Here is a 134,938-nt window from a genome sequence, read left to right on the forward strand (position 1 = left end):
GCACAGTCTAATGCATGATGTTAACATTTGATACTGTACGGTGGTTAAGATTCACATGATAACAAATACAACTAGATCCATGCTAAGAGGATGAGAGGGAACTTGGAATAGAGTACTGCTGCATCAGGGATATGAGTCTGCGGCGATTCCCCCTCATTTAACATGTGTGTGTTGAAGCATGAAATGCAGTTACATATTGACAGAACTGACAGCAACTGAAAAGCACACTGAGTGTCATCAGATCATGACTCATACTCCTCATGTAGCGTGCCCTTGGCTTAATTACTGCTGATATTTTCACAATAATATGTATGTGTTTCTTCATCAATGACACTGGTATGAGGATGTCAATCACTGGATGGCTGGGTGTGGCGCCACATATCTGCACATTCCACATTTGCAGTTTGCAAAATGCACACAATGAGCATGCATACAGAGGCAGTGACAGCAAATGAGAAAAACAGACACAGCTACAAGGGAAGCAGAGGAAAGGGGAAAACTGGCATCTACTGCAGTAGCTAGCTAGCTAATGGGCTAATAAAGTCCAAGTATAGACTGCCTGCACTTTGGCTGCAGTGGCAAGCAGCAATTGAAGGCACAGGAGCTAATGGCTAGTTGAATAAAAGCCACACTGGAATGCATCATGGCCCGTGTGTGTGTGTGTGTGTGTATGTGTGTGTGTGTGTGTGTGTGTGTGTGGGCGTGTGTGTGTGTGTGTGTGTGTGTGTGTGTGGGCGTGGGGGGGGTTTGTCTCAGTAGACTCAGAGAGACAACCCAACTCCCCTTCTTTTTTCTGACAGTGAAATCTGCGGTCCCCCTTACTATGCTCCTCTGTCCACAGCTGGCACTGCCCAGGAATGGTATGACATCATTCTGTGTATGTGTGTGTGTGTGTGTGTGTGAGTGTGAGTGTCTGTGCATGTTTGTGTGGCATTTTTAGGCTAGCAAAAGGAAGCCGCAGTCACCCTCTTGCTCCACCACACCCCAGAGTCCAGCATGTGTTGCAGCCACGGGTGCGGAGGCAGCGGATGGGCACTTTAGCTGCGAACGTCAACCTGGATTGAGTGATTGCTTTCAGAGGAGCGATACAGTATATTGTAATTTAGGAAGATCACACAATGGGTGCGGTTAGAAGACCAGGAACTATATTTATGGAGACTTGGACATCTGTTTATTTAATTACATACCAAGCAAGAGATGTGGCAAACCATCACGAGAGTATGCCATCTGTCTTGTTAGATGACATGAGCAAGAAGTAGCCGAGCAACACCATCACCTGACCAAGAGCAAGCAGGAGTCTCTGGTCCTGTGACAGATGATGTCCCCATTGAAAATTCGTGACAAGGTGTCCCCTCTTGATACATTGAAGCTTTGTCACATAGGTCTGGAATGCTGCTGAGGAAGGAACCGGGGTTGTCACACCCATACGGATCCACTCCTCTCCACCCCCCTGTGAACTGTTTGGGCTCAAAAACAAACACACACACACCCCTTTCATCCCCAGTCAGGCCAGGCCAAACACAGCTGTGGGGCCGTGGGACGCAGACGACAACATGGAAAGGAGGGGTGAGAGGGAGGGGGTCGGTTTTGACACCGAGGTGACAGGCTGCTGGAAAAGCTGCAGAGAATAAGAGAGCTCCATCACTCTTTAGGAGAGCTGCTGACTGTACAGAAAGACGGTCAGGATGGCTAGGAGAACAGCTAAGTATAACAATTAAAACATAAAGAGTGAAACGCATGTAACTCCAGACAAGACAGCAGGCAATTATCTTAAGCAGTTAATAATAACCCTGACACACCTACAAATGCAAAGGATTCTCAGTTGTCACTTTGCGTGAGACAAGGAACAAGAAAATCTGGGTTTCGAGACCACACCTATTCTCACACAGCAAATCCTCTGTGGTGTCAAGTAAAACCCCGAAGCACACAAGCTCCTCACAGCAAACATCAATTACTCAGTACAGACACTGTTTGAATGAGAAGCGCTTTTGGTGTATGCAATGATAAAATAGTTCAGATACAAATCAAACACCAGGCCTGTGATTTTAGCAGTGCTTAGACAGTAAAATGTAGAGGTCCAATGACACTTGTCCACTTATCAAAAACCTTAGTCTATTCTGATTTGTAATCTCCTTTCAAATAATGAAATATTGCAAGACAAAACTGCCTGAATTGCAGCGGCTGGCAGGAGATTCATGGCCTAACTTGACTTCAACAACAAACAAACCACAATGGCCTCATTTTGACAAAATAATCGAGGCCAAATTCGTCAACAATGACCTACTTCAGGTTCAGCAGCAGGATTGAGGAAAACACAGTTTTCTTACCTCATCATCTGGTCAGGGGAGGATGATTGAACAGCAGCGGGAAGGATGGTTTCAGAATCCACATCCAGTGGTTAACGAGGTTCAGACATACAGAAAGAGTGGAAGAGAAATTTGTTATTTAAAAAATATTGATCACACATCATCTGAAAATGTATGAAATCCAGAGATGGCATCACATGACCTTGCAAAGTTAGGTGACATTTTTTGACATTGTGTTAAATGGGAAGTTGGTAGTAATCTGAGGACAACAGATGGACGTTAATCTGGGTTTGATCCGGTCTTGTGTTTAACAGTCCTGTCAGGTCTTGGTTTGGCTGGGGAAGATCAGGCGGAACAGGCGGAAGATGAATACCAGGTTTCAGCACAGACATTTTCCGACGACTGATGTATTTTCGTAGGACTGATGCAAATACTTCATGCTCACAACAGATGATGAACCCATTTTTATTGAGAAAGATTCTGAGCAATGACATTTCCGATGTGTGTGTGTATGTTATATGTGATAAAGGTGGAGATGTTGCAAGTGTGTGCAAGTTTTTGTGCCTGAAACAGTGCTTGAAATGAAGTCTTCTCAAGGCTGTGCGTGCTTGTGTACCCCGAGTAAAATGGAGCATCGGCTCCTGGCATATTTCTAGATTTAGGCTGGGTGAAATCAGCCCCTTCTCAGGAAATGTGGCCTAACTGAGAACAAGGTACAAAAGAGTCTTTATTTACTACTGGACAATACATTTGGAAATTTACCATTTCCAGACACAGTGAACATAATGGGTTGGCAGTAGATCACTATCAGCCCCAGCTGGTGCTGGTGGGGGTTAAGTGCCTTGCTCAAGGGCACACAGCAGGAGTGCACCATGCTCACTAATGACATCGGCAGTCAGCTCGAGGTCTGGCACTTCCAGATTAGTTGGTCTCTCCAGGAATTAGTCCAGAGCAGACGCTGGTCCGAATTACTCATGGTGTTTCCCATTTGCTGGCTCTTTCAGTCCCTCAGAGGCCAGAAAATGTCTTTACTCCAAACTATCTGTCCTGGGGAACATATTGGCAATATTACAATTATCGATTCACTCCTAAACCAACAGGACTATCAGTGCCTAGTAAGCTTACAGAGCGTACTTTGCAGCGAAGGGGGACATGGGTCTAGAAGATTAAAGCCTCCACTGCCATTTACTGTATGACCACTTCAGGCACAGCAGAAATCTTGCAGCTGACAGACAGTGCTTTAGTTATCCATATATATCCAATATATAATGTATGAGCTGCATATTGCTCTGGATCTTTTAACCAGAATTGACATCACAACACATTACACATCACTCAAGATGCACTTTCAGTGAAATTACCATGGCAGGATATGTCAAGAAGAAGTCTACTGTTCGGTGTTGACAGAAGAAACAAACGAACAGATAAATTAAACATCTACAACCGCAGCTCTCCCAAAATGTCTGCCAATTTACAGCCGAAAACATCTTATTATAGAGATGTTCTATAATGGCTACTTGCTTGACTTGTTAATTTTTCTTGTGGTTCCTCTTCTGACCTACATGCAAAGGTCCTCCACCAGTGATGGTGTAAGTGCAGCCGCAGCGGTGGGGATGGTAGCATCTCTCCACAGGGCTTTCCCTGAGGAATGCTGCTGACTGCGCCACCCATCCACACCACGCACTTTCCTACTGGTTGCGTTTTCCAGCTTCACTTCCTTTTAAGGCTCCAATAGTCACCATTGAATCCGGCCTGAAGTCATGGGTCGGCGTTGTCTTGTGTAGAAAAGGATCATGTTGCTTTATTTGTTAAATGGGTTATGATTTCTTATTAATAAGGCAGGTGAGATTCCAATTTGGGCAACAAGCTCACAAGCTCAGTTCACAGCTGGAAGTTTAACTAAGAAATTTGCTTGACTCACTCTTTGACAAAGATCATTGTACTGATTTGTACAGTATTCACCACTTGTATTTAGAATGCAGCAACAAAGCCAGGGTTGAAATGGAAATGTTTTTTATCCCCTGGGTGAGGGAAACACATTTGTGCCAACATTCCTATAGAGGAATATCACTAAATGTATGTAGGTTATGTTATTCCTATGATGTAGGGCAGACCAAGGAATATTCTTAACATGAATAACTCACCCCAACGCCAGGATGAGAGAACTAATATTTGAACATGTGATATCACCAAGATGTAAAATCTGGAGCTGCTCCATAGAGAATGAATTGGGAGAGATGGTGAAGGAGAGCAGTAGGGACATAACGGTAGCTTTTCTGGGTCAGAATGGATAACACTACTACTGAATGAAGCCATTTTGGGTGCAAATATTCAAAATTATAAAATGATGCTCGATGCAACACCGCTTAGCAAACACTGTGTAGTCTTTAATCTTTTCAGATGAGCTTTCGGTGCAAGACCTTCATCAGAAGTTGCGGGATAAATATTCAAACATTCACTGAGGCTGCAGAATTAGTCTGCAGCTCCAGATTTTATGCTCTGATGACATCACCGGTTCGAGGCTCGGTTTACTGGTTTCTGGCTAAACCAAGGAAATAATATACATTCTTGAATTTTGTGCTGTTCATCTGTTTCACCCATATGAAAGCACCTCCATATGAGAATGCAGTACGTACTGTTCTCAGACTGAAAAGACTTTCAAACCCCACTGTTATATGACACTGGATATCACATGTCAAACAGTGTATGTGTGTCTTGCATAATTTAGAAAAAGGTGGCAATCATCTTTAATGCAATGATATTCTTGACTACTACTATGAATTTGGCCCTAGTGAGCAAAGGGGAACCAATGGGCATGTGTTTTATTTGCCGGTGGCACCATAAACACAAATTTTGACAATATGAGGTTGTGCTAGTGTATGAGCATGTATCTATTCTATTGTATGAAAACACATGCCAGTCAATGGAATGAGAGATTTCTCTGCCATATGATAGTTTGTATTTGTTATCATTTGCTGCCATTTGTAATCAATTGTCTCCCATAGCTCATAGTTTTCTGTAACTGGTTACAATAAAGATAAACAATCAGAACTTATTTCTCAGTTGGATGCATGTTCAGACAATCACTCTGTGAATACAGGTCAGTCTAGCTATAGCCTGAAAAATCAACATGCCATCACAGGCCAAAGGCTTGGTGCTTTGTCTTCGAGTTTGTCATAGGTCATGAGATTACCATAGCAAAATTCCTGTTTTTTTCTGGGCGGCTATGTGGTTTCCAGGAGACATATGCTTTAAAGTAGAAGTAAAACAATAGCAACCCTAAAAATTAACTTTGCCAAAGTGTTATGAGGTAAGATGTTTATTCTGCTTGTAGATTAGACACTTACAATACACAGTCTTCCTAGATAAAAATAAGAATGTGAACAAATCTGAGGTGCAGCAAAAGACACTGAAGAATCCATTAAGTGATCAAGTGATGCAAAGAGGACCAGACTGAGACTCAACACAAATCCTGTCCACTCATCCCCTGTCACTTTCCTCCCTCTCTCCCTCTCTCTCTCTCTCTCTCTCTCTTTCTTAATCTCCAGCATCCCCTCTGTCTGTCACGGGGCAACAGTTTGGATGGGCCAGATGTTTCAGTGTGATTGCAATAAGGGGGCACACAATGAAAATCCAAATAATTACACTGGAGCGTGGGTGGCAGATGGGTGTCTCAGACTGCAGTATACTCCATAGCATGAGGTTGGTGTGCCTGAAAATAAGTAAAACTAGTTTCTCCACACAGATGGGGCGCTCAGAAGATGTGGATAAGAACTTTTCTTTCAACAATTTTCAGGCATGATATGAAACAGGTGATCAGCGCTTGGCGGAGTTAAAAGTCAGTTTCACGCAGAAAACAAAATGCCTTTGATATATCTGTGACATGGTGTTATTCAAAGAGGGTTTACTAGTCTGGACTGAGGAGAGGAATGGAGCTGGCAGATACTGATCTTTCAGACAGACATACCAAGTAATATATTATACAGTATATGTGAAATGGAAGCTACAGGAATGAGCAAACTTGAATTGACCAGTAGAAAATGGGAACAGAACATGTTCTCCTCCTAAATCTAAACTATGCAGAAAGAAATAATTGAAAGGCAACGACATATTCATGCTCAAGTGTTGGGACATGAATGATCTGCCTATATGGACCAAAAAGGGTAAAACTCCCTTGACATGACGAGCTGAGCCAAAATTGCTTGTTTTACGACTGCTCTAAAGTAAATAAGCAAACACTCGAGCCTGTGTGGGATTTCATGCAGCCCTCGGGGAATTCTCCGTCCCGGTCCAGCCCCGAGTTTATCGGTATAACAAGCAATCCGTCTATCTTGGTCCAGAAATAGTTTTGTGTGGCGAGTCTTGGTACCATTCTTGCATAACTATAGAATTACAGTGTGCTGCCTGCCTCTCCGTGTCCCGTACGAAGAGCTGCTCAAACTGCCGGGGCTGTTTAGGGATTTTCGCTAACAGGACGAAGTGTTCCTTCTCTGTCCCACATATATGATTTCTGCGCAGCCTTATGAAATTTGCAACGCTTATCCTCGGCTATCAGCTGACAGCTTACAAACCTGGATACATTGGGGCAGGCCTACTCCAGCAGTAATAATAACAAATTTCATTAAAATGCACAGTGACGCTTTTTTAGGGGGGGTGCAACCTGGATGAATAAAAACAAAACACTGACTCTGCTTTGGTTTGGGCCAGTCCAGTCGAAATTAAATGTACCCCACTTGACGACTGGCAGCATCACCTGAGTCACATCCCATACGCAATGGCAGTACAGTACTCACCGTGGTTGAACATTGCGGACCGAAACCGGTTGTTGCTGGACGAATTTTCCATTTTTTTTGCAAAGTTTTAGTCCGCGCCAAACGCAACCGACGCCTTCAGCCCGTCCTGGATTTGCTGTATTCCCTTTAATGTCGTCTCCAACTCTGAACTGAACTGTGATCTGTGATGAATTTACGGCCAGCGCGTTGTGTTTGACCCGGCCAGGCTCGTGTGTGTTTGAGCAGCAGCACTCTCACTGCGCTGCTGAGCGTTTAAACGACACGCAGCCTCCTCCTGACAGACCGGTGACGTCACGAGACACCCATCCGCAGCAGCGTCGGAATGAAAACAATCGCACGTGGACGCGATGGGCAAGGGTCACGTGCACCTGCGAAATGCACCCCGTTCCGAGCGAAAATGAACGATGGAAATCGTCTGATTAGGGTGAGAAGGATGCTACGTAAATCACAGCAAAACTATCAAGCAACTGTAAGTCACTATAGGAATACCATAGGAATATTATAGTGAAACCACAGGAGATGAAAAATACCAAAAACTAGGATACGGTCAGTATAAAGTCGCTATTGAGTAGCTAACACAAACACATTGTAAGTTTTTATAGGATTATTGTAGGAATATAATAACATTATGGTCAGGTAATAAAACCCTCCTGCATTGAACAGGTGGCTAACATGCCATAATGTTTCTTCTTCTTCTTCTTCTTCTTCTTCTTCTTCTTCTTCTTATTATTATTATTATTATTATTATTATTATTATTATTATTATCATTAGTAGTAGTAGCAGAGTAGTAGTAGTAGCATCAACTCCAAAAACTTGGACTGTGGCCATTTTTTTTCTTCAGCTACAGATTCCTTCCAACTTCAAAATGTTCAGGTTTTTAGGAGATATGCAGATGCATTTGACTTTTAGATACTTTTTAATACCTTTTTAAGATATTTAACTTTTATTCTTAATTTTTTCCCCATAGAAATGAATGGTAGAGATAGATAGTGACATCTGGTGGTCAAATATCTAACAGATTTCTAATGAATTCACCTTTGTGACTTTAACTTTTGAGCTGAAGCGAGCCAGTTCCTGCTGCTTTCATCTAGCCCACACATTTTCTCTGGGAAATGTACATTTCTAGCACGAACTCTTTGTTTCAGTTAATTCCTGGTGTAGTGGGCAGCCTAAGAGCCAGTGATGAAGCTGGATCACACTGTTCCCACACATTCACACTGTGTTCTCTTGACCAGAGTAAGTGCTACAATGCATCATGGTGGAGGAATATAGCAGTGGTACCAAAACTTGTAACTGGTTATCATCTGTTACAATGGTACTCTGGCTTGTAAATAATGCTAAAGTGGTGCATCATCTGGCTCATTTGGTTGAACCAACTCTTCACCTGGGGTCGCTGTGGTGTGAGGATTGTCATTAGAAAGACGAGTATTACATGGATGATACCGTGTGATAGGGTGAACTCACTCCTAAATTGAAATATTCCTGTTTTTCAGCTTTAGAAGAGCCTTCCCAGCTGGTGGAAGAGATGCAAGAGTGGTGGTGGTAAGATCCTATGTCACCTTTGTTCCCCCTTGCAGTGCAAAGCCAACTTGCATGGTCAGATTGCATTGTTCTGCAGAAGGTGGAGCTTTGCAGTTTAAGCCAGGATGAGGTTCAGCATTGATGCTGTGAGCTTCTTAATTCTCAACAAGAAGTTTGTAATGTTACTTGATAATAATTATCTCAAAATAACATGTGATTTAATTGAAATGCAGACCAAGGCAAAGCCTAGCCAAATGTAAATGGCCTGCTATCTGAATCTGTGCTGCTCTTGTTTGCAATTAATAAAAAGTAAACTCATACAGACTCATAATGAGTGAGAAGTAAAAGACATCAGAATTAAATAAGAAACACTTCAAGTCTTGGTTTGTTTAAGGAGCAACAGTTTTATTTCAGCTGTGACAAAAAACAGTCGCCTCCTCAGATTCTAAATGTTCACGTTCAGGATTAAAGTGCAGAATTGTTTTCACAGCTTGTGTAAAAAAATTAAATAAGACAAAAAAAAACAAAAAAGAAATACAATCCTAAAATATCAAAACTTACAATGGAGATCTGGAAAATATAAATATGATACAGAACAAGATGAAATCTCATAAAACATAATATCAGCAATGATATTCAATCCACTTGAATCAGGCTTGCACTTATGATACAAAAAAAAGGAAATCAGTTCAAACGAACACGTTTTCGAGTCGTTGGCAAGGCTAGCTTACAACAAAGGCACAGCATTGTTCAGAGGTAACGATCCTTTGCAAAGAAGTGCTGCGGCAACATTCTCATCGATCATCAACACATCCACACAGACACGTCTAACATGCTAACATGGCTCAGACAGGAATGGAGACAGATACGGGGCAAAGCCGCTCGCGTACATGCCCACCGACAAACACATCAACCAGCATGGGCTCACTTTAGAGAAGGATAGTTTGCGTATCGGGTTGCATGCTCTTTTGAGTCTTTTACTATACTGTGATTGAAGAATACTGCTTTCCTATGATGTTGCTGCGTTAACTGAATGGTAAAGTAGCTCCAGAAAATTTACGGCCCTGAGCCAAAAGGTTATGACGAGGAGGTGGAAGGTGAGAGGAAAGGCCGGTATAAGTGCTCTATTTATAAGAGGGACCAACAGTGGTTGAAGCCTCTATGGACATCACATTGTGAAACCGAGCAGTCAGTCAGAAACAACACAGAACATCATTCACAAAGGACCAGTCTGTAGGCAGCAGGCAGAGCTGGGCCAGCACATCCTCTTGGTAGCAAAGACCAGAAAACCTTGTCTCTCAACATCTAGTATTAAATTGGATGTGATGCTACTTTTAGTTGAGACGTTTTTTTGTTGAAGGCTTGAAAATGAAAATGAAGTCAATATTACCAAAGACGTATGATTTTAATTCAAACAAGCTCATATTTGTAGCATACAGTCGATGGTAAGATTGCAGAAATCGAGCAGTATTTACAAAGGTCCTGCCAAAATTGCATTTGCAATGTTTTGTAAAATGAACCACGGCCAAAAAATGAACCTAAACAAGACACATTTTCTGTAGCTTCACTAATCTCCATGTGGTCCAGTTTGTTATCAAGAGGATGTGTTTCCCAGAACCCATTTTTACAATTGAAAGGCTCTATCAGTGTCTTGCATTCATATATCAACCTGAACCAACATAATTTAATTCCTTATCACAAGTAGCCCAAGAGAGGAAAATAAAAAACATGGCTTCAACCAGCCATTTGGTAATATAGTGCAAATAAAAGTACTCAAATCTATACAAAAAGATTTCAGTGGTTATATATAAAAACAAATGCTGTGTTTTTTTTTCTCATTTCCTTTTTCGCCTGTCTTTTTCCGTTTACTTTTTGTCTTTCATTCTTTGTTTTCTTATTTAAAAGTCACAATATTTAGAGACAAAAATAGCTTGGTTTAGTAGCAGAAGTAAATATGCCTAGCTAGTACACCATGCAGCTCAGAGTAGAAAATAAAACAAAAGAAGTTTAGAGACAGAAAATGAACGTTAGAAGGTGCAAGAGAGAAATTTGACAGTGAAAGAGATCATTTCTGAGGAGTGCGAAAGCGCATATATAAGCAATGCACACAGACAGATATAAGGACAGACGTTTACAGCGATATTTACAGCACGCATTTACATGTAAACAAACAGGGTCGTCCACAGAAGGAGAGACAGATACAGTATGTGGACAGACACAATGAGGAGGTACCTGTTCCCATCACTGCCACACCTGAACTACTGTACAGCATGTGAGACCAGAGCTAAAAACTCTCAAGTTGCGTATCATTAAACTTGATCATAATACGCGGATTTGGTTCAACAAGATCATGCTGAATGAACTGATTCTCAACTATTCTGATGTGACAATCTAGATAGATAATCCGGCGTTAAGATTGTGTTTGCTGAAACTCAAGTGATATAGTTGCTACACAGGTTACATGAGAACTCCAGGAGGACCAATTAAATGTTGAGAAATGAACAGACTTGGTAGAGGGAGAGATGCAACAGAGTGTAACACTTACTGTATGTGAGCTCTACGGGTGAGCTTTAGGGTGCCAAGGTTACTGTTTCATCTCAAATACTTAAAGCCCCTAACCTGCCACCATGGTGACAAATGTCCAAAAAAAAAAAAACATTTGTCTGTGCCCTATTAACTGCAGTCAAACTTTTCCTCTCCTTAATTTCAACTGGTCAGCCAATAAAAATATGGCAATGTAGCATACGTATATAAAATATGTCTGTACATTTACAATATTTAAAACATTTACAATGTCACCAGCTATGTACATTGGTATGAGTTTGAATGCGTGAGATAACCACGTCAACATGACTGAGATAAGGTAACAGCTTGAAAGATTGGGAGACAATGTACCAAAGTTCTGCAAAAGATGTGTACCTCAAAGTTAAGTCAGTGCTACACAATGCGAGGGAGCGGGGCAGCGCAGTAGACACAAGTAGAGCTGGTATTAACATTCTACTGTAAATGACCAAACGAGGTCACCGCATGACAGGGGGGAGCGGGACACGATGAGCAGAGATATGACCTGACAGGATTATTTACAGTCATGCACGTTTAAGAAAGCTATTTAAAGCTTCAAAGGCTCTGCTTGACTATATTCTACAACTGGACAGTAAGTGGATCTCAACCTAAGTGTCTTGCACGCAAAACCAGCCCCTCTCCTTTGCATTTTTCACAAGTCGGAGTTTTGATATCCAAACCAAAAACAAAATCAAACCAAAGTCACACACAGGAACACTTGCAAACACGCACTGTACAATGTACTCTGTAGAGACCCCAAGTGAGGAGGCTGAAGCTTTGTTTTATGCCTTGTTTTTCCCCCATGAATATACACCTTACAGTAAGTAATCTTGAATGGTATGAATGGTGAAATCCCATTGATGTTAAATCTACAATAGACACGATTCAGGGGTGGAGTCATGATTTCAAAGGTGGGTCTGATTGCATATGACCTGCTCCTGTTTATCTTAGGGTGCAGCAGAATCAAGCTATGTTAGTGAATTGTCTCTTGATGTGACTTTGAATGTGTGTGTGCGTCTCACACAGGTGGCTTTTCAGATCCACGTTTTCCCCCTGAGTCTACTCGTTAAGCCTGAGCCAGCCTGCGCCCGCTGCGTCCGCTTGGGCACGGAAGGGAATTTACATTACACCTCCCCCTTAGGCAAAGCAATCCCAGCCACTGCACCGCCCGAGGTAGGTGGTTGCTGCGCTGCCCTTACCCATGACCACTGTAACGCTTTCCGCCGCCCTTTGTGGGGTTCATTCTAACTTCCTACGCCTCCTGTCCCACCCAGCCTACTCCGGCTGTTCGGGGTGGGGGTGCAGGCCGTTCTCGGAGTGCGTGACGCTGTGGTTCCCCCAGAAGGCCTTGTGCAGCTGGTCCAGTTCGGACACCATGGGCAGGCCGATGTCCAGGTGCATCTTCAGGTTCTCCAGCCACTCCTCCAGTTTAGTGAAAGCAGGGCTGAGGATTAAGCAGACAGTTAGGGATCTTGGTTTCCTGATAGCTGGTTATTTGAGATTTTTGTTTTTGTTGACACACTAAAGCTGCTGTAGGTAAGTTTGGGACGAAAGAGATCAAATCTCCATAAATTCAAACACAAGGAATGACACGCCTCTCACTCCTCCTGTCACTAGTGAGTGACAGGAGGAGTGATTGACAGGACAGAGTCCCGCATTCTGCATCAGACTTCTCCTCATTGGTCGGATGGGTTTCCACACATTTCACTTTGAAATGAGAATAGCAGAGGAATGAGACAACCGCTGTTTCTGAGATTCTGATATTATCCTGCTCGTCTTTGGCCACCAAACGAGGCAATTTATTTTTTATTACTTCTAAATAATTGATAATCCATAAAAGTTAGCTACGGCAGCTTTAAGCAACATTTAAAAGTGAAGCTGTTTAAGATGTCTGACCGTTTGTCCGCATCAAGATCACAGCAGACAGCAGCCATGGGGAAGAAGGCGGGGGGACAATCAGGGGGACAGAAGTGCTCCAGGAAGCCAGACACATTCAGTCCAAAGTCCACCGCCCGGGGGAGATAGTCTGGGTCGGCATTCACCCTGCCGATTATCTAAAGAGAAAGATGGGGGGCGGATGAAGAGAGAGAGAGGGAGAGAGAGAGAGAGAGAAAATAGTTAATGATCCCTGTCTTAGGGAAGGGAGTCCCCCCTGTCCCTGTCACCAGCAGGGCCAATCTGTGGCGAACCGGCAGTAAACCCACCAAGCTGAACCTGATCATTCCCAGCAGACCACAGCCACCGTGTGTCTGCCTGTCAGTAGCCACATGAAGAGAACCTTGCTTTTCCCCTCTCTCTAATCCCTGCCCTATTCTCTGGCTAATGGTGTCCATGTGGGGAATTCATATTCTGAGAGACTGAACCAAGCTGTTGAGCCCAAAGTGTGTTTAGGGTAGCCAGGGCTGAAGATTACCACACTTTGAACTTTGAAGGAGAAGTGGGGCTGGAGTTTCAGTTGGATTCTAAATACCTTTTACCGAGCTCAGGATGGGCCCTCCAGAAATACATATTATTTTGGAGCAGCAAGATTTTTTTGGTCACACTTTAACACTTTTGTTAATACTCAACTTCCGATCAAGGGACTATATAATGTGTCAGTAAAAGAGTTTCAGGTGATTCTCACAAAAGTAGTCTGTAGATATTCAATGTCTTAGTTAGGGTGTCTTGGATAGTTTGTTGATAATCGACATGGAACTATCTCTCAAATCTCTGCATTTTTGTACGACACAAAACCCTTCAAATCCTTAAAGGGTTTTATCTATGACAAGGAAAGCAACTTTTACAAATGACTGACAGTCAAGCGTACTTAACACCATCGTTAAAAGGCAGATCTTTGCTCTTTGTTTCATAATTTTGGTAAACGTTTGGACATTTATCGCAAATAAAGACACAAAACACTTCACAGAAGGTGACAAAAAAAATCAAGCATTTGTCTGTCTGGGGTATCATTTCCACGGAGAATTAGAGAGTGGGGGCCACTCACCTCACAGAGCATGATGCCAAAGGAGAAGATATCCACTCTCTCATCATAGCTCTTCCCTGGGAAGGAAAATGGACAAAATGAGGCTGTTGTTTACTTTGGCATGAAGATTGTATAAAAGGGTTCAAGAAAATGTAAGGAATGAATATTTTTGGGAGGTATGTCATGTATAGCCTGTGGAAGTGCACTTGAACTTAACCCCCAGTTGACTGTAGATTTTACTAGGTGGCTCCCAGGTGTGACTCAGTGTATCAGTGTAAATCAGTAGCTAGATATTACTGAAAAGAGCATGCAGACATCCCCTGGATGCCGGTCGTACCGTGGATCATCTCGGGAGCCATCCAGTAGGGGTTTCCCACCACTGTGTACCTCTTCCTGCGGTCGGGCTTCTTCAGGCCCGGCAGCTTGCCCTGCTGGGACAGCTTGTCCTGGTGCTTGTCTTCCACCATGAGCCGAGCCAACCCAAAGTCTGCCACCACCACTGTGTTGTTCTACATGCGGACAAATTAGACAGGCAGCCATGTCATAAAATGTAACTGTTGTGCTGCAAAAAGACATTGTGCAGAGGAGCTTATTATACATTGAGAGAGAGAGAGAGAGAGAGAGAGAGAGAGAGAGAGAGAGAGAGAGAGAGAGAGAGAGAGAGAGAGAGAAAGAATGCAGTGAAAGAGAGAGGGGACAACCCTCTATATGCTTTGGCAACACAAATGTATTTACATGTCTTGCCAAAAAACCAAGTTTAAATTGAAATTGAACATTGAGAGAGAGAGGGAGAGACAGAGAGAGAGAAAGAGAGAGAGAGAGAGAGAGAATGTGAGCTAAAAGGAATAAAAGCAGCAGGGGAATAGTAGTGTTCAGCTCCACCAATCTTCTGCCCCTAAACACAGGCTGCTTGAAGTTCAAGTCCAAGCTGCTCGTAGAAGAGCTCTATAATACAGACTTTTTGTTTCCATATGACGTGTACAATACTCTCTCTGTTTTATTAAGCTAAGCTGGAAGTTTACACTACATGTTACTCATGTGGAGTGTGTTTTAAGAAGGCTTAGCCTGCTGCACCTAGCACTAACAAAGCTCTTCTGTGTGTTTGTGTTGCAGGAATCTCTCAGGTTGGCTCCGAACTGTCTTCACAACAGACAGGTGCAATGTGTTAATCCTCAAAGTACACACACAACACGCATGTACACACACACACACACACACACACCCTAGTTCTTACCTCTCGGACCAGACAGTTGTGTGAGTTCAGGTCTCGGTGGATTATGTTCATGGAATGCAGATATGACTAGATGACAGATAGATAGACAGATAGAGGAGGACAGAAAGTCAGGAAGAATAAAAAAAGAAAAGAAAAAAAAACAGAAGGTTTAAGTGGTAATCTTGAAGCCATGCCAAGAGGAACAATCTGGCTTTGTTTCATCTCATACACAAAAGCCTTGGGAGTAGCTAGCGCTGTAAATGCAGTAATCCAGTCATGCGCTACATTCATCATTGTACTCATATCAAAGGAGAACATTTAACCCATGGTCTAATCCTACAGGAATTCATGCTGTGATTTCCATAGGGGGATGGAAAAGACTGCGCATGGGATGTGCCCCGGTGCTGTAGCTCACATACATGGCCACTAGAGGGAGATAGCAGTAAAGCTAATAGGAACCACTGCATTCACTACTGCACTCATCAAGGAATTTGACTCCCTGGAGACACTCAACAGGTGAAACTGATTACAGAAGCAACTACAATTCTTTGTACTTTTCCTCTTTGAACTCACCATGCCAGCAGCTATGTCCTTTGCAAAACTGACTCGCTGGTTCCAGGGATAGTTGCTGTCCTGTGAGCAAAGAAGATCAGAATTAGACTTCAGTCTTCAGGGCCAGCCACTACTGCCGACTCATTACTATTAATTAAAACTTTATGGCAAACTAAAAAAGACTCCATCCGAGGCAATCCAAGACCAAACCGCTTACTGGAACCGATAATCTTACCCCAAAAAACATTTAACAAGCATTACGAATACTGAGCAGAGAAACAACAAACACATACACACACACACATAGATGTTCCTCTAAGCATAATGCCTGCAGGCACACACACACCCCCCTCACCATTTTCTTGATGATTTCCCTCAAGGTGCCTCCCTTGATGTACTCAGCGATGAAGTTGAGTCTCTTGTCCTTGTAGAGGACTCCGATGAACTTGAGCACGTTGGGGTGCTCCAGGCAGCGCATCACCTTCACCTGGTAAAACAGCCACAGGCATTTTCACTATCACAGCATCTCATAACTGGAATACTGGTCTAGGATCACTTTAGTGCAGTAGATCTCGAGAGCTACACTGGTGTCCTGTGAAATGAACTCAACTGTGCCTTGAGATTCTGTTATGAAAAATAAAGTCAATTATTCTACTTTCTTCATTAAAATTGTATTGAATAAGCCCTTTGGTTAAACTTTTTCCTCTAAATTAATGAGATGCTCATTGTATTTGAAAGCGTTATCGTACCAATTTAAAATTCCATTAATCCGGATATTCTCTGAATAATGTTGTTTGCCTTAAAAGTTTGATAGCCAGTGCTCCAGTCTATCCTACTTCTAGACTGAATATTCTCAGGTGAACTAAGGTCTTGCAGAATCACCTGCTCTATGACTTGAGAGCTTGAATATTAGTTTGGTTCCCATTGCTTTGGTGTTTGAATCAAAACATTTTTTGATTCATTCAACATTCACAACAGAACATTCTGGTCTCTTTTTCTGTTTTCTGCTTTATTTATTCTGATTTTAAAGTCAACAGAGGAACTATATGTGTGGACCAGTGAAGTTAAAGGAGGTGGATCGGGAGCGATGAAGTGCTGTATTTTTATTTCTGCAGAGCCGGAGGCTGAGCTACCCAGAAAGCGTGGTTAAAGAGGCTAGAAGGACTCGGTTTAGAGGACTACCCTGACACCTCATAAAGAGCTTCCCTCCCTGAAGCTGGGACCGTGGAGGAGGAGAGAACAGGTCATCATTACACACACACACACACGCACACCCTTAATTCCTTGCCTAAATCTAGCCATTCAACAGAATCTTAGAGTCTGCGTGTGTGTTGAAATGTTTGGTGCGTTCTTGCCAAACTTCACCAGCGATGCTATAGTGATCCAGCCATAACCATTTTAACTTCACAGCAACATGTTAGACTTGGACCACCTACAAACAAACAGCCAGAGGGTGTAATAATCATGCTTATTATGGTCAAGGGTTTGTTTTATAGCTGTTTTTTTTTTCTTTTTACACACCAATTACTGTCTTTCAATTATCTTTATTTGAGCAGTGAGACAAAAGGTTACAAAAATGCATACATAATGATATAATGCTCTTTGGAAATACATTTTAAAGATATGCATGTATATATGAAAAATAACTAAAACACATAGAACGCTGTGATGGCGATAGGACAACCCCCCCCCCCCCTCTTTATCCACCCATCCACTCTCAACTCCCCCACTCTCAGCTAATTAAGGATATGATGTAGAATTTACACAACAATGACTCTCTGTTCTAGTAACTAAATTAAAAAAAACACACATACACACGCACACACACTGGAACAATTTTCCTGAACTTAAGACGTCTCAATTAGAGGGCTGTTAACTGGCTGAGTGAGACTCAACATCAAACAGCGAGTGTTGGCCACAGTGTCCCTCCCAAAATAACATACAAACCGAGGATGGGCGATCCCCTGAGGGAGTAATTCATGCCACTTAAAGGGTAATAATCCCCCCAAAACTCTTACAGAAGTCTATAACCTGGAGGTATGAGTCATGCCCTGCTATCTTCTTGACTTTATGAGAGGACAGGAGGCAAGTTAAAGCTTAGAGTGGAACATTTGAGATGAAGGGACTGCATTCACACTCCTTTTTTGCCCTAGATCAATGCTAATTTTCTTATATTTATTGTAACTTTCATTTATACAGGGTAGAACATGGAGAGCGCTTCCCTTTTTACAGAAATGCCCCACATTCACACTGAGGAGCTGCTAAATTTAGCCACAGTCTTCTGCTTTTGGTCAGAGACAAAGAGAATTATTCATTTACTTCCCCAGCCCAGATTTTCCCAGCTGGTTCATGAAACTGAAACCTGCAGCCTTCCAGCAACTAGCCTGCTTTTCTGAAGTTTAGACTACTGCCTGCTTTCACTGTAAGAGTAAGGCTGGTTTTGAACCATCAATAATATTTCACTTAAAGTTAGATTTGTAGACAATGACATGGGTTATGAACATATTGCGGTTCGATCATCTTGTGATGAGAGTGCAAGACTCATCGATTTCAGATGTCAGTTTAACAAATGACTACTTTCTATTGCAGAGAAGAACACCGCAGAGATTTATTGTTTGTATTGATTCGGGCTGCTGAACAGATCTGAGTAAACTTTAGATTCCCAGATAATACAAACACACTGGGTTTGTCTGTCTCCACTCACCTCTTTCAGGAAAGTCATCTGTGTCTCGTCGTCAAAGCGAATCAACTCCTTCATCACCATCACCTCCCCTGTCTCCCTGTGGGTCACCTGCGACAACACAAAACACAACATTATTCCACCTATGTCAGTGTGGAGGGCCAAAATCTTGAAAAGTCTGGGATGTGTTCAGAAAAGATGAGGTTTCATTTTCACTGTATCTTATACTCTATCCCACTTTCTCTCTCTCTCTGCCACAAAATTATCTCAATGCTGCCATCTTCTGGGCATTATATACATGACTCAACTGCTCATGTACATACAGGCTTGCATGCAAACGTGTTGGCAGCGCCTCTGTCTCCATACTAACCTTGATGGCCTGGCCGAAGCAGCCCTTGCCCAGCACCTCTCCGTGGATGAGGTCAGAGGGGCGGAAGATGCGGTGCGTGCGGTTGGAGACGACGCGGAGCGACTCGGAGCGGTTGATGTCCTTCCTCTGTGAGAGAGGGGACGCCGCGTTACTGGAGCACGGCGACTTATCGATGCTGTAGCTCCGCCTGGGGGGTGAGAGGGGAGAAGGGCAGGGTGGCGAAAAGAGACAGAGAGAGAAAGAAAACGAGAGAGAGAGAGACAGGGAGGATACAGCAATGGAAGAGGTGAAAGAGAGGAGAGTAGGGGGAAAGTTAGAGATATCCTTTATCATTGGCAAGCAGGCATGTTGGCTTCCTCAGTGTCAAATATCTAGTGTCAATGCTGCTAGCATTGTCATAAAGCACCTGCCTCCTAATTAACACAATGTAAGGGGACAAATACCATGGGCACATACCCAAATCAGCACATTCTGTACATATGTTACCTGTGTATCTGTAAAGTGAATATGTTGACTAGCAGTATTGTTTTTTAACACTTTCTATATGTATGTAGTCTGGTTTACAGTAAATTAGTCCACTGGAGTAACATCTGTGCCCAGTAGCTATAGTGTCATGATGACTGAAATGTCTCATTGCAAAATGAGGTATCGACTCCTACTGCCTCTTATAAAATGCTTGCTGGCCTAAAAGCAACACTATATCTGTCTGTTTCTTACGTGATGATGCGGGAGCGCAGGCAGCTGATGTCGGGGTTGGGGGGCTGGGTGATGGGCAGGATGGGGCTGGGTCCCTCGGACAGAGGGGTGGACAGGGGCCCGTCCACCTGCTCCTCGGCCTCCGAAGAGCCCCCCTCCTGCCCCTGGCTGTGGGGGTCGTGCTCGATGGTGAGCTGGAGCAGCCGACTGGTCTCCTGGATCAGCAGATCAATCTGGACGAAGGGGAGGGGGTTAGAGGGGCTGGTCAGTCCAGAATTACAACAGCAGTGATCTCTGTTAAAGATAGTGAAATGGTCTAGTGGATGAAGTACATCAGAATGCTACACATCGCTTGGTTTGGATGAGTTACAATAAGTTCAGAATGAGATTCTACCCTCTGTCCCTGGATAGTGTGAGTACATATAAAGGACCGTTCTGCCCCAGGGAAATCTACTCTGGTTAGGTGGATATTCAACATCAAAACGCTGCACATTGTTCAGTCTGGATGTGTTTAGAATGAGATTCCACCCCCAGGAGCTCAAAGACTCAAACAGTTCAGATTGCTTAGGTCCTTCCAGATGGATGAACTTGTTACTCCTTTGTGATTTTGTGACTCACAAACAGATCCATTTCTTTCATCAACGGTTAATGGAATATCAACTTTTCTCTGCTCTGGTTCCCAATAACTCAGTTACTGTATAAACCACCATCCAATTATACTGCAAGAGCTACTATTGCCACTCTACTTGTCTGAGCAACTGAAACAAGGGATACACATGATTTTTTTTTCTTTTAGTCATGTATCTTTACACAGGTACATAATAATTACTAGCTCAAAAAACACTTGTTAGCATTCTTAGTGTTTGAAACCAATAGTTTAGAGAACATAACAATGAGTCTTTTAGATATGAAGGATAAAATAAATGCTTGTACTTCCCCCTCCCCCTGAATAACATGAAAATTCTAAAACATCATGGTATTCCTTTACATTTTGAAAGTATAATACTTCTGACTGTAAAAATGTGACAGTGAATACCTCATCCAGAGGAACATTGTGAATGGGCGTCCCATTGATTTCCAGGATCCTATCTCCAACATGAATGGAATTCTTCACGTCGGGACTGATGCAGTCTGCGTCCACCCTGGATAAGGAACAACGATAAGGACTAAGCATTTCAGAACACATTCAGATCCATTTTCAGCTCTTCAATTGGACACGGACGTGGTATATGATGAGTTTTCAGTTCATTTAAATGACAGTAACTTCCATTTCTTATCATTTCCTTTTCCTTTCATTCTGTTCTGCATGAATTTTAAATAAATCATCCATGCCATCTATCGCCCCGACCTCCATTTTATTTAATCTTCCCTCCCACATCCTTTGTCCCCCACCCTTCAATTACTGATCTCTCATAATGTTTCCACTCTCCATCAACTTCCCAAAGGACGCTTTTACCCTCCAGTTCCTCTTGAGCAGCTCTGTCCTCCATCATTCAATTGTCTGTCTGGCGCTATTCGACTCACCTATACTCTTTGTCACTCACACACTCACACTACGATACATCTCACCCACAAAACACACAGGCAGATAGACTCACTGGGAGACCCTGACAGTGTGTCCATGTTCGGGGCTGCTGTAGCCGTTGGTGGGGCTGAGCGGCTGGTCGATGGCCACGGAGAAGCCCCGCCCCCTGCGCCCATTGTTGCCCTCGGCGGAGGCTGGGATGGACACCAGTGTGACGGTGTGAGGGATCCTCGAGCATGGCGAGTCCGGCAGCGACACCGGGGTCACGATAGTCTGGTAGTAACAGTGACCGCTGGAGACGGAGGGATAGGAAAAAAAGCAGGAGGGAGAAAAAGACATGAGGGAGGGAAGGACAAAGAGGGAATAAGGATGGAGAGAGAGAGAGAACAGGAGACAGAAGAGACAGAGAGAGGAGGGAAGTTACAAGAAAGTTAGTCATGTACAGAAAATGGGAATCCTCGTGAGGTTTACGCCTGTGCAATAGTAATCAGAAGGGGAACTTACAGTTCTCATTACGACACTTTTCATAGCATCACATGCTGTTGAGAAGATATTGCTTTAGCTTGGGAAAACACTGAGGCGGTCATTGTGCAGAGGGGATGGTCAGAGAATAACATTTGAGAAGCCAAAACATATTTCGTAAGTTTGGGTTACAAACAAGTCTCTTTCCCATAAACTGGGAATTCAGTGAGGACTCATGAAATAGCTATCAAGTGATGCAAAACCAACACACCACCCTTTTTACAGGAGATATGTACTGTAACACACACTGCACATGTATTCTTTCTTTCATGTATTTTTCTCTGCTGTCAGACAAGAGTAATTTTCGTAACTGCCGATTTCCATTTATGCCGTCACCTGAAAAAACCCAGCCTTGTAACACACAAATCTCTCAATAAATGGAGAGAGGCTTTTGAGTCGATCACTCATCACCCACTTAAAGTCAGCGAGAGGACAAAGCCGGCTCTGTATGTATCTCCATGTAGTGCAATTTGTACCAGTTTCACTTACTAGAGCCTGTTTCACATTGTACCCTCTGTTATTTAAGCCTGAAGCTAATGACAGGCACATTAACACAAGCCTGGAGCTGCACAAGCCAACAACAACCTGATTGCTCCAGACAGAGACACAACAAGGCCTTTAAGCGACTAATGTTCTCAACTCGTTGCGATCATAATGTTCCCGGTCTGAATCTGCAGTTTGACTGCTAAGGATATTAAAATTGAGAGTGAAACTGGTGCCAGGAGATTTGATATAACTGCTGTGCTACTGTAGATTTGCCTTGAGCAAGCCAATAAAATCCAAACAACTTTGTCTATGTCACCAACAGTAGAAGAATGTCACTCCTTGGTAGCTGTGTGTGTGTATGTGGCTGGAAAATTCAGTATGTGAAGCATTCAGTGTGTGTGTGTGTGTGTGTGTTGCTGTGTGTGTCTGTCTGTGCATCCAAAATAGACTTCTGTGTCAAATTTCACAACATAACGTTGAACATCCGCAGCAACACTGTGGCTGAGGTGAGTTCTCTCTCTCTTTGGCCATGATTAGCTCTTGAAGGGACATTTCACCACAGTTCGTCATAAAGGAGACAACCAGCCTTTTGAAGCCAAAAATAAGCTGGATAAATTTAGGATTCTGTCAATCAATGACTGCTTTAGCTTCTTGGAAGTTTTTTTTTTGTGGTTTTGGTTAAACATCAAAGGCATTCGAAGAGGATAAGATTGTAGCAGAGCTAGAAAAACTACAACTACAACAAGGAAAATTGGCTTGGGTAAAGTGGGAGGACACAGCAGCCCCAACACATACTCCAATGTTAAGGTTAAGCTATGTGTTGCATAACATATCACTGCTATAACATTAGGTTACGAGGTAAATAGAGGAATGCAACAAGATTTAGTGTATTACACTAAACACTGAGTATCATGTTTACAACCACTTTTACAGTCTATTTGCACAATCAATATTTTATTGTAACTTGTATTGAGTTGACTTTTGTATTCTCATATTCCCTTGTGTGAATGTGATTATTGTCTGCAGTGGCTACCAGGTCGAATTCCTGGTACATGTGTGTCCATGGGGGATAAATTAGATTTTGATTGATTATGATAACCTGGTGTGTGCGCTCTACATTTCCCTCTGTTGGCAACCTTGTATGATGTGGCGTTCGAGGCTCACCAGTAGAGTTTGGACCGCTCCACCAAGGCATATGTGTCCCCATCACCGATGAAAGCCCTGCAGTTCAGACAGGTGAAGCATTCTGGGTGGTACTTCTGTTCCCCCGCGACCTGCCCAACACACAACACAGACAGACAGAGGTAAATGAACAAGCTGACATTGGCATCATAAAACATACACGTGGAAAAACCTGAACACATTATCATCCAACAAGTGTCATTTAGGAGCATTTACTGTAAACATTGCTGTGCCCTTTAAGATTGACGTAAACAACACTGCATTGATTGCTAATTCGATGTACTAGGCTGCTCAATGTTCTGATATACAGAGAAAAAATAAACACAGCAGTGTATGTGTTGTGATCAGAGCAACGAGCAACGTGATGCCAGATAGAACAAGTAGGGCGGGATCCGGTCATCAAGGGCAATGCTGAGTTACAAGCCGGGAGATTGAGTTTGCTGCTGCCAGATCCCTTCCAGGGCTTAAGGCATTTTTGCAAGCAAGACAGGGAATTGAGTTATGGCCAAAAAACAGAGCAGGCAATGACAAGATTAAGCACACCAGCGGGTCTGGGGATGATGCTGCTACTGGAGATTTCAGCTCAGTGCTCAGGGTGTCCATCAGATAGACAGAAGATAACCTATAGGCTGCTATAATGGTTATTTAATTAAAAAAAGATGAAAAAGGTTGACTTTGCATCATCTACAGTGAATTGAGAATATTGGCCTCCCATTTTACTGTTCCTCATTAAATCTGTTTGTCCTTGCTAGTTGTGTTCTGATCGACTGAGGATCAATAAGCTGAAGTGGCCCGCACCTCCGGCTGAGGTCCATACACGACCCTTTTTAACTCCTTCAGGTAATATTGTGCTTTTAATGCAAATGAGCCGCCCACTCAACTGCTTAGCGACGACTCTGATTAAACAAGAGCCGTACAATCCTGGTCTTAACGGCTAGAGGTTGAGGAGGTCTTATTAAATCCACCAGCGCCAGACTCTCCCGAGAGGACCGTGTTGTGGTCTCATTTTGTGCTTTGAGTGGCAGAAAAATTTGGAAAGGGTGGGGCGCATGACAGCATCTCTGAGCTGCAATGATCTGCAATTCTAATACAGTATGCAAACACTGAAGGGGGGGGGTCTAGGGCGGTGCAGGGGTGTAGCAAGGGGGAGTGATGAACAAAGAATAATCAATGAAAAATAAAGGAATAACAAAGAAATGGAAAAATTCTTCTTGTGCAGCGCCATAAATTAAAGAAAAAAGAAAACTCAGGAGATATTTGCATGGAATTTTCTTTTACGAGACAAAGTTAAAAGATCTCATGTACATGGTTTAGAGAAAATTCTTTGATCTTAAAAGCTTCACTCATTTTCATTTGGAAAAATACCCTGTTTTATAGGGAAACTGAAGCATGATGACTGTGGGGCAGAATGTGGACATGGAGCAGACTCAGCCACAGCTGTCAGCTGCAGCCTACAAAGTCAGTCTCATGGAAATTTAAAGCACAACTGCCATTCGCCCAAAGAGAGAAATGCTGCTTCTAAATGGTCAATAAAACTGATAAAACAAAAGCAAGAGGAACATGAAAAGATCAAAGAATCAATAAAATCAATGTCTATAGCCATATGTCTGCCCCACCCTCCTGGGAGCGTTTCCTTGGAAACCACCAGAACACACGGACACGGAAACACATGCAGAGGGCCCTAAGGCTGCAGGGAGGACGACACTGTGCAAGCAAATTAATTAATGACTTTTTAAGTAATTCATTTGAGCAGCTCCTTCCAGCTAAATACAGAACCAAAATTCTTCATCTGTTAACAAGTGCCAGCACTTGGTTATGAGAGAGACAGAGTAAAACGACTTCCTGGAGGCAGCAGAGAGAAACAAGAATAGAGAGACTGGGCTCCAAACCAGAGAAAAAACTAAACACAGTAAAAATGATTTTCTGCCCTCTTTTTCCTATATGTGTTTTTGAGTGGGAAAGACAAAGAAAAAGAGAGACTCTACCATATTGAATAGATAGAGTAAGGCTGTCTACTCTATCTGGAGTAGTAGAGTAGACAGAGAGAGAATGAGAGGAGAAAAAAAGAGATGTAATGGCTTCGTAATGGGACGAGGAGCGAGGCAGATGAGCAGAAAAAAGCAGCCATGGGGCTTATTAACTGACTCACTCTCTTTTTTTGTCCTCCTAGTCGCCTTATTAGACGGGGTCATAAACAACAATTACTGCCTGACATCTTCATGACAGTTATGATCACAGGAGTGTGAAGACACCACATCACGAAATAGGGAGGGCGGGTAGGAATGAGACTGTAAGGAGAGGTGAATTTAGAGATTAAGCGTCTTAACTAAAGAAGATATAACATTACTGTGGGGAACAAAAGATCAAATTAGATTAAATACTAATACTTGATGTTTGAGTTTTTCCATTTATAGCTTTTAGCAGATTTGGTTGTAGGTAATTCTTGTGTCTCAGTTTTGGTTCTAGTGCAGGTTGTAGGCACTAAAGCTGTTTTTATTTGGATGTTTTGTTATCATGTGGCTCAGTTGGCACATACTATGTAACTGCAATGACCTAAACTTATACTGCATTATAACAGATATCAGAATTTTTGTATTTTCTCCAGGAGTAGTAGTAGTTTTCTAGCTGTGGCGGCCCACTATTGTGCATGTGTGTGTGTGTGTGGAGGGGGGGTTGTGTGTGTGTGTGTGCCTGCCACTCAGGTGCGAACCCCCACAAACGGGAAAGACAGGAAGAAAGGACAGCTGGACGGAGACGAGGAGATAGTGGGGTGCTGCACAACCCGACACTGTGGCTGCCATTTGCTTGCCCACAGGCATGCAAAAATACACACAAACACACACACACACACACACACACACACACACACACACCCACACCCACGCCCTCAATACAACCACATCTCACAGACAGCAGCTGCTGCGCATGCACTCAGGACATACTTCAACTTCAAAGTGTAGAAATTGAAATAGACCGTAAGAGCGTGAGAAAAAAAGAGATATAAAATACAACAACTGTGCTATATGACTAACAAGATGACTCACCTCTCATTTCTATTGTAGTGACAAACCAAAACAAATGGACACACTATGTGGTCTCAAACCACCTGACTGCTTGACCAACTGTTTCCAAAAGAGAGAATCCAAAAAGCCTGAAACGGCATGTACTTATGCACCACTGGTTCCTCTTTTTATCTTTGCTTGACGAAGGGGGATGTGTGTGTGTGTGTGTGACTGTGTGTTAGCCGGTCATGTGGCCTCCTGGCCCTCTTTAGTGACAACAAACCAAATCATGAGCGGATGTTTCCCTCGGGGGAAGAGCGAAGGGGTCGATGGGATCCAGGAGCAACGAGGTCAAGCTGCCGTGCATGTGGGAACAGTGTGTCGTTTCGTTGCCATGGGTAACCAGGGGCTATCTCGGTCACATACTTAGCCTGACCCTAGAAAGATGACTGTAACCTTCAGGGCTTTGGATATCACTGGGGAAAAAATTAAACTCACAAGAGAGTAGAGAAAGGAAAACCTCCTGTGCTCGTGTGTGTGTTCACTGTATGCTGTCCACATGAACTGCACCACGCAACGTTTTCCCTGCATGCATTCAGCAGTTGTGGGCCCCCAGCACAACTGTTTATAAAGGCAATATATCCGGTATAAAAAAATCTTGCGCTTTTATTTTGAAGGAAAGATCGCCTTACTTTTGTTTAATAAATTATAATAAACTAATGTTGGCTGAAGTGCAGTGGTAGTAGTAACGGTAATGCTAGTTTCAGTTTCTATCACTTGGCAAGATGATAAGACATAATAGCAATGTTTACGCTTCCTCTTGAGCTGATTAATTGATTCACCTCTAGAATAATGGTCAAAGTGATCAATTATTAAAATAATTGTTTGTTACAGCCCTACTTTCTACAAACGTGCCAGACTTAGCAAGGAGGCACCATTTTCACTTGTAATTTGCTAACAAACTAAAAACAATAACAAACTAAGCCAGGGGAATGCCTGTAAGAATAACATCAGCTTACTTCATCTTTAGGTCTATGTACTCTTTATAAAAACACAAAGAGGCTTCAAGTAGGTAGGAAATGAGTAAAAGCTGTAAGATTAAGATTTGCATAATGACTTATTTTCTCTGTTCAATCATGTGGCAGAGAAATGGCATTTCCTAGAAGCGGCTCTCATGATGTGCGAGTGAAAACTGTAAATGCTTTCACACTCATTTAGTGTTAATTCTGTTACGTATAAATGAGGAAAGACCCAAGGTGGAAAATTTGATTGTGCTGCACTTTAAGTTTCGGATTTTTAATGAAGGGGCTGATTTATGACTTATTTGTGTATATCATTTATATATGTGTGTTAGTGTGTGTGTGTGTGTGTGTGTGTGTGTGTGTGTGTGTGTGTGTGTGTGTGTGTGCATGCGTGTGTCTTCAGGTTGACTGTGGAATGTAAACAGACCATTTTAAGCCAATTGGGGGAATTTATGTCTTCTACTGCACGCTCTCAGCTTCACTAAACAACATGTTGGTGGCAAGTCAGGGATTCTCCACAACGGATTTGACCCTCAGTCCCCTTGGTAAGAGCTGTGGTTGTTTCTTGTATCCTTTTGTATCCCACTTTGGGGTACTTTCCTGCATCGTTTGGGCACAGTCACTTCTCTTAAAAAAAAGGTAGGTAAATTGAAACCTGGACAACATTGTAAGTAGTCTAAACAGCAAATGTTTAGGGCAATAACTTCAAACGTGGAGACCTCAGCTGTAAATTCTGAGTTGTCTACAATGGAAATAACTCTAATCTTGATGTCACTATTAAAAATATAATTTGCTCTACAGCTAACCCATACATGGGTTTGAACAGCAATTGTATTAACCTCAGTTTCCTCTGTTTACACCGTCTTTCACTGAAACGAATACATTCTGTGCCAAAATGGCAGTTGGCTAATATGAACCATATGAGAATAACTATGTGAAAGTGTGTATGTGCATGTGAATGCGTGTGTGCATACGTGTATTTATATGCAAAGAGCCAGAGGACTCACGGTGAACTCTACATGCCGCCTGACCCCTTATATCAGCGAGTCCCGTGTAAACACCAGCCAGAGCCTTCTGACTTCACTTAGGCCAGCTAAATGTGGAACACTGACCTCACATCGACACCTTGATGTGATGAAGGAGCTGCTGCAGAGGGGGGGCTTCCGATTGACCTAACCAAATTATAGCAGATCTGGCTCTGCTTATCCTCATGTTTGATGCAATGAAGTTAACTTCAAGATTTCCAGAATGATAAAGCTTAAATTCATATGAAAAGTCTGTATGAGGTTAAGCTCGCAGAATCAACATGCAGCTAAAGATACTCTACATGTCAATAAAAACACAACATTTACCTCATGCATTTGAAGCAATACTATGAAGCAACACATGCATCAGGTATCTGATACTCCCCAAAGTCAGAGTCACTTCTAGGTCAGATTCCAAAAATGTGCAGGGGGGAATTCCTAAAGTTCCAATGAGATTGACAAAAAAACATAGGCTATATGATCCAGACTGCACAATCCTACCAGACCCATAGAGATATAACTGTTATATCTCTATGACCAGACCACTCTTTGGCTTTTGGGATGGCAAACAGGACTGACATAATCCTGAATGCCTAATACACACGTAGGCTTTCTGACTAGATGTCATTTCAGCTCTGGTTCATGAGGAACTCTTTTTAGAACCAAGGCAAATACAATTAGACTGAGAGGCAGATAGAGAAGACCAATAAACAGTAGACCACATTGAGGCTCGTTCAATGGAAACCCCCCTCTGCCACACGCAGTACAGTACCACAGTATATGCAGGCCTTCGCTAATGGATTCAGCCTCTTTCCTCCTATCTATCTTTCCTCCTATCTGTAGGCCCGGCATCCGGCTGAGGTAAAATGAGGCAACTATTCATAATGTGGACTGTACGTAATTGGTACTCAATCCTGTGCGGGACCACAGTTGCATGGCAATTATCATCCATCTCTAAACAAACCCCTCTGACTCTAATCCTACTTTTATCTGGGACAGGACGCTCTCTAAAAATAGCACACGTGCCATGGCTCATCACTTTTTCATGACATGAACAGGCAAAAAAAAAAAAAAAAAAAATCTAGAGCGCCTTACAGAAAGAGAAGAACAAATCTGTAATTACTAGGCGACACACTGATCCAGTTTAATAGGACATACACACACAACACAGCAATACACACAGTATTATGCTCAAGCTCAGTTTCAGTATTAAAGAGAGAAAGATGGGAAGTGTATATACGCAGCAACAGCCGGCAAACCCTCCTCTCAGCCACTTGAGACTGCCTGCCTGCCTGCCTGCCTGCTTCCTCGCCCTCTCGCTAGTTCCCCCTCGGTCTGTCATCCACACAAGTCCCAACAACCTAAAGCAGGAGTGAGCAGCCTTACCTTCTTATCCCTTTTCCACAGCCTGAGACAGCAGAAGCTCCAGAAAAACAAATCTCCCACCATGTCAGCGAGAGCCGGCTCCTCTCTGCCCCGCTCTAGTGCATTCTATACTGAGGCAGCCCCGCTGTCACAACAAAACACCGGCAGCAGCCAAGAGAGAGAGAGAGCGAGAGAGATGCAGGGGGAGGGAGGAGGGAGGGAAGGAGGGAGGGGAGTATGTGTGTGTGTGTGTGTATGACAGAGAGAGAGGGAGAGAGAGAGCAGCCCACGCCTTTGCAGCTGAGCTCATCTCTGAAACGATGTCACTGCTCTACTCCCTCCCACCCTCCCTTCCTCTTTCTCTCTCTCTCTCTCCCTCTCTCTCTCGCTCATTTTTAGTATGACCTCATCGTTTCCTGTTTGGCCCAGCCCACCAATGCACATGCGCCTGTCGGCTGCTCTCTCTTGGTGTCTTCAGAAAATTCCCTACCCATCCTCCTCCTCCTCCTCCTCCTCCTCTTCTTATCTCCCATCCCCCTTCACCCTCTCCCCCTCAGCACCACCATCATTGCAAGCCGGGTACAGTCATGGCCGACCGGCAATCACACTTTGAAAAACAAGTGAGAACTAGCACAGTGTTAGTTACAGGCTTGCCACATGGGAACTTATGGGTGAATAATGCAATATTGTTTTTCATTAGCTGTGCTGATGTTGTTATATATACAATGTTTATTTAATTTGTTGTTATGGTTAAAGCAAAACAAAGGCATGACAGCTCTATTTCAAGGAGTCTTTCAAAAATTAGTAGGCCAACAATATCAAATTACAGATATAAAGCAGAGGTAAAAAGAAAAAAAACTGATCGCTGTACACTGTAGCAGACAGCGTAACTTATATACTTGTGTACTTGTCATTCTCTCCTCTACAACAAACCATGGCTGATCATCATGAATAATTAAAAGATTTCTTCTTCAAGCTGAAGTTTTGTCTTGTAATTGCGTCTAAAGGAAAGGCTTTAGACAAATTTCAAAAATCCTGTTAAATGGCACAGCTGAGCATGTGTTCTTTTACAGTGGACTGGAAAATATTTAAGTTTATCCTACTGACTAACTTTTGTAGAAGAGTGTAGTCAGTTCACACACACACACACACACACACACACACACACACACACACACACACACACACAGATCAGAAAAATCTGAGTGCTACATGGTGCCAGATCCCTGGGTAGACACACCCCCAGAAAAATACTTTGATGTAACTCCAGCTTTTGCAGTGTTTGCTTGTGTGTATGTGTGTGTGTGTGTGTGTGTGTGTATGCATGTTTGAGTGCTGAGTATGTATATTATGAAGCAGAATTCCAGCCACTATCCTAGAGAACTTAGCGTCAGACCAAGACGTGATCTCACCAAACCTCTAAAAATATGCCAATAACTTACAAAGACTTACAATGGAGACACAGGCGTTTAATGTTAATGTTTCATGTTGCCGTAATGTCTTTCATTTAGGTGTAGTGTACAGGTCGCAATCACGCAGCATTGGCTCAGAGTGTAAATCAGGACATCTGACATGCTTGTGTGATCTTTATTAATAATATCCGGCTGACATATTAGCCGTCCTTCCTCCCTGCCTCCCTTGGACGCTCTCCCTTCCCTAGTTCTGTCTTCCCTGCTCCATCACTCTCCTGCTATCTCTCCCCTCTCTTGCTCGCTGTCTCTCACTTCGTTCATGTAGCTAATGTGTATCGTGTGTCCCATGTGTCTTGTGTCTAACCCCCCTGTCTACAAGTCAGTGCCGGAGGCCATCTGAGTGGGCAGATATTAATAGTTGGACAGATGCACTCGCTGTACCGCCTGTTGGTTCCTATATTAGAGCAGGCGAGACAGACTGCAGAGAAAGCTAGCTGGCAGGAAAAACCAGATTGAGTTACTGTAGGAGTTATGGGAGTTGCATCAGTAACTGGATGGTGAAGAACAAACCGATAAATCCACACAGGCAGCAACCGGGCTGCGGCTTAACAAGCTGATGACACAGCAGCCTGGAAGTCCAGCAGTGGAGCTTAACTTAGCTGTAAAAGTGCAGGCTGTGTCTGAAAAAAGGTGACTTTAACGTAATTACAATGAACAGCAATTGGTTGTAGTATGGTTGTATGTTTTATATGTGTAGGTGGAGAAAGTAATAGCGATAGTATGAGCAAGACAGCGAACAAGACAGAAAAACCTGACAATTGAGAGTTGTTCCCCTTATTCAAATGCACCACATCTCATGGCTGCGTTGCATTATGGACTAATGAGGCTACTATTGGGTGAGAAAGACCAGTGAGAAAGACCAGTTATCTGCAGGAATAAACAAAATGGACCCAGAAATGGACATTTGGATTTTTCTTTTAACGTTTAGGACTCAGAATCACTATCAGCAGAGAAAAAGTGGTGTCAGTGTAGCCTTACATGAGGTAGTGAGGAAAACAAGTGGCTAAATCAAAACCATAGTCCTATTTAATTGAACATTACGCAATCAGGACAGAAGTGAAACCTTCCCTCCATGGGGGGATTTCACTCTTCAGATGCTGCTATGTTGGAAACAGGAATTGGGAAAAGCTTGGTGAAAACACTTCGGCAAAAATTCCCTGACAGGTGGTTCCCATTCTAAATCTCATTGAAAAGCTAAAGTCTTCTAATGATAAGGTAAACTACAAAGTCTTACTTTTGTCAGTGTTGTCACATTGTTTCAATAGTTCTTGAACACTCAGTTGCACTGAATCAGTTCTCCATAAAGCATGAGTCAATCAGGCACAGGCAATTCTCTGGTTCAAGTGATTATGGGCAGCAGGGTGACATAGTGACTAAGAAGATCAACCTTTAACTGGAAGGAGCAGGTTCATGACAGCAAGCATCCATCCTGCCGAAGTGTCCTTGAGCAAGACAGTGAATCCCTGTGCTGCTCTGTAGCTGACCCTGACCTTTGACCTCCTTGTGGAGGTGCGGAAGGGGAAAGACAACCTTCCCTTCAGAAATCAATAAAGTATCACAAAAAAGATTATGCAAAACAAGTTTTTCCAGTGTTGCTCCTGACAGACGGTGCTTTGTTCAGACCAGACCAGACCAACCACTCTGTTCGACATTCACTGGAATGACGGGATCTAATCACCTCCGATGGCCAGCCTGCCGCTCCCTTTCTTGAGAAACTGAGGAGTAGGCTGTGTGTGGGTGTCGAGCTGATCAACATCTAGTCCTGTTGCTAAGACAACTCCATGGAGACAAACAGAAAGATGATAAAATCTGAGCAGCTACAGTATCTTTTCAAATACCTTTTCCCAACACTTACTACACACTCGTCTGCCCTGCTTTAGCACGTAGACAAAACAATCATCAGACATTTACACAAACAGCCCCAGGCAGACTCCCACCCAAACAATGTGCTATCTCACACCCGTGGGAGTTGCTAAAACTATATTGTAGAACTGGGACTTTCCATTGGTTTGGTGGCTGACCAGTGTCATCATGAAACTGAAAAATATGTCCATTGCTCACTATTAATCGACACACTTGTATTCATAAGAACCATGTTAAAGTCAAGCAGGCACTTGTGTATCTGAGACTAAACCTGCTGTCTGTCACTGCTGGATTGCTCATGGTTTATCTATTATGCATTGCTACAGAAATTATGACGCTACCCGCATTCACTCCAAAATCATAGAACTACAACTTTGCATACACAATCTAAATTGAATATCTAGTACTGGAAACGCCATGATATGGAAAATCTATCTGACACAAAGGCTCTTTCTGCAATGTCATTATTGAACTCATATGTCACTCTGCATTGTCCTGTCATGTCCATGTTTCATTTATTTATTCAGTATTTTAATTCCCTTTTACCTATGCTTTCACTTCCTTTGTGTTTAACAAGGCACTTTTGTAAGACAACTTGCTCTCATTGTTCTGCTCACCCTAGATGAATAAAGGTTTGGAAGGTAATTACAGGATTAAAAACAGCATACAGCAAACTGCATTCTGTCGTGTTTAAGATTTGACACTCCACCAACATCCAAGAACAAGAGGTTTCGGTTTTCAGAGCTGGTAAAGGTCGCTATGATGCCAGAGATCTTGAGGAATCATGAGGACTTGTGATTTCAGGGAAATCCTTGGATTTCACCTTCTACTGTTTGAGTGTTTCTTGTAACAAAACAGAAACATTTGGAAAGTCCCAGGGATTCAGGCAAAAATGAAAATAACCACTTTTTATACATTTAAGTAATTTAATACTATAAAATGTAAGATGCTCAAAGTTCTTAATATGCAGCAGCAAATGAGTAGAAAATAAACAACAAACAGTATAGAATTGATTGTGAATCCATTTGAAATGTTTGATTTTTATCAACTGTAAAATTACAAAATATGAATTGGAACTTGTTGTACTTACTGTATTCATGAATGAGCCGTGGATAACCTACTGATAGAAGCTTTTCGTAAATGTAACCAGCAGTAACATGATAAATATAAACCAAAGAGCAAATTTATGTGCCCGGTAAGTCTCTCTATCCATCTTGCCAAAATATAAATGGGAGGTTCAGTGCTGCTGGCTCTTGTTGTGGGCATGGAGTGTGTGTTTGCTGTAACTGTTGATTTAAAAAACATAACCCAACTTGATCAGCCTTCCTGAGAAATCACTGACAAATGACACAACCGGTGAGGGTCTGATTCATCATTTTCAACCCAAGGAAACTGTTGCTTCCAAGAGGAAAGAAACAGCCTCTCTCTGACTTGTCGCTTTGCAATTCAAAGTAGTGGCTGCCATGTCCGCCCCACACAACTCTCTCACCGACTCGTTGACGTCCCATCTGATTGGTCAGCACAAGTACAGGAGAGTGGAGAGTGGGCCAGTGGCAGAGCAGAGAGGCAAAGATAACGGACTTATCACCGGGTGAGAAACAGAAAGACCAGAAACTTCTTTTCAGTCACTTTGTAATCAAATGGCCCAGATCAATCAGGCAATCCTTACTGTTGAACCCTTGTCCCATTATGGCTATTTGGCTATCAGCCCTAAGCTGTTTTAAGAAAAGCTGACTGAACCTAAACTGAATGTGGAGACGGATGGAAATATTTATTCATCAGTCAGTAGGGGGGATGGATGGATGAGAGGAGAGAGAATTCAATTACAGCAGTTACCTCAGTGTTCAGAACATAAATCAGCCTCAGCAGAGGTAGTAAATAACTGAGTCACCCCTCTACCTGAATTACTACTAGTCTCCTCAAGGCTGAAAATGCTGATGAGGAGAGAAGCTACAGACTGAGACAAACTGAGACTGAGACAAACACAAGCACAAACAGCCCCCCCCTTAATGCCCTTTAATGTAATTATATTTTGAGATATCACCTTCAACCTAGAGTGAAGCTTTTCTGTCCTGATGGAAGTGGTAACAGGACAATGGCCCCATCCCCTGGGCAGCAGCTGCTACTGAATAGTTTGTTAACCATGAAAATGATGTAAAACATATTTTATTACTATCTCAGTCACCAGATCGCAACCAAATTGAATATCTATGAGTTACTTTATACTTTCTACGTACATCAAATACATAGTGTTGCATCCTTTCAGTAGAGATCCAGATATTTATATAATCTATCAAGAAGAGTAATGAAGCTGCACTGTCAGCTAGTTTTGGCCCACCGCCATATTAAGAAAATGTATGATGATGTTTCCTTTATTTTGAAAGCTATTTTGAAAGTCAGCTATTATATTGTCGATATAATTGATGGCCTGAACGCAACATACTGTATTGTGTATGCTGTCCACACATCATTTTGGTCCATCACATCATGATATCATAAGCAAAACAACACAGTGACATAAAAATAGTTGTGAGCACACACTTAGATAAAGATTGTTACAAAATATGAAAAAAAAACAACAACAAAGCGAGGCTCCCATGGCGTCACTGCGCTTCAAGATCCTGAAATTGCTGAAATCCTATGACATGCAAAGATAATAATGAGAGGGATTCTTTGTTTTCCTGACTCATGTATTGTGCTTTGCTTTTCCTCTCTGGCTGACCTAATCAATTCAACATTTCAGTCCGCAGACTCTGACTCATCACTGCATCACTGAGTGTTTTCACTGACTCTGACGGTGCTGTGGCGTTGGTGAGGCTGACAGATGAGAGCGTGTTGCCGTGCTAAACCGGACAGCTGTCAGGGCGGCCGTGCGCCTCGTGTCCTTTCTGGGTGCGGCGGACACAGGAAGCACAGAGACGCAGCAAGTCGACCTTGGTCTGTCTGTCTGTCTGCACCGTAATACGATTGGTCCGACCCTCTTGGCAGTACAGCGTGACTGGCTGACCCCTCGCAAATTGACAGAAGTGTAACTGCAGAGACAGTCAATCAGTGTCTTTGCACTATAAGGAGAGCAATAAATGGAAGGAGTAAAGAGGAGAGGAGAACGGGTGCAGCCAAGTCTGCAGCTAATTCACTTTAGAGTCTCCTATATGCCTCCATGCCTGTCTGCTTCATTACTGAGATTGCACTGTGGAGGGCAAGCTGGATGGATGCAGTGTGAATGACAAAAATACACACTCACACACTCACACACACACACACACACACACACACACACACACACACACACACACACAATGATTTCTGACAGATACCATGAAAGTGGCCATGACACATGCCCTGCAAGGCTGCTGGCTGCAATAGCTGACGAAGAGGCGAATGTGTATGAGCAGATACAGTAAGTGCAAGGGACTCTGGTTTTTACGTTAACCAGGTCTCGGTTTTAAACCTCAACCTAATCTTAATTAATACATTAATCTATTTTATGGCAACATGATACCATCAAAGAGTAAACAACAATTCACGGAGGAGCGATATGAAAGGTCAGTGGGGCTGCTCCATTGTGAGGATACTGTAGGTCAAGGTCGACATTAAAAAGGCTCGACTGAGTAGAATACAAAGGTTACAATGAAGCAGAGATAATGAAAGAGGTAAACGTGACATTCTCATCCACTTCAGGTAATAAGACTCTTTTCATGCTCTAAGGTCTATAGGGGAAAGGCACACTTTCACATACACTGGTCAAATCAATATGATTTATAGATGAGGAACAGTTGCTATTATGCTGATATTAACCAAAGGTTACAGTGACCGGTATTGTATTGTAACATTAAAATTGGATTCACCCAAAAACCTTGGGTGAATCCAGAGTTTAAACAGCTTGTCTCAGTAATAAGACAAGGTGCATAAAGCAAAAATGTTATCAAATATATTTGGGCTAATAAGATCAAGATGGCAGGTAATGGAGGAAGTAAGATGGTGTCTCAGTGTTTATAATCAAGGTAAAACCTTCAAAAGACATTACAGTTCAAAAGGGAATCTGCATTTGAATAAAATCCTGTAATATAATAAAACCAGGAATGACCTATTATTTTAGCATAGTGGATACTCTCTCTCTGTCTTGTTCACTGGCCTAATTTGCAATACAAAAGGATGTATTTCCATTTTGATCTACCTGGCTCCCCTGAAGCAATGCATGCATAAGTTCATAAATATACACCCGGGAATTACAATATTTCTCATTGCATATAATTGACACATAAATACAGATCCTTTAGGTAAAATCCCATTTCAAATGGCACACTTGAACTTTTCACACTGCTAACTAATGACACCTACTAAAATGCAAATTGCCGATTAGTGTTTTCTGTGGAAACTCAATTTCCCTGACATATAAGCTTCATGCAAACTAGACAGGCGGGGTAGTGTTCTACAATGTGAGCCTTACATATTTCCAAATCCACTTGGCATAGCTTTCATATCATCGGCTGCCACGGCTGATAATGCTAATTTTACCTCACTTGGCGCTGTGAACACAACAAACAAGTATTACCAAAAATCTCTCTCCAAAGTGTACCAATGGTGAGTGAGCAGGGAGGAACATGTGCTCATCGCATTGCCATGCTACAGTATCATAAATTATACTGTATTATTGTGCACTGATATGCACCCTGGCCACATTATTAGATACACCTCCCAGTTTGCTCCATCATGTGGCTGTGAACGACCAGCATGGAGACAGGTTTGAGAGTCTCAGTTACTGTTCAAATAAATGTTAGAATGGCCATGATAAGTGACTCTGAACATCAAACACATTAAGACATATTAAGATGACATATTATCATATTAAAACATCATATTAATCCTTTTCTTTATGCTTTCAAAGAGCATGATAGCATCATTAATCAACAAATAGACACAACTCTCCGTTGATCCCGGTATCCATTCCATTCTATAATGCAACACCACTTATCAGGAGAAGCCAAGTTGATTGTCTCTCCGCTCTCCATTTCCGCTCTGCACCTGGCCCTCTCTGCTTTCCTGTATCACAACAACAGCCAGTGACTTTCACTGGTGGTCTGTAAGACGATCCGACAAAACTATCAAAGGCATCAGGGTCAGTTACAGGTCTGGAACAGATCCTATGTATGTTTACACAGACCTAGCAGTGAGGCTGGAAATGTATGTACTAAGGTGTGTGTGTGTGTGTGTATGTGTGTGTGTGTGTGTGTGTGTGTGTGTGTGTGTGCATGTATGTGCGTGGTGTAAGGGACACAGCTGTAAGGTGTAACTCTAGGTTTGTCTGCAAACAAAGAGCCGGGGAGGCGAGGAGAGATGCGCGTGTACTTTGCCCCGCAGAGGGATCCTCTTACCATGATGAGGCCGGTAGTGATGGGGTCGTTGCAGCCGTGGCACAGCTCCCCAAACTTGGCCCAGTAGTCCTTCTTGCAGAAGAGCCGGCCATCTTTTTCATAGTACCAGTGGGACAGAGAGGCACTGCACTCACAACACCTAACAGAGATGGAAAGAAATATACAGTATAAGTGCTTGTGTGGTTAATTAATTAGCATGCATCTGTGGGTCATTAAGGAAAGGAGAACATCATTAATCATTTAGATCAAATTTCAACATAATTGTCACATCCAAATCAGCAGCAGACAAACAAACAGAAACAACAGCGTAAGCCAATAATAACCAAATGATCCCCTGCTGTATAATATTATCCATAAACGTCACATATTTTACCATATTTTTTTACATTTGAGTGATACATACAAAGTGTCTGGTGAAAGGAGCGTAAACAAAAAGCACAGTGCCAATAATGTCACTGGTATGCCACAAAATCGGCAAGTTAGACTAAACTTTGAAAGTGCACACCAGATGAAGTTGTTATTGTGTTACCACTAGACCATTATGTATTGAAGCCCATAAAGCCATACTTTAATCGGAGTAATGACACCCTACAGGGCCCCAAATTATAGTTTTCCTTGTGATAATAAGTCCCTTGGTGGATCCACCAGACACCGCCCCCATGTAGGTGGTACAGGCAAATGAGATCACACCAAAACACGCAGCTATGACTAGGCCTTAGAAAAACACAGAGTAAGGGCAAAAGGGAAGAGAGCTATGCAAAGACGTAATAATGTCGATGCAGCCTAAACATGACAGCCACTAAAACAACATGCTTTTTACTGTGGAGGGTGCGTATTCAGTCACACCCATGTGTTTGTGTGCGCATGTGGAATGCCATAAATAAACATTACATCAACCAATATCAATCTGTGTCAGATTTAATTAAAATAAAATTAAAAAGTACGTTAAAATTGGACTGTTGTGGGGATTGAACATGCGTCCTTCTAGTCATTGAACAGTTCTTCCAACTAATAATAACTTTTATTTATATAGCACTTTTCTAAAAAAAAAATGGTTGACAAAGTGCTTTACAGACCAGCATAAAAGCAAACAACATGACATAGTGGTAATAAAAATCAGCAAATGGAAGCAATGACAACTGTAAGAAGTGTAAGAAGAAAACAGTGGTGATAAAACAACAGTAAATAGGCAGGCAATGGGTACAGTAAGAACAGTAAAAAGAAGCAAAATTAAATAAACTAAATCAATAAAATCAAGTAAACTAGTCTGGGATGAGCCAATAACACATTTCCAAGTACTGAACTTTAAATACTGGCTGATCAACCATTCCAATCTATATATCTTACTAAACAACACAGTCTGATTCTGTCTGATGCCATCCCAACAGCATCAGTATCATCATACATGATTATCTACATTGAGCTGTAATGTATTATCAGTGGATTGTCTGTCAGCAGAGTTGGTGGCTGATAGCGAGCGTCCCCTGAAGCCCAGAGAAGAGCAGAGTGACGTCAGGCTGATAGACATCAGACGCTGACAGAGACAGACGGAGTGAGAAGTGAAGGGCAGACGACAAAGAGAGGGAGAGAGGAAGACGGTTGATATCACGACGCCGAGGGACAAGCGTAGGACAAACACACACACACACACACACACACGCACACACACAATGCAAGTGCACACAAGACACACATTGGTCTGATATTCAAACAATGATAAAAAAGCGAGGGAGGGAAGGTCATTTCCTCTTCAGTGCCAGGAATGACCAGCGATAAGAATGATTCCACAGGCTGAGGCTATTCTTAATCACTTATCACACTGGCTCTTCTGTTCAACACCTCAAGCGGAAAAACACTCAGCTCAACTTCACTAAACTGTCAATAGGAAGACAGAAAATGTGCGTATGTGTGTGTGTCTGGGTCTGTGTGTGTCTACACTTATAAACTGTCTGTGGATACAGTATGCACAAGCATGCACATTTTCTCTGTGTGCGTCTATAACTTGAAATGTGCGCTTACCCCCCCTATGTGTGGTAAACATGTCTTCGGTACATTTGGGTATATTTGCTGTGTCTTGCTTATACGTGCTTGCGTGCTTGTGTGTGTCTGTTTGTAATCTGTCTAAATCTCTGTGTCTAACGGCCATGACTAAGTGAGTGTCTCTCCTCTCCTTCCCAGTGGATCCCCTCCACCCCGCCACCCCCATCAGCCAGCCGTCTGGCCAAGTCCCACTTCAGGGGCCGGCTTAAAAGGATGGGGAACATTTTCACTGTGGACAGAATAAATAGAGTACAGGACTTAAAAGGAACAGAACGGCATTATTATGTTTTTTCCCTCACATCAATTGCCTCCTTTCGTAAATGCCTGCTGTTTACCTTTTCAGACGATTTATATGTCTTTATCTCAGTATCGTGTTGAGCTTACCTCTTAGGGTCATCATTATTTGAATAGAGTACAAAGCAATTAAGAAAAATTCACACAAAGTATCCTATACCCTCGTCAACCTGGGGGAAACACTGCACACTCATGTCAAGGGTTAAAAGGTGGATGTCTAAGAAGCACTGGCTATCAATCTTCATGTTTCCTGGAGGACAGCAGCTCTCCAGGGCAGGGAAAGGGAGGGAGAGAGAGGGACGAGACAGAGAGGAGGAGGCCGGTGCAGCTGGGATATTGGTAGAAAAATAAATGGATGGGGTTTTGTGTTTGTAGCACTGGCCCAATTGTTGAGAGGACTAGTGCTTTAGACTGAGAAATCATGCGCATACTGCGACTGCAAGGGTTCAAACCAAGCCCAAAGTATGCGGTTACAATTTTTCCCACTCACTTTCCTCCCCGTCTTCACTATAGAGTTTGAAAAATCATTAAAATGCTGAGAGAAGGCAGTCTGCTCACTCTCTTGTAAAACATGGTTGTGGCTGGTTGTAACGTGAAAGACTCATCAGGCCGAATCCCCTCTCACAGGAATCTGCAGGGGTAGAAATCTGCTTTGACTTTGCCTAAGGTCATACACCTAGGTGAGTGTATACATACACAAGTACACACATGCACACACATACACAACCTAATACAGACACATGCAGAAGTACACACACACACACACACACACACACTCCCGAGCTCAGCATATTGTGCCACAGCCTGCTTCAGTATGCAGGGTGTTTGGGTGGGTGCTGGTGGGAGGGGAAGAGCTGGAAGTGGGTCAAGGCTATCAGAAGACGCCCGCAGCACCGAGCCAGTCGCCACTCAGCTGTCTTGGCTCTCTGCCTCTCAGTGACTGACTTTCACCACTCACAGCCATCCTGCAAACCCCTGCTGGGACAAAGTCGTACCCGGGGCGGAGACGTGCAGACACACACACACAGATGTCCTTGCATGTGCGTGTGTGTGTGGATGCACACCTTTGTTGCGCAGACACACGCTCCGAGGTTGAATTCCTTCATAGAAAATTCTCTCCTAGCAGAACTGGGAGTGGCAGCAGAATATTAAAGATATGAGTGAATACATTAGTAAATCCCAGATGGAGACTCCGAATTTCTAGCTGCAGGACAAGAATCTTATCGCAGAGGTACGGGAGAGACAGGGAGGGAGTCAGTGTTGCAGATCCAAGACGAAATGAGATGAAAACTACACCACCGCAAAAAAAAAGGAATGCTTATTTTAAGAATGACTGTGGAAGTGTGTGTGTGTGTGTGTGTGTGTGTGTGTGTGTGTGTGTGTATCACTGCGCTTGTGTGCGCACAGGCAGGGACATGTAAGAGGATTAGCAATGTGAAAGACTCAGAGAGGGACTCTGCCCATTCTACTATGACGCTCCAAAAGCTGACTGGCTGAATAACTTAATATTTGGTAAACAGTTTGGTAGGCTCTGACACCTTGCTGCGCAAAACAAAAATGATACAATAAAAAACAAATAAAAATTATGTTAAAAGGTATGAATAAGTACAAGTAAATTACACATGACACAAGATACTGGCAAAATTTGCACAAAATTTGCCCTTAGGAGGAGCAATCAATACCAATATGATGGTCAAGTTCAACAGAGAGAGAGAGAGAGAGAGAGAGAGAGAGAGAGAGAGAGAGAGAGAGAGAGAGAGAGAGAGAACGAGTAAGGGCGGGGCAGCAGAAGAGTAGGTGAAGAGAGTAAATCCAGAGAGGATAGATAAAGAGTAAATGACAAAAAAAAAAAGTATAATCTAAGCTACGAAGGCCTACATAACAAGGAAAGAGCAAAAGACAAAGAGAGAAGAGCAGGATGCTCGTACATAAATAACTTCCATGAACAAGCAAGAGTGAGCAGGACAGATTTGAGACACCATGAAATCCAGCTGTATCCCCCAAGGGCCAGGAAGCAACCAATGATAGTGAAAAGCAGACTGGGGGAGAGTGGGGTCAGTAAATGTGCAGCTCCTCTCACCGCCTGCTCCGATCCCTGATGGAATTAGCCCAAAGTGCCTGGGAGAGTAATAAATTCCTCTCTAGCCCCGTCCCGTCACCTTATGCCCTCCGGATCCACCACCCTTTGGCCCAGGCTGACCGCTGTGACATTTGCTCAGTGAAAGAAAACCATTTGTTCTTACAGATCTCAATGTGTGAATGGTGAAATCTTTAAATCATGTCCTGCCAGTCCTCAGGAGGATTTTAAAAGTCCTACTGAATCTACCTGAGTTGAAGGATTAGGATTATATATTCAAACTCAATCTTTTCCCTCAATTCCAGCTCTTAGTATTTCATTAATATAAACAAAGGTGGGGGAGTGGGAGTGGTAATGTGAGAAGTAAGTTTAAATTATGGGATGGCAGATGAATTATCCATGTGCTGCTCTTTGTGGATGTGCCGTTATTCATATTTATTATGCCCAGTGAGATTATCTCATTTGGGCCATTTCATGATGTAATATGTTTTGAACTACTGTGCATCCTATTTATCATGCGGACCGCTTGACTTGAGTCAATACCTGATGTGATTAACTGGTCCCAGGTTGAAATGCATGAGCTGATGATGAATGGAAAAGCAGCAGGTTTGAAAGGATGAATGGAATGAGGAAATTCCCTGAGGAGATTTGCTGCTGGGGAACGTGGAAATATAAACGTATCTGACAAGACATGAGTTACATGTGTATCGGGTATTAACAAATAAGAAAGAATAATATCTGTCTCATGTATTAATATAAGCACATACATATTCAGCACAAGCACATACACAGCTGCACATGAAAAAAAGTAAAATAAAGGAAAAAACAACAAAAAACAACCAGCTAATAAGATAATAATATAATAACCAACAAACTTAAATGATAGATTACCAGTTAAATGGAAGTTAATTCAAATTAGGTTATGGGCCTGCAGACGTACACACATACAAACACAAGCAAACAGGCAGACATGCAGACAGATGCATGCAAGTCATTTTTTATTGGAGCTAAATCTTTCCATTAGTGTAGATGTGGTCTGCTGGCCAAGCTAAACTGACATGCAGACCTTTGTGGTTTGACATGTCAGTTGTGTCCTTCTGGTTTGAAGCCCTCAAATCTGGATCTGTCCTGCAGCAGCTGAGCTGAGATGGGTATTGACATGACAAGCTGTCTATATTATTTTCTGCTATCTGTACAGTACATGTGCCCTTGAAAACACAGCAATACATGTCAAACTACTGTATCTAAACATGCCGCTCTTTTATTTTAGTCATTATTTCTGTATTTAATCTGTGTATTCACATTGTAATTAACATCTCCTTTTCAAATGAGCCTTGGAATGCTTTACAGTAGAGTAAAACATCCCAAATTCCACCCAGATTAACCTTGCTATCCATTCATTTCTGGTCAGCATTTTTACAGTGTGTGTGTGTGTGTGTGTGTGTGTGCACATGTGGCCACAGGTCAGTAAATGACGTGCAGGCAGACACTGCTACAGGAAGCAGAAAGTGTCAAAAGGAAACACTGTGTGTTCTCAGAGGGGTTTGGAGGAAGAGGTGAGAGAGGGGCAGGATAACTACTAACTGACAGATGCAAAGATGAAAGATTTATCAAACACACACAAACACACACACACACACACACACACACACACACACACACAGATGAGTGTATCTCTTTATTAATTATTAAGGCTGTCATCCATCATTTGTGTCAGGCCCAGAAGGACATCCAAATCCCATCCATCTGCAAAGACAGCAGAAATACATTTGACCACCAGTGATCAATAAGCCAATACACCAGTCTGCCTTCAATGACAATCAGGGGAATTAGACCACATTATCTAAGCAATTGAGTCTGATGGCAGTAAAACAAATGACATTGTTCATTTTGTGGGTCAACAAGTCTGTCTAAAAATGTCTGTAGTATATGAAATTGAAATTGGCTGCTGTTATTTTCAGGCTTTCTCACCGACCATGAGAAAACATGACCTCTGGGAAAGAGAAGGGGGTTGGGGGGTTGTAGGAACAGACACACACACACACACACACACACGCACAAGTGAAAATCAAGCTGAGGAAGCGGCAGACTGTCTGGGGGAGAGCCCCCTCTTCCTGTTTCTTCTCCTTTCTAACGACTCCCCCCAGTGGAAGACACAAACAGAGGGGGAGCGCCAAGCTTTCCATTCCTGATCATTTCCATGAGATCAAATGAGGATTTATATAAAATATATTTGGAAATATATTTGTTCAAATAATGCAACCTATTAGACTGATTCGGTTGTACAAGAGATAAAGCAAGGTAAGCCTATAAACACACCCATCAACCCACACACAGTCACACACACACACACACACACACACACACACACAGCGAGGACACATTCATCACATTCTCAACCGCCCCTTTTGGAACCCCCTATTTTTTCTTTCCATCTTCTCCACCCCCTCGACACACACACACACACCACACACACACACACACACACACAGAGCAAAGGAGAATTCCAAGGCGATGATGTCACCCCTCTCGCAGAAAAAAGAAGCATTACCTCATTACCTCATGCTACCCACTAAGTCCCTCCCCATTGGGCGATTTCAAACTCTACCAGGAAATCCCTCAGCCAATGGGGCTGCCAGTTGGCCCCCTGTCTTTTCCCATGGCCTTGGCAAACCGCAAGCTCAGCAAGACCGGCGCTGGCATTAACCCCTCAGGTGCTGTGTTGAGGTTTTTGCTGTTCTTGAAGAACAAAAAACGCAGTAGGGGAAAGCAGGTTGTGCATTTTAAATGGTGGAAATATTTGTGCCTGCTATAGCCTTGGCTCTGAAATGGTTGCTGAACAATTGCTTCTCTCTGTGGGAGGCACTTTCTTTGTTTGTCGGCCCCTCGGTCCATTCAGCTCGGCATGGAGCAGGTAAACAGGAGCAGGCTAGCATTGGCAGACTGAGAGTGAATAGTGAGCGTGGCAGCAGTTCCCTTTGTGATTGCTAAGCCCCCTTGACCGACTGACTGTCAGCAACTCCCCGTACATTCAGTCTGGGGCCTTCTCACATGTTCCACTGTAGGAAAATGATAAGAGGGTTTCAATGACCTACGGTGCTCAGAGTGGAACCAATGGTGATTATGGTTCAGCATGATTCAGGAGGGATAGCAGTGCTGCTGTTCATTATCAGGCCAATGTCAGGCTATAATAGGGTATCTCTTTTAGAGAATAAAGCATTTGCCTAATTCTAAAATTAAACACCAAAGAGCCACAGATAACATGTGAGAAATAGAAGGATATTGGGTAATATGGAGGGCATGAAATTTAGCTCATCCAAGGTGAGTGATTTTGGTGGCAGGCCAGTCCAGAACAAGGACCACCAGTCCAGTCAAATTCCCATGCATGAATCCACATTTAGTTAAGGTGTCAGAAGTTTCAGCGCATCTCATTTCATTTGTCATTTGCCTGTATTGTATGTCTTCAATTCCACCTTAAAATGCCAGCCTATCAGAACTCTGCACTGTTGCCATAGTGCCAGCGCTCAAAGCTGAAATGACATCATCACAGACAGGCAGGCAGATCTTCAGTTTGTTAGCTCACCAACAGAAGTGTCTAGCTAACATAAACAACACCAGCAGCAGTGGGATACAAATGAACCTCATCCAAAAACGAAAGGTATCGAAGTAAGATGTAAGACACCATCCTCCAAAAATTACAAGAAAAAAAGAAGAGTGTTTGTTGAGAGCAGGAAGAGACTGATAGTCGAGACTGACGCACTGATAAACTCACTATGTGGTGTTCAGCCTGCCGATATAATTGTAATATATTTAATATTGTAATATGTAAATAAATGTAATACAATGGATATAATTTGAAGCATGGTTCACTTTGAGAAACTTGAACATTACATTACTTTCACTGAGCCAGCAATAATAAAATATGAAACACAAACTTTAGATTTTCATGCGTGTACATAACTTTCGTTTTTTCATGGCTGAAATGATCAAGGTCAAATATGTGAATGTGAAAGTGACAAATCCCATGAAAAAGGGTGAAAAATGTGGGTGTTAATCTTCCTTTTTTTAATCACATACAGGGTTTAAGTCTGGAGCTATCTATTGTGATAGGTATAATAAAATGAAATTTTTGAAAGTGTGATTAAAGTATTGCAGTGTGTGCCAAAGGTGAGAACTTGGGAGCGGGCGTTTAATCAAAACGCACCCACACACAAAGTGATTTCTCTTTCCCCTTTGTGAATGTTATCATTAGGAATGAACCTTGGAAGATTATGGTGGAGAGAACAATGAGTCCTTGGTAGAGAGTTACTGAAAAGTGTCGCTGTCTGAGTCTAAAAAAGGAATAATAACCTCGAATTTAAAAAACGACAGGCTTCACTCTGAGCTCTAAAGTAAAAAAGCATACAGGGGAAATTTTGGTTCAATATTGACAGGCAATGTTTGCTTCAACGCTGATTAAACAGCACTGGTTTATTAGATAACCGCTCTAAAATAACCAAACGCAAACACTGTCATCATGAAACTTTATTATTTAAGCGTTTATTATTTAATGCCACTTATAAGTAAGCGCACAATGCACTGAAATATATCTTCAGCATTCAGCACTGCCATATTTCACACTCAAATCTCATTTGTATGAATGGTGAAGAATATCTGTATCTTATGACAACTTAAAAAACAAAAACTTTATATAAAGTACATTTTGAGAGTCTGAAGTCAGTCATTTTCTAGACGGAGCATAAAAAATTGATGCGTGCTCAAGGCAACAACATTCAGGTGAGAGAAACCATAAAGCAGACAGTGAACTCGTGTTCAGCTGAAGGGACAAACTGAGAGAAGAAAGAACAGAGACAAAGAACAGACAGAAGAGAAGAGAAGAGGGGAGGGGAGAAGCACCCCAGCTACCCCCATGTAGACCCTCATTAGCCTACTCCACATTTGCCAAACACATCACAGCCACTGTAAACAGCAATTCATTAGCGTGGGGCGCTCATCCAGGACTAAAATAAAACATGGTGCTGCTGAAAAGAGAAAAGAAATAAATAAAGAGGGAGAGTTCACCCTGTCAAGATAATGTTCCACTCCCCTGATGAGACTGTTTACCCAGCAGTCAATAACCCAGTTCATACATAAACACACCTGTACTACATGTGACCCGGCCCTTAACCTACATCTGATGAATCACACTGTTCTCGGTAGCTGTATGTCAAAAGAAAATATTGCACCATTCATAAAGCTCTGAACAGAGGCATGCTATGTGAAGTTTCATATCCTCAAGCTGAAATGCCTCAGGACATGAACATCTACCTGCTTTATATTCACATATCTGCTTCTTCAGTTTTTCATCTCCTTTCGGTTATATTCCACTATTTCATAATGTATATTACTACTGATATTTTTATATTTTATTATGTTTTACTTTTGCATAGATACCAAATACACTTACCCATTTGAGTAAGCAATTGTGTCAGCCATGTAATGCCCCAACTGTTTACATTCTGTTTACATTCTGTTTTATTACTTCATTGTTTTCATTTTTTTTTTTACTGTTTTCTTGCTAATTTTACACTCTATTTATGTGCTTATTTTGTACTTGTATTTTTTCCCTGATGAATCCTATTGCTTTTGCTGCTGCAACAACCTAATTTCCCAGCGGGGATCATTAAAGTTTTATCATCTTATCTTGTACCGCATTCTTAAAACGAGAATCAACTGCGATGTCTTTTTGAGCAGTATCAGAACCTCGTAACCTGAAAGCTGCCATTTCTACTGCCATGGAAAGAGTGCTGGTACACGGAAAGGGAACTATTTTAAGCACTATTACACCTGTTAACAAGGGAAGTCAGACAGAGATGACTTGTCAAGAGAGCAGCAGGGTCTTTGCCAGTCTTTAGGGATGGTCCCTTTTCTATCCCATCCAAAAAGTTAACATGAATAACGGCAGGTGAAGTCCAGAATGTTTGTGTCTTACTGTAAATGACACATTTACTCCAGAAGTAAAAATCAACTCAAATGCAGTGACTGGAGGAGCTGTAATGAGTTAAATCCTCCTCATCCTCCTACACAAGCTTATACGGTTTATTATAAAGACAATAACTACGACACAACAAGCATCACATATTCAGGAAGTGATGTAATGATGTAAACATGACACTACTAAGACGCATCATTATCATTCAACCCCTCTGTTAAAGATCAGATAAAATAAGATAAGATGAAACTTTATTCATCCCCGTGGAGAAATGAGCTTGTTGCAGCAGCAAAAGTAATAGGATAAAGCAGGGAAAAAGAAACAGAATATAAGCACACAACTAGAACATAAAAAAAGCAATTAAAATAGCGCAAATTAAAGCAAAATTAAAGATGTGATTTAAATCAAAGAGCTTTTCACACAGGAAAACCCCTGCGAATGTTTGACGTAGTAGACCTGATGTGTGCTACACATCTATGGTTAGGGAAGTGATAAATGACTTGAAGAAGTAATCCAACCCACAGAGTGACACATCTGAATATAAGTTAGTTTATTTATATAGCCCTTTATCACAAGCATGTCTCTGAGGACTTTACAGAGAATATCTACAGCCCATCCTTCTGAGAGATACAGTATATTAGTGGATAAATAATTGGAGGAAGGCATTGAGTTTAACACATGCGTTTAACACACCAAATGAGGTCCTTGATGTCATTTTAAGAGCTTGAACCCACACATGTGAAAACATGAAGAAAGGGAAGTGAATCTCTAACTGCACTGAGAGTCGGTCAAACCACTTGACTGTGAGCATCCAAAAACAGAGCAGACCATCAGTGTCTGTAGTTTATGGGTGTTCAACAACAACAAGCAAACACCTCAAACTCTTGTTCAGTAACAAGTTGTTTATGTCAGAAATCATAAAAGAACAAAACAATAAAAGCAATAACATGGAATATAAACAATATATGCTGTCGACAATTTCAACACATTAAGTTGGAATTATGGGAGAGAAATGGATTACCAACATTTACTGTATCAATTTACTTACAGTTGATACTTACAGACGTTACTAACAGTCCCAGCAGCTTACTTAAAGGATAACGCTGGTTTTTTTAATGCATTTCTTACCATCAACAAATCCTATGAAAATAACAAAATCAACAATGCGTTTGCTCTACTCCCGTTACTTTCTGACCTCCCACGTTCCCGTTTTAGCCGTCAACCCGGAAGTCATTGGCTCCAATTGTAAGCTAAAACCTTTAAATACAGCTCACAAAGACATAGTTTACATTTACAGCACCTCAGTCTTCAAACACACACTAACATGTAATTTTTTTTTTTGGATAAAAGCTATGATTTAATTACACATGGATAGGTTGCTATGTCATGTAGCCTATCAGAACAATCTGATAAACACAGTGCTATAGTGGAATTTTACTATTTATGCTTGCTGTGTACTTTTACATGATGAGATGCTGCTTGGGTAAAATGCATAATTTCATTCGGTGATAGGCCGATGTGATATAAATAAATATTAGTATGTACAAAGACACTGGCTATACTGTATATGTATAAATAGACTGTATGTACAAGTATGTATAAACACAATGTTATAAAAGTGTTCCAAAATATTAAAATATCAATATGTACACAGCATGAAAGACCTCCCCCTCTTTTCCACTGTCTTCTTAGGAATTATGGAAGACAAACCAGACATTACATGATAGGGATGACTAACAAGTTTCCCCTCTGACAGCCTGGCTGCGCTGGATAACATGCTTATCTGCTGCTGCACACACATGCACATACACACACACACACACACACACACACACACACACACACACACACACACACACACACACACACACACACACACACACACAAACCAACAAAGAGTCAGCTTAGAGTCAGTGCTGCTGTCGGCTTACTACAGCCTTCATCCTGCCTATTCATATAAACTGGTTCCCACTGCATTCCTCATGAGACATGAAAACCAAAGTTACATTTGAATTGCACACAACCTTCACTACAAACTGCATTAGACTACAACCTCCACCCTGCAGTCAAGGGTAGGCCTGTAGTGTGTACACTTGTGGAAATTAAAATTGTTATAGTATATAACAGGGCTGGGCGATAATTCAATATTATCGTTTATCGTCTTTCAATGAAATCATATCGTGATGATATGGTGATTTTGGGATATCGAGACGCATAATTCTGCTGTCTAAATTGATGATAACAAGCACATTTTATTTATAAACTGACAAAATGAGGTATGGTAGGAAAATTATTTGAAAATTTCAGTTCAGTTTGACATCACACCTAACGTTACCATTCAGTTCAACGGGATGAACATTAATTTGATTATTTAACATGTGACTTTGCATATGTGAGCTATATCGTGATATATATCAATATTGAAAAATATTCTTGATGATTATCGTGATATTGATTTCAGCCATATTGCCCAGCCCTAGCTCATCATCTACATGTAGGGTAGCTACTATTCAACATTACAGGACAGTGACATTCAACAGCAATGTAAAGGCTGTATAGATGATGATTACATGAGACAGAAAAGCCAAAAGTCACATGCTAGACAGCAGAGTTCAACACAGACTGTCTTGGAGGAGGGAAGTCATTTAGAAACAACAGCTTTTCAGACAGGAAAACCCCTGCGAACGTTTGACGTAGTAGACCTGATGTGTGCTACACCCACTATGGTTAGGGAAGTGATAAATGACTTGAAGAAGTAATCCAACCCACAGAGTGATACATCTGAATATAAGTTAGTTTATTTATATAGCCCTTTATCACAAGCATGTCTCTGAGGACTTTACAGAGCATATCTACAGCCCATCCTTCTGAGAGATAGTGTATTAGTGGATAAATACTTGAGGAAGGCATTGAGGTTAACACATGCGTTTAACACACCAAATGAGGTCCTTGATGTCATTTTAAGAGCTTAAACCCACACATGTGAAAACATGAAGAAAAGGAAGTGAAACTCTAACTGCACTGAGAGTTGGTCAAACCACTTGACTGTGAGCATCCAAAAACAGAGCAGACCATCAGTGTCTGTAGTTTATGGGTGTTCAACTTCTCCATTGGCAAACAAGCAAACACCTCAAACTCTTGTTCAGTAACAAGTTGTTTATGTCAGAAATGATTGCAACCATTTTGTTAAGCTCAACAGACTGCACACATCAAAGCAACAGGGTGGAACGATGCAAGTTCAGTTTGACTCTATGAAACTGAAAACATTAACGCAGCCAGATCATTCTTACCCTACAAGACAATGTAGCATCCAACTGCATAAATTCACCAGTCAACTTACTTTTTGCGTCGCAAGCGATTCCTGCAGCGTTGGTCCTTTTGCGACATGTCACCCGTGAGAGAGAGGGCCTTGTTGTGACAGCCAGGAAGCAGACTCATGTTAGCGGCACTGATGTTGAACCAGCGCGGCTCAGACCTCGACTGCTACACAGCCTCGCTGTCACAACCATGAATGCCACTCTCTCACTGCCCTTCCTCTCTTTTCTCTCTCTCTCTCTCTCTCTCACGGTGCAGCTGCACAGTGGGGTCAAGCTTCTTTAGCAACTATTTCCTGTCCTCTGCCCTTCCTCTGGGAGCCATCGTGACCCTGTGACATCACAGGCTCGCCTCTTCCCTCCTCCTGCCCTGCAGCAGCTCATTTCTCCTTTTTAACCTCATGCAGTCTCTCAGTGAGTTGTATGGGGCCGGCCCTCATCCTTGTAATGTACACTGCCCACTTCCTATGCTATCTGATACATTTTACGATGCTGGAAGCAGAAAAGCAAATTTTCCTATTATCTATTATCTATTAAACCCTTTTATCTCCCCTCAACTAATTCAATTTACCAACCTCCTCATGGGACACCTGGGGTGTTTCATTTGGGGTGGATGAGACAGGGCTGTTCTCAGCCAATCAGGTGACAGTTTCAATTGAGACAGCATCTTCTCTTTGATCTAATAAGATGAGATCTTAAATGTAGATTGTGCCATTTTAAGTGTAGCCTCTTTTTTCAGAGCAAAAGGCATCTTCCCATTTAACCTCTGCAGAATGAGACTGTATAAGTGGATGAAATACTGACAAGCCAACTGAGTCTAAATCTTCTGCACTTCTCTCTCTGTATGTGTCAGCAACCAACCACTGGATCTGATCCAAACATGCTGACGCAATCTGAAACACCTGTTTGTTAAAAATCTGCTTTTCTCTTAAAGGAGAGGTCGGTGCTCACACAATGCATATGGTCAGAGACAAATGATGTAAAGTATATTCAGCAATAAAAGAATTATGAATAATTGTAACTGACCTACAGCTCAATGCATTGAATGTTCCATTTACAATATCAGCATTTCCCTGAAACATTTATGGCAGAGGTGCAGCGCCCCTGCTGAATTCCTCCAACGTCAGGAAAAAGGAATACTTTTTTTTTTTTTTTTTTATGAAACCTCAGACTCAGAGAAGCTCCAGAACAAAAGACACAGAGGCTCTCGTTCACCCAGGAATGACCGCGTTGTTCAGGTCAGGTTAATTGATCTCAAAAATTGAAACTTGTCGGGTTCTGTCAGTTTCAGTTTACACATTACCAAATATTTGATCGGTTACGGCTATCCATTACGTGTTGCAATTTTTATCAAGGAAGTGAGTCACAAAGTTAGTGGGGAAAACTAGGAAAAGTTAATTAAGTTTTTTGCAGTCAAGATAAGTCCAGAATAGATCACTGGTGACTACAGCAGCATTCACTATAGATCAATATACTGTAGATCAATATAGCAGGAGGGTGTATAAAACAGAACACAGTGAGTTGATTGTATTATTCACAGGACTTTGTGCAGACTGTGCAGGACACAGGCAGAGAGTAAAGCAAGGTGCGGCTGAGTCAGATAGGCAGGATGACTGAGGCGGCGTCTCACTCATCCATCAGCTATGAACTATCATCTATATCAACTGCCACACATCAGTAAATAATCCCTGACACATGGGCACCATGAATCCTCTGCCGGGGATGAACAACTTGTCTGTCTGTCTGACTCCCCTCCCTGGCAGGCAGCCTCTGTTACTAAGCAGAGTTCGGCTGCAGGTAGAAAACTGCTGAGTCACTGGGGCCCTTCATCTAGTCTGTTTCTGAGCCGAACTCCAAAGTACCTCAGAACCAGGACACCAAATTGGGTCCAGATGAGATTTAACCAATAGGGGTTCACTCACCTCATCAGCCAGGTAACCTTCAGTATTCAGTAACCTTTTGTATGCTTGTATCTTTTGCTTTATCTATTAGGACTTACACAGTGATCATCATTTTCAAAATGGTGCAAAAAACAACAGATGAGCAGAGGAGACGTATTTTCCTCAAAGCTGTGGCTGTAATGAGACAGAAATGTGTGAAAGGAGGAATCCCTTATCTTACTCTACATGAAGGCAGAGGAAAAGCTCTGGGCTTTGTGTCAGCTTGTCCTTCAGAAAGGACAATCTTGCCCAAACTGTATGCGCTTACACATACAGTGTTTTTCATAACAGCTGTGTATCTGTTGATTATGCATATTGCGAAGGTGTGAAACGCATTACCAACATTAGAAACCACTGTCTATTATCAGAAAGTATGTTTACAATCTACACATAATCAGTGTATGCATACTAGATGTAACCTATAGAGTGTAGGGCTGCAACTAACGATTATTTTCATTGTCGATTAATCTGTCGATTATTTTCTCGATTAATCGATTAGTTGTTTGGTCTATAAAATGTCAGAAAATGGTGAAAAATGTCTATCAGTGTTTCCCAAAGTCCAAGATGACGTCCTCAAATGTCTTGTTTTGTCCACAACCCAAAGATATTCAGTTTACTGTCATAGAGGAGGAAAGAAACCAGAAAATATTCACATTTAAGAAGCTGGAATCAGAGAATTTTGACTTATTTTTCTTAAAAAACTACTCAAACCGATTAATCGATAATCAAAATAGTTGGCGATTAATTTAATAGTTGACAACTAATCGATTAATCGATTAATCGTTGCAGCTCTAATAGAGTGTACAAAGAGCAGTTGTCCAAGTGCTGACAAAGCAGCAGCATTTGCAGCCCTTTGGGGCAGCTGGTGGGACAGTGACAGTCAAGCAGAAATAGTTATACTGGGAACAGGACAGAGCTGCACTGTACTGCAGTGAGACTGCAGAGAGCAGAGGAGCAAAACTAATTACATATAGAAGAGATGACCATTATATGTACATGCACAGAGTTAAGCAGGGAAAAGGTATCTGACTGTTTATCCTGTTTCATCTACGTTCCTTTAGCTATTTTATTAATCTAGCTACAGTAAAATGGAAATTAACTTGATGAAATTAATGTGTGATATTCAGTGAAATGACAAACGGAAGATAAACGGATAAAAATATGATGTGCAAATGTGAAATTCTGGCCAGTGAATAAATAAAGCACTAGAACCTTATATTAATAAGCTTAACACCCAGATTGGTTTTGCACTCACATCTGGCGTTGTGTGGTGGCACGAATGTCAAGTGCTACTCTCATTTAATCCTCTGAAATCCATAACGAAGGCAGTGAAACTCACCCAGAAGCTCCTTGATGAGAGCTCTTCTTTTGGAGAGCCTATAGTCTTAGTCCTCACAACCTGTTCAGAAAATCTGAAGCGCTGTTCTGTGCAGCTGGAAATTGAACAAGCCTCAGTGAGTTGAGTGAGTTGATGGGAACATAAAATGTATGTTTTTCTGAGGAGGCGAGAGGAGTTGGGGGGGGCGGGGGGGGGAGTTACCTTAGCAGTTTCAAATTGAAAACTCAATAAAAGTGAAAGCACAGCATTTTACGCTCACAAGCAGTGATAGGAAAGTAAGGATGTGCCACTAGTAGTTTTATTGGTATTGAATGTTAAAATCACACCAGGTTAAAGAAGGGTATTTGGGAATTTCCCCAATGTTAAAATGTCAGCGGAGTTGCAGTCATTGCTGTGATGTTTTTGCAAAGCACTTTCCATAGATCATTTGGCGATCACACACAGTTGCCAGTACTGTGATGCTTTTTTCCTTTTCCATTTTCTGTTGATGGAGTTTGGGTTTCTGTAGATGTCGCTTTTTTTTCTTTATCTGTTCAGCCATGTTGGCTGTTTCTGTTCTTGTTAACTACCCAGTTCTTCTTCTATCTGCTTCCAGTAATGTAAAACGCATCACTTCCCATGCACCAGAGCAATTTTCCCAGGAAAGACCTTCCTGAACCATATTTAAAACAGCAAATGTAAAAAATGTTTTCAATAACTGGGCGCAGGATGAATCACAATTGTGTTTTATCAGTTGACAATAAACAGTGGCAAAACTGACATTTATTTATACAAAAATGTCAGGGATTATTACTTCAAAATCCAACACCAAGAGAGTATGTAGAGATCTGTGCTTTTTTCTCACACAGCAGGATTTTAGACCTCCATAATGTAAAAAATAGATTATACATGTATTTTTACTGTTTTACTTTTTGTTGAATGATGCAAAACTAATGGTCAAAGTCTAGTAGTAAGGTACTGTATCAGATCAGTACTGTGTATCAGCCACTGCTTACTTTAGTAGTCAGTATCAGCAAAGAATAGACCTAAGTGGTCTGGCTACATCCCTAATGGGAAGAAAGTAGTCGGACTCTCTGTGGTGCTTTGAGGTCTCTAAAGTTGAGCTTTGGGACACACAGGCTGGAAGTCAGAATAAACAACTAATGGGAAAGCAGTTTTCAGTCAGAGCGCTGCAGCATTTTCCCATGAAGCCTATAGCACGCTGCTGCGGGTATTTTCCAAAGAACGCTGTGTTTTCTCTCCACCCCAGGGACTCTACCCCACAGCCTCCAAATAACACTCTCTGCACTTTAAATTTGTCATTTCCCCCTTGTTTTTCCATCTCCATTTCCATTTCACTGGAGTAATCTACCATTGCAGCAGCAAGCGCTGCAGTTGGGCCATTTTGTTTGAGGTTTTTTGTTTGGATTAAAGCTCCGTTCCCCAGTGCCACTGGTCGGGTTGGGAGCACAGGCAATTTTCCACGGAAGTCTTGTCTGACTAGCAAAGCCATCTTAAATCCTCCTTTTCCATGACAATCCTTCCCTCGCCGAGGACTTGGATCAGGGTCAGAAAACGATTCCCCCTAAATTCTAGACACGGTGTGTTCTCAAGAGAAACGGTAGACAGAATGATGATTTCTCTGAGAAAAGAACAGTGTCTTTTCAGCAGCGATAATGGATCAAATGGCCTGAAATCTCAAAGGAGTCTGGAGGAGCTGGCACAGCGTTTGGGTTTGAATTAGCAGAAGCACGCAGAGCACTTTGACAGACATCCCACCTCATGACACACTCAAAATATAACATACAGTTGGGCATGTATTTTCAGTGAGTACACTGGAAAAATGCACAATGTGCAACCAAAAGATGTAAAATGTTTAAACACACACACACACATACACACAAAGAGAAATGCATAAACCACACACTTAACAAAAGACACCCCACTGAGACCAACTGCAATCCTTGATCTATGCTGTAACAGCCAGATGTGACTCGCTCCCTCATCTCTGGTCCATCTGTACTCTAGCATACGACACACACACACACACACACACACACACACACACACACACAAACACCGACACACACGCACACACACACACACCATAAAACCGTCATGGACTCTCCCCTGTGCCCCAGATACCCTCCTCAGATTTCCTGCTCAGAGGTCCAGTCAGTGGAAATCATCAATGCCAGACGGAGCAGTGCGGCCAGTTTTCCACACTGCGATAGCCGATCTGCCAACCATCTCAGTTTAGGGAAAGTGAAGTGAAGCACCGCTGACGCTGCAGCAGACGCAGCTGGACAGTTCCTACCTCACAGAACTGAGGCAAGACGGGATAAAGCAGGAGTAGACAAAACAGCATCGACATCAACTAACATTGACTAAATCTGAGCTGATGCTGTCACTGGATGATGCTTGCTAGAGAATTTGAGTCGTGCGTTTGACATGGACTCTTAAAAGAATCACATAAAAATGGATGCAGTCAGTTAGTGTTCAGAGCAAAAGCAGTTGAATATGCCGCGAATGGAAGAAATGGCATCAGCAACGACAACAAAATAAACATTTCAGGAGAACTCCACTGTGAGAAGTTGTTTGATCTCCTGCTTGTGTTTCAGAAACAAGGTTAGTCCGTCGCAGGAAATAAGAGAGAGAGAGAGAACAGGCAGGAAAGAGAGAAAGGGGTGGGGTGGGGTGGGGGGGTATTACATAACAGCACCACTAACAACAGCAGCAGCAGCAGCAACATCAACAACTATGTCCCATTAATAATATCTGGAACAGTCTCGTTAAACCTGGCCCCACTTTCAAAGCGCACGACTTCTCCTGGCTCATCCTAATAAGCTCGTCAGCGCTAATGGGAATTATCAGTTAATGTTTTTGCCGCCGCATTTCATCTGAAAACATGACGAGACAAATGGAAGCACAAGGACGCCTCTGAATGAGCGAGGGTAAGGGTCGACGTTTTGAACGACCATTATCTACTCATATTTTTTGCATTTTAGCAAGGGAAATTGCACCAAAACAACCTTTTGGTTTTATCTGTTTTTTTAGAACGCGAGCTAAAAATCGAAATTTCCATTCAAGAATTTGACAGGGCGAGCTCTTCCTGGCATGGCAGATGCTACAGCGGATGTCTCAAATTGCATTTTGGTGCGCCGAGAGAATTGACTGCCATTAGCATGTCTGACCCATCTGTGAATCCATTCTCATTCATGGGCTCAGATGCATGATGCCATAAAATAGGAGATGACAGCCTCAATCCATGTGAAGAGTAAATGACCTTATAAATATTTCTCTTCACGCCTTGACATAACCAGTTTTTATACATATAGCATGAACAGTAATAGCCACAAAAACGGGCAGAATAGGCAGCTTTATAATCCGAGCTCTCCAGAGAAGATGCTAAGAGAATGACAGAGAGCACTTTGATCACAGATTTGACTCACAGATTTTAGCAATTGGATTTTAATTTGCACGGTTAAATGCCTCAATCTCTGGAAAAAATGTTTGGACTCTCTGGAACGGACAGAGAAAGAGAGACAGAACCGACTGGCAGAGAACAGACCAGACCACACATGATCATTGTGCATCATTATCACAGGTTTCAGTGTAATGTAGACTGCTTTCTGCCTCTCTACACCACAATCAAGCTGTCGGAATGAACAAAATAAAAAAAAACTTAAAAAGACCTTATTTAGTGAGAGTATTGTGTTCTGTTTTAGGCTCCCAAGAATCGTCTCACTGGACTAGATTTGTGTTTACTTCGTAGAAAACAAGATACTGGTTTGGCTGAGGTAAAAAGGGTAAAAATCTGAATAGATTTCTTTCACAAAAAACACATGCAATCTCACCACCCACACACACACTTGGGCCATACAGTGTGTTACTGTGGTGAAATGGTGCAGTATTTTCTATCATGAATTAACTGAGAAGAAATAGAGGACATTCTGTAAAGAGACACATACACAGTCTCCATATGCACACTCTCCCTCTACAAACGCACTCTTCTAATCACATCAATCTGTAGTTATGCTACAGTGAAAGACATCTACTGCACTCAACCTTCCTAACCTAATGTACAGAATAACCGGCCCAAGACTGAAACACTAACCTGCCTTTTCTCCTCCACACACAAAAGCCTTTCGGAAAGTAAAACCGAGCACCCTGACTGCCGTGTAAATGTTAATCATCCTGGCAACTACAGGTCCGCCGCTGGAGCTCGACCCAGGCCGACTGCTGCCAGCAGAAGCTTTATCAGAGTAACTACAGTTGCTTTTGGTTGATTGAGAGGAGGGGTTCGGTTCCACTGAAACCCAAATTACTTTCACACTGAGTGGGAGAGGCGCTTTCCTACCCGTGTGCAATTAAACAAGTATATGAAAACAGCACGACAGGACTTCAAAATCTCACCAAAGGAAAAATAAATCTGAAAAAAGTCTTAAAGACAGTGAAGTAAAAGCGTATTATAGAGTATTTCTGAAAGAGCTGTTGGTGCTATGAGTCTCACATGACCATTTCGTCCGATAAATAATGAAATATCACTAGTGTACTTACAGCTTCACCCGCTGGGGAGTGTGATCTTGTACCAAGATTGGATGCAGACTTGAAAATGTGCGCTGGGTGTTGGTCACTCTACATGGATAAGGTGTCTGTCTGTCCTCACCTGAACTCACCTGTCCAGCACTACAGCCTGATCTGCTCTGCTCTACCTGCCATGATAAAACGTTACAGCTTCAATATGCAGGGTTTTTTTTTTACATTAAAATAATAAATAAATAGGATATATGATGCCTTTTCAGTATGTATCTGTGACCCTGCGTGTACATGCCTAAATCCCGAGGTTGCCTGAAATTGGCTTTTCAAATGATGTTCGGGATGTTTTTTGGGTGTCTACTTTTTGCTGTGGGCCGGCCAGCGGTGAGCTGTGTGTGTGGCTATCAAGGACAGGAAAATCATAGCAACAACTACAATGTCAGAAAGTGGTAAGAAACTAAAGAAGAGCAAAGCTAAACGTGCAGCTGACAAGACCCGTTCAAAACACTCAGGTGAACATTGGCATTGCGCTTTCTTTCTTTTTTTAATTGCCTGCGTTGGCTTCTGTTCTCATGTTGTAATCATGTAATTGTCCCTTTTTCCATAAACGGTAGACAGAGGGAGGAGGAAGAGAAGGCAGCAGAGCAGATTCTCCTGTTACCTGAACATCAAAGAGACAGTTAAGGGTCTTTTTGAAGGAGGAGGAAGGAAAGTGCACACTCTCGCACTAACAAGCTCAAAGATCACCTTGACTTTGTGAAACTTCGCCTCCACCCCAGCCTCCCACCTCTTCTCCACAGAGAGATTTTATCGAGACCACATGCAGTCTGAAATGTAGTTGGGTTGATATTAAGCAGCGGACTGGAATTCAAGGTTAATCATTCAAGGGAAGGTAACTAAAGCGAAGTGTGTCAACATACCACAGTAAGGAAAAGAGGCTGGATACAGCACAGGTACATGGTGATGTCAGGAGATTCAGTGTCCACCCAGGTAACAGGGTTTAGCGTGTAGCTTACACCTGAACTGCTCATCCACTCTAACAGGGAGGCTCGCTCCACCGCTGCCCTTTGAATGCAGCTGTGAACTTCTCAGCAACCGTTCATGAGTTTCATGTTTAAATGTTACAGGATTCCTCTGCAGCAGTTGGTGAAAGGCGGCCTCATTTTCCAGACTGGCATCTCTCCCCTGTGAAATCGCTGTTGTTGTTTTTTTTTTATTTTGTAGCTTTAGATAGAATAAAAAGTTTACATGTCCTACATTTTACTTATTTTACATTACAGCGGAACGGCTTGAAGAAAAAACACAACCTAACTTCCCAGGTGAAAGTTTTGAGCTTGAAAAGGGGGAACTACTTTTCTTATTCACAAATAAAATGTATATTGTATGCTTTTATACTATTGTTTTATGCTTACACCATCGACCCATAAATCTCCTCCATGGATTATGTTACTACACATCTCTGAAGTTCGGTTTTGATATCATGAATGGGATTGAATGGCATCTACAAGGCAGAGAGCACTAGTTTCATTTTAGCTAATTGTGTGATAACGGTGTGTAAACATCCACAGCCATTTTGTAAGGGAGAGACAGGCCAAGCTGCAAAATGAGGCTTAACTTTCACCAACTCTTTTAAGGCCCGGTGCACAGTGAGTTTGTGGTTCACACTACCTGAAGCAGATGGTGTGCCAGTCGGTGTTGAGGGCCTGGAGGTACTGCTCATCGTAGATCCTCTGTTTGCATCCCGCACAAACGGGCAAGCTTCCGCCAGCTGCAGGACACAGACACAGAAGCAACACACACACACACACACACAAAGTCATGGATGAGATAGAGGGCAAAGGACATATGTACACATTTTTTTATTTGCATGGTTTTACAGTTAATGATGCAGGAAATCAACAACACTGCTCATGATGACAAGCAATAACAGATGATCTGTGTTTGCGTGTGGGTGTGTATGTGTGTGTGATGTGATAATTTTCCTACTCTGCTCCCTAGGCAAATCACCACCTCCAGCTGATAAGCTCAGCTGAGGCTCCATTATGACCATAGATCTAGTGAGAGCAGACTGGTGAACTTACACAGGCCACAGTGCCTCCAACAAACCCTTCACCAATACTGGCAGACTGGAAACTTGTGACAATGAACCATTAATCAACATATTTAATTGGAGCATTACTCAGGCCGGAAAATTTGAGCCCTATCTGACACAAACTAAGAAGTAATTCATTTTTGTGAGCCAAAACCCTACTAAAGCCCATAGTTTTGATAATAACTTCTACTTTTCAAATGTATTTCTGTATTTTTAGGTTGACCTGACCCAAACCCACTTGGTACAGTCAGGTTTGTCTTCTTTTAGCTCATTCCAGTATAAAGGTCTTTCTGAAGTGTTGCTGCCGCTGCCAGGAGAACGCACCAGGCTGTAGCTCCGGTGTTGGCCAAATGTGCTAAACTGCAGCTATATAAACCATAACACCAGACGGCTAAAAATAGTTTCCAGGAAAATGACCCTCGTTAGCTGTGGACCACGAAATCCCCCCATTCTATAATGAGGAAAATGGTACTTATGATAGACGAAAATGAGGGATACTTTGAGGAAAAAGCAATTTGGCAGATCAGATTTTGGAACAATTTATTCTGCACTGCATTAAATGGAGAACACAAGTGTGTGTGTGTGTGTGTGTGTGTGTGTGTGTGTGTGTGTGTGTGTGTGCCAGTCATCAAGTGTGTGAACATTGGCTTAACTGCTAATGTAAATCTGTTCACTGGAAAGGAGGAGGAGGCAACAGCAAACACACAGCAGACATTATAGCCTGCATACTGTAGTTATCACCATTTCTACAATTAATTTGCATAAGAACACATTACACCAGTGATTCTCAACCTTTTTCATATCAAGGACCCCTAATTTTGTCCACATTAGAGCCACGGACCCCCATTTGATGAGACTTTGTCTCTCGGACCCGAATCTGAGAATATTTTTATTGTTAGATATGATTTTGTCCAGAATTCCATGACTATCTGTATTGTAGGTAGAGAGATAGTGAAACTATGATCAAAACAGTCATTCTTCTACATTCTCTAATTGTGTTAACTTATTGTAAATTAAATAATGCTGAAGTTTAACAATTCACCAATTTGCTGGGGACCCCCTGGAACCCCCTCAAGGACCCCTGGTGGTCCCCGGACCCCACATTGAGAGCCACTGCATTACACCACCTCTTCACATCCACACTGACAGGTGGCAGCGCATTAGCTGGGATATTAAGTACCAAGAAACGGATCAGGAGTATAAAGATGGCGGTTTGATGTTATCACTCATCCCTCACTGTGGTGTAATCATGGTGTAAATGCAATTCATCCAAAGTAATCCTTTTCCATGCAACCGGTTACACAGTGTGTCCAGTCCAAGCTGGACCAATATCTGTAAGAGGAACAAGGAGCTAAAGATGGTTTTTATTGCTACTTCCTCATGTACTTACTGCATTATTATTTACTACTTCCTCGCCCCGCTTCCCTGCAGTTTAAGTGTCCAGTGTGATCTGTCTGTCCCACACTGCAAAGCATCAGCAGTCACTCTGCCAGTTCACAAGCTGTCAGAAATACCAACTGGGCACTATGAGACAAGCCTGGGAAACTGAATAATGTCATTCCAAAGCCACTTAATGCACATAAATTTCAACATTTTCAACATAAATTTGTTATTTTTTTCAACATGTAGGCCTAAATTGTGTTTTCGGATTGAAGTTATCAACATGGGCCTTGACTTCAGATGTGTTGGCAGAGGTTTTGCATGGCTGGCTCATTTCTGTACTGCATGGGTGAGCAGTCTTGCTGTAGTAGTTTTTATTGATTGTATTGGCTAGAAGCAGGTCTGGTTTGTGCTAACGCCTTTCCTTTCTTCTACTCTCCTTCCCTCACTTCTCTTCTCCCTTCTCTCCTCCTCTTCCTCTCCTCTCCCTCTCCCTCTCCTCTCCCTCTCCTCCTCATTAATGAAGCATTTCTCTCCCTGGCAACTGTGCCCCTCCTTACTGTCTGCAAGGGTCTCAGAGATGACATGCACACCCTAGTCACACACACACACACGCTCAAACATGTACACATACAGGCACACACACACACACACACACATATGTATGGATGCCCCACCCGCCTCCCTTCTCTCTCTCACCCAAAAACAAATATTTGATACCTTGAACACCTTCCACCAGATGAGCTAAAGCCGCTGTAATGCAATGTGACTCATCACATAACCAGGTCCTCTGTTCAGCCTGAACCTGACTGACAGCTCTGCTGGCACCGTAATCCTACAGTCAGAGTGTTTCCCATGACGGCCTGTACTCAGGTCCGCCAGCAATGAAAGGTAACATCACGCCTTGTGCTAGAATAACTTTACATAGTTATCAATCGACTGATACATGGTGATACATGTGTATTAGGCCAAGACTGGTTACAGAGGAAATTCTACACTCAATGTACAAAATATTAGGGACACAGTGACTCTTTTCATGAAGTCCACTGATGAGGGAATCCAGGTAAAAGCCATTATCCTTTATTGATTTCCCTTATTAAATCTATACCAGTCACAAAGGAGGAGATGTAGATAAACAGAAGCAGACGAGTTAGAGAAGGATATTTAAGCTTTGAGATAATTCAGATGTGGATTGTGCAAAAGGAGCTGCAGCTCAATATCAGGACGACATCCCTAATATTTTGTATGTATATATGACGAACTTTGTAGGGCCTTCAGCCAGCAGAGGGTTATATAGGGCAAGCCTGCTTGGCTGGGAAGCTGAGAAAATAACTTCAAGCTGCTCTTTACACCGGGCAGAGATATGGTGGTAATTTTCCATCAATCACCCCATTTAGTCTTTATTTTATTTCATTTCTACAATGGCCTACTAATAGGCAAAATATCTCCAACTTGTGAGTTTGTAAACGAACAGTTTCGTTAAGGGTGGCATGGGGATAAAATGCACACACTGCAAAACATGATGGGTGCATCAACTCGGAGAGAAAACATGGCTTCAGTTGCAGCAAAACAAGGACACAGCCTGGCTGTCTGCAGACACTCCGCCGTTATAACGGTATTTAATTTATTGCAGGCATCACACGTCACCCAAAGTAAAGCAGAAAGTGGAAAGCATTTTATTTATGGCGATTTTCGGTCGAGCATCCTCTGTCCGCTCAGCACCAAAAGGATGCTCTGCTGCTCGCTGCCTCTCCCGCCCCGCCGCCAGTGTGCTGAAGGCAGCACGAGCCCGCAGCACCCACCGGGTTTCGGTTTCTATCAAAAAAATCACTTTACCTTCCTCCTCTCCCATGCGTTCGTCCTTCCAGGTGCAGCACAGCAGCATCAACCTCATTCACTCTCCGACACGGAGCTCTGTGAGAGAGCCGGCTGCCTCTGGTCGACAGATACCCGGTGTCCGGCCACCTCAGCCCGGCGGTCGTGTTGCTCGGTGCGTCGCTCCCGGCCCGCAGCTTCCTCCTGCCTGCCTCAGAGTTTATGCGGCGCTTCATTCAAGAGAGCTGCTGGCCAATGAAGCGCTGCAGCTGGTAGAGGAAGCTACGGGTTGGCCGACTAACAACCCTCCCTGGGAAATGCATGCTTTTTCTTTTTTTTGTCTTCACGACGCCTATAGCTCTGCAGATAACGCAGCGTGCCAGTGCGCCCACAAGAAAGGAGAACTCTAAACATTACAAGGGTGTAATAATATTACAATAACCGTGATAATTAACCTACATTCCTTAGCATTGGTCTTATTGTTGCTTTCTCATCCTTTTGAAAAAAATAAAAAATAGAGAAATAATGTAAAGTAGCAGGAAGTCGACCAACTTTGATGATAAATCACTTCCTGTATTGACCTGAGTTGGTATATTTGTCTCCTATGGCACCACTATACTATTTCTAATATTCCCATGTTATTCCTATAGTTTTGCTGTATGTATGTTTTGTATAGTAGCCTGATGACATTTATTATAGCATTACTAGTCCTATAGGGGCAATATAGTGCTACAGTTCTAAAGTACTATAGGCATGAAGATAGGATTACAACTTTTGCTCATGGAACAAAAATGCAAGCTAACTTCCACACTTCCAGTTTGTGGATCAGGGGCCAGTGGTTTCTGTGGGCCCCGAGGTGTCACAGCTGGCCTCCAGTGGACATGATTTTAGCATGATTTTGTCATCATTGGCACAATGAGAGTTTATCTATTCATCATTTTGAGGTACTATATTTGGCACTGGTACTATACTGGTACTGGGGTACTTTGCCTTTGATAGTTCACAGTGGAGAGAGACAGGAAACATTGGCAGAGAGAGGGAGAGAGAAAGAGAGAGACATGCAACAAAAGTCCCAAGCTGGACTCAAACCCAGGACATTATGGCTGCATGTGAAGCACCTCAGCCAACTCAGCCACCTGGACACCCAGGTCCTGATTGTTCTAATCAGCAGTCTGGACAGTTTATATCACTTTAGCTATGAGATGCACTTTATGAAAAGAAAAAGACAACAAATAATGCAATCCCAAGTTCTTTAAAACATTTTATTTTGTTATGTAATGAAGCAAATAAAATGCCAGGATTATCCGGGAACAAGTCACATGTGTGTCGTGGAAAAATAAAAAGTGCAAAACCCCACTGTTCCTCCTTATAAAAAAAGTTTTAAATAAAGATGAATAGTATCCCACGGCACAGAAGACAAGGTCTGACCCAGCGCGGCTCAAAGACAGTTCTTACACAGCACCGAGTAAAGGAACGTAAGTGAGCTAGAATCAAATTAGTACAAAATACAGTACACAATTACACAAAGAGATAGGGTCACTTGGTGACAAAGCTCATGAACCTTTGGTCAGAAAGTGTAGGAAAGCCGTTTTAAAAGCAACTCAAGTAAATAAAGAACAATGGGAGCTCATGTCTCACAGACAAGGGGCTAAACACATAGGCGCACCCATTAAACAAAGTTCTTATTCAGTATTACAGTTCTTAACAGTGATTAAATGCAAAAGCAAAGGAAAAACAAAACATGTTAAAATTGTTTTCATTTCTTGTTCACACATTTCCGTTAACAATAAAGCTATGATTCAAATAAAGAATGGTGTAGAAAACCTTGAATAATGATGAAATGACAACTTGCATAAATGTAAATAACTGCAGAGAACCTAAAATGAGACTAAACATTTGAAGCAGACTAAAGCACCCTGTCCTCGACTTTAGGACAGTGACACATAATTAATACATCAACATTTTGCAATTCATACATACATAATGTACATGCCAGAGCAGTATCTGAATGATTTGTCTTAGTTTTTAATCTGCGATATAATCTACTTGGAACTAAAAGCATAAAAATGACAATACTGCTTTTCCAAAGGATTTGGGCTTTATCCATTAAAAGAAACATACTGCACTGAATGAAACACCTTTTAATTGTGTTCAGCATACCATACTTCAGAGCAGAAATCGCTCTTCATACATCACAAGTTTGGCAACACTAAAGGTAAAAACGCTGAGGAAAACTTGAACCGCATGGCAACTAGAATCGGCAACGTTACTGAGAGCAGATGGGTTGGCCGGAGCCACGATCCCCCGCTGCTTTTTGCCCATGCAGGCCTAAAAATAGCAGCAGAGAAGATAGGGAGCCAGGAGCAATTCTGGGAATGGCCAGAATTCATCAGTTCTGGGACAGGCGTCTACCGGCCCAAACCCTTTGACATGTCAGAAATGTGAAGACCGCCGGCTGATAAGCTCGGCACAGAGAGGAGATCGGTGCTGAAGAGGGAAGCACTGGACCGCTAAGGACAGAGCGCCTCCCTGTTCACACAGACTCCTCAGGTCTCGCTTAATTAAAATGGGCAGGGCAACCTTTCACATTCTTGCTCCCACAAGGCAGGCGGCCAACAGTACGGACAGTCTTGCGCACAACAGTACAACCATATGCCCAAATCACACACACACACACACGCACACACACACACAACACACACAACACATACTCGCATTGGGAACACAAATACACAAGTTAAATTTTATGTATGCTGATACAGAGAGGGGAGCAACCTTGACTTGCCTGTAAAAGCTGATTAACTTGACCACACTAATGACTGAAGGCACTATCAATAACATAAGCCACATCAGAACGTGTACAAAATTCTGGGTCGGTGGGTTTTTGTATAAAAACAGACGTTGAAGTCAAGTAAGTATAAAACATCTTTACAGATTCTCTAATGGGGGATTTGTTTTCATATAAAATGTACATTCTAGATCATGCAGTAGCACCATGGTTTCTCGAGGTCACACTGTATCTCATGAGATCCTCTACTTCCTCCTCCCACAGTATTTGCCCTGGCATCCAACAACAGCACCTGGAAGGAGGCCATCAAGATGAGAGTCTGAATTTAGTCTTTTTGCAGTATACATGTAACAGGAATAATGCAAGTCCATAAACATGTATGTGAACCTGCCCAAAACCCCTTTACCTCCTTTATGTGGGAATCTGCATCAACTCTGGGTTAGGTTTTTATTGCTCATCATGAATTCCCCAGTACTTTTTTATGAAATTCTCTAAATGTTTTGCTTTAGTGGACCATCCCATAGACTGTGAGATGCTAATGTGTGTAAGTCTTCATACCTCTGTAGACTCCTCCCCCTGCACCCCCGAGGAAACCCTGCAGTGGGCCGTACTTGGCTGCTTTGGCTGCAAAACAAGACAAGAAAAAAGAAAGCAATACAAGCTATTTAGTTTAACCAAAAACTTGCTGCTGGTGTACAAATGTTTAATGACTTGTGGCGTTCCACAAGAGGTTTCCTTCCTATCCCATTACAGCTGAATGAGCTTTATGACTAGTGGACATGTGGTGTTTGACCACAGCGGTCCAGCCAGCCAGCAGCAGCCGGCCCTCCCAGAGAAGCAGTTACACTAAAGAGAGGGGGCCAATTGATATTCACTACCACTGCACCGGGCACAGATACTGTGAATCAAATTACAGATGGATTTATCGACATAGGTAGCAGGTACGGAACAACATGGGACACACAAGAGGTAAGTGAATGTTTGAGGCTGTTAATGTGGTCAGCGTTGTATAAATAAATGATGCATATTGATGTACTGGGCAGGGATTGTAGCTTATCCCATAGGAAATTGATGTAGCCAACAATATTCAATGCATCCGTTCTAATACTGTATATCCTTTAATACTGTGTAAATAACTATAGATATAAAACTGAATTCTGACATTTATCTGTTGGTGAAATGCTGTCAGATTATTCCCACAAAGTCAGAAGTGCCAAGAAAAGGCAAAGCAAGTGGATTTTAATTAGTGGAACAATATGCTGACCTGAGTACTTTCTCCCTTGGCAATGTCATTACGCTGTGTGCCCCTAGCAACCATATGGACTTAAAGGGGAATGCCACCCATTTTAAGAATTCACATATGTTATTTCTGTGCCCCAGAACAGTTCAGTCTGTGTTTGTGAACTTGCACCGCTCTTACTTAAAGCTAGAAATCAGAGAGATAAGCCTTGAATTTGTGGGATGTCACTGGGATGTAAAATTGGTTGCTGCGCCATATACAATGAATGGAGCCATATGGTGCGAAGTTGAGTTGTCACACCAAAATGAAGTTTATATTCTAGCTATCAGGTATGAGCCAGAATTGAAACCTCATTTGGGTACAAGAACTCACACAAAAATCTTACGGGTGAACAAAGTCAGCACCCCATTCACTGTCTATGGAGCAGTGCCAGATTTTAAATCCCAGTGACACCACAAATTCAAGGATCAGCTCTCCAGTTTCTAGCTTCATGAAAAAGTAGTGCATGTTCACAACTATTGACTGAATGGTCCTGGAGCAAAAGAATAACATTAATTCGTAAACTGGTTGGGTTTCCCCTTTTAACTAGAAATAAATTAATTTGGGCAGGGAATGTCATATAAATGTGATAACCAACCACCTAGTTACATTCACAGGCTACATCAAAGGCCACTAAAAACCTCAGATACTGTTAGAGATCAAACCAGGTAGTGTGGTTATCTAAGAAACCAGACGCGTTTTCCTTGAAATAATCCCACCGGCAATAATCTCCAATGTTCAGGAAGATGCAGATTATTATGCGCTCGACATACTGGTTGCAGTGTGCCATCTGCACTGACAAGCGCACCCGGTACCACCCCACCCCACACCCCATCCCTTTCCAATCCCATCCAAATAATCTGACATGTTGCCGTCCTCTGCCAGTGAGCAACAGAATTTATGAAAGGGAGACTGAGAGTGAAATGAGTTGAGGTGCAGGGGACGTTCAGATGATTGAAACGACTTTTTATTCTTTCTTAATGCAGTGTTAAGTTAAGAGTGTTTGGTACCTTGTTGAGGAGTCAGTGGGGCTGGGACATATCCACCTGGAGAACAGACACATCAAAGACAAGGAGAAATGAGAAAAGAGGTTTAAAGACGATGCCAAACAGACGAACAATCAAATGAGCCAACTTTGGATCTGTCACACTAGTTGACATTTGAAAATGAGCCGTTTTTTCCTGAACGGGATGTGGTAAAGAAAAACTGTTGACATCTCATGGGAGGCACTTTGTTCTCCAGCTACTGCTGTTGCATAGCTGCATGACCCAGACATGCTCTCTTCTGTATTTAAATGACCAGATATCACACAGAAAATTGTATTTTTCTCTCTGAATTTTACATGAAAAACATACAGACACACACTCTCAGTTAGAGCACAGTAGAGAGCAAGATCATTTTGGCCATCGAAGCAGCTGAATCTGAATAAGGTGAGCTTGGACATAGATTACACAGCATCATTTCCTTTGTAATATTTATTTTGCAAATGACAAAAAGATTGTGTTTAACATCAATCTAATTTTAATTTGCTGCACTGTCTAATGTCATCCAATTAAAAGAGGCCCAGAGGAGAGAAATGCAGTCCATGGTCATTCAAACACAGTTTAATTCCCAAGTGCAAAGCCAGCCAGATGTGTTATTACCAAGTCAAATGTGTTATTACCAAGTAACAAGTGTGAGTAATTTGAAATCAAATGTTTTTATGTGTTAAACTTGAAAAGCCCTTAATTAGATTTTGGTTGTTTTAGTGAATATGAATCATTTCCCTTATAAACACGTGTAATCAGAATTTTATGTGTATTCAGGACCAAATTAATTAATATTATCAAAAATATTCAGGACTTTTCAAATTTAGTCTGATATTAATAGCAGTGGCAGACATTATCTCTATGTCATTAGATTGTAAAAAGGTAATAATTCATATTTCTGCATGGGAACTTAAGATAAAATTAAACCTACATAGCATAAGTGTGCAAAAGCCGGAGTTGCATTGTGTAACGGTGAGAGTTACCGGCGTAAAGGGAAGGAGAGTGAGAGGGGGTCAAAGTCTCAAAATGACTTAAAAAAACAGTAGGGCTAAAGAGCCATAAAATACATTTTGAACATGTGGTTTCCTCATCCTCTACTGGACGTCAGGAATCTCAACAATAAATTGGGGAAGGTGGCACTTCCTTTCATTCTTCATCAGTTCCCCTCTCCCTTTCTTTTTGATGTTAGCTCTGTAGGGGAAGTGATGAGTCAGTTTGCCTGTCAATCCGTTACCTGGCTGTCGACAGTTGGGCATTAATCCGCCTCCTGATCCAGAAACAGGGATGAACAGTTAAAGAATCATCTGTGCTTTACTCCGAGCCTCTGGAGGCAGGTTTTAATGCCGGCTAACTACTAGACTCTAATGTTTGGCTTCTGGTAACAGTAAAAACAATTATGCCCAAATTAATTCCATGTAATGATGAACGATGATGGCTTGAAATCTCTTCAGTAACTACACTGAAATTAACATGGTAAATGGTACTCCTGTGAAGTGTATATTTTATATACTGTATATATACTGTAGAGTCATCCATCCATCCATCCATTTTCTATACCAGGGTATATTCAGGGTCACGGGGGGCTGGAGCCAGTGGTAGATACAAGATTAAAATCATAGTACACACACATTTTAATTATGTCAAACCTATCCATAGTGTGGTTTCTTCGTTTTCCCCATTTTGTCTTGAGAGAAACAGTCACACTCCAACTCCTCTCCTACCAGCCAACACCCTACTTCTTCTCTTCCCCTCCACCTCTCTATGATAAATGGCTCTATCCTGCCTCATTTTGCTCCTTGCCATTGATTTATGGCACAATGGATGGTCCTCAAGGGTCACTTTACAGAATGGTGTTGACCACTGGACCCTGAGGGACTGACGATATTATGTTGCACATCTGGAGTGGCTGAGTCCACAAGTCACTACCTCAGCTAAGAAAAAATGTAACTAAATCTTTGTTAGAAAGTACACGTGTAAACATGTACTTGCAGAAACAAGTACATGCAGAAACACACGGGGAGCATTACCTGCACCTGGGTAGGCCTGCTGTGGGTAACCTCCATAGCCAGGAACCACACCAACACCTGGAAAATCAATGGACAATTAACGCAGAGACTCAACAAATCCATCAAAAAAAGAACAACATCACTGTGTAAACTGTTAACAAGAGCCGGATCATGTAACAGAATAGTTACAGTGTTGAAATCAGCTCAAAACAACTGAATGGAACTAGCAACTTTTGCAATATAGCTGCATTAAGCCACAAGGTCTTGGTGAATATACAACCTGATAACACGTAGACTGATAATAAGTACAGTGAATATGCCAACCTGACCTTATTTACAAGAAGCTAATGGAGTTAGTTCTCCATTGGACAAACTACATTGGCAACGGAGGAAAATTATGCCATCTGCGGTAGCATTTCACACAGGCAGTGTGACTGGCTCTGTTCCAGTGAATATCTCTCAGACCATTGGGAGGAGGATTAGGGCTACGAGGCTCTCTGACCAGCCTGCATCTGTGGGGCTGCGAGAGGAGGCTACAGGCTACAGGCTGCGGCTGCTGCACGATTACGCTCATCCCTCACTGATGGGGAGAGGGAGAGGGAGAGGGAGAGGGAGAGGGGCAGGACCAGAAGCTGCACTGCTCAAAGTGAAAAGCCTTTACTGCTGAAATGAAATGTGTGTCATACTGTATGGACCCACTATTGTGTAACATGTTTTTGTTTTTCCTGATGAAAGCATGTCAATTGGTATCTTTGATAAGTTCAGAGGAAATTATAGAAGGAGAAAGAGAGTGAAGAATATGGCACAATTCAACAAAGCATGCACTGGTCCTCCACCTGGTTGATAAACGCCGCCAGCTCCAAGACTGCCGTAGCCTGTTGGAATGCAAAGACAATAAATCAATCATAAGAATCTGTCTATCCATTAAATGTGCATAAATTATGATGATTTATCGTACAATATGGACGACCTATAAACAGCTTTATACTTCTTTAGCTGTTGTCGCCTCTACAGTGTTTATCACTGTAGATATGATGTCAGTGACCCTAAAGTGACACCTAGCCATTGGCTCAGCTGATATCACTGTAACAACCTCATCCAACTTCCCCTTCGCCTATTGCCGTTACAGGGCAGGGCCCTCCAGAGGATTATGCTATCTTCAAACAGCCACGCTTTGATGTTGTACACGCTGTTATTAACAGTAATCAGTCTCCATAGGGAAATGTTGTGTGTTGCAGACTTCCTCCATTTGTAAAAGTCAGGTCTTAACAGTACTGTAATACTGGAGGGATCACTGTCTGTCTTTAATGGGGATCAGGAATCATGAGATGGATTTTGTAAAATAGTCACATTGAAAGTAGAAATACAAACATACAATATAATATATTATTCTGCTATGCGGCTAATATGGCAGCATTTATAATGCTATTCTTATGCCATCTCTACTAACACATGCAGTCTAAGAAACATTATGTATGTCTCACACTTATAAGGATACTTTGATATTCTGAATTTTAGTCTGTCAAATTTCTTCACCAGGCTCTTTATCACAGTAAGGGAAAATGCTTCCAAATCTGCACTTGATTAATACTAGATTAATACTAGATAAATACAAACAGTTTACTAGATACAGTATTTAACATGCAACTTCCAACAAGATTAAAGGGGGAATCATGGTGGAATAGTTAGTAGGGAGGAACCAGGTTCAAGCCCCAAGCAGACTAAAATTAAAAAATGTCAAGCTATCCGCCTACAGAAACACAAAGCTGTGTGTGCTATAATAGCAGCTGGCCTGCTCCAGTACCTGGTTTGGGTGGTTTAGCTCCTGCAGCTCCCAGTCCAACTCCAGCAGGATACAACCCACCTGTCACAGCAGACAGAAGGCTGGCTTAGACATGCTGATTAAGAACCGATCCTGCAAATAAACAGCTACACCTACAGCCACTCATCTAAGGATTGTAGGCTGAGGAAAGAAAGACTACATGAAGTAAATCAGCCGAGTCACCCAGTAGGAAATGGTTTCCCGTTCAGCAGATATTAATAGAACAGTCCTGTATGTCGAGTGACTTTGAGGAGACTTGACAGTTCTTGCAGAGTGAATAGTGCTTCCATCTAAAACACCAATGTCTTCCTTTGCCAAAGTGCCCAGCTGGCATCTCATCCCTGGTCCTGTGCCCAGTACAGAAACTGCTATCAGCATGTCGGCCTTTTCCCTACAGAGGAAGTGCGGTGCGATGGCATCTCCTGACCAACCGTCACTTTGAGCGCTAGGCAGAATTATTTTTTTTATTTTTTTAAATCGGGGGAACATTGTGTATGAGTGCTGTCGGCCGCCTCCCCTCTCATACATACCCTGTCCATAACCTTGACCATACCGAATGTATCCGCCTGAATCATGATGACAGAGAAAAGCAGCTTTATTTTCTAACAAGTGACCTCATCTCCAGGGAGTCAGTGACTGGCTCATTCAAAGGATGGTAATAATTCTAATAATAACATGCTAACAACATCATAACAATGTTCTCATGACACAAAATCTAGTTTAACAAAAATAAAAACAAAACAAAAAAAATCTGGAAAATGGAAATAAGGGGTTCAGTTATACTTTATTAGGATCCGCATTAGCTAACACCTTAGTCTAGCCTTCCTGGGGTCAACAAAAGATTCAAATTTTACATGGTAAGTGAAATTTTTTGTGTTACAGAAATGTGGGTGAGCTCCAGTATTCAAAGGGTAGATTAGAATACGAACCTGCTCCAGGTCCAGCTGCCAGCGGGATGCCTGCTCCTGCTCCGCCCGCAACTACAAAAGACACAGCACAACAACATATGAGCCTACATGCACTTTCACATGTTATTTGGTGGGGTTGAATGAACCCTGGGTTGCTAACACCCTTAGTTCACTTTGTGTGGGGAGGTGAACACCCCAATCAAACTCTGTAATAAGAAATCACATCTTGGTTTGTGAACCATGGAGTTGTTTGATTTCAGTGAGAATGCAGCTAAGCCAAAAACAGAAAAACAGCCAACCAATCACACAATTAATTAGGCTGATTGATCTATTTTTGTTTTCAGAAGCTTATTTATGTTTTCTCGTGCTTTTCTGAGCGTCTTCATACTGTAGAGCATGTGTATCAAGAAAATCCCTTTTTGCATTTAGTTTGTTGAAAATAGACAAATAATGTCATAGCATAATGCTAAAATAGAAATGACAAGGTTTGTTAACTTCACACATCTGACTTTGTCCAACAAATGACTGACAAGCTTTGTTTATTGCACACACAGACACACAGACGCACGCACACACACACACACACACACACACACACACACACACATACACACAGACACACCTGGGGGCTTCAAAGGCTTAGCTCCAGGTAGCAGTCCAGCTCCAGCTCCAGGTAGCAGTCCAGCTCCAGCTCCAGGTAGCAGTCCAGCTCCAGCTCCAGTCCCAAGGCCTGCACCAGCACCGTAGGGAACTGAAGCACAGAAACGATGGGAATGATTTGGACAGTCATGCCTTCTAAACATTTACTCAATGGAGATATTACTCTAATTTAAAAAAGAAAAAGCATATCTAGAGGTCATGGCATGCCAGATACTTTTTTAAATGTGTGATTTAAAAAAGTCCTTAAGTCAGATACTCGTCAGTCAGATACTAACCCTAACCCTTTAAAAAAGTATTTAAGTGGCAGATAGTGTAGAACTCTTACTTGCGTAGCCTCCTCCATAGGGGTAATAGCCTGTTCCGACACCTGTCGTCATACAATGAACATTATTAGATAAGAGGGGTGCTTCTAAAGTGAAGTCCCATTAATTAGAAGATAACCCATGACAATAAGGAATGAAAATGTGGCTGTTCTGGTCAGAGGTTTCATTCTCTCCATTGTCATCTCCCCAACTACAATATACCGTAAGATTATGTTTTAAAACATATTAAAAACCAAAAGGCTCTTCAGATGGGATTTCTAGACTAGTGCATACAATTTATGGGTCCTTGCCATGCAAAAGTTGACACACTGACCCCTATTACTATGGGTCTATTTTCTGATTCTGCTGACTAGTCTTTTATCCAGGCTGGAGCGTGGGTTGGATATAAAAGTATATATGAGTGACTGTCACTGAATTTGATATTTTAGGATCTACAGTATCAAAAACGCAACAACCTTTAGGTTTCTTATTGCATGCTTTCGTCCTATGCCATGTAACTGTCTTTCAATGAGTTTGAGGTATTGACAGAGATGACTGAAGGTCAGAGGTCATGGTAATGTACACAAAATAATCATATCATAACACAGTAATCACACATTATTTGTTCTCAGCACAAAGAACAACTGCAAGTCTGTGGATGTATGCTGAATTGTTTCCATTCAGAATGTGATAAAGGCCGCCTAGGTCTGCTTTTCTGCTCTCTATCTTTATTTTTTATATCAAATCCACAGTGAACTTCATCATGTATTCGACAAATTATGCTGACAAGCTGCACAATTACTGATGTACCTGCACCTGTATAAAAGTGCAAAATTGCCAAAATACACTAAAAATTGCAAACCTGTAGATGCACAAAACTGATGACTCTTCAGTCAAACCGGGGTATAATTGGGTAGAGAAATGCCTGATGCAGCTTTTCACTGAATATCAACCACTGGTATTATTGATTCAAGTTGCACCATTAACCCAGTTGTCTAGACAGAATGTGAATAGAATGTGTATAGAATAGAAAAGAAAATAATAGAACATAATAGAACATAATAGAATAGAATAGAATAGAATAGAATTGTATTGTCCATCCTAGGCTGGAAATTTGTTGTGCTAAAAAGTTGCATTGTACAGGTCATCCAGTCGCTTTTGCGGTCTGCCTATTATTTTTTCCAGCTGTATTAATCCTGTTTAACCTTCCGATCCAAACACAGATGTTGAACACAAGGATGCTCTCCACCAGACTGACATAAAACCCTCTCTAGAACATCCTGGCTACCGCAAAACCCCCCTGGTGAGATAAATATACCGGGGTATGTGAAAATAATAATATCAATAACACTGAATATGTTATTGATCTCCACTAAGACTATGAAATATTAATGACAACATAAAAACATTTAGATTCTGAAATGATGTGGTGTATGTGTGTGTGTGTATGTGTGTGTGTGTGCGTGCAATAGTCTCATTCACAGAGTGAGAAATGAAAGTTATGGAAGTACAGATATTAGCTGACAAGAATTCTGTATTATAATTGCACTACATACTAGTCAGTTTAACTGTCTTGCAATCAAGCAAGTTGCAGTTTTGTCAGCCGGTAATTAAAACCTTTCAGGAAACATGGGGTTAGCATTATGCAAATTATATCTTCTAACAGGTAATCATAATTCAGACAGAAACTGTGTTATTGCACCCTCTGTGGGTTGTTAAATGAGAGGACTGATGTTGCATGTAATTCCTGCTATTGATTCACTTGGATAAGGGATAGTCATTTTTGTAATCCATAACAACAGAATATTCAATATGTATATGGGCAATTGACTGAAAGTTGACCTTTTGGTAGGGGAATGTGCAAGATCAAATGAATGTATGGTTAATGCATGTAGAAAAATTAGCAAGACCACAAGCAAAACAACTGGAGATGTGGAGATTGTATCAAAACATGCAGTGATACGGTTGCCCTTTAAAGGCAGATACTAGCCATCCTCACCTGCTGGTAGGAAAGGTTTAGGTGCTTTGCCACCTGTGCCATCTCCAACACCTGAAAACAGCAGTGTTGTGCCATCAGTATCATTACAGTCTCACAGACTGCAGTGGACACAAACAACTATAGCTGATCTATTTATGTTTGTCCCCACCATGTGGCCAGATGATGTACTGTACTCTGAGGTTTCAATCATATAAAAGAGCTTTTGGGCTAAAAAAAAAAAAAAAAGAAAAAAAGTACAGTACTTGAATCAATAAAAAGTATACATTTTGGCCTACCTGCAGGCTGTTGCACTCCAGTTGCAACTAAATGAGAGAAGAAGGAAGACAGTTACATCAACTATCTAACATTCCATATAGCATAATATATAGAATTCACTAATTAATGCAAATGAGCCAAAACGTGGATGCAGCGACACAATAAAAGAGACCGTGCTTGATTTTAAAACAAAGAAATGCAGTACAAGAAAACTCAAAAGTGGTATTTACAAAGGGTTCCAAAGTAAAACCAACTGTGTACTGATAAATAACTCTGCAAAAACCTAAACACGCTTTGCTAAACTGGAAAATTGGTGCTGAAAAGCAGTGTGGAAAAAACATTTTTGTTTTTGTTTGGAAAAACATTCTTAAGATCAGTACCAAGAAGTGACACTTACCAGGCTGACCTTGGCCTGTTGGACCAACTAAAAAAAAAAAAAGAGTGGATCAGTTTCCTCAGTTGACCTCCAGCATTAAATGTGTTGACCAACAGAGACAATAATCTCAGTAAGAATAAATAAAATGCAGGCAGTACAAAAATATATTCTTGTACAATATGGTAAATTATGCTTGATTAATAGTATAAAGCAATACACATACAATACACAACAGTAAATGAAAACTGCTCTTACCACCAGAAGGTACGCCTACACCTACCCCACCTAGAACACAAAAACACACAAACACACCTTGGGTTTTGTACCATGTCTAGTCTAAATAAAAAATATACAAATTTATGAATGAATAACCATCCGTTGTAGGTTAAATGGGATGATGATAATATGAGAGAATGTTTGGCTACTTACCAACACGTTTGAAGTTTAGAAAGCAATCCAAGTATATTTCATTGTGGTATACTGTAACTGTCATGAGCAATACTACGACAATTTATTGAAATCTGTTTCATATCTACTACTTACTGCTAGGTTGAACAACTCCAGCTCCAACTGTCAAAATAGTCAGTCATAAAAGTAAGTTAGAAAAGGCTGAGACATATTACAGTATTGAATGGAGTAAATGCAAAAAATATGAACTTATTTCTGAACTTACCGCCTGGTTTCACAGGTCCAACACAAGAGCACAGAGTGAAAGAAAGCAAAATTAGTCAGATTCTGCTACAGCAACATGCATTTGTATACACAGTTGCTATTGATGAAACTATAAAACAGCACTTCATTCTAAACATTGAAATGGACAGACATGAGGATAACAAACAGAAACAACATGACTGCACATAATACTCTCAGTATAATACGGAACAAACATAAAAGAAAACATAACAAAGAGAAAATCATGTCAAAAACAGCAGACGTACGAAACAACCATCTACTGAAAGGTAATATTCTAAAGCAGGGGTTTCGCAGTACATACTGTATAAAACTGCACTGTAGATCAAATCTCAATACAATTTCTATGTCACTTTCATGATAACAGTGGTTTCAGTTATGTTAAATTTAAATCCTGGAAATATTCCAAATAAAAATCCCCTGCTCTAGAACTTAATGTAAGACTACAGCTAGTTCAAGAAAAGTGACTGAGTGCAAGCATTTACATGGTCAGATCTTTGCAAACACTGTCTAAGAGCGATTGAGGGAGGAAAGATTTCATTCCAGCATCAAACTATCACTACCTCTTGAATGACTATTCATAATGAATAAATTACGATTAGCAAGTATCCAGATTTTAGCTATGATGAGCATAAATGGGACATATCAAATGCAGCAAGCTGTTAGTGAAAGGAAAAGGAATGTGCAAGGCAAAGAGGGTCTAGAAAAAGAGAGAACCTGAGGCTGTAAGAGACAAAATATTTGGTGGGGCACAGACAGGCTATATCAACACCTTTTTGAGCATTGCATCACACTTGACATTTGAGGACTGCCTGTCTGAAATACAGCTGGCATGCTGAGATGTTCTTAAACTTTTATCTGATGGGGCACAAAATAACCCTTTGCAACAAATTTGATAAAGCGCTGTTGGCAGAAAATGCCAGAATCCATTGGATGTTTATCAGTGTTAGGTGTTGTGAAATGCTGAAATAAGGAATTGCATAGTACCTGTACTTGTCCCTAAATTAAAGTGGAATAGTCCAAGACAGTCCAATCAATATTTGAGAAGATAAACAGCTCCCCTAAAGGCAGAAATCAGAGTGCCAAGACTCAAACCTGTAATTTAATTAAGATCCAAATCTGGTCCAAAGACAATAAATTGGAGAATGATTTTGTAGACCCACAGAATGCTTAGTTTTTATACCCAAATGAGCTTATATTCTATTGCAATGTTATTAATTTTCCAGAAAATATACCCTTATAAAATCTTGCTGGATCTATGAAAGGCCAGCGATTCATGTTCATTCATTCATGTTCACAAATACTGGTTGGGCTGTCCTACACTATTAAAATAACATGCTGTATACACAATTCTTAATTTGAGTTGTTTTCCCCTTTAAATGACACAGATTTCACTTAAAGGTCAAAGGTTGTTCATGCAAACAACAAGTCTTACTGGGCTGTGGGACCTCGGTGGCCTTGCCAGTTGTGGCAATAGGCGTGGGCCCTGCCAAAAACAACAGGTTCCAGTTTGATCCATTGTGCTTTAAACAGACATAGAGTGGGGGAAACTAGCATAGGCAGAAGCTGTAAGGTGGACCTCGACACCGTCACAGCCGGGAGGCTATAAGCTAGAGGTGGTCAATAGCTGGCAGCACTAGCGGTACAGACAACATGTCAGTTTTGTGGGCAGGGAAAGGGAGAAAGAAAAATGTAGAGGGGATATAAGAATGAGGGCACAGTACTGGTGCAGCGACCCCGAGGTGGAGTGCAATTGCCAGACAGTAGTGGAAATGGTGTGGCGGGTTAGCTGTCTATGTATTGCTGAGGTCCTGCTAGGGGTCTGCTGAAGAAGTCTGAATGGGCTTCTGAAGGTTAAAAGCAAACAAAATTATACTTTATGGTTTAATGTCTACTGCCACTGTGAGGTAATACTGGGCTGTTGAGTAAATGACATGCTGTACCTCAGTTGAACAATATCACCAACTAATCACCATCTAATTAAATTTTTGGCGGTATAAATCTCCTCCCACATAAGTTGCTAATGCAAAACTGTACTAATAAACATGTGTACAGTATATACCCTTGGAAATGGGAAGTATTGCTGAATACTTCAACTGTACCTGGGCTAGGAGTTCCAACAGGAATTAGATCCTTTGCTGTAAAGAGCAATAAAAAGTTCACACACAGTCAAAATAAAACAGCACCAGCTAATCAGCAAGTAAAGAAACTCTACTCTACTAAGGCTTACCTGGTTTTACAGGAACAGGAACACCCGTGCCACCCGGTACCACAACAGCAGTACCATCTGGAACACCGCTGACGCCTGTACCTGGTGTGGCGCCCGGCACTGGCACTCCTTCTCCTGTGATGCCTGATCCTACAGGGTTAGCAAATTTAATCCAATATTATGCTTCAAGAACATGCAGTATTTTACTTTCATTTTAGTAAATTAGGTAAAGCCTAATGATGTGTCAACTCATTTTTGGGATGTGACCGGGACTGACAGACTCTTGTCTTCCACCACTGCAGTGAAATTAAGCAAATAACATCGAGCCCTTGCTCTTTGATTCTGAGGGACTGACACCAAAACATGACATTTACCACTGATGATTTAGATAGCTTTCTGAGATTAAACTCCATTGTAGCTGCGCTGCAAATATCTCAATGTGACATCACGTCATCTACCTTTGGCTAATTATCTGCAGGAATAAGAAAAATACACCACCAAACAACAAAATGGGCCCAGAAATGCAAGATATGTCGCCAACAGGTGTTTTTAACAGTGTTTAAGTGTTTTAGGATGGATTTTCCCTTTAAAGGTTATCAATATAACAGTTTCAGGGTTCTCCTTACCATATTTTGGTGGTTTCACACCCCCTGGATATCCTGCTTAAAAACAAAGCCTTATCAATAGTTTTATCATGACACCTTCCATGTCAAAGACATCATATAGTTTCTCAGTGAAATAATTAGGCCTTTACTGTCTTTTCATAGTGCATACCTCCAACTCCTCCTGGTACAACAGGTCCTCCTGTTCCTCCCAGTCCTGCTCCTCCTGCAACTCCTGTAGTAATTAAATGAAGCAGGGATACACTCACAAAATATAAACACAGATACGTGAAATTTTTTATTTTGAAATATTCCAAATTTGTACTTAACCAATCAGAATCATATTATGCACAACTGAATGTGTCTGAATGTTTGATATTTCTGTGTTTAATGTGCATTTATTCATACTACCGTATTTAGCAGCTTTGGCAGCAGCAGAGTATCCTCCTGCTCCTCCCAGTCCTCCTGCTCCTCCCAGTCCTCCAGCTCCTCCCAGTCCTCCAGCTCCTCCCAGTCCTCCTACTCCTCCTGCAACTCCTTCAATAAAATATTATATTTTTACTTGTGCACTCTAACCACTGCTGTTAAACATTGGTAAAACTTTATTTGGATAGTCCAATGTTGATACTCAACTAACTAACTACGAGGTGACAAAAAGTAGATTATTAGACTATTATCTTCTCTAGACGATTATCTTCTTCTTCTGACTTCTATTTCTAACATTAACCCCAACACTAAGATTAACCCTTGCCCAGACACTGAATATCTACAGACCACTTTTCAATTTAATTGTGTGTATCACTTTAAACTCAGTAGACTCTATAGTGACACATTATAATCACTTAATAGGAGGTTTAGTATCGACATTGGACTATCTAAATAAAGTGTGACCTAAACATTTATCAACTCAGATATGCTTTGCATAAAAAAGAAACAGTGAAGATGTTATTTCAATATTCCACCTGTTCTTAACTATCCTTGTCTAAGAGTATGCAATGTATGGTCCACAGAGCATTTGGATGACTCTGATCACAGTTGACTAAATAATCCTAAAATAATTTCAGAAATTACTTAAAAAACTTCTTACCATACTTGGGGGGTTTGACTCCAGCACCAGTTCCATAACCTAACAAACAGAAAGTTTGCAATTGAGTAATATCTAACATTTACCATATAACGGAAAGTTACACAGCAAAAGTCCTTTACATTTACAAAGCATTTTTATCATTTTAACAACTTACCTCCATATCCACCTCCAGGTCCTACTCCCACCACAGCTGCAACATAACACCCCCGAAGAAGTTAGATTAAAAAGTAATGATTCTCTCACACTAATAAAATCTCTCCTTGAAAGCACATCTAATTCAAAAGCCTGGGAATAATGCTTACATCCATATCCAGGTAAGAGCCCAGGGCCTCTACCAGGAACTACACCTACACCGCCACCTGGGACTACCCCTGCACCTGCAATGCAAAATAAATCTTGTAAATACCCATAAACAGGTTAAACGTCCCAAAGCATTTTGGTCTACAATATCTTTTCCATAAAAAAATGTTCTTTGCAGCTACCGTATTTAGCAGCTTTGGCAGCAGCAGAGTATGCTCCACCTACTCCCCCTGGTACTCCACCAGGTACTCCTCCTGTTCCTCCCAGTCCTGTTCCTAGGCCTGTTCCTGCAACTCCTGAAAGTCCCCATGAATGAAGAGAGGGGCAAACACTCACTTCACTACTACAATACTTGACACTAGAGATACACCGACTGCTCATATGATTGTGTACCAATGCAAACTGAATGTTATGGAACCATGACTCCAAATTGACTGAGGTTCAATTGAAGTCACAATGGAGAAGCATTTTGAGAGCATCTTGCTTCCGTAATTTGACATAATTCCAGTTGGAATTACGTCAAATTGGAACGTGGAGAGGGACTGTTCAAAAATGGCCAACAGTGTAAACTAATGAGATAGAAGTATCCGTCAGGGAGAGAAAGGCAGTATTATATGATGGGAGGTTCGGAGGGGGGGATTGTTGGAAAATCTGTGATGGTTTATTTATTGGTTGGAATTTTTATGTATGTCTACAAGAACATCATGAAATAACGACTAAAATACTAATTTTCCAAGAAGGAAAGGTAATGGGGTTTTGTTATAAAAACACAAGAAAATCATTTTTTGTAAATATTTGGCATCTATTGTTAAATAATTTTTAATTTGAATGAATGAATGAATGAATGAATGAATGAATACTACAATTTCATATACAGAGAGATATCCAAGAGAAGAGACTGTACCATATTTGGGTGGCTTAACTCCAGCCCCTCCTGCTACCCCACCTGGCACCCCTCCATATCCTCCACCAAGACCCCCAGGCACACCTAAGAAGATGGTTTACAGAAAACATGAATCTAATGTTGCAAGGTGCTTCGCACAAATGTCCAAATAATGTGTATAATAATGTGTAAGAGTGTGTAATATCTTTCTGAGAGAAGATGGAAAATGTATTGTACCATATTTGGGAGGCTTACCAGTTCCATAGGGAATATAAATGAGGAAAAAATAAATGATCACATGCTGAAATAACATATAACCCCTGCTACAAAACGCTGCTATCTTCATAAACATTTATGTAAGTACTGAACATATCTTCATCCTATAGCTACTACTTACTATGATGTATATCATAAATTTAAGTTAAGGTTTATGCCAGCCTTAAAAGTAAATAGAGATGAGTAAACCCTGCCCCTCTCAGGCATCTTCCTTGGCTTACCGCCTGGCCATTGGTATCCTCCGCCTAGCACACCACCGGGCACTCCACCTGGGACTCCATAGCCACCCGCAGGCACCCCACCGCCAGCCCCGAGACCTGCAAACCGACACAGCAGAATCAACGATAATCAAAAATAAACATTATACTGAGTTGTGAGAAGATGGGAGAAGCCGCACAGACAGTTCAATGTCAGATACTGTGTTTACTGTTATTACCGTATTTAGCAGCTTTGGCAGCAGGAGAGTATCCTCCAGGTCCGACTCCTCCTGGTACTCCACCAGGCACTCCTCCTGCTCCCCCCAGTCCCACTTGTCCTAGGGCTTGTCCTGCACCTCCTATTCCTATGTGGACGACAGATACATTTGTTTACCTGGTACAGCTAGTAACATGAGAGTGGTGTGGTCAAATTAATCTGGCGTGACTCAGCTGACAGTGAATACGAGACTGAACAGGATTAGGAGACTTGACAGAACCAAAGGTGGTTGTGGGGGGTTTGTTGCGAGAACGATTAGCACGGCCACAAACACATACTATATATTATATCGGCTACAAAGATCAAACAAAAATTGATGAGTCCACAAAGTCAGCCACCTGTACATTATGAATGAAGCAGCTTGGTTCTCTACTTTTAAACTCTGAGCGAGTGCTGATCATGTTCACGATTACTGATTTAACTGTCCAAGGATCAAACAAATTCCAAATGAATCTGGTTTCAATGTTGACTTTCCCCTTAATTCTAATAGAATGTACCATACCATATTTAGCAGCTTTGGCTGCTGGTGAATATCCTCCTGCTCCTGGTACTACTCCTGGAACTCCTGGTATTCCTGAACCTCCAGCCACTACTCCTGATCCTGGTACTCCCCCTGTCCCAGCGACTCCTGTGGGGCAAAAGAGACATATAGGACCAGTGAACAAAGGCAGAGAGAAATTTCACTCAATGTGCAGTATCAATGCATCAGAAACTGTCTCTCTGTGTGCTCATCCCTACCGTATTTTGCAGCTTTGGCCGCAGCAGAGTATCCTCCAGTTCCTACTCCTCCCAGTCCTCCTGCTCCACCCAGTCCTCCTGCTCCTAGGCCTGTTCCAAGTCCTAGTCCAAGATAACATGTACAGAATGTGCAGATTTGGGTAGGTGCATTAGCTGTGTACCTTATCCAAAACTCCAAATAGAGGAATCATATGTGCAGAAAATGACAATGTCTGTTCTGTCTGTTCTCATTATCACTATCAAAATCAGTACATATAGATGGAGACAGCATATGTACAGAAAAAAAAGTACACATACAGTATGTGTACAGATTCATATGAATGTACAGACATACTGTATGTTCAGATCAGTTTTAGGGCTCATAACCTAGGTAGTCCTAAAACTGTACATAACGTTAATACCAATTATTATTAATACCATATTTAGCAGCTTTGGCTGCTGGTGAATATCCCGGTAGTACTCCTGGAACTGGTATTCCTGCCCCTCCAGGCCCCACTCCAGCTCCCAGCACCCCCCCTGCCCCTGGGACTCCTGTGGAACAACCAGGTTAAAAGTGTCAATACAGTTGTAGAGCTTATACAGTGCATAAGGTAATATGAACTACTTATGTGGAAGCATTACTTTTAAGCTAGTGATAGCATAAAGGTATAGATTATATGAAAAAAACTTTGAAACATGCTTAGGCCTAGAAATATGCTTTCATGATGTGCAAAAACTTAAGTTCTCACCATATTTAGCAGCCTTGGCACCAGCTCCATAGCCTGTTGTAAAATATTTAAAGTTATGAAAGCATAAGATAGCATTCTGTTCCAACGGAAAACAAAAAACAGACACATCACAACTTGAAAATATATTTTTTTTAATATAATAATGAGAGATGTCTTCTCAACAATGAGACTAATTATTATACCTCCTGGCACTTGCCCGGGAGAGAGTCCTCCTGTTCCGGGTACAACACCTGGGACACCACCCACACCACCGACACCACCAACACCACCCAAACCTGGAACAGCTCCACCTGTGTATCAGAGAAGATACTTCAGTCAAACACAAACTGCATTTATGTTGCACAACTCATGTATCTTTTTTTTTGATGATGTGTGTGGTACCATATTTGGCAGCTTTAGCCTGAGCAGGTGAGATGCCTCCTGGCCCCACTCCTGCAGAAAGTGAAAAATGAGGACATTAGCACACCTATTTTGTGTTCTTTTATATGTTTCCACTCCACGCCACTATAGTATATTAGTAAAATGCCCACCAGTTCCAATGGGATACCCAGGCCGAGCCCCAGGGCCACCTTTTCCTCCTGGAAGTCCAGTTCCGCCAGTACCAAAGCCTCCATACCCTGAAACATTGTGATGGGACACATACAGTAATTAACCCTTGCATCCCTGTTGATGCTGTGGTTGTGCCAAATCAATGCAAAAAAATTTGAAAAACTGTTTGTACCAAAGGGAAGTTTGCCACCACCAGGTTTTTGACCATAGGCACCTGAGTAGAAAATTGAAAAAAAGGAAAAAAACAACAACAACAACACTCAGTCTGGAATGATGAGACAGAATAATGGTTCTGTGAATACACACATATACAAATACACAAACTACTTGAATGACATGTCTAAAGCAGCAGAGTCGATTAAACAACAGTTATCTGGTACATTGTTCATATTTCCAAATACAATGTTATTATTTTGAATGACATCAATGATTACTCCATTGCTCAAAGCTAATATTGAGGTCAGATTCCTGAAAAAAAAAAAAGAAACTAATTGTATACAATTACATTCAGCAGTACATGTTAACACATTAAAGGGGTTAGTGAGTGCAAGTAATAGTCAAGGTTTGAGCATAGTAGGTTATTGCTAGAGCAGGATTTGATGTTTGAGACCAGCTAGGTTTGCTGCTCACCAAATACCACTGACTTTTTTTTTTAATAACCAAATTATCAGCATACTCACATTCAAATGTGCACCATGTTCTTTATTAGTACAGGTTTGCAAAGGTTTAAGTCAGAACAGCAAATTCAGTGATCATACGATTGTAATTAAATGATCACATGAATAGTTCAACCCATATATGTACAGTATATGTACAGTACATGTACATGTATATGTATACAGTATACTGTATATGGTGGAGTGGAGGCCAAAGCAATCTTCATTCTGCAGGGTAGTACGCATGGCACCCTTCCCTGCAAGAAACACTTAAATTATTAATTTTAATGATTAGGTTTTGTAAACCTGGTCTGCTTCTTATTAATGGAAATTTGCAGAACCCTGATCGGATTGGATGAGTTGGCAAGCTTACTACTTCATAGCAAGGTTTACTAGTCGCATTGCTATGGGATTCTTCTCTAAATTCTCTACGAAGCAGCCAATGGGGGCATAGTTCTGATTTTGAGGCCATAACAAAGTGGATGAGTGGAACAAAATGAAATGAACAAATTTGTTCATCCTTTCTGGGGCCCCAAAAACAGATCTCCCTCCCCCCGTTGAAACATAATCAGTAATAAACCCACCATACACAACCTTAGGGGTGTACCCATAGATGTGCCCCTTGGTCAGGCCATAAGGCGAGTAAAACTTTCTGTACACTGGAGAAAAAAGAACTACAACACCAACAGCAGTCAAGCGTAGTGGGCATCAGGATATCAGTGAACACAAGGATGCACCACCTGGAATATGCAGTTACTGGCTAGATTCAGATCACATACCTTGCACTTTAGGTGTTTTGAGAGGGTATCCATGGAACACTCCTGGCTGCATTGGTCCACCATACACACGGCCTCCTGTGTTACAAGTTCAGGAAAAAAACATAAGTTTGAATCCTAATCAGCCAATCCCAGCGATATACACAATAATACTAATGAATGTGTTTGTAATACTGCAATAATCATCAAGAAAGCTACCAGTTCCTGGTCCTGTCTGGCCTCCTCCTGGTACTGTGTAATAGAAATCATATCAGCCAATCAGACATAAACAGATGAAGCAAGTTCACTGTTATTAATGCAGATTAATCCAGATACTACAAGTGCCATTCAACAACCATGAAAGAAATACCAGCCAATACTCATGAATGAAAAACACTGAAATTATTTTAGATCTTACATGATTTGGGACTCAGGCCGGTTCCAATGGGCACCCCAGGCAGAACTCCACGACCACCAAACCCTAACGGAGCCATAAGCATAAGAAAACAACCGCAGTTAAACTACTGTACAGTATGAAAAGTACAAAGACAGTCAATGGTTTGCACAACCGGAGGTAATTCACATATGGTGAAAGACTTATTGACAGAATGGTGACTGAGACCCTTCTGTGGATGAGACACACCTTGTCCTGGAACCACGCCACCTTGGTAAAGTCCAGGGACACCCACACCTGCCACAGCCAATGAGAGGACAGCACTTCATTTTTGCATCTACAGTGTTTGTCAATGTAAGTGATATGTGGACATAAATCATTCAAATGCATGACAGTGGTCTGCTATATATAGGCACTCCTGTCTTCTGCATACCCTCTTCATAATAACCCGTGACTAGGAAAATTCTGTGTGAATACTGATGAAAAAAATGCTTATTGCACCTACCCAATAGACTGTTAATTGATTATTATTTTTGACTCTACACAAACCTGGCACTTTAGCAGCTTTCTTTGCAGCACCAGCGCCCCCTCCTGGAAGACCTGTCTGTGGAATAACAGGCACTGAAAAAGAGATGTTTAAGTTACACATGGGTTGGAGCTAACATCAGTCTAACTTTAAACAGACCACTCTGTAAAATGAAAAAGAAATTACAAAATGGGCAGAATGATGTGGTGTGTGTGTGTGTGTGTGTGTGTGTGTGTATCTTGCCTCCAGCAGGCACTGCAGCTCCAGTCCCCGCCCCTCCAGGTCCTCCTCCTGCCCCGAGCACAGTTCCTCCAGCCCCTGTTCCCAAGCAAAGTGCTCAGATATACAGTATGTATATGAAAAGAATTTATGACTTGAGGTTAAATACACGCTCAGTTAAACCACAGTCATGATCACGTCTGTGGATATCAGAATAATCAAAACACTACAGTTAGAGTACAGTATAGCTGTAGTTCCCATGACCACTAGAGGGCCCTGTGCCATTAAAAAGGAGTAATGCGGAGGTTTTGGCCCGTGCCAGACTTGACCTTGCACAGGGAGCCAGATCCCTCAGACTGACCAGTGGTATTGAGACCAGCTAATCTGGCCCCACTAGCCTGTCATTGGCCCCATGATCAAAAGCAACATGGCTGACTTTTAATCTAATCAGGAGAGACGGCCAGTATGCATGGCATTTGCCTTGCCTCATCAAATGCTTCATTTCTTTGGCGATCCCTTCGGGCAGGAAATGAGCTGTCAGTTTCACTTGTAGGGGAGCTTGGCAACTGGATAAAACACATTGGTTTATTTGTTTAACCTTCCTTTTCAATCTTAAATTCCATACTTTGCCGAACAGACGTTGCGCACTGCCTGTAAATATGTGGCCTGAGAGATTTGGTGGGGAAAAGTCTGGCAAGAGAATGTTTTGTTTTAGCTGTGTTTTTTCAAATGAATGGGTTGTTATTTTGAGTGTCATGAAAAGTTTTGTCATTTGCCAACCAATACTTATGAGTAGGCTCTTTGCCATGGTACAGTGTCTGGCCTTTTTTGACTTCATGCTTAATCAACCTGCCTAATTTAAAGTAAATCAAATGCACACACACAGCACATGCTTTGAGGTCATGCCGGGCTTTACTGAAGTTCAAGTTCCCCAAGGCTTGCAGGTACATGATAAAAATGTACATTTGCTTGCCAACCTGCGTTTTTCATGCCGAGTTAACATTAATGTGAAACATTCGTTTTGGCTTTCTCATACAAGCATGCAGATCTATCAAAGACTTAGAAGGCTTTGTGTCAGTATTCAGCACATTTCATGTTTCAAGCCGAGAATCAGCTTACCTCCTTGTGGTAGTTGAGGAACTCCTCCTGCACCTGTGAATAGGACAACCACTGTGAATATGACAACCACTGTGAATATGTCAACCAGAACATCTGACGAATAATAGTCAACAGTATTTATGAAAATAGATGAGTACTCTTGTTCACAGTAAAAAGCAAGATTAAAAACATGATCCCCAAAGACCTTCATCAGAATAATTGTGTTTTCCCATGTTACTGTTCCTGTCCCACTTCCTTGGTGACACAACAGCAAAACATTTGCATGGTGTGACAATATGCTTGAATCAAATGTTATGTAATATCTGGCCAGTTTAGAGTCCTGATCACTTACCTAGACCCGGCTGGAGACCACCACCATAGCCTGAGAGATACAACAGTGAACATAGTGGTGTCACAGTTGTGTGGATGATATACTGATTACTGATTAAAATTTGCTTTTTTTAACCAGAGTGTGGTGCTCCTACAGGCAGGCAACCTACTCCGTGAACTAAGAGAAATTATACAAATGCTAGTTGCTGACTGCTAAAAAAAAAAAAAAAAAAATCAAAACATCTGAATTATGAGAGCACATTGTCTCAAATCTCAATCTAACTAAAACAAAAAATGAAGCTATGTGGCCCCATGAATGTCACATGGCCATGTGATTGATTTGAAATTGAGCATTTGCTCATGTTTGTTTTGGAAACCACAACAGTAAGTTACTGGCAGTTACTCTACTGTGTTCTCCTTCAGTTGACTTTGTATGACAACTGCCTTTCAGGTAGAAAGGACTGGTCAGCACCTGAGGAGCCCCGTCCGCCCCTAGGGGTATTCTGACCCATGCTGACCTTCTTTCCTTCACTATTTAGCTCTTCAAGACTTGCGTGAAAGCGCCCACCTCTGGATGTTCTGAGGACTGCAACGGCTTAACTGTTGCCCTAGAAGAGGGATTTCAAACCATGTGCCATTTAGGGCCGATGATTCACTCCACCAGGTGATTTCACTGATTAGTTCTTCCTCTTTGGTTGAAGCTGTGTTAATTATTAATTATTCAGTCTTTGTGGAGTGTTGTTGCCACTTCTTGGAATATCTCCATACTTGCAGCCAGAAGTTGATTCTTCCCTGCTGTCAGGTGAGTAGCAGCTGCATTTCCCTTACTAACTAGCTAACAGCACTATCTTGAATGAATAGTGCTGTTAGAGCCTCCTCAAGAATTCCTCAAGTCGTTTTGACTCTCCTTTGTGATGTGACTGACCTCACTGGTTTTATCACACCAGCTGCTATGGCCTGCTGGTCAATTTTCCCCACAAGGAACTTAACATAACTTTCACTATTCTCAGCATTAGCCAAAGAGCTTGTAGGCTGGTCACTCTGCTCACTGGACCCGAAGTAAACAATACTAGTTGCCCCCCCCCCCCGTCTGTCTGTCAATCTCTCTGTCTGGACAGACAGATTTGTGTCATTTGTGTCTCACTCCGCCCTTCTCAGAGAACTGAGGTTATATTTGTAACAAGACATTATCTGCTATCTGCTGTACCTTTTTTGGCAGCCTTCTGTGCAGCTCCTGGGAAAAAGCCCCCTGCTCCTCCTCCATATCCGCCATATCCTCCATATCCTCCATATCCTCCATATCCACCGTAACCACCTTAATGAGACAAAGAGGACAAGGATGAGTGACGGATAATTGTACTGGCTTCTAGTGTAGTGTAAGTCTTTACTTGAGACATTTTACATCTTTGGTGTGAAACCTAAGCAGAACATGTAATGCCAGGAGGAGGGATGATTAATCCTACTGGCATTACATTGAAAATCAGGCACAGTAACCTAATGTCACACTTATGTTGGCACGCACCTCCCACTCCGGCTCCAGCTCCAACCCCAGGCTTCAAGTATCCACCTCCTCCTAGGCCTGCAGCTCCCAGGCCACCAGCCCCATGACCACCAACTCCCAGACTCCCATAGCCTGGATGGAAGAAGAAAAGGACAGACAGACAGAGAAGTAGAGAGAGAGAAAGAGAGTTATTACCGGACCATAAAAGGGGACAAGAAGAATGAAAGCAAACAAAGATCCTTTCCTCAGACCTGTTTTCTTCTTCAAAGTGGCTATGATGACTTACTAGTGCCTAATTCTAATTCCACCTTCAGATAAAATCGCTTAGACATTTTCCAGGGCCTGTAAAAAGGTTACTGCATACAGTAGATATAGACAGATATGGTACAATCTCATGTAACAGCCACTAGGGCCCTGTCAAACTGCCGTTATGGCCTACAAGGTCACTACATCTATCATTTCTCTTCAACTTCTTGTACTACATAACATCCATACCTACAACCATCCAAAATCTGACAGGGTATTAGCATTAGTTCATGATTTGACATCAGAATATCATGTTTATTTTATTTCTGGGCAGGAGAGACCTGTGAAAGGCAACACATAGGAAAGAGGAGAAATTTTCACCAAGTTACTGCAAACTGAAGGTAGCAGATATGTGTGCTTACTTAAGTTCCCTTTAAGTGAAAACACTCACATTTATGTTTCCAGTGCCAAGAACTGTACCTTGGCAATTGGGAAAAGAGCTGATCCTTACTGATTGGAAAACAAAACAGTCTACAAGGGTGTCCAGCTGGTGATGCCATATTCTAAACACTGGAGGGAGCAATCTGTTCTTTCTGTGACCAGAGGCCCCGAGCTAATCTGTGGGCGGCAACAGCTTTTGGCATGTCGTCGGAATATCCACAAGAAGAAAAAAGTCTCCTTCCCATATGGTAGTTACGCATGAATAAAGTCATATCCCAGCTTGGGTTTCTGCTTGCTGACAAGAACAAAGAATGTGGGAAGAAGAGGGGGAGAGGGAAGAAAGTGGGGGAAAGAGAGGAATGACGTGGAGTGCACTGTTCACCACCTGCATCTTTTTCAAAATCTTTCATAGATTGGAGGAGACTGAAAGATACTTACAATAAGAACTGTAAATGGAGATGTGGGGCCTGTTGTTACAGACAATGTTCAGGATAACATTCCTACAGTATTAAACCTAATTTGTGCTTTAATTCAGCTATAAATCACATGTTGAAGCATGTATATCCAAGAGCCAAAACCTTAAGGCATATGCAATCATATGGCTTAAAATTCAAAAACTACCTGCAGGTTTGAGTTGCCTAAATAGGGCTATCAGGGAATATATTCATATGGAGAATAAAATCTAATATTGACAGACAAAAGACTGGTGGCAGTGACTGTGTAATTTAGTTTTGTGTACGAGCTTAAGAACGATTTTGATTGTATTTGTGTGTGTGTCATGCCACCAACCTGGCCAAAAGCACATGAAATTGCAGATTTCAAATTTATAATGAACATTATCAGTTATAAAAACATACATGGGTTTGTGTATGTTTAGTGGATGGTATGAGCATCATCTGAAAAGCACCATAAGAACTGACAACAAACTGCTACCTTTCCTTTCCACCTATAAAGGTTAGCTATCATGAATATCCAAATACATTAAAACAGGTAAATTAATACACTGTGAAAATGGTAATAAGAGTATTGCCTAAGAATGATATGTCTATCTATGAATTTGCAGAAAATAAAACATAAAACAACAACATTCAATGTGGTGAAATACTTTTCTATGTACAGTATACTGTATATATGAGTGGAAGGATGAAGAATGAATAATGATTAATACATAATGTGAAATGTTTTTGCCAGTGAGGCAATATAGGCCAAGCGAGTAAAGGGGGGAACACTATTGCAAACTAGATTTTATTTTTAATTATCTCTATATCACTGCCAAAGCGATCCCTCCCTATCATAAAGGCTTAGCATACAGGACTTCATGGTTTGGAGTATGTGGGGAAACATGATCCTCAGAGATGTATTAGGAGAAGCTGTGAGTTGAAAAGGACCCTCAATCTGAGGTAAACATATTGGAGTAATAAATATTCTTAAACCGAGTAGACGTTTTAATTCAAAAGACTGCCAACAAGCTAGTCCACTAGAGAACTTGTTTTCATCAATACTTGTAAGCTCTGGGGTGAGAACAACTAAGCATGAGAAACAGGCTGAACAAGGGGAAGAGTAGAGAGAGAGAGTGGGGAGGGTGAGAGCCTGGAGACGGTCCAGCAGTCAGCAGGGTGCCGACAGTGATGCTGAGGAGCTGCAGGAATGTGCTGGGAGAGAGAGAGAAAGATGGAAGTGTGGGGTTTCGTGACCTAGTCAAAACAAATGTGGGCACTGGCCTTGCCAAGGCCTTGGCAAGCCCACTGAGCATGCAATGCGAGCTCAGACGCTAAGCTAAACGTCCTTGCAATAATCCATCTCCTTCGAAGCTTTCAACCCGATTCTCCTCGATTGCTCAACCGTCCCCAGACACACCTCGAAGTAATAACAACAGCAATGACTTATAGTATAAATCAGACTGATCTAGGGCTTTTCCTTCTCCAGTGTTTTCAGCACTGACACAAGCAATCTGTCTCATTTGTTACCAATGTGCTGGACATACGATAAGAGTTTGTGTATTGATAAGGAAATTGGAATTGAAACAAAATTGACAGGAAAAGGATAGTTACAAGATATATGAGACACTGCTGACGCCTCACACCCTTATAAACTGTAAGTCTCCAAATGTTTCTTTTTTTCAAACTGGAGTAAGTCTGGTCTCCCCCTCCCGGGGAGACAGAAGATGATGGAATGTCTCATTGGCCAGTTTGAGGTGTGTGTGTGTGTTGCGAATGTATGTGTGTGTGAGAGAGAGATTATACTGTATGTGTGAATGAGAGCGAAACAGGGAGAGAGAGAGTGTAGACAGGCGGTACTGTGGAGATGTTTAGCTTATCCATCCATCATCTGGCCCACCTGCGCTCACATGTGCATGACCCAACCTGGCTCTGGCAGGCGTGCTCAGGGTCGACCACCACCTGCCACTGTGAGCTCAACTCTCTGATCTGAGATCCTAAGACAAGTTGCAGACACCAAGAATTCAGCCTGAGACGCTGCGTGTGTGTATGTGTGTGTGTGTGTGTGTGTGTGTGTGTGTGTGACCATGAGTGTAGGCCTTGGGCAGACACCAGATTCAAAGGAAAAACTAAATTTTCTGTGGTTCCGACATCACTAGACATTGGGAAAATAAAAACGTTCACAAGTGAAAAACACTGCCTCGTAGGTCATGTGTTTTTCAGGGTGAAAGTGAGAGGACACATTAACAAACTCTGGACCTTTGCTGGTTTGGCATCTTTCCATTGATTGTATATTTGAGAGATGGCGGGTACAGCTTGTACAAAAGCTCAGTGTTTTAGTCACATTTACCTCGAACTCAGTTCAAACAAGCAGGCTTTTGTTTGAATACTATTATTACAGCATGTCAGCTCACACAAATAGATCTGTCTTAGCTCACACATTATTGGAAGTCTACACCAATGTTGTTTGTTGTAATAAACTGCACTCATGGAAACTCTGCACCATGACCTTGACAACGAATCATCGTTTTTCTTTGGTGCTGCTCCCAGTATTTAGCCAATGGGCTTGCTGATTCCTGACAAGTTGGAGGATTTCTGCACACCAGTGTAGTGGCTGCTTTTCTTGGTGACCCCCAAACCACAGTAGAAAGGCTGGGAGACTAATTGAAACCCCAACTGCCTTTGGACCTCAGACAGGGGAACACTGCAAAAGGTCAGATGCTCTGAATACAAGATAGAAGGGACAGAAACCCAATACTACACAGGAGGGAGAACCAAGGGCCAAGGAAATTGGAAGGTAACTGATGCAGTACTTTAATACATCATAGTTTCCCTCCATTTGGAATTCTAAAGAAGTGTGACACGAACATGGTTTTCCATTCAGAAAAGACCACTAGCTTTCACAGCTGTGCAGTGACAAGTGTACCGGAAGGTCGGTGAGGTGAGATCTAGCACTGTGCGACAGTGAGTAATTCAGCATCACAAGCAACTGGATTTATTCATTTGTGGTAGCTGGTTTGAGAATGATGTCAGTTTGGGTACAAGTGTAAATGCAAGTCTAGACGTTCTTTGACAAAGAACCAGTCTTCTTTTCAGAGAAATTAAAATGTGACGAGGGACAAATTGGACAAGCATGCAGTATTCATTGCCCACTACCAAGGAGTGTGCTTTGGTATTAAAACCGACGACTGACATTGGGCTAAAACTGGCCAGACAATGTGGCTAGTTCTTTCAGTCACTAGTCATGTTCTCAAACTCAGGTCCAGTACAAGTGATGGATATGAGCCAGTGTGAACAGAAGGATCTGGTTTCAGTCTCACCACTGAAACATCTTGCTCACTCTCCATTGGGGTTAGGTAAGGTAATCCTCTGTTTAAGAACCAGAGGAATACGAGACATTAATCAAAACAGTGTTTTCGGCTCTCAGTTCCTTTCTCCCATTCTTTCCCTTTTTCTCCATCCCACTCTTTGTCTGTCTTTTTCTCTCTGCTTCCCCTCCAGTCAGTGTCAAAGGGGTTGCGCGCACCAGACCTGAGGTGTTAAAAGGAGCAAACAGAGGAAGCCAAACGTGAGGAGGGAAAGATGGATCCACTCTCTCCTTTCCATCTCCTCCCCTTTCCTCCCCCCCTCTCCCTTTCTCTCTACTTTGTGAACCAGCTGGGGTTGGGTGAAGGGTTTAATTTAAGAGAGCAAAGAATTCCATGGCAGGTTTCCACCGTAACCGACGGCAGACGCGCAGAAAGCAGACCTCGAATTTGGATCCTTGGAATGTCCAGGAGATTTCTGGGACTTGTTTCTCACTGTCTTCTTAGTTCTAACTCATATTTAACCAGGCGAGTGGACTAAGAGCACACTTCTGTTTACAGTAAAGGCATAGGGGTCAAAGTCAATGTACAAAAATGACAGGAGCGTGATGTTATGTGGCCACGGAGGAATAATGAGTCTTGATGAGTCTTCAGTTGAACTAAAGTCACGTAGGGCTCACAGTATAAACTGTCTGATCAGCGTGTGCTGAAGGGAAGTTGGGAGATGTATAGAGAAGTGTTATGGCGGTGAAAATGCTGTAATTATCTGTAATGTGATGGGAAACTCACATGATAACTTCATCTTGAAAGGCCCGCCAAAGGTCTCCAGAGAATCAGTGTTTTGCTGTGATTGACAGGTGGAATCTTCTTCGGCTGTGGTCCCATATAAATCTTCACTTTGAAAGCTAAGCCCATCATTATGTCCTTCACTGTCATGACACCAGATTTTTATCAGTATCACATTATCACATTGTGGCAGTTCCAAGTTGGTGGATAGATTGCATTCTGATGAGGTAATGCAGGACAAGTTGGATGAAAGCAGGATGATGCGAGCTGCCGCAGTGATTCCACATCGCGTGAGACAAGTGGACATACTGACGTTCCCCTCGCCTCCCCTCCTCTCCCCTCTCCTGTGACCTCCCCTGCTCCTTGTCACTTCCAGGTTCTCTGTGCTGTCAGTCACGGGCACCCAGCTATGAGAAGCAGAACTAGTCACATGCTGGACTAATTAAGCATTCACAAAGTCACACCAATACACACAAACTCTCTCTCTTGCTGGCTGGTGTGAGCCAGCCAACTTTGGCGGCAAGCCTTTTATTGTTTTCCCTTTCCTTTTCCATGGAGTCATTGACACTATCAACGAAAGGTCCCAAAGCCTCAGCCCTCTTCGTTGCCAAATGACCCCAAGTGCACAACTATCAGAGCTCCTACAGACAGGCAGGGGAAGGCTCTGAGATTCTCTCTTTATGTATCTGCTTTTGGGACAGAGTCCAGGCCAACATTAGAATGGAATGAAACGGGTATGTTGGTCTGATTGCTCACAGTTGGTCTGGGTGGTCGTTTTCACTTTTAGAGGGGATACAATGCATTCATACAAAAAAATCAAAGCTGTTCTGTTTTGTTCTGTGGTTGGCACTTGCACTGACGAAGAGGCTTCAGTGAACTTGGGAGCATCCCAGAAAAAAAGACACACTCAGTCATCGCTACACACACTTTGACGCACGTACTCTGAGGGGGTGAGCGGCTCTTACGAATGGCTCCAAATTAAGTGCAACTGTAAAACGAGCCATTGCACGCATTTGGACTATAGCACTGCCACCATGCCAAACCAGGCTGCCCTGCCCAGTGACGTCTATGAGTGTCTACCTTCACCAGCCTCAGTGCTTGTGAGTCCTTCACCATGGCACAACTCCACCAACACATGCCTTATTACATACACTTCTGTGCAAAGAACCTTACTGATGTTCCTAGTTGTGCTCATTCATATACCATGCATTACAACATATCCACTGAGCTTGTGATGACGTCGATGTTTATGCTGAAACTCATATGGAGCAGAACACGCCATGCTATCAGTTTTCAAGCTGACCACACAGTTTTCACTCTTCCTTTTTTCTGTCAGAGAGGTTCTGCTATTCTTTTTTATCCACTTCTAAAGGAATGCCACAGTTGCTCTGCCAACACTGAGCCCTGCAATGTCTATAGAGTATACCTTGACCCACAGCTCATACCGTGCACCCATATCAGCCTGGCACACACTTTCACAGCATGCATAAACATGTAAACAAGTAGGCATGCACAGACACACACACTGCAAGCATTATATGTAAACGTGAAAGTACACACAGCAACCAAATCCTCATGGTCTATACATACACAACTACCACAAACAATTCCTAATTGCTGACCAGTATTTATTATGTCTTGAGAATATCAGTGGTGCAGATCATGCATAGGGCGAGAAAAACAGTCAATAAAAGGAGCCCATGGCCATGGTATGTAAAGTTGGCCAAGTGTGTTTCCTCTCCCAGATGGTCCACATATGCATCTCACTGCCATTCCACTGAATACTTTTCTGACAAGTCAGGGTTGAGAAAAGAGACCAGCATTAGACAGGTCGGCTCGCCTCCGAGCACGCGCATCGACACATCGAGGTTAGGTTCATTGAGTCAGCCTCAAAAGCATTTTCCGAGTTCCTCTGTCATTACGCAGACGATGATCATAGTGCAGCCATCTGAGGCATCTCACTATGGCAAACACATGGGATGCTCCACTGAAGTGGGAGAGATGAACTGTGTCAGTGCTTTGGCTGTGGAAATGCTGTTTAACAAATTGCATATCAAGGTATTGCTGCATGGGCTAAAAGGCCAGGACAGCAGGTAAGGTGTAGAAGTGCTCCAATGCACCGACACAGCAGATCATCAACTTATATGCCCTTGTTAATTCATTCAGTCTGGTACAGAGTTAGCCTGGTTCCAGACTCCTGAATCGCACCCCGCTCACTTTTCAGATTTTGTCGTGCGATTCAGAGTCTGGTGTTTTTCTTGTCAACGGCTTGTTCTCACTCGGAGAAACAATTGAGCCAATCAACGGGTGGGACTAAAGTTTGAACTGTTTGTGCAATGGTTTTTCATTGTCGATTCAGCAGAATAGATTTGTTGAAATCACCCCCTTCACCAACATATTGTCTTTGCAAAACCAATATTTTTGTCAAAGTCGACCAACATTCTTGATAAAGTTAGTAAATACCCTGGCTAACCATGGATGTAGTGGCTAACTGGTTGCCCAGCATCAGCGTCGACTGAAAAACGTCAGAGTGGCCGGATACGTCAGTGACGGATTTAGGGGAAAATAAACCACCCCACACAGAAAACGGCTAACTACGAGGCAATCTCAGGCTGAATAATGGAGTGGTAACAAACTGGCCATTCAGTCTGAATATCAGGCTAGTATTGCATCTTAACATCTTATTTTTCTCAAAACAGGAAAAAATATGCCAGTGGGGTGAGGTAATTTCACTTGTTTCAAGAATTTTCTTTAATCAAGTGACTTTATTTTGATACTAATAGAGTGATCCACCTTATTTCAAAATAACAAAAAATCTTGAAATAGGTGAAACTACACTGGAAAGAGACTCAATAGAGAGAAGTCAATGCTACAATAAATTACATTAAGGTGGTCATCTTTTGCAGTGACTAGCTCAAGGGATGGTGCATTTTCCTGTGCCCAAGACAACAGGATGTAAAAAGCAATACATTATCATTATTACTATTTTTTCACATTTTGAACACATTTCTGAAGTTAAGAATGACATATCTAATGATCTACTGTAAATGTAGGCCTCAGCTCTTCTACTGTGAAAACAGCACTGCCAGGCTTACTCATGTCCAGCCACAAATCTAAAAGATGAATTCTGACCTATGAGACCTTTCGGTCCACCTCTACCAATAACTGCAACAAGGTCGCTCCAGGGTTAATCTGTCTTCATGGACGCTTAGGGAAATAAGAGTGAGAGATTTCTCCATCGCTGTATAAACATCACTTAGGCAGCGCTGCCAGATGGACAAGGAGAGTGCTCCATGCTCCAGACCTACTGGCAAACGGAGCAGGGGAGAGGTTGTAGGAGCATGCCAGGGGATGGCTCATCAACTCACACGGCGAACATCAAAAAAATAACTTATAGAGGTGGGAACATGGTCACCAGAAGACGACCGCTCAAACATGACACTGAGCAGGCTGCCGCAGCACGGGAAACTGTGGTTGACCAATAGTAAAAACATTGGTTTATTGTCGGAAAAAATAACAGTTACAAACCGTACCATGCGGCTTTGGTGACGGATTTGACACCATTCAACAACCAATGAACCTCTTATCTTATCATGTTCTACCTCTTATCGTTTTAATTAAAGTGGTGGCAAAGCTCAATGTGGTGTGAGCTGTAATTCTTCAAATGATTTAATGAGATTCTTGAAGAAGCTGATAATAATTTCTGGTGACACTGACTGATGAGAAATGAGAAAATAACAGACATATGTAATGACAACAAACAAGCTGTGTGTGGGGTGTGTGTATGGTGGGGATGGGTGGGGTGTGGGGGGGTCTGCAGTGTCTTTGGGTTCCACAGATTCACAGCTTGGCACCATGCCAGGCATAGGACAGATTAAATAGAGGAGGAGAGGATATAAGTGGGTGAGAATAGGGGAAAATGCCATCTTTCACATAGTTCTCTTGTGTCTGAACGAGCAGCCCATGATTTATGGTGTGTGTGTGTGTGTGTGTGTGTGTGTGTGTGTGTGTGAGCGTGTGTCTGTATATGTGGTGATGGCGGTGGCGGGGGATATGTCGCTAAACCAATGCCAGGATACACATAAATAAAACACTTGTAATAACATACATATGAAGATCGTAAACATATTTGCATACACTCATACGCTCATGCACATTCACATGCTTCCCTGTCTCTGACGGCTCAGAGGACAGGTCTGAGCTCCAGTAATGAAAAGCATATGTGTTCCAGCAGACAAAGCCTCCTCCTAGCTCATCTTCTCTTGGCTAACCGCTCTCATCTTCACCTCAATCTATCAGTCTCCTCTCTCTCTCTCTCTGCGCAAGATCTCCAAGCGTGTGTGTTGCGCGAGTGAGTGTGTATATATGTTTTATGCCTGTGTGTATGTGTGTATGTGTATGTGTGTGTGCTGCATAGATGACATATATATGTATGCCAGAGTTATCGTTCCTTTCCATCCCTCTCGCTTCACCTTCTCTCCTCTCTACGCCCCCCCCCCCCCTTCTCCGTTCCATCTTTCCATTTCTGCGCCATTTCTCCGCTCACTCCTCTTCCTGTTGTGAAGCCTGCAAGTGCACTCAGCACGTCTTCAAACAAAGACCCTGATATATAACAGAAGATAAACCAGCCTCAGGTATATTGGTGGGCTGTGCTTTCTAAATCACAGGAAGATGCACAAAGTCTTACATTCAACATGATCGCATTGTTGTAATAAAAAAAATGTGGTTATGAATAGTCTAAGGGTGGTGAAATAGCAAGCATTTTCTTGGTCAGCGTAGATGAGCAATACTCCCAGCAACAGCCACAGAGTCGGACATAGGGTCAAAAAGTGATTCAAGTGTTGGCAAAAGGCTGTGACAACTCCTTGGATACTGTTGCCTGCTAAAACGGTCATCCTGTGGCGCACTGCCTTGTAGAAAATAAACTCAACTATTTATTATGATTATTTATGACCTAGTGGGCCACTCTAGTCACTGCAGCTATTTCATACATCTACTGTATGATATCTATAACCTATGAAGGGAGATGCTATAAGAACCCAATGCCTTATTTCTCATGTAATTCCTCATAGGTCTTAGACTGATGTGGTGTTATGTGACATTGCTACAGTCAATATTCAGACAGACAGACAGAAAGGCAAGCAGACAGCCTATTTTCTTTGTATCATCTTCAATTTCTGTTGCCCTCAGAGAGATAACTGGTAAGCCAAGTGTGGACACATGGATATCCCACCCAGACACATCCTTCCCCAACCTAAAACAGACTATTGTACTGGTACAATGGAATTACAGCAATAGCTAAAACAGTAACCTCTATGTTTCTTGTTAACCGCCTGCACACTAACTGTTAGTGACAAGAGGCTAGTCTGAAAAAGCCTGTCTAGTTTTGGCAATCACACTATGTCTGAGGATTGAATCCACCTTTGCTTGAGGGAACACAGGGAAGGAGACAGAGTGCAACAGCTGTACAGAACGAGAAATTTCCCTTTTTCCAGCTTCCAGTGTCTTGTCAAAGCTGGATGCTGACAGGATTCACAATTAGTGTAACATTTACAAGGTCTTGCATGAGCAACGCTGCAATTCACTGCAGTCACGCCACTCACATCGCCAGCTGCTGTTCTCCATTACAGGCCAGGCAAGGTGTATATCTGTGGAATGCAATGACATTACTCGGCACCCACATGAGAGTGAATAACAAGTTGTGTGTGTGTGTGTGTGTGTTACAGGTGTTTGCACGTGTCTTAAGCAACAGGATCCGCCTTTACATATTGAAGGTTAATAGAGAGAGGTCGACCATTTCCTATATGCTTGTAGCATATAATTTCATTTGGCAAGTTTTCTGCGCCACAAGCCAAACACTGACTAACTGATGGATTCAACCTGCCATTGTGTGAAACCTACAGTACATTTATACAGTAATGGAAACTCCATACTTCTATGTAGAAAGTCTCTCAAAATCCAAATCTGAATTGTTCCAGGCAGCTGATGGAATGGAAATCTTTCATCTGAAAAGTCACCTTTGATGGAAACCTATAATCAGTGAAGACTGAATCCAATTACAGCCATGAAGGGGAACAAGTTTCAACCCCTTTGTGACTACCGGTCTCTCCTTCCATTTAAAAAGGCTGTGCAATCTTAGCCGATCCTAAACTGTTCATTCAGCGAGGCATTAGAAGTTTTCCTTTCTTCCATACTAAGGTGGTGGTGTTAGAGTGCACTTATTTATACCGTTACAGGACCCACATTGCCCTGATTGCAAAAGGACAAGGAGCTGCTTGTAACAGCATTTGCTTCCTTTTTTCTCACTAATCTAATTTCTGCCATGGCGGCCTGGTGAGAGAGAGGGATTCAAGTGCATACAAAAGCCAGGGCATTGCTTCCCAAGAAATGCTCTGCTGATCCCAGCCAAAGTCAACTTCCATCTAATACTGGATATTAGGTCATTTTCACAAAATGGCTCTCTTGCAACTCAATGACTTGTTAGACAAGGGGGGGAAACCACTCAAGAGGGACCCTTCTGTAACCCACTCCATCTCTTATCAGGACTATACGACGATTACTTGGTTCCTTATCTTTCTCAACACATAGAGGTAGGCTGAGATTGTATCAGCAATGCTTATGGAAGTTAAATGATGGCTAAACATTGCTAATGCACCAATACAGAGCAGACTGAAATACAGCAAAGACAAATATTGACCATACAGTATCGGAGAGAAGGGCTGTGGTAAATTTCAACAAGGAGGTTTCCAGATATTGTAAGGGCCTAACATTACAATAACATTAATCAGTGCTCTGGCACCATTGTTTGGCAGGCGCTGATGGAAGTTTGCACTCTGCCAATCATCGCTCCCTAATACAGTAGAGGTGTAGGAGTGGTGGAATCTCTGTATGGTCCCACCCAGTCAGGACGTCCCACACAGCTGCCAAGCCAGTGTAAACCGACCACGACGAAAACACAGGGGTGATAAAGAGATGTTGGTGACAACCAATCAAAAGAGATTGTTGTTCCTTAGCCGTTGCCCTGCGTTTGTACAGGTCTCACCCTTCTGTTGGTATGTGAACTTAATGCATTCAATACACATTAACATACTTTATCTACCTCATAACAACACATTTTATTTCCTTCCTTCCTTCCAAAGCACTTCAATATTATTTGCTCAAAGGAATGCAGAGGAATTTCCCATGTTGTGAATAAAAAGATATGTTTTGCTTCTATTACAGTATCACTTTGCAGCTATCACTGTATGATTACTGAGTGACTACATCTTTAAATTATTCAATAAACCTGGTAAAATAAAAAACACCAATATTATGGAAGCATTTGTTAACCCTTGTCATGAGAAAAGTGTTAGATACTATTTTTTAATACCTACATTTATAAATCCTGCCCACTCCATTACTGTACAGCAGTTTCCTGAAACATGAATGCAAAAATGTTCCAACTTACCTGGTTTGGGGGCTTTTCCACCTGCTCCTGTTGAGTGAAAACAAACAGACAAACAATTAATAACTTATGTGAGGCTACGCCTTTGTATTGCAATAGCAAAACACTTTTCATGCCAAATCTGATAAGATACAGATGACTTACAGGCATTGTGACTTTGGTGGAGCATTTTCACTTTTTAGCACACATGCCTCAATAGGAATTCCTAAAGAATCAATGACCAAAATTGGCTGACCTCAGGATCTGCAGTGTCCATCACTAATTTCCCCATCACCAATTTCCCCATCACTAATTTCCCCATCATTAATTTACATTTTGAAAACTTATTGTTTATATGTTACAGGCATGATTTTGCCCACAGGTTTCAAACACTGCAAAATAGACACCAAATTTTTCATTCTATTCCCAAAGCTGTACTTTTCAAGAAGCATTATTGCCTGTTTTCAGTTATTAATATTGAGATCTGGGGAAAAAGGCCTGAATACCAGTAAGGACAGCAGAGCCACAGGGCAGCTAATGCTGGTGGTTGATTGCTAAAATGAAAAATCGTTCCAAGTGTCTCTCAGGTTTTTTATTTTCATACCTGTTCCCAGTCCTCCAATCCCTAAGCCAGTCCCAACACCTCCTGGCACCAAACCCCCTGGGCCCACACCACGCCCCCCTCCATAACCTCCTGCTGTCAGGGTCATACAGAGACAGGTGTGATCATTATCATCATCTTTATTAACATTGTCATTCATTTCAGATCATCTTTATCATCATTTAAAATCATTATTGTTATAATCATGATCATGATTATTGACCACTGAGCTTTTAAATGTGTGAGAGAAATGTGTAACAGACCTCACACCTCCACGCCTCACACCTCATAATGTCTTCCAATAATCTGGCTTAATAACGGGGGTTGGCACTGAACACAATGTTTATTGCTACGGCAATATCGTTAGGATTTAACTATTCTTATCTTGTGGTGGTGTGACAATGTGGAAATGTTACCATATGTTCCTCACAGCCCTTACCAAAGTACGTCTGTCTGTACGTCAGTACATACGTACTGTCAGTGTTGACAGGGAACAAGTCTGAGCGCTAATCTTTGTTCTTCTTGTTAATGTAAAGGTTACACTGCTGTGCACTCCCGACAGTGTTTAAACTTTAGTAGGTATTTGGCACTCAGACTAACGTATTTCAACTTTCAACAACAAATAACTTTCAAATTTTATTATGAATCCACCATATTAATTATTAAGTTTTTAATAGTGTCATCGCAACAGCATTACCAGTTCTTCCTGGAAGCATCTGTTTAGCGCTGCTAGCTTAAAAAAAAGGAGGCGCTCACAGGATACAGGGTCAAACTTGTTCAGCAAAGGACATTGCCAGTTCCACCACCATGTAAAAACGGTTGGGAGTGTGCAGAGTACCGCCCCAGTCCTTCATGTTGTGCTTGGTGTATTGTAGCTACAGTGGAGTATGTATGCATGCAGTGCCAAGTGTGTCTGCTATGAATGTGTGATATGACAAAGGCCAGACAGAATATCTGTCATTGAGTGGCTGTGCTTTAAAGCCAGTCAAGGCCGTTCAGACAAGATAATCTGGGCCTAGAAGGAGCAACAGCACTTTCACACTTTAATCATAGAACATTTGATTGACCATGAAGTCACCTTAGTCCATCCACAAATTTCCCTTTTCCCATTCCAAACTGTTGTCTAAATATTTCACAACATAGCAGATTACTACATAGAAAAACCTGTTTTAATATTTTTTCAAAGAAATGCTTTTCAGCTCCATTGACTTGCTAACAAATGGTAATAATTTCTCATATCCAAATCCTAAAGTATTGGTGCATGTGCTTTTTGGATGGACTGAAATGACTCCCAAGTTCATGATAAACCAGATACTGTAGGCTTCTTAAAAACCTGAACTACCTCTTTAAATGAGGAAAAAAATCATAAATCAAATGTCTGTTCTGCTCACCTGCAGCTTTAGCTGGTTTATAGCCTGCAGGGACTCCTCCAGCAGCCCCTTGTAAAACAACAATCATACAGAGCATAAGAGTTATGGTACATGTAGTGATGTAATGGACAGTTTTTTTGTTTCAGCAGTTCCTCATTACACCAGCTGCCTTTCCTCTTACTTGCTGTAGGGGCACCAGGAGGACGCGTTGTGGCATCTTGTGTCGTTTGCTGATTACTGATTGTTTGTATGCTTGTTCATCGATTTTATTTCTTTATTTAATTAACCATTTCTAAAGGATAGCGGCCCACCCTCCTCAATTATGTTGTTAGTTGTTGTTGAGGGAATGGAAAGTGGACAGAGAGACGGTGCAGCATGATTGCACATGCACAGGCCAGCACAACATGAGCCAAAAATCAAAACCACGCAGTTGCTGGTACATGGAGGTTTATGCACATTAGTAGACTGATCCAGCAAGGTTGCATTTCAATCCTGCTTATGAATTTGCTTTGTTGAAAAAGGTTAGGCTATGATGGTCCACAGCACCATATGAGGAGAATCAAAAGAGGAGTTTAGGTTTTGGGTTTTTGTGGGAGACAGACGAGTTACATGTAACTGAGCTGTTTTGGACCATTTGAAGCTCTAGCCTCACTGTCTGACCAGATGTCTGTGTTTCAACCATCCAGGCAGCTGTGAAATGCTTTGCATATTCTGTTTGATGACAAAACTTTGTCAAGTAAAGACCAATATTATTATATTTTTGTATTAGTATTTACATTTCCGTTACTTTGATGGGAAACGATTTTAGTTTCAGGATCACATGCACTTAATTATTTTTATTTCATTTTAGTAATTTTTCATTTTTGTTCTGTCAACAGCAGTATTAATCTTAATGTTACATTTATTTAACAATAATAACTCTGGAAAAGACAAAACAGACTTTGTTTGTTGTGGTTGTGTTCTGAATTATTTTTGTTTAAACAGTATCCAGACAGACATTGGAGGCTGGTTTACCTGGAAAAAATACAGGTCCTTGGCCAACACCTCCTGGTCCCACGCCTCCTGGTCCGACTCCAGCACCAGCTGGTACATACACACCTGGAACACACAGCAGAAATCATAAGAGATAGTTCTCTACCACCAAACACTTGGGCCACTGGCTAAAAATGTGGCCAACACTCCATAGACATCATTGATTTTTTTTTTTTAATCACAACCCTCGTAATAGCGTTTCTCAACAATGACCCCATTCATTAGACAAACATTCCCCAACACATTCATCATCTGTGACCTAGACAGCAAACCTGAAATCTGTCCTTGGCATGCACCTCTGCCCAGGGTCATAGCAGTGATGGAGCGCACATTAAAATGTGAATACAACAGCTCCAGCACAACTCAAAGCAAAAAAAACCTTTATGAGCTTGATTAAGAGAAAATTCCAATTGTTTTCATTCTGATGAGGTACTGCAGTTGGAAACCTTCTTTCAGCAAGCCGCAGCACTGTGGATCCCCCCCCCCCAGCCTCCTTCCTTTCCCGATTTCTGGCTCCAACCCAGAGTAACTCCTGAGATGGTCGTTCTGGATCCCAGACACGGTGGCCTCATGTGTGCAAGGAACAACAACAGAAACAAAAGAAAGGGAGGATGAAAAAAACACGACTCTAGTTGTTCTGGGACGACTAACAGCTAAATCCGACGGGACCGGTGAGCTAAGGCCAAAATTACAAAGTTGTATTTTTTCAAGGAAAAACCTGGTTTGTATCACTAAAAACACGACGCAATGGAGAGAAAGGGGACTGCAGGACCACAATGATTATGTTTAATGACTTTTACATGTGTTGGGAGGCCAATTAATTAAAACCACATGTCAAAGGCGTTCATGTGTTTATTAGCGAGTGCTGTGTGAACGTTGTGCTCTGGTGTTCTGTTCACTGAGTGTGGCCATTAGGGGAAGAACATTACAAGGTATTACTGTCTGGTCTAGTTTGCTTGTACGCATGAAAAATGTCTTTAACACTGATTTGAGCTCATGGGAAAAGCAAAAACCCGAAAATCTATGCAGTATATTAAGTGCATATGCCTGCCTTATTTATTGCATTGAGGAAGGCTTTGACCTTGCCACTAACAAGCGGTGACATGCAAAATGGGTTTGTGCCACCACAGTAACATCAATATTCTGTCTATTGCACAGCTGGAGTTAAGCAAATGAGTAGTCAGGGCCAATCACCACAGGAAACCAGTCTGGTGTGAAATTCAGAAACATACTGTAAGAATCAACTGTTGGATGGGAAGTGGTGATATTGTAGTGTATATGGGAGAACCACAATGTTTGAGAACAAAAAAGGGGCGGGAGGGGGGGTTGGGGGGTGTTAGTGCACGCTAGTGCCAAACTGGCTCATGAAGAAATGGAACAAGGAACGCTAATAAGTTCACTCATGTCGTGTGGAAAGTTAACATAAACTGTGAAAGTCTACACTGGAGAAACTAAAAGTGTTGATGCTCTGAGTAGCTTGAGTTGAGGTTAGCGAGGACAGCACTGTCATATTTACTTAGATCCGCTAAAATTGCACACCAAATCTGATTAGAACGAGGCAAAAATATTAGGTCTACCCAGTCTGTTTTTGTTTAAGAGGAAAACTCTTTTCTCAACCAACGAGGACTGGGCCAACAGCGATTAACAGAATAGGGTCATGTGCTATGGAGGAGACTCTCTCTTTTCATGATTTACTGTAAATCACAGTGTTTGGAGGTGTACATAAGGGGGTGTGCTTTATGTTTTGAGCAACAGTTTATGTTAAAGAGCATGGCAGCTGCGTCTTTGTTTAATAAATGACCTCATGTATGAACCCAAGGACAGATGAGTGCATTCTAACAGGTCCTAACTGAGATGGTCAGGGAGTTGGATGATGGGAGAGCCGATCAGGTTTCCTAGAGTTTGGCCTTGTGATAATGAGTTCTGAGTAAAGAGAACTTGAAATCATGCAAGGCTCAAATAAAACAAAAAAAAAAGCCCTGACCTGATTGAATGGTGAAAGAGTAATGTCCACAATTCTGTATTTCATTAGCAAAAACATAATTCAATGCAAATGTGAAAGTGTGTGGGTGTGTGTGTGTGTGTGTGTGTGTGCCCATTAGCCCTGTAGATGCCATTGGTTGCATGGCAGAGCTCTCAGGTGCGGGCACCACACTACCAGGGTGGAGTGATTGTTCTCCACTCTGCTCCTTCATTTCACAATCAAAAGGAGGATTTCCTGTCTCGGCAGTGTGAGCGAGGCAGAGGGGAGTGTGTGTCTGCTCCAGTTTCCCTCTGGTCGGGATCCCATCACACTACTGTACCACAGTTACAGGGCAACACAGAGAGTGCACTGGGTTCACACAGCCCCGCCAAATAAGGCACATACTGACCTCTGCCAAGTGACCTGACCTGGCCTATAAATTCGAAGATTTCTTTCTGATTGTCCTAATTATCGTCATCATCATCATGCACTCGCGTTCCTGGTGAACTCATGGGAATGTGTTGGAATGTGTGTGAAGGGCAAGATTGGCTTGCAGAGCGCAAGTGATCAGCCGAGGCAGAATTTATTTCACAGTTGACTGCAGTCAAGAGTTTGCTTTTTGAGTGTTCATGATATGATTAATGCCGGGGAATCTAAAGCTCTGGGAAAGAAGATCTGAACGTTTATTACTATGCAGTAACTCTTATTAGTAATTTGATGCTGCTGAAACAATGGCTGATAGAGGAGCAGGTAGAAAAGGTCAAATACAGCCTTACATGTACAAGCCCAACAAAACACAGGATGACAAGTTGGAGTTCTTTAAACCGACATTATCTAACCTTCTCATGATGAAATACAGCCTTATTTTCAATCTAAGTAATGTGTTGCAACATGAGAGGGATTTACGAACTGTTAAGATAGCCGATGTGACGAAGGGATGATGAGGAAGCGTCAATAAATTATTGCAGGTTGCACACTAACGTAATAAGCCCTCTTGCTGTCATGTAAATAAAATGGGTGTGGGGAGTTGTGGTCTGAGGAAGAGTTATTTTCACTGCTGTGGAGTGGCAGCGTGCTCGCTAGGAAGAGGAAGTTTAGCCGGTTAGCTTGATACCCTTGGTTGCAGTTATAAACTTTCCAATACTCTGCTGTGCCTACTCCTTTGGCCAGAGAGCGAAAGAGAGATCTTGAATGGGGTCTGACCACAGGACTTAAAAGTGCCTGGAGCGTCAAGCTACAAATGCAGCAAGTGTATCAACAGAATGTAAACAAGACAGACTGATATTTGAGTGAGTGAGGGGTCTGAGAGTGCCTTGAAATGTCTCTTAGCCAATCACATTGCAAGATTAGGACTGGCTGTTAAACAATTTAATTTAACTAGTGCAGTGCCCGTTTGCGCCACTGCTGCACAGAGCGCTGTTCACTTGTTTATTCAAAGTTTATTAATATTGAACGTGTCGCGTGTCCAAATTGCACCAAATCCGACACTGCACTTCCTTGGGTCCCCAGCAATACACCCACCAGTTTGAGGTCGATCGGACGAACGGTTCTCGAGATATGCGACGGACATACAGACAGACAGACAAACAGAGATTCCTTGCTTTATAGTATGATACGTAATGAAGAAGGAAATCTTTATTTGCGTTTTGGACTGTATTACGTGTGTTAGCACTGGAGTAACGCCGTCAGTGAAAACCTGAGATGAGGTTAGCGGTTAATAACACTGTTATTCTGTTATATATCATCAATCAGTGATGTTCAATGCATTCCAGGAGTTATTTTGTGATGAAATGTTGTCATTTACTTTGCCTCAACCTGCCTCGTCTACTTCTACTTCAGTTAGTGATTTCCTACATTTCCCAGAATGCCGTTCTACAACCCCCAGAGAACGGACCTGAACTTGTTACATTTCATTTGTGGGTTTTAGGTGGAGGGAACAATAGTGATTGCGTAGTAAGCGCAAGAGAGCAAGTTTGTGGTTGAGAAAAATTGAAAAATTGAGAGCTGCACCCCTTACTCACAACGTAACATGTCTTACAGCTGCATTGCATTATGGACTATTAAGGCTACTATTGGTGGAGAAATTGGTGTCTCTTCCTCTTCTACAATGGATTGCTCCCTGTATAATTGTTGAACGTTGGTGTAAAATGGTGAGTCTGCAAAGAAGCTCTTCCTCTTTGATTTAGAGGGACTAACACCAAAACCTGTCGTTTACCATCGATGCTTTCGATAGTTGAACGTTTTTCTGCTATTAAGCTACACTGTTGACGCACTGGAAATATCTTGACATGATATCACATTGTCTATGTTTGGCCAATTATCGACAGGAATAAAAAAAATACAGTACTTAACAAAATGGACCCCGAAATTCAAGGTACATCACTAACAGCTGTTCTTTTCTTCTTTTTACCAGTGTCTAAGTGTTTTAGGGTGGATTTTTCCTTTAATCATCCAATTACATGACAGCTTTCCTCCATATAGGAATACTGCTTTTTTCATATAGGAATACTTATTCTTTAAAATGCTTTATGATTGTAATAAAACTAAACCTGACAAGGCTCTTCAAATATCTCACAGATGGAACATTTTCATAAGAGCCACAGCTTAAGATCTCTTTTTTTATAGGAATACTGCGTCTTTTTTTCGTAATCCGAAAAGGTAAAAAGACAATGCAGTTGTAGACAAATCACTGATTTCAGCTTCCAGTGGCTGGAAGTTTACATTAATACTGTATAAACACATGCAGCACCATAAAATGTATGAAAAGTATTTGGCTCAGCTGTAAGAACTACATAAAAAAACATTTTCATACCCAATGTGGGACCGTGTTTTGGTTTCTCCCTTTCCATTGTTTTAAATTTTGATAAGATCACGTAGTCCACCAGACACTAACTAACAGGTGGAAAGGGCGTATCCAACCTCCAGGATGTTTAGTTTTGTAGTATGTCATGTTTTGAGTGTTAGCCTGGAAAATAGGAAGTGACATATTTATCAGCTGTTTAGCTAGCAAGAGAATTCATTTGATATTTTTGTCTGAGCATCAATACTGCAGATAGAGCCAACCCCAAAAAAACATCAAACAATCTAAGTACAAATAATACCTTGGTGGAAATCTTATACTGGCTCATAAGGCCCAATTTTATGGAAGAAAAGAGTTATTGAGCCCACAAGTAAGGCCTTTTAATGACTGAATAGCAGAGAAGTTAGGGAATTTTAAGTCAGAAATTGTTTTAGTATTGAATCTAACCAAAGCCAATGACGGATTTTTCCCCTTGTACCTCCCATGTTAATGACACACGTTTTACAATTGCTGTTTGTGACTTGAAAGAGTGTCGTTTCACTGCAATTACAACAAGCTGGTGAGTAATATGACATTTTCACGACCCTTCACTGTGGTTGTTTAATAATTGGTCTGTTTTACTGAATAATTAAATGCCTGAGAGTTGATGGAACAATTTGCATGGTAGTCGTGCAAGACAAACTATATACACACGACTCACACACGCAACTGCACAAAGGCTAATTACTGTATTCCCCACCCTTCATTAAAGACTTAGAGAGCCATTACCATTCATGATTACACAGTACTGCACTCCTCATACTTTGCGGTAAGTCCTGAGAAAACTACATTGTAATGTGTTGTCACTGTTTCAACCACCTGCCGTTTACCGAATTCAGCACCAATGACTCCATCACTGTTAATAAAATGAAAAATGTTTTGGCTAACTAACAACTGTGTTCTGTGGTCAAACCCATTCAAACCACTGTCAATTACTGCTTTGCGTCAGATCTGAGAAGAGGAGGTTATGTTCTCCCTTTATGGAAAGCTCTCATACTGCAACGTGAGATGTGTGACAGCCGACCTATTATTTGTCACCCCTTTCACACTGTATATTTTCCAGAGCATGTTGCAAGGAAATGAGGAAAGCACAAGGAGCATCTAAGGCAGTAAAAAGTGAAATGAGTAAATCCATCTGATGATAAATCTCATTAACTCTCCCCCTCTCTCTCCCCTGCCTGTCCCTTCCTCCACCTGTCCTTCCCCAGAGCCAAGCCAAGGCCTGGGGCCTCAGCCCAAGCCTCTGCATCAGTGACACATCTGTGGAGCAGAGCGTCAGCCTGAGGTATGCACAGACAAATAAACACACAACACACAGACAACCCTATTTTAAAGTGAGGGAAGACCTGATTCTAATCTTGTCATTTTCCATTGTCTGCCCTTGGGTGTCTTGGCTGAGGCCATCCCATTGGGAGCTGATAGTGGATCACTACAGGATTAGGAAAGACATGCTTTTGAAACTGAAAAAAAAAGGATTTTTAACAGCTGTGGATTCCTCCTCTATAAGTATTTCAGAGTTTGTATTGAGCATGACGAAAACATAAGTTACGGTCTACGGTTGCATTTTGACTTTTTCTACGGTTGCATTTTGACTCCATTTCAGAAATTAGCTTATTTGATCGCATCATTCAGTAGGACAGACTCAGTTGAAGGACGAAGCAACTTCTCCAGAAACATCTAATAATTGCAATCTGAAAAATATTAGCTATTTACACTGTATAGTTTCCACTTTATAGTTTGCTTTGCTCTTTTGGTGCTGTCCTATAAAGATGGTTATCCATCAGACATGAAATTTCAGACCAAATACAAATAATCTGCTGTATCTTATTACCTAAAATGGGATGAGCTGTTTTAATGAGACATATTACAGCCATCCAAGGCAAAGGCAAAAATGAAGTTTCATTCCAAAATTTGATATCCACTATTTGAAAAATGTGACACCTACTCAAACAAAATCAAGATCTTAGAACCTTTACTTACATTTTAACGGCTTGAATCATCCCTAATTGTCAAATATTTAGTAATGGATATCAATAAACATTTATTTTTCACAGTGGAATGAAACCCCAAATACTGCAGCTCAGCATATGAATTGCGAGGAGGGACAGGACTGAATGAGGAATCATCAATCATCTTTATGAACCTGATATGGGCATTTCCACATTTGCCTTTATCCTGGAAAGGATAAAAGCAATTTGTATAATTGCAAGAGCGCAAAGAATGATGAGTGAGTGATTTCTCGTATGTGCAGAGGAACAAAATCCTTAAGACAGAACTGATCAGCCCACTCTGTAGACATTTTATATAGTGTATGTAGGAATGGGACATGACCCAAGGGTAATTCATATGCAGTGTAGTACATATGGTGCTTCATTGGTTCAGACCTAAACTGATTGATGCCAAAGGCCTAATAAGCCATGTTTACCAAGGAAACATTTCTTTTGCGGGTATTGAAACTAATACAACACAGTGTATAACATTTTCATGCCAGAGGACTTTCATTACATTGACGTAATGTGTTTTATCAGAATTTCCATTTTATCACCAGCTTGTCTAAAGTTCAGTTTAGTTATGGCTATAGCTGTGTATTTGCAGTGATAAAAAATATACAACATATTTTGTTTTTGTGCTCTTGCACAGTCCTTTTGTCATGAAAGAGTAATGGCACGAGTGCTTTTCATATGCTCCTCTTAATCATTCCAACTAAAGCAGAACACCTGACGTAGAGGGAAAAATAAAAAATGTCATTAGCCTGTCCCAAATAACAGAAAAAGAAGCAGCTCCTTTACAATGCTTTATGATTGTAATAAAACTAAACCTGACAAGCCTCTTCAAATATCTCACAGATGGAACATTTTCATAAGAGCCACAGCTTGAGATCTCTTTTTCTAATTAAATACATTTCCTTGAGGATATACATACATTTACTCAAAGCAGACCAGGGAGAGCTTGGGTAGTAGGCAGCGGTGGGTCAAGAAATGCAACAAGCTGAACACATTCCTGACAGGAGCCATTTCAGATTGTTGGCCCAGAGAGACTGCTCCTAACAGCTCACAGCCTGGTGAGGGCTGCTTGCAGAGTGGCTGGAATGAATCATCTGAGTTAATGTGCTTCTTTGTTGAACACTTGGCACTGGCTGATCACAGACCAAACATCTGACTGGGAGATGCTAGGACTGGCATCTACCCACAACCAAAAACTAAGAGCAAAACAAACTATGAACCGATATTTGCTCCTAGCCACGGTAAGGACCTTTATGAGAAACCTGTGCCGTTTGAGTGTTCAAGCACAAATCATGTCAGCCGTCTATTTATGAAGGAAATGGGTTGCATTAAACAGGCCATCTGTGTTACATAGATAGAGTACACATAGTAAAACGTGATGTGTGTATGCCTGGAGTTACACCCTAGACATTTCCAATGCACTCTTTTTGAATTATGTGTCTATTAAAGCAACTCATCCATTCCAAAACTCTGGTCTGATTCTTACAAACACTTAACAATAGTTATAGTGAAAATGGTGATTGGAAACTTGATAGCTAAAATGTTAGTAATCGCTCCTGACTATGAGTTTTGATATGACTTCCCAGCCGGGCAACACGTTTTGATGTAAAACTGCAAAACATAGATCGACACTCTCCCAGCACACGTCAAAGTAAGACAAATATATGGTGGAATAAAAGTTCTTTCGCAACCCCTGGTCGCCCGCTGCTAGTAACCCAGAGGCTCCAACTCAAGTCAGTACTGAATGAGGTCACCATAAAGCAAACTGCACCAAACCATTCAACATCAACAAATTAAAAAGCCTCTGTGGGTCCAGCATTGAAGAAGTCCTGATCCAATTACAGAACCTCTGTGTCTTCCTCAGGCAGTACTTTAAATGCCCTATTCCTTTAATTGCAGTGCAGTGCCGTTGAGCCATGAGACGCCAGGGTGTGACATTAATCCAGCTTGCTGTAGCTGGCCCCACACCTTGCCAAAAAAGGGATTAGGGCCAGAGGTGTTCACAACACACGCCACCAATAAAGGCTGGAGCAGCACTCACTTCAAGACAATCAGATTGGGTATCTACCAGCAATAAGGGCCATGCTGCAATTCATCACTACTGTTGCCCGACAGCCAAGGCGTGCCATCCAATCCACAGTGATTTCATTTACCTTCAACTGCAGCCAGGGGAGTGTCACTGATGGGGAGAATTAATGTATTAAATTCCTCAGAAGTCTCGAGGCTGAACCTGGCAAATGAGGCAAATTGGCTTCCAGCAGTACTAAAAAAATCACAACTTCTTTAATTCTTATGAGACTGTGAAGGAACAGAACAGCTATTTTTCCTTTTTCATCTTCAACTGGCCTCTGCTTGTCAGAATTGTGCCATTAAGTGTGTCCGTCATAAAAACCAAACTGATGACTGGCACAAGTTCGCCAGTTGGTTGTTGAGGTTGTCTGGGGGAACACAACATACTGTACATGGAGGTGTGAAATAGAAGGAGGGGAAACTTGATACACTCTTGGCATTTAATATGTAAAAAGTGAAGCTATTGTCATTGCATTACATATTTGATGGAGCCCAAAGAGAGCGACAGGGGAGCAAAGGGGCAGACGGCAGTTTACAAGCTTTTCACTGTTCCATTTACACACTAAAAGCTATTAGGACGCTACATAGTAAGAAATTCTGAGTTCCAGCTTAAGGAAACGATTCAAAGAATTTTACCAACAGTTTGAAGAGCTTGTTAAGTTCTAGGCCTGGGTTTGATTGAGCTATCTAATGTAGCTCTCAAAAAAGAGGCCACTGAGCCCAAGCTGTCACGCCACAGATTTATTTTGATCAGAATAACATCCAACTCACTGTATCCGTCCGACAGATGTTGTTTGTTTGTAGAATGTAAGGAAAATGTGACTCCTTCATCATACGAGGGGGAACCAACAGACACACTACCTGCACATGGTTATAGGGTAACATGACAAGGGGCATATTTATTAACAAACTCCTTCCCAGATGTTCCCTCTAGTACCATAACTCATTTACACTTGTCGATGGAAAACATTCAGAAAGGCCTTGCAATCCAACCTGATCCCAAGGGTAAATTTTGCAAGCGGAAGCGGCATTTTCTGTGCTGAAACACTAAAAGGACGGATTGGGTGTTAATGAGGTTCATGTTACTCGCAGATAATTGACCTTTGAACCAAGCTGAGAGTAGGTTTTTCAACTTGTGCGCGGTCACAGATGGAGCTGGTTTGAGCACCTCAGAAATGTTTGATATGGATGGGTTCAACATTCACTGGAGATCAAAGTTTTGCTCCTAAGCCAATATTGATATTTGTTGGCTCCTTTGCATGCTGTAAATTCTGTCTGAGCGCACCTCAAAATCTCAACTGAACTCTGATTGTTTCGGTCAACACAGTGGACTGAACGTTAAGGCTGGCACAGGGAACTAGGGATAAATGTGCTGTGAGGGAGAAAAGAGCAAAAGCAATTTTTATATTTTCAAATCTATGACCTGACAGAGCCAGAATCTTTGGATCTAAAAGGCCCTGGACAGGTTTAATATACATTCAAAATGTTCAGGTGCTGAACAGACACATAAGTCAGGCACATAAGTCAAGAGGGACTTTAAAAGCACAATGTTATCTATTTCATGAAGCTTTCAGTGCAGTCTCCATATAGTAGGTGTCTATCTGCAATGTCTAATTTTTTTCCATTAGTATTACAACTATGCTTAGACTTTGTCAACATCATCAAATCAGACCAAACCAAAAAAGATAGCAAAAGTAAGACTATATATGGGCAAGGTATTCTTGTCAGGAATCTAGCAAGGACTGGGGTCTAACCATGACTCAATCTGATGCTTTTGAAAGGATGCTTGAACACTATCAGATGGGAACAAATGCATCAGTGAGCCAAAGAGATCATGCTTTTGAGCAAATACATACAACTAAAAGAGTTAACTTGACTCTAGCAGACCCGGACCCAGATGCTAAACATGCTTTCCAGTCGAGGGCTGAACAGCTCAGACTCTCAGCCAAAAAGTAGACGAAGAACAAAATCAAAGCAACGCAGAAAGGAGAGAAAGAGCAAACTCACGGGCTGAATGAGAGTGGGAGGAAAGGTATGCTCACAACCTGTCTCTCTGAAACTGATAAGCCGTAACTGCAAACTGTGAGTGAAATGAACCCCTAAAATCTGTGTACTGTTGCTTCAAGGATTCTGGGCAGAACAGTCCTGTAGCCTCGAAAGAAGCCCCGGTCGACGCTGTCAAGATGACACTCACACACGCTCGGATCTATGCAGCTGTCCACCTGGGAGTTCATCAAGGGTAAATTTAAAGTATGTGGTGTAGCTGAGGGGAAAGAGGGAGCAGCTGGAGTCTTCTCTTCCTGACATGCTATAGGAAAGTACCAGAGTGTTACATGAGCCCTTTACAGAGTTCCCACACTGTCTGCAGCACATAAACATACACTGTTTTGCAGGTGCATGTGTAAGATGACGACTAGATTTTCTGTTGTTCCTCCTGCCTAATGAGAGCTTTCCACTGTGGCCAATACAAGCTCTATCTGAAAATATTTTCAAAAAAAGCATAAATCTGATTAACAGTTATAGAGGATCATATCAAATTATTGCTTGCTTGGTTTAGAATTGCTTATAACTTAATGCACAGTGCTGTGGTGATTTATCAAATTGATTAAAAAAAAACACACTGCATTGAGTTATTACAGTATGAAATCATTTTGCAACCTCAAAAGGTAATCATTGTAAGACTCCTCAATATAAATAATTTTCAAAACTCAAAGAAGATTTAAATTATGTACACAATAAAGATTTGAATGAGAATGCCAGAGCTGAAATAAAGTTATGATGTACAGTTATCTGCTCTTCTGTGACAGTACTATTAAACACAACTACAATTTATAGCCTCTGGCCACAAAACCTGGACAGTATTGAACGTCAGCTCCAATACAGTAGCAAGGAACTTTCTAATTGTCAATGTCAAGAGATAGTGAGCTGTTCATCAGTAATGTGATGGAACAGAATGTTATTGCGGCCTTAGAGTGAAGTGGAAAGTTTGTTTAAATCATACCGCTACTCATGGATATTTGTGCAGAGGATAGACTAAACATTCGTTAATTATCATACCTGCTGCATGAGAGGTTTATACGAAGGCACTAATATATTAAAATCACACCGCCAGAAGTACATTGAAATGTAATTACAGCATTCTTTTTTCAGGTGTTAGCTGGGATTAAGCCAAAGGAGGCAATAAAAAAATAAAACCATCTAAGTTACTTTTAAGCACATGATTTGTATTTTATGTACATTCACAATGAGTTACACCTGCAACTGAGGTCAATTCTAATAGGGTTTATATGTTATCTATAGGGTTTAACTTAATAAGGGAAAATAAGTAACAATACATACCAGACACTGTTCTAATCACTGATTAGCTGTCACCAAAACATGCTTTACTGACTTTAAATTATGTTTATGTCTGAGAGGGACAAAGAGAGGCATAGACAAAAAAAACTGCACCTGCTCTAAGCCTGTGATTGATGCAGCAGAGATCTCAGCTCAGTTCACCTGAGGCACACACTTACCTCCTTGAAGTGAGGGCTGAATCAGAGCTACGAGGAAGAGTCCGCAGAAGAGCAACAGAACGTTTCTGTTAGCCATCTCGCTCCAAAATGCACCACCCCTCTCCTGATCAGCTGGTTTTATTCTCCTCTAGCTAATTACCACTAGCCCAAAGTCTTAAAGAGTGGAAAAAAAAGTGAAAAAAGGGAAAAGATATGGGACACGACGTAATTAAGAGAGGGCAAAGACTCTGGTTCAATGGATCACTTTGCTTTTTTTCCTCCCCTATGTCTGGTGTTGCTGTTTTTATTCTGGTCACTCCTGCCAACAGTGCAGACTCTGCTGCCAGCAAGGAAAGAGAGAGACAGAGAGAGAGAGAGAGAGAGAGAGAGAGAGAGAGAGAGAGAGAGACAGAGAGAGACAGAGAGAGAGAGAGAGAGAGAGAGAGAGAGAGAGAAAGAGAGAGAGCAAGAAGAGAGAGAGAGAGAGAGCAAGAAAGAGAGAGAGACCCCCCCTTCTCTCTCATCCAGAAGGAATTGAACTGTCTGCCAAGCATTTGCATGGATACGGAGCGTACTTATCTTTCAGAGTCAAGAGACTGAGGAAGAGCAAACCACATACCCAGATAATTACCTGTTTTCCATGGCTCTCCTTTTTAGCTGGTCGGTTTTCAGCACATGCAGTAACATTATTTCTTGATGTCTTTTCTGAAGCAAGTGTTCCAGAAAACTTTGAGGCTGAGGGAAAAGAACACAGCAACTATCAGCATGTGTCCACGAAATATCAGAACAACACATACAAAGTCGCCGGCTGCCTGAGTGGGCTGGAAATAGCAGTGCTGTCTGCCCGGCAGCCCACGTGTCGAAGCCAGTCAGAGTGGTTCTAGCAAAGCAATGAGAAAACGGTCGGCATCACAGGGAGATGACAGAGAGCAAAGAGCCCAAGAGGCAATAGCCTGCAGGTCTGTGCGTCTCTAAGCCAGTTCATCAGGATAAATATTTAAACAGACAGGCATGACAATCTCCCCCTATTGTGTGTCTTGTAACAGGGATCAGTAATGGAGCAAGTCCATTCTCAACTTTGGCATGGCCTGGATGGCTGCCTGTACTGGATAAGACTGACCCCTGGGTCGTCAATCCTCCTGCGAAGCAATATACTGATGTTTTCACCGCCAGCCTTACGTATGAGCTCTCAACAGTGAGGCAGCAGGATAGAGATCTGCGCATTCTGCTTATGGCCAGAATTCCTCATTTTACGAGTTTCCAGTCAGATTTCAGCATATTGTACAGACATTAAGAGAAAAATAATCTGTTAGAGTTTGATTTCTTTAATGATATACATTTTTGCCAGAGTACTATTACATTTTGTCAGGTGCCTTTTAATGCACCAAAGCATTTGTTGAAAAAAAGAGTTAAACTGGCTAAATAGTAAAGAAGCTAAGACTACAGAATACCTCACTGTGTCTTCCAAAGTTGGGTTGTAAAGACTCCCCTTCATTTAGCTAATACAACATCAATAAATCAGTTTAAAACAGCATTTTTAAGCCTCTGATTGATGTTTCACAGCTATTGTGTCAACAGGAGGTTTGCATAGGAGGTCTATCACTGACAGGACACATCCTCTCCAGACAAGTGTGAGCTGCTTCATCTTGGCACAAGACGTCTAGCCATTACTTAGGAAGCACCTTGTTGCTGAAAAGGCTGTCATTGTGCATCTTTCTGTTTTGTCCTGGGACACATTTTTGGGATTGCAAATAGAAGGGGCTGAGCAGAGGTACTTTTCCCTGGAACGAGTTGCAGCCAAAGTCATTACTCTCTCAGACACAAACCTGACAGACAAGGCTGTTGCACGCATACAAATGGGCCCTGCTTTCCAAGACACACAGTATCCTTCATAGCAGTGATGTCTACCATAAACGTCCATATTCCCTCATGCTGATTTCCATAAAGTTAAGTCGGGACTCCTACTAGTACCAGTTATTAGAGACCTGTATATGCAACCAAGATTGTCTCAGTTATCCCAGTTAGTTGTAAGTCAAAGTGATTTTTTCATAGCAGTGGGGAATCGGTTTGTTTCTACCACAGAGCAGGACACATAAGAAGCAAATCCAAATCTATGCATTATTCACTTACTTAACCTAAATGGAGGAAATCTAGGGGTCATGACTAGGCTATGTGACCTAAATTTCAAAGACATTAGCTTGTTCACTCATTTTCTAACTCAAAGTTCTCAAACAAATTTTGGGACTGAGGCACGCATAGGTGAAGCAACATTATGGCACAACAAATAACTGATTGCTTGAAAATGCACACAAAGCTGTGTATAAAGTGGGCCAGCAAGCAAATACAATGAGCTGCTTGACTTGGCCCACACTGCATTAACGTAGCGGAACAGGTTTGTTTATAAGCTCATTGAATTGTTTAAATTTGATTAAACAATTTAATTTAGCACTGCTTTTCTCAGGGAACACCTGAGATCCAATTGCACCAGTGTGCCTCACTACACCAGTTGATAGCCAATGGTAACTTATAACTGCTTACAAAATATTCCTATATCATACATATTGGAATGATAATTTCTACAATGATGAGCAAAACATCTGTTTTCCCGGTGAACTCATCGGATACACTGAATAAGTCCAAAAAATCTATTACAGTCAATAACAAGGAAACATTTGAACTGCTCTCATCTCTTATGATTACAGTAAATCATTAGTTACCATCCAAACATTAGGAGGACACTGACCTAATGCTGTATTCTGCACGGCACTATTCTTTCCATGTTTGATTTAAGACTGATGGCCCCAGCTGACTAGTCTCTTTGGGAAGCAAAAGTGTATTCTGGACGAAAGGAGTGTTTTCCTCCATTTATTTGTGAGTCTAAATGTCTATTTTAGCTCATGTCTGGTGCTCCTCCTTTGGGCTAAGCTGAATGGTGTTTTTGCCAAAAAGGCTGCGAGTTGTACATAGACTTTGGGGAGGATGGAGTGGGGTCACACAGAAGTAAATGTCATAAATTAAATTATAAATTGAGGGCTCTTCATAACAATTTGGAGAGATACGCGACTAGATCTTTCTCAAGCAGGCAAATACATTCAAAATTCAGTTTAGAATAAGAGGATCATGAAAATAGTAAAATTCCAATGGCAGTTACAGTAGCATGTATGCAGTTAATTAGTATGACTATAGACACCAATGAAAAATGTTAACCAGTGAGATGAGAATTTTTTTAATTAAGAAAATTGTTATCGCATGACAATGACAATATTATTATTTGTTTTGCCTTAGTTTCAGTTAATTATTGTGAGTGTAGACACAAACAGAAAATATTTACCTGTGTTAATAGCAATGTTATGGATCACTTGCATCTGGCCATTCAGGTTGATTTGGTTAATATAGTTTCATACAAGTCTGCTGTTTAAAGACATCTGTTTGGAAAAAGTAAAAGCATATTCAGCATCCTGATAAAATGCCTCTGTAGGATGACACTGCAAAATCCTGTGCTTTCTTGAGATACAGCTAATGCCATGGATTGTATTGCACTTTTCTTCACAAATTTTAAATCCAGCAACAACAGTGTGGATGACTAGAACCAGTCTCCTTTGTTCACACCAGGTCACGGGTACCACAAAAAAAACAACCATCAATCCTCCCGTCGGATTCCACCACAGTCCTGCACTAGATCCGGACAGATTTTGTCAATACAAGGTCTTTGTAGGAACTCATGTGGCTAAAATTCTGCACTTGTCTGAGTCGGAGAGCTAAAGTTATCTAGATTTGCAGATTAATCCAGCATATTAGTGGTTTAACCCTGGAGGAGCTAGCAGACCTACACCGATGGAATCACGGTTCTTCTTTCACCAATCGCAGGTTACTGGCCCATCATGTTGTCCACAGATCATGAGCCTGATGACAGTGTGTCCAAAAAGCCAGTTTTTGTTGGTACTGCTTTCACATGTAGCTACACCTGGTCCACTGTGTCCCTTCATGGGGATGCCAAGACAAATACCAATTCACCTTGTGATGCAGCTGACTAATTCACTGCAGAGAAACTACTTCTGGCTCAAGTTCAGACAGGTTTGTTTTGATTTGACCTCCTAGACCTCCTGGAGAGTTTGTACAATGACACCTTGATGTCTTTATGACATTGCCCAATGTGGCAAACCATGCAGGCTTCTCTCTGGCAATGGTACCAACTCCACTGGAGGGGACCACAAGTTACAAGAGACATTGGCTGCAATGGCTCTGCATCTGCAGGCGCAGTTGGCTGAGCATCAGATACAATTCTGCTTCAACCCTTCAAGTACTCCCCGATTTGGGAAAGGGAAGTGGAATCTGTGAACACAGCTCGCGAGGTCACCCACAAGGAACAGACAGTGCCAGAAACCATGCTGTCTCATCGAGGTAGATTATTCCAAACAAACCGCTGTTGTTGCTTCCATAAACATAAAAGGCATCACTTACTGTGATGCAGAGGATACTTCCCGGGAAAGACGAACCCCCTCATAGGTGTTTAGAATAGCAAATGTAAAAGCTTCCACGAACTGGTTATAAGTTGAATCACTATATTTTTGGTATCAATAGGTGATAGAGAGTAGCAAAATGGACATTATTGCATAAAACAAGGCCCCCACTGCCCCCTTCCAACCCACTCATACAGACATGATGTCACATGTGATAATGTAAATTCAACATCTGTTCCCTTACCAGAAACATATTGTCTTTATTGGTGGCAACTACAATGAAGTGAGTTGACTGCTTGGAATAGTCTCAGGTTCAAAAGATAAAAGATGCTGATGCAGATGGTGTTATTTTCCTGTGTGTTTCTTGTAGCATGAGGGGAATTTACAGTCGAACAATCTGGCCATGGTGTGGTACAATGATCCTTTGTTCACTGGATAAGTGTTTACATCTTGCTGTGGGGTGCTGCACTGGCTCAGCTCTGAGATAGTTATCATCCAATAATCACAGACTGAAGTTGGCCAACCCTAGGGTGGTCCTGGCATAGTACCCTAACACTACATGCCACAGTTTCATTGACCTTGTCTTCATTTGGTCCACAGGTGACACTGTCCAGATCGATTTGAGACCCATCTACACTGCATTTGTTGTAAGCCACCAAACACAACTGACAAGTCAGTCACAATGGTCAGACCGCAGAGGAAGACATTCTCTTCACTTATGTCCACTTTCCCCATCTTTGCCCACTTGGACAACACAGAGTGGAAAACTGTCAGAGGATGGCAGATGACAAGTGCCATGGTACAGTGCAGACAATGTTCTCTTTGACATTTAATGAATTGTTGTGTCACCAACAAACACAGACGAGTAGACTGGCCTACCTCCAAAGTGCATTACAGACATCCAGACCGCACTCCAGATGTGGGTTCTCTGTGGTGACATTACTCCGTATGCGAGGCAGGTTCCAGCGTACATCGCATCCAAGCCAAGGCACCCGGGGAAACTGATGAGTTCTGGTAAGACCCAGACCAGGCAGAAGGGTGAGTCATGTTTGGCATGAAAGTTTTCAAGACTACACTTTTAAGAAAGTTTTGCATGGACCCTAGTTCAATATCCCAGTGTCTATGTAATTACTCTCCTTCAGCATCTGCGACCACTAATAAATTCAACATTTGGCTTTGAATCACAAACACAGTAGAGCTAAGGTTCTTACAGATTTTTGTTACATATAGTGTGAAGTAAAGCACAGATTTGGAATGTAGCTTTTATTATAATGACTATCATTACTCAATTTATCTTATATTTGTCTGTTTCATGGAGCAATGCGTATTAGATAAATGAGCTTACAAACATAAAAACTAAATATTACGATTGAAAATAAACTGTCCGTGTACCATAACCATGCATGGTTATGGTATTCGGACAGTCATTAGGTGCTTGGGAGGAGCACCTCTATGAGCCAGGTTCTGTGTGTTTGTTTGTTTGTTAATTCATGTGTAATGCTTTTTGCCATGCACAGTGCTTAAGGGAATTGCAATATGCACTGGCCATGCGCTTGTTCACCAGGCAGTACGGTAGGTCAAATAAGCATCAACCAACTCATGGCTGGTGCACTGAACATCCACATACCTGGAAGTAGTTCAGTGATTCTCTTATTACTGTAGTGGCTGAGTCAATGCCTGAATTAAATATTTGTTCGGCGATTCACTGTGCTACCACAGCACTTTGGTGTTAACAGGTAGAGATTTTAAAGTCAACGTAGTTTCACTCCAATCACGCATACCCCAAGCACCTAAAAAGCGCAAGCACACTTTTTTCAACTTATATGGAATATTTTCAAATGTCTAGTACATCTATATTTCATTCTGAACTATACAAACAACAAGAAAAACAAGTCATACAGTTGCAAAAGATAACTGGTACAGATGCAAAAGACTGGCGAACATGGCTACAGAGTCAGCATTGTGACTAGTATAGGCTGACAATAGATAACAATATTTTTAGAAAGGAAAAATGCATAACAAAGGGATCTTGGATAATATTTCCCCTGTCAAAAGTGAGCCATGTATCGGTTTTTGTGAGCAAACAATTACGAAATTGATTTGGCACAATCTGTAAACTGTCATCATTATTACAAACACCATTTCTGAATCTGTACAATGGTTTCCATTGCATATGAATTAAAAATGTGTGTGGGTGGCTTGACTCGTGGGTGGCTTGACTCACCCATGCCATATTTTGCCCACACTGACACATGCACCACCCAAAATTCCCTCTTATGCCTCTATTCATATCTCAACAAAAAAGCAGTGTTGGCCGAGTGAAGCAATGACATAATTCATAGTGAAAATTATGCTAGTGTGTTTAGAGAATGTTTGATCTTGAGTTTATCAGTATGTTTCTCAGGCCTTCTTTAAGACTCAGAGGCACGCTGATCCGGCATTGTGCCACCAAAGAGCGAGGGAGAGAGTGCAGGCCTTCAGCAGAATTCACGGGCAATACGAGATGCTGATGAAACCGGCTTTCAACATCTGCGAGGGTGTACAGCAGCAGACATGTTTCGGACACCACAAGCATTAAGTGAGATGTTAACAACATGCTGATGTGGTTCTATCAAGACATGTGAAAACTGAATAAGTAAGCCTCCGAAAAGTCAGCATTCCCATGCATTCCACAAACCTGAAACCAGCCCTGAAACCATCAAGGAAAAAATACATGTGAAGTTCCTACTGCTACAGATCAAAGATACATACACCATACGTCTAAGTGAAATTCACTTAGGATTAGGTTTGACCCATTTCTCAGGGCTCCATTAAGTGCACTGACACTCAACCTTTCATTTCTGATAGGCGCACTAACACACTTCCTGGACATTGTTATAACTTCCTTATGTCCCCATAACGGATCCCTTGGTGCCAGCTCTGTGGCCAACAGAGGGGAGTGTACCGCATGTAGTCAGCACTTTAGTTTATTTAGCGTGTGCTCTTAGTGTGTGAACATGAATCAGTGGCTTTTTTTCATGAATACCCACGGAGGAAAGAATGTGATAAACTGCCCCAATCTATAGATAAGCTGGCAAGTTCTCACACCAAGTCAAAGCGGGTCACACCCTCTAAGGAGACACTTGCCAAAAATCTGCCTTTTCAAAACAATCAAGAGGAACTGCCACATCCACCTTGGGAACCAATTGAGGCCCTAATCAATCAAGAAATGGGCCTCTGTAATCACAAGCAGCTCTCTCTCTCTCTCTCTCTGTCTCCCTCTCTCTGCCATGTTAAGTGCTTAGGGGAAACTTGGAGTACAAAAGTCCTTCAAGTTTTACAGAATCCTAAAATGGAGGGGTGGGGGGGTGGGGGGGCAAGAATGACAAGAACAGAGAATTGACCGACTTGTGCCACTGAGATCGGCATGTCAAGTAGTTTCAGTTACAGCAATGACAAAAGCAACAAAATGGTTCCCATCTGAAACTTAGCGATAAAATAAATATTATTGCAACCTATCATTTTTTTAATGGGGGACATTAATCTTTGATGTCAGTTGCTGCTTCAAAAACTGCTGCAGTCTGTCAATTTCCCAAATCACTGTGCACATTAGGTAGGATAATGCTCCAGTTTTTTTGAGTTTTTTTTATTCTGCCTGGAGAAAAAGTTTAACCAAGGGACATGAGCACCAGGTAGTGGGTAATGACTGACAAACCATACATTAGACCTGGTCAGATCACTTTCCTACTGGCACTGACATCATGTTTATCCACCAGAGAGAAAACGTCAAATAGACACTGACAGCATAGTCTCCAAGTATGCCAATGTTGAATCACGGAGCTAAACTGAGCACTGGGTTAAAAGTCCTGAATTACATTTTTATCTTCCTTGACTGGCATGACAATAATATTAAATAATGAGACAACCTAATCAAGCCATTGTTATAGTTGGCAAACTAACAGAAAAACACAAATTACAGGAATGGTCTATCATTCACCATCTTTAATAAAGGCAGGCTTGACATAAAATTCCCAGGTGCAACTGATTGATGACACCAGGGACGGCCATTACACTCAAGCCAAGCTAAGTACTGTAAAGTGGACAATTTCATGGCATTTTCAATTATATATATATAAAAAAAATCCTGGGACACTGAACTCACAATGCAACATTGGTTAGTGCACAGTACAGATATTACCCTGCACTATACTGTTGGATTATGAGTCATTATCATAGTAAAAGAGCATTTCAATCCGGGCAACAATAACTCAGACTTAATGGCACCTAATTAGAGATAACAGAACTGAATCATGGCAGGCAGATTCCAGTATCAACAAAGTAAATGATGTCCATGAACCTTGTGTAAGCATTATAGACAGGGAGGGTAGATAAATAAGTTCTGAGAAGGAAAGAAATGCTACGAAAATGCTGCATCCTTCTATGGCAGATAAAAACATGAAAAGAGCAAAGACCTGCATCAATATCAAATAAAGTGATTTTTTTTTTAGATATGGCCAGTTTTTACACAGCTTAAGTGAGCCATGTAATTCTTTCGATGCAGGCCGACTACTTTCATCAAACCTTTGCCAAGTCTGTCAGCTCTTCTGTTTCTCAGCATGATCCAATTCATTTGTATATTACAGTGAATTCAACAATGTTGGAGGTCTTGATGGTTATGATGAAATGCCAATCAAACCTTGACTAACTAGATGAATGCTTAACGGATGGATTTTGCTTGGGCTGCATTCTCATCTGGTTGTGTTTTAAAGCCCTTAAATCTCTTGATTTGAGCATTGGACTAAGCAAGGGGATACTCAAGTGAACTGTATTTACATCACTTGCAAATACATGATTAGCAAAAATGATCACACATCCCACTTTGTCAACAATATAAGGCTCCAACCATCCGGATCAGTTTACCCAGCTGTGCAGACACCCCAAAAACCTTTTCCCCTGGGTTCTTAGACTAAAACTAAAATGCCCATTTAAGTTGCTTTACATAACGATTGCACAAAAAAACCTCTAAACCAGGGGGAATGTTGGAGTTTCACGCTGTAACCGAGTCAAAGGTATAGTGTTTGAGGGTGTTTAGGTGACGCTTGGTAAACAATGACAACAGAAACATACACAATTACGTGATTACATTGTAATGGACATTTGAGACAGACGTCTGTCTCTGACGTCTGAAACTGGACAACAGTGAGAGGAGCTGGTAGGGAGGCATGTCTCTTGGCTCGAAACAACTATCCCACAAAACAACATAAATACCAGCTCTGATCTGAGGGTGCATTTAAGCTGTCAGGAAGCCCCATGAGGACTGAAATAACTGCTGCAATAACTAGCCTACTCATTTTTCGATAATTATGCAATAAAAGCATCTCTCTTATGTGTTTCTTTTGCCAGCAATTCTATAGTTATGAGGAGAGGAGTGATGTATGAGTACAGCCTATAAATATGGAGCCTGAGTGACAGAACGTCTCTATTGCCACTGACTACATTTACTACATTTACAATAGTCTGTACTCTTAATATTATAGTACTCTTAATATAAATGTGAAAATACTTAAAATCTAGCTCATACGATGTTCAAATGTAAACATCTCAGTTTAATTATGTTACCTCAAGTATTTTACTTTAAGGTTATAACATTAAACATTATGGAATAATGCAATATTAGTGAAAGGATTAGAGGTTTGTTTGGACATGTATTGTACATACTGTAGAATAATCTGAGAAAGGTTGAAAATCAGTAATTTTACAATTTGCAGCCACAAACTAATAATTAACTATTGTATCTACTATATGTGATAAATGTAAAACAAGATGAGTTGTTAAAGTTTGCCTCTACTATGTTTGAATATATTCAGCCCTCACACCTGTTGAGTGGCATACAGTGGTTATACGGATTATCACTTTAAGTAATGGTATTTACCATGCAAATGAGTTTACACCAAGGCTTCTGCATGACAAATTTCTACAAACACACAGCAAATGAAAGAACTACCATGTGATACCATGTGAAATCAACCACCTAAAACATGATAGGACAACATTTCTGTCTTTAAAAGACATGCTCCTTGGTAGTACAGGACTCCTTTCACAGACAGTGTAGTGATCTGTACTGGGCACAACTGGGAAAAATAGAACTGTCAGTTGTTGATCCTGCTGCTGTAAAACTTCAGTGCATGACCCCTTATTTGCTTTTCTCTGAACAAGAAGCCATTGTCTCTTTGTGCCCCTTTGGCAGAGAATGCAAGTTGATGTTCACTTATGACTTGGAAACCAATTGAGTATAAAAAGAGTTACAAAAACAGTTTCTCAGAAAGATGAAAGAGTCACATGGAAGAATACTCAGGAGAGGTCCGGAGCAGAGTGCTTCAGATATGCAAGGCGAAATGAAGAACAGGAGCAGCTGTTGTGCTTAGCATCTTCTGACCACAGAGGTGGACAAACTGTTTATTTTATGTTTGTTTCCTTGTTTTTTCATCACAGTATGTCCTGCATATGCTGTAATACTGTCCCAAGGGAGGATAATATACTAACGTGTCTTTTTGACAGAATCACCGACAATATACAGTGCAGCAGTTGCAGTGCAGAGCTGATTAGTGGTTAACGGCTCTGAGAAAACCGCAGGCCGTGAAATGAAGATGAAAGGTGGTGTAATAAGGAAGTGCAGAAATACCTCACAGTTCTATACCTCTGTGTTTACATAGAGGTATAGAACTTTATTTAGTGTTTGCCTGATTTTCTTTTCATCTTCCCTATCTCTGATATTTTGCCAATCTAAAACTGTCCATTTGACACGGGTCATAAACGCAAACGGGACTGTCCTGTGCCCATTGTCTGTTCTCTCCACAAGGAAGGCAGGACATTCCCTGGGCAGCTGCTAAAAATCGCACGCCAGGTCGGATGTTTACCTAGACTGAGATCACATCAGATAAAACGCTGGCCCTCCCTGTGCCACAGTCTGGAGTATCACTAACACAGCACAGCCATGCTCTCTTTGAGGATGTACAGCAAGAGCCTTTCAAATGCAGATTCCCACCTGGGTGTAGAGAAGTCTAACTTCAATAAAAATTCCACAAGCCCCAAATCGATGAACCCCCTTTGTTCTCTGCAGCCCTGTCTTTCTTTGTGTCAGTTCCAAATTTACACAACTTTCCTCCACAAACTGACTCCCCCAAAGCGAAAGTATTTTGCTGGACTGAGTGCCTTGCATTTCTTCATGAATCTACTTCTATTTTCCCTAACTTGCACTCAAGTCTGAACCAGGCTTTTTAGCTTTGGTGCAGCTTAGAACAGTATACAGAGGCATCCTAAACATTTCAAGCAGAAATGTGTCTCAGGGCATTTTGAGATTAAGATATCTTTTCGTTCAAGCGTGTTAAAGAGTCTGTCAGTGACTGTCTGATCTGTGCTACACTTATGTTGATCAAGCTTATCTGATTAAAATAACAATAATACTAAAAAATATGCCTCTCGAGTATTAGAGCGAGAAACATCACTATACAGTACATGAAATGCATAAGAAGTGTTTCACTTATGGTTTGAGGCAGTTATAGAACAGAAAAGTCATAGAAAAGAGCCACACTGAAAGCAAGAAAGAAAGCAAGAAAGAAAGAAAGAAAGGTGAGGCATACGCTCAATGTTGAAGCATTTCACAAAAAATAAGATGTGGCTCATTCCAAACATGTTAATACAGTGTGAGAATATAATATAGAACTAACATCTAGGTGGAGAAGTTTCTTTTTCTTCTCAAGATGAAATTATTCAATTAAATTGTTGGCTGCCTCACACATCCAAGCAGGCAAACAATGCACATCACAACACAATTCCTACTGTTTTGTGAACTTGCCTCACATGTGTCTCTCACTTAAACCACACAGACAATTCTGCCACTAGAATCATCATGAGAATCTGGGTCCATGGTTGTTTAACCTATATTTCTAGTCATCAAAACATATTTGCCAGCGTAGATTAATGTGGTATTGCTTTGGCAGTTGTTCTCTTTTTGTTTTATACTAATTATGACTGCTGACCGTTATGATGTCAGTCTGCTGTAATACAACAATGCTTACTAATGTCAAATCTGCAAAAGCTTTGCTTGCGGAAGGTCATTTTTAAAGACCTTTTTGAAGTCCACCATTGTTCTTTTTTGTAACAGATGTAGGCTTAACGAAAAGTTTTTCTGCACCAGTTTGGTTTGGTTGCCATTAAAGTCGCACAGAGCTGGAAAGAATCCACAAGCTACATTAGCCATGAGCAGAGACATGACAAGGTGATTTGTGTTGTGGATTCACTTTCACAGCAATGCAAGATCCTTCACAGGATGCGACTGCATTATGAAATCCATACAAATTGATTTTGTGAGCCATATGGATCTGTCCTTAGTGATGAGGGGTTCATACACTGTATCATATATATTGGATTTGGAATCGAAATCTGAAAATGCCGGAAAGGTTAGAACTTTATAGGAGCTTGGTCTTTTACTTGATTGATTTTGCATGGGGGATTCCTTAATAAAACACAGACGGAAACATAGACAACTGCAAAAACGAACAAGAGTAACTCCATGCAGACCTTTTTTTATATATCTTTGTCTGACCTTAACACAAATTACATGTCATACACTTCAGCTTCAATTGATGCCGTCCCTTCACTGATGAGCCTTCCAGATCACATCATCGCTGTCTGCATAGTACTCCCCAGTGTAATACTCCAAACAGCTGCCAAAAAAGCACCAAACAAAATGGATGATCACAGACTCAGACACAATACACTCCAGGCTTTGTATGCAACCTCCAATGGTCAAACCAATGGTAGGTTATGAAAATGATAAGTTGCACAACAACTCATTAAGCTAATTAATTACTCAACGTATACATTAATTCTGTCTGTTTGTTTCTCTGTGAGTCCGTCCACCAAGATATCTTTGCAGCTGTTCAAGACAGAGCCGTGACCAAGATGCTCAGTCCTGGATCCATGACCTTGATTAATTTGTGAAGTTGAGCAGGGGAATGTGCGATCATTGTGCAAGAACATGTGGTTTCTTTCTTTGAGAATCCAGACACAGTTTACACCTACCTGTACACTGGTCTGTACAGATTTTTATCTTGTGCAGTCAATCTTGCATCTTATCTGGTCAGACTGTTGAGCGGCCAGAGAAGTTATCAAAGAAGAATCTACAGATTCAGCTGTAGCACTAATTGCTTACGATAAAAGCTGTTAGCAGAAAGTGAACTCTACTCTGGGTTGCATTATGGTTAAGTTAGCTTTCAACAGGTGGGCGCGCCTGAGATCTATTCCAACTATACTGGTGGAAATCCAAACATTTCCACCAGGCCAGGAAGAGATTTCCTGTGCCAGCATTTTCTGAAAAAAACAAAGGCATGAACCCAGTCCTTAACATCCAAACTCAATTTGTAACATAATTAATTCAATCTTTTTGTAAATTTCTCACACTCCAGTGCATGTGGGCTCGCAGTAACTAAGGTTGCACTAAACAGCTGTGCTGATGACTATTTTAGCTGGCAATAAAGTTGATGAAATGTCTGCAGGACTCCTGAATCTCTCACTTTCACCAGTATTTTAGAAAACAGATAGCATTTTGATAAGTGGCAGCTGCGTGGATGCTTGGCGGTAGCAGCACATCTAGAATGCGTGCAAAGATGTGTTATAGATACACACAGAAACACACGCTCATAGACAAACACACAATCTTAAACATCTAGATATAATTATTAATGTTTGGTCAGTGCATTAAATTCATCAATGAG

At 41.7% G+C, this 134,938-nt stretch overlaps 2 protein-coding genes across 3 annotated transcripts; both read right to left on the reverse strand.

The window, feature by feature from the left end:
* Positions 1–11,413: 11,413 nt before the first annotated feature.
* Positions 11,414–65,421, reverse strand: limk1a (LIM domain kinase 1a). 2 transcript variants are annotated; one of them, XM_071530365.1, is made up of 16 exons: positions 65,297–65,421; positions 61,657–61,756; positions 38,496–38,634; positions 23,354–23,463; positions 21,255–21,473; positions 20,693–20,798; positions 19,735–19,889; positions 18,961–19,147; positions 18,615–18,701; positions 16,266–16,397; positions 15,932–15,991; positions 15,380–15,445; positions 14,483–14,654; positions 14,167–14,222; positions 13,080–13,237; positions 11,414–12,627 (listed from the first exon to the last, which is right to left on the reverse strand). In XM_071530365.1, the coding sequence occupies exons 1-16, from the start codon at positions 65,352–65,354 to the stop codon at positions 12,459–12,461; spliced, it is 1,974 nt and encodes a 657-aa protein (XP_071386466.1). In that variant the 5' UTR covers positions 65,355–65,421; the 3' UTR covers positions 11,414–12,458. The 2 variants fall into 2 exon arrangements, with proteins under 2 accessions (XP_071386466.1, XP_071386465.1); XM_071530364.1 differs by having other exon boundaries at positions 19,678–19,889.
* A 1,097-nt stretch (positions 65,422–66,518) lies between these two features.
* On the reverse strand, positions 66,519–120,869 carry LOC139653514 (elastin-like). The gene is made up of 37 exons (XM_071530366.1): positions 120,745–120,869; positions 108,337–108,420; positions 107,344–107,391; positions 105,956–106,048; positions 105,376–105,402; positions 92,735–92,845; positions 92,420–92,527; positions 91,235–91,264; positions 90,904–90,936; positions 89,809–89,883; positions 89,589–89,660; positions 89,289–89,336; positions 89,064–89,126; positions 88,865–88,897; positions 88,670–88,744; positions 87,407–87,448; positions 87,216–87,302; positions 87,067–87,117; positions 86,868–86,975; positions 86,686–86,718; positions 86,375–86,488; positions 85,958–86,059; positions 85,722–85,847; positions 85,182–85,307; positions 84,967–85,062; positions 84,491–84,574; positions 83,769–83,882; positions 82,608–82,736; positions 75,729–75,857; positions 75,128–75,178; positions 74,729–74,764; positions 74,181–74,240; positions 73,213–73,251; positions 72,398–72,454; positions 70,353–70,388; positions 68,622–68,687; positions 66,519–68,355 (listed from the first exon to the last, which is right to left on the reverse strand). Exons 1-37 carry the CDS (start codon positions 120,818–120,820, stop codon positions 68,309–68,311), a joined length of 2,709 nt encoding a protein of 902 aa, XP_071386467.1. The 5' UTR covers positions 120,821–120,869; the 3' UTR covers positions 66,519–68,308.
* Between the last annotated feature and the right edge of the window lie 14,069 nt (positions 120,870–134,938).

This window comes from Centroberyx affinis, unplaced genomic scaffold (genome assembly GCF_046629955.1).
Source record: "Centroberyx affinis isolate AG114_WGS23_722 - 3 ecotype Tasmania unplaced genomic scaffold, CSIRO-AGI_Caff_v1 ptg001917l_1, whole genome shotgun sequence".
Taxonomy (NCBI): Eukaryota; Metazoa; Chordata; class Actinopteri; order Beryciformes; family Berycidae; genus Centroberyx; species Centroberyx affinis.

Bases quoted from the DNA above. Each gene is read 5' to 3' on its own strand.
- LOC139653514 (XM_071530366.1), bottom strand. From the start codon at position 120,820: ATGGCTAACAGAAACGTTCTGTTGCTCTTCTGCGGACTCTTCCTCGTA. The intron at 89,884-90,903 runs GTAAGCTGATTC...GCTTGGGAACAG, and splicing joins TCCTCAACTACCACAAGGAG to GGGCTGGAGGAACTGTGCTC. The intron at 72,455-73,212 runs GTGGAGGACCAG...TTGATTTTCCAG, and splicing joins TGGCGGCGTTTATCAACCAG to GTGTTGGTGTGGTTCCTGGC.
- limk1a (XM_071530364.1), bottom strand. From the start codon at position 65,354: ATGAGGTTGATGCTGCTGTGCTGCACCTGGAAGGACGAACGCATGGGA. The intron at 19,148-19,677 runs GTAAGAAACAGA...CTCACCCCCCAG, and splicing joins CTGCGCTCCCGCATCATCAC to GCGGAGCTACAGCATCGATA. The intron at 15,446-15,931 runs GTGAGTTCAAAG...TCTGTCATCTAG, and splicing joins AGGACATAGCTGCTGGCATG to TCATATCTGCATTCCATGAA.